The sequence below is a fragment of the Mus musculus genome, chromosome 11, assembly GCF_000001635.26.
Source record: "Mus musculus strain C57BL/6J chromosome 11, GRCm38.p6 C57BL/6J".
NCBI classification, from domain to species: Eukaryota; Metazoa; Chordata; class Mammalia; order Rodentia; family Muridae; genus Mus; species Mus musculus.
Window position 1 is genome coordinate 117,044,871 of NC_000077.6, and position 138,587 is coordinate 117,183,457.

The following is a 138,587-nucleotide window of genomic DNA, read 5'->3' on the forward strand; positions in this document are numbered from 1 at the left end:
TGCAGACCATTCACACACCAGACACCTGCTGCACCAGGTGCAGATCTGCCCTGCCTCTTCTGCTGCATACAGCCTCACTCGGGTCACATGGCTTCAAAGATACTTTGTAATTTTTCATGTGTCTGTGTCTGTCTATGTGCATGGGAGAGCAGGTGCCCAAAGAGGCCAGAGGCAGTGGTTCCCTGAAATGGAGTTATAGGCTGCTGTGAGCATCCAAGATGGATGCTGGGAACCAAACTTGGGTCCCCTGGAAGTCCTCTTAACTGCTGAGCCAGCGTTCCAGCATCCTCAGAGATATGCTTAATGGCTCCACACTATTCCACCTTCTGATTGTATTCTCCTTCCTTCCTTCCTTCCTTCCTTCCTTCCTTCCTTCCTTCCTTCCTTCCTTCCTTTTCTTTCTCTTTTCTGTTTTATTTGGGGGTTGATTTTAAAAAAAGATTTATTTATTTTAAGTATATGAGTATTCTGCTGCTGTCTTCACACACCAGAAGAGGGCATCAGATCTCATTACAGATGGTTGTGAGCCACCATGTGGTTGCTGGGAATTGAACTCAGGACCTCTAGAAGAGCAGTCAGTGCCCTTACCCACTGAGCCATCTCTCCAGCCCAGGTCACCTGCTTTTAAGCCACTCTGTGTAATGGGAGCTGCAGGGCTTATTTTCATTCACCCTCTTTGCTCACTGAATGTTAACAAAGGGCATAAGGCCTGGCGTGTCTTCCCAAGACCCAGCCTTTGCTACCTCAGAAGTGTGAGTGCACACGCGTGTGGCGCCTGAGTGTTCCTATGCCAAAACTTACCCAATGAGAACACAACCTTTCTGAGAGTCAGTTGAGAAGAACTGAAAAGGAAAGCAAAGGACTCAGTTAGTAAAGGACTTGCCAGGCCTGAGCTCTGATCCCCAGAACCTAAGCAAAAGGCAGAGCACAGAGCACAGCGATGTCTGTCATCTGGGCCAGCAGTGTGAGCGTATCACCCTGGGGCTGAGGAGCCAGAGGCAAGCAGATGCCTGGAGAAGCAGAATCAGTGAGTGGCGCTGTTTCCAAAACTAAAGCAGATGAGGAAGACATATGTTAGGCCCTGGCCTCTACACACACACATGTGTATGTGTGTGCCCCTACATGCCCATACATTCACACACATTGAACAAGTACATACATACACATGTAACACACACACACACTAAGTACACGGACAGGGCTATGCACAACAGCGTCTTCATAGTGGGCAAAGGGTGGATGGAGCCATGCAGTGTGCACCACCCGCAGAGAGGCGCTCTTCCAGCCATGAGGAAGAACGCATGAGAAGAGGTTGTAGCTCCGTTCATGGGTGCCTACCTAGTGTGCATGAAACTCTGCTACCAATGCCCAGCACTGCACAGCCGGGGGTTGGTGGTACAGCTTAGCTCTTAGGAGCTGGAGACAAGATGATCAGAGTTCACACTGCATTAGAGGCCAGCCTGGGCTACACCTAACCCTAACTTAAAAAACAAAATACAGCCGGGTGTGGTGGCGCACGCCTTTAATCCCAGCACTCGGGAGGCAGAGGCAGGCGGGTTTCTGAGTTCGAGGCCAGCCTGGTCTACAGAGTGAGTTCCAGGACAGCCAGGGCTATACAGAGAAACCCTGTCTCGAAAAACAAAAACAAAACAAACAAAAACAACAACAAACACCTATTTTTTTCTGAGCTTTGACAGGTACTACAAGGATGAACCGTGAAAACATTATCCAACGTCGGAACACAGTCAAAAGAGTGACCCACGGCGAGCAATGCCCGGGACCTGTGAGAGGCTGCCGGGGCAAGGCAGAGGCCTTTACCTAGGGAGCACTTTATTTCCTGGATTGTTCTCAGACTTGATTTCCTGCCTCCTGTGACAAACATTTACACTCAACTGATAGGACATGTTTATTCTTGTTGGACATCTGATCATAGCTGTTGAACCCAATCTGGCCCCTGTGCCCAGAGTCTGCATATGGCCTTCTGCCTTACTTGCGTGCTTGCCCAGATATGATCCACAGTATGTGCTAGACGGTTGTGTGTAGCTGGCTCTGTCCTGAGAAAGTTCTGGGAAAGGGCAGCTCTGTTGACATTTAGCGTGTGCTTACTGGTGTTTATTTACATGTTTTTCTGAACTCAGACAAGCTTGGATCATAGCCTTCTTTGTTTCAGTCCTGTATAAAAACACACAGAAGCTGAAGTAAGATGGTAGTCACCCCGTTCCTTCAGGCCCTCAGACCCCAGGTCCAGCATAGGCCGGCCAAAAGGTCGACAATCCAGGCCACACATGTGTCTCTATGTGTAAGAAGGTAACGTCTAGTATAGCAAATTAACACAGAGAGAGAGCAGACTAGTGGGGTCTGAGGCAGGGGGATAGCTGCTTAATGGAATGGAAAGTTATACAAGATCATGGCTGAGCTGAGTGCTGCTGGATGCTGGCTTTGAGATGGTTAATTCAGCCGGGGCGGCAGCACTGGCAGGGCGGGCCTGTGATCCCAGAGCTAGGGATGCTGAGTCAGCAAAACCAAAGTCTGAGGCTAGCCTGAGGACTGTGTCAGGAAAACAGAACAAAATGAACCCTTCGAAAAGATATCTAATTTTATGTTTCATGAGTTTCCCTTCCATGAAAGGCCTCTTGGGCCAGGCTTTTATACAAATTATCCCCTTCTGCTCTAATTTCCTGCTTCCCCGTTCATTCTGAGACCCAGGCACCCGAGGCTCTGCCATTCTTTAGACGAATGCTCTTGGTCCCCACCTGCCTCCCCCTCCAGCCCTCCCTCCTGGCTTGCTTTGTGCCCAGACCTATATTTGTCTGGGAAATGACTCTAGTCACCATGTGAGTCGGAATGGCTTTCGCTGAGGGCTTTGGACCTTATTTTTATTTTTAGATAATGTCCAAGAGGAACAAAGAGCCCAGACGGCCTAGGCGAGGTTTGGAGCGCAGCCAAGCTCTTTAGAGATCCGACCGACCGCCAGGGATGAAAGGCGAGTGGGTGCCAGCCACGCCCCCTGTGATCCGCATCCAATGACGAAGGATTTGTCTTCTTACGCCACAGGCAAGAGAGGACATCTCTTTTGTTCGAAAAGACTCGGAAGTCATTTCCCCATCTTTTTTTACCCCCACTCCACGGGCCCTTAAAAGAGGTGGTGGGTCCCCCTCTCTTCCCACTGCTCCCTTCAAATCACCCAAATATTCAGGGTCACCACCGACAGGAAGAAAAGTCTTTAAACGCCCATGACCTTATCACTGTACCTCCAGGTGTATCGTGGCCTAGGGCTTGCTCCCTGCTAACCTGGGTCGTCAAGTGGTCCCATGTCAAAGTGTCACCACTGACCTTGAAGCTTGGATCCAAAGGCATAATTCAGAGTTTGCTTTTCAGAGAGAGAGAGAGAGAGAAAGAGAGAGAGAGAGAACCCCTGTTTGTTGGGATGACCTCCCAGCAAAAACGAGCCCCACACTGCATGGAATGCCTTCTAAGCCCCAACCCTGTGGTTTGGCGCTGGCTCACCGGCATGTCTGCTTAAGTGCCTGTCAGTACGGTGTCTGAACCTCTGAATCCATTGGGCTTTCAGTAAGGGCTTTACCTTCTCACAAACAAGGAACAGAGGAGGAAGGGCAACAAGCTTGCTACTGTCTGCTGGTCCCCAACGCCTCCTGTCTACTCTGCCTCCTGGGGAGCTTGGCTGTGGCCTGCACCGCCTCGTCTTAGAGTGCTGTTTGGCTGAGGTCATTCTGAGCATCTAACATAGACCCAAGAGCATCCAAAGCAAGGACAGCATCAGAAACCACGGTCCTACACTCTCCTTAGCACTCATAGTCACCTGACTACCCGTGACCCAATCAGGGGCCTCACAGGATGGCCCTGTCAGATACACACTCAACGCATGGCACCCTTACCAATAGCAAGAGCATGGCCTGAGACAGCAACAGAAATAAATATCCTTGGATGCCAGAGTCACTGAGTCAGAAACCCGGAGTGGGTCTCAACAAACCAGGATTCCCATAATTTGCTCTCTTGTTTAGAAAAGAGAGGTTCGATTTGGCTCAGGATTTCAGTCCATAGTCATTTGTTTTGTATTTTTGCACTCAAGTGAAGCAGGACATCATGCTGAGAGACCATGTGTCTCCAGTTTTAAAATATATATTTACATATAGTATATTTATATAAAGATGTATTTATTTTATGTGTTTGCATGTTTGTATGTATGTACAACATGTGCATGCAGTACCAGGCAGTGGCCACAAGAGGGCGGTGCACACACACACACACACACACACACACACACACACACACGGGAACTGGAGATATAGAGAGCTGAACTTGACTGGAGTCATCTCTCCAACCCCAAACTATATTTTGTTTGCTAGAATAATCACTGTGGCTGGACTATCATTCAACATAACTAGACCTCTTATAAATTCTTCGTGTGACACATAAGAGAGATTTTTCCAAATCAAAATTCCGGAGATCCAGGTTAGGGAGATGACTCTGTGGCTAAGAGTGCTTGCTGTAAAAACAAGCGAACATGAGTTCAAATCCCTAGCACCTATGTAAAAGCCCAATGTGGTCACTTGAGCCTGTAACCCCAGAGTTGGGAGGCAGAGACAGGAGGTTCTCAGAAACTTGCTCACCCACCAGCCTAGCTAAAATGGCAAATGTCAGGGGGTGAGAGACCCTGCCTTTTAAAAAAAGGGGCAGAAAGTAACAGAGAAAGACACAGTGTTTTCTAGTCTACACACACATACAGTGGAGTGTACCACCCATGTTAAAAAAATTCTTAGGGGCTGACAAGATGGCTCAGCAGGTAAAAGCACTGACTGCTCTTCCGAAGGTCCTGAGTTCAAATCCCAGCAACCACATGATGACTCACAACCACCCACAATGAGATCTGACACCCTCTTCTGGTACATCTGGAGACAGCCACATTGTAGTTGTGTATAATAACAAATAAATCTTTTTAAAAAAATTCTTAGATCTTAAAAACAAAAATCACATTATTTTACATAAGAGCTTTCTATGGAAGCTCAATGGGACATTAGTCCCAGGCTCTCATCCTATGGCACTGCCATGTGGCCAGTTACTATCCTGTGCTGCGTAGGGAATAAGACAGGGGTCGGGGGTGAGGGTGGGGGTGGGGGGAGAAGCCAATTCAAATTCTTTTCTGACTCAGTTCATAAACTGAGATTGGTTGAATCTGCAGATGTGAGGCTCAAGACACAGAGGGCTGACTGCTCAGTGCTTTCCTGAATTTTGAGAATCATTGAGCCAGGGGACCTGGGAGCCCTAAATCTACAGTCTGCTTATTGGATGTGAAGGTTGTTCTAGGGAGCACCCCCCCCCCAAGCTTGCAGGTGGCTTATGGAAGTGAGGGCAGTTTCGGAGTGGGATGTCTCTGCCTTCACACCCAGCAGCTTGCCAAACTCCGGCACTTGTGGCTTCTGCCACCATCTCAGGGGTAAAGCAAGTGAGGAGGCCGGGCTGAGCCAGGGGTGCGGAGGAGAAGGTCTGTAGTGACTTTTATGAAAGGTGCGCAGGCCAGCACTGGGGATGACCTCCTGGTCGTATCCAGGAACCGGCACACCAGCAAAGCCTTGTCAGTGTGTGATGGATGTGCAAATGTCAGAATTAAGTAGTGGATGCGAGTCACACCTCACGCTTGGTTGCACCTCAGAATCACCGGGGAGCTTTGAAAAGCTCGGTGCTAGCCCATTAGAAGTAGTTGGCTCCAAATCTGAAGGTGAGGTGCGCCCAGGTCTCTGTGCTTTAAAAACACTTTATTATTTTTAATCACATATTTTTAGTTTTATGTGTAGAGGTGGGGTTTGCCTGAATGTGTGTGCGTGTACCACGTGTGTGCCTGATGCCCACAGAGCTCTGTCGGTGGCATCGGAGAGCATGAAGTTATAGGTGGTTGCGAGTTCCCGTGTAGGTGCTGGGAACCAAACCCAGACCCCCTGCAAGATCAGCCATCGCTCTTAACCACTGAGCCACCCATCCCTCCAGTACCTGTGTGGGGGTCGGGGGGACTGTAAGGGAGTGGGGGGATGTGTGTGGGGGTGGGGGGGTATTGTACACTTGGGTGCAGTTCCCTCCGAGTCCAGAAGAGGGCATTGTATGCCTCAGCGTTGTTATTGCTGTGACCAGCCGGATGTGGATGCTGGGAACTGAACTTGGGTCCTTTGCAAGAGCAGAATAGTCACTTGACAACTGAGCCATTGGAGTAGTGGCCCCACGTCTTGTATTTTAAAAAAGATTCCCAGATGATCCTACAATTCAGGAACTGTAGGCCTAGATTTGACTGGAATCCAGGTAGTAGGCACTGGATCCTGTACAATTGTCAGAAAAGGTCTGAAAAGCATAGACGCCATCTCTCAGGGATGAGAGACGAGCCATGAGGATCATACATGGAGAGGTGGCATGGGTGAACCCAAGGCCAGGACCAGCGCTGCCCTGAGCCCACACCTCCTCATGGTCCATTCTGTCCCTGGCACTCAGGGCCTGTGTGATCTCAGGAGAACACTCATGAGCCAGCAAAATGGCGGGGAAGAGGCTCCTCGGGTAAAACTGCTTGCTATGTAAGTTCAGATCCCAGCACACACAGGAGAGCTAAGCTTGGCAGCACACATCAGTCACTCCAGCTCGGGGGAGGGACAGGTAGATCCCAGGAGAGCATTAGCCAGCCAATCCAGCTGAATGAGTGAGTTTCATGTTCAGTGAGAGATTCTCTGGAACTGGGTGTGGTGGCTCAAGCTCTTAATCGCAGCACTTGGAGGTAGAGGCAGGAGAATCTCTGTGAGTTTGACGCTAGCCTGGTCTACAGAGTTAGTTCCAGTGAGGACAGCCAGAGTTACAAAATGAGACAACGACAACAACGATGATGATGATGGAGATGGTGGTGGTGATGATGATGACGGCTAGAGAGATGCTTCAGCAGTTGAGAGCACTGACTGCTCTTCCAGAGGACCCAGGTTTAAATCCTAGCACCCACATGGCAACTCACAACTGTCTGTAGCTCCAAGCTCTGACACCCTCACACAGACAGGCAAAACACTACTGCACACAAAATAAAAATAGATATTTAAAAATAACTACATGGGAAGCATTATAAGCTCTGACCTCCATGCTGGCTCGTCTGTGCCAACTTGACACAAGCTAGAATTATCTAAAAGGATGGAGCCTCAGTTGAGAAAAGGCCACCATAAGATCCAGCTGTAAGGCACATCCTTAGTTAGTGAGCAATGGGGGAGGGCCCATCCCAGGGCTGAGCAAGCCATGGGAAGCAAGCCAGGAAGCAGCACCCCTCCATGGCCCCTGCCTCCAGGTTTCTGCCCTGTCTGAGTTCCTGTCCTGACTTCATTTCACAATGAACAGTGATGTGGACGTGTAAACCAAATAAGCCCTCTCCTCCCAAGTTGCTTCTTGGTCATGGTGTTTTATCACAGCCATGGTAACCCTAACAAGCCATGCATAGTGACGCACGCCTTTAATCACAGCACTTGAGAGGCAGAGGCAGGCAGATCTCTGAGTTGGAGGCCAGCCTGGTCTGCAGAGTGAGTTCCAGGACAGCCAGGGCTACACAGTGAACCCCTGCTCAGGAAAAAAAAAAAGATAAAGAAATAAACCCTAACTAAGACAACCTCTGGGCTGGAGCGATGGTTCAGTGGTTAAGAGCACTGACTGCTCTTCCAGAGGTCCTGAGTTCAATTCCCATCAAGCACATGGTGGCTCACAACCATCTGTAATGGGATCCGATGCCCTCTTCTGGTGTGTCTGAAGAGAGTAACAGTGTATTCATATACATAAAATAAACAAATATAAAAAAACTAAGACAACCTCTGACCTCCAACCTCTGACCTCCACATACAAATATACACCCACATTTATGCATCCACATGTGTCTTGCGCGCGCTCGACTGGCCAGGAAGAACGACGCTGCAACAGGATCCTTCTGCACACGTTTATTGGGAGAGCTTGATTGTAGAGGTGAAAAGACCCCGAGCCCAGAACTGGTGCTGCTTTTATAGGCCTAGGAGAGGCGTGTCTCACACCCGGATTGGTTATGCACTAAGCCTCATTTGCATGTTCCTCATCTGATTGGCTACTCTCTCTCTCTCTCTGTACCTCACAGAGCCTCATTATCATACCTCATTTGCATGTCTCACATCTGATTGGCTACTCTCTGTACCTCACAGAGCCTCATTATCATACCTCATTTGCATGTCTCACATCTGATTGGTTATACTCTCAAAGCCTCATTATCATGCCCAGGCCAGGCAGTGTCTTTGCAAAAAACTTTACTGCATATGTACACATTGGTTGTTTGTCCAAACTTATGCGTGGTGGCCAGCAGTAGTCAGTGCCACTCTGCAACGGCACATGTGGCTTCCCACACATGTGCATATGCATACGTGCACACCAAAACAGATATACAACACCCACACACACACATGCACAGAACCTCTTTGACCCTCAGTCCTCCTTTGTCTGGGACACAGAATGGAAAGCGCCTGTGTTTGAAAAGATTCCCTCAGGTGCTCTGACAAGTTACCTGTACAACTTAAGGCAACACCGATGTGTCTGTCACAGGTCAGAAGTCCAGGCTGTTGCCCTTCTCCCATCCCTGTTATTTTACAAGGTCAAAATCAAAGTGGTGGCCAGGCTGGGCTCTCATTGGTAAGTGCTGGAAACAACCCATTTCCCATGTCTTCCGTTATCACCACATGCAGCTCTTGAAGTCAGAGAGCTGAGACCGCTCTTTGCACCAGCTGTGAGCTGGGGATCCGTCCCTGAGCACCCCCCTAGCTCCTCACAGACCAATCTTGGGCCGCCTGTGGCAGTAACAAGCGGAGTTCCTGTCACAGAGTCTCTGCTTCCCTCTTCAGATTCTGCTCTGGAAACATTCTCTACTTAAAAGATTATTAATTTACTTCTATGTTTACATTTGGGTATTTATCAGCGTGTGTGTGTATGTGTGTGTGTGTGTGTGTGTGTGTGTGTGTGTGTGTAGAACCTGTAGAGGCCAAAGGGGGGGAACATTGAATCCCCTGGAGCTGCCATGTGGGTGCTGGGAACTAAATCTGGGTGCTCTACAAGAGCAGAGATTGCTCTTAACCACTGACCCATCTCTCCAGGTCCAAAGTCCTCCACTTTCAGGACTGGCTTGTGTGATTAGACGACTGACCTAAAAGGCCTCCTACATAAAGGTCTCCAATCTTTTTCTTTAAAGATTTATTTATTTATTATATGTAAGTACACTATAGCTGTCCTCAGATACTCCAGAAGAGGGCATCAGATTTCGTTAGGGATGGTTGTGAGCCACCATGTGGTTGCTGGGATTTGAACTCGGGACCTTCTATAGAGCAGTTGGCGCCCTTAACCACTGAGCCATCTTGCCAGCCCAAAGGTCTCCAATCTTTATAACACCCTACACTCCCTTTGCCATAAGCAACATTCAAGAGTCCCCCAAAGCCCCTAAGCTTGTTTTCCTTTGGTTTGAGATAGTATCTCATGGGTCCCCTGAGTCTACTCTGAGCTTAGGAGCCCTCTGCTTTGGCCTCACAAGTGCTAGGGTGATAGGTGTCCCTGTACCTAGCTGCCACCCTCGCTCAGGTTTGTTTGTTTGTTTATGTATATGATGCTTGCCTGCACATGTGTGTGTGCATTGCATGCCTGACAACCTCAGAGCCAGATGTTTCTGTTGGATCAACAGTCAAAGGAAGAAACCCTGGGGCTGTCTCCAGATGGCAGTCAAGGCATCGCCACTGTCCCCTCTGACAGGAGTATGACCCAGTGCCCATCACATATTTGTTGACACACACACAAGGAAGACAGCAGGGAGCTCATCCAACATGTGCTATTCAGAGCGTAGCCCACCACCACTTCCAGACCTCTGGAGGTCAAGCCAGCTCCGTGTGACCCAAGGCCCTCGCCACAGGAGAGGAGCTACCCAGGGTGACCCAAGGCTCTGAATAAGCAAAGTACTTCCAGCAGACAAGCAATCCAAGAGCCACACAGAAGGAATCAGCTCTCTGAGTCCCAGACTGCAGACCCTGTAGCTAACTTAATGCAAGTCCCCAGATTGGGGTAGGGACATCTGTAGGAGGAGGTATGCTGTCAGTCACAGTGACAACTCGTCTTCTGGGAGTTTATAGAGCAGTCACCATTGTTGGTCTGGTGGGAACTTAGAGCACGGCGCCTTCCAAAGTTACAGGCTGCTGTGAGCTGCTGGGTGCTGGAATTGAACTCCAGTCCTCTGCAAGAGCAGCATACTGTCCCCCTGCAGGGCCACCTCTCCAGACCCTCATGTCACCATCTCTTGTTGTCACACTGAGATTCTGGACATTTTCTGAGCATCTTTCTAATCCTCAGTGGCCTCAGGACCTGCTCTGAGCCCTGACCCCGGGCCTAACTTATAATACTCCCATACTCCATTTTAGTTTCTGAATCTCAGTTTCTCTTCCTTTTGCTTCCTGTCTCAGGGGTTGCCGTGAGACCGGAACTGCACACAGGTGCATGAGAGTGTCTGCCCCTCACACGCACTTGATAGCTCTGCCATATTGCTCAGTTAAGGATTTGTCGTCAAAGGCTTCTCTAACCATCCCCTTCGGCTTTGTCTCATTGTCGGCTCCCAAAGCCCCCAAAGTGTCTCACTTTTTTTTGTTGTTGTTGTTTTTTTTTTTGTTTTGTTTTGTTTTTTTCGAGACAGGGTTTCTCTGTATAGCTCTGGCTATCCTGGAACTCACTTTGTAGACCAGGCTGGCCTCGAACTCAGAAATCCGCCTGCCTCTGCCTCCCGAGTGCTGGGATTAAAGGCGTGCACCACCACACCCGGCGAGTCTCACTTTTTTAAAAAAAGATTTATTTATTATTTATTCTATACATAAGTACACTGTAGCTGTCTTCAGAAACACCAGAAGAGGGTGTCAGATCTCATTATGGGTGATTGTGAGCCACCATGTGGTTGCTGGGATTTGAACTCAGGACCTTCGGAAAAGCAGTCAGTTCTCTTACCCCCTGAGCCATCTCCCCAGCGATGGAGTTGATCTTGTCTCAAGGAAGGCTTGTGAGTCTATAGTAATTGAGGATTCTCCCAATGTAACAAAATCTAGGTTAACAAGTCTGGAGGGTTCCTGAGTAAAGGATACTGTATCGGAGACCAGGCAGACTGACTTACTGCACCCCCATCCAGCCACACCACACTCCTGCAACTCTCCCGTCCCCACCCCTCACACACACACAGAAGAGACATAAACAAGAAAAAGGGAGAAAGCAAGAAAGGACTCACCGACTTCCACCCTATGGAACAAGCACACCTCCCAGAGCCCCAGAGGTCCCATGGTGACCTGCTGCTGTCATCCCTCCTCCTGCCACCCCTCCCCCCTCCCCCACCCTGACTCAATGTCCAGTGCCCCTAGCTAGGTAACCACTCCCCACCTCCCTCTCTTGTAAAATGCTTGGGGCTCTGGAAAGCTGCCTTATCAAAATGGTGAGTTGTAATAGTGAGCTTTAACTGTCAGCTTGACACCAGGCTGCCTGTGAGCATGCAGGGGTGTGTGTGTCTTAATTAAGTTAACAGATGTAGGAGACCCAGCCCACTGTGAGCAGCATCATTCCCTAGGCAAGGGTCCCAAACTGTATAAAAGTGGAGAAATCAGGCTGAGCACAAGCAAGCAAGTGTGCAGATGTGTGTTTGTTTCTCTCTGCTCTTATCTGAGGATATGCTGTGACCAACTGAAGCTCCTGCCTCCTTGACTTCCATTGAAGGGTACACTGTAACCTGGAATCACAAGCTAATACAGCCCCCTTTCTCTCCTAAATTTTAGCCCAGCAACAGAAATGAAATTTGAATGTAGATGAACCCTTGTCCCTTCAAGAAACTCTCTTCCCCTTTTTTGTGCACCGGGACTTGAACTTGGAGGGTTTCATACTCTGAGCTGTCCTCTCTCTATCGGCCAGAGCCGGTTACGATACACTAAGATTTCCTATCTCCAGTCAAGCTCCCAGCCATCCTGACTGCATAGACTCTGTGGTCCCTCTGTCTAGGTCCCTGAGAGCGTACTAACCTTAGCATCCTAGTCTTCCTCCCCCAAAGATGACACCACCATCACCCCTGGGGTTTTCTGGGTCTTCCTCCAACCATAATGGTACTCACTGCCCTTTCAAAACTAGGACCGCTTTAACTTCGGTCTTTACTGCCATCTAGTGGCTGTAAGGTTCCCTGCAGGGAGGAGGATTTAGAACAGAGGTTCCTGGGACAAAGCCGCCTCTACTAGGATTCAAGGCACAGAAATCAGTGTGCAAGCCTAACAGTGCAACTGGCTCGGCCTTCACAGCCCAGGCCCTCTGGGCAGGGCGCCGGGGGCTCTGTCTCCTCGCTGAGCCCGCTTTAACCCACTCCGCACTCATGCCCACAGTGCCAAGTCTAGAGTGGCTTTAGTATTGAACACACCCCAGGAAAGGACATAACCTCTCTGTTCCCAGTGTGTTGGGGGGGGGGGTGAATTTGGGAGGCAGGGAGCTAATCAGACAGTTCATGCAGCCGTTCAGTCAGAAATATTAATCAAAAACCCGGGGAAATGGCTTAGTCCATAAAATACTCGCTACCCAAACTTGGCGACCTGAGTTTGATTCCAGCACCCCTGCACAAAGCCAGACCTGCCTGGTCTCCATGAATGCAAAGGCCTGGCTTGTGTGAGTTTGTCTCCTGGTGCTCGCTGTCTTACCAGAAGGTAGTAACAGAACAGCTTAGAGCAGCAGAATGTATTGTCTCATCGTTCTGGGGACCAGAAGTCCAAATTCCAAGTGCCAGCAGGGTGGCGCCATCTGGAGGCTGTGATGGGCGTTCTGAGCTTCCAGTGCAGGTTGTCTCCTTGTAGAAGCGTTAGTCCCATCTGTTACCTCTTGTACATCCCCAAGTGTCTGCTTCTTCTCTAAGGATACTGTGACATCTGATTGGGCCCCACCCACTCCAACATGACCTCCTGTCCTGGCTAGTTTTATGTCAGCTTGACACAAGCTAGAGTCATCTGAGAGGAGGGGACCTTAATTGAGAAAATGCCCCCATAAGATCCAGCTGTAAGGCATTTTATTAATTAGTGATTGATGGGGGAAGTTCCAGCCCAGTGTGGGTGTTGCCATCCCTGAGCTGGTGGCCCTGGGTTCTATAAGAAAGCAAGCTGAGAAAGCCACCATGAACAAGCCAGTAAGCAGCTCCCTCCATGGCCTCTGCATCAGCTCCTGCCTCCAGGTTCCTGCCCTCTCTGAGTTCCTGTCCTGGCTTCCTTCAGTGATGAATAATAATGTGGATGTATAAGCCAACATAACCCCTTCTTCCCCAAGTTGCTTTGATCATGGTGTTTTATCACAGCAGTAGAAACCCTGAGACCCTCCCCTTAGCTTGACTCCACCTGCAAATGACTCCATCTTCTCCAAATAAGGTCCCACTCTCAGGAATCAGGGGTTAGAACCGGACATATCTTGTTTATGTTTTTTTTAACACTTATTTAGTGGGATGTGTGCATGCGTGTGTGTGTCTGTGTGTGTGTGTGTGTGTGTAGGATACCTTGCAGGAGTTGGTTCTCTCCGTCCACTGATGTACCTATGATGTAGAACCGCCTCATCTACACCAGCGATGCACCTTTTGAGAAAGTGGTTCCCCCGGCACCAGCCCTCAAAGTGAAAGCTCTCATCTCCTGCAGTGTTCTCCAGCCCTGACCTGTGCCCCACGTGGGTTTCCTCAGCCTTAGTCACAGCCAAGCATATCTGCTTTGGGACTTCCACATAAGGTTGGTCTGCTCCTACCTTTGAAGGATGTGTGCCTTTAATCACCACACGGAGCTCCTTAATTACCCACCCCAGAAAGACAGTGACGTCCCTGATACATGCAGGACACATCCCAGGGCCAGTCCCCAGACACCTGACATCTCTGCTGGACTCATGGCTCCCCCATGGGGATCTCTGGTGGACTCATGCTTCAGTTTGTTGTGGGGACCTTAGAAGAGGGGTAGACATTGTTTACAGTTCCCCAAGGAAAGAATTCTCACAGGAGAGCTGAGGGCTCCGTAGAGGATTGTAACTATCTCTACCACCTCATCCTTGCTGAGCTAAGCAGGGGAAACTGAGGCAGCCTCCTCCTCCCTCCAGCCCACCAGCTCTTTAGTGGCTGTTTCAGTGTCCTATGGCTATCATAGCTAAGTCTCACAATTGAGATTAAACAATGGATACTGATTTTTCTCAGGATTCTGGAGGCCAGAAGTCCAAAGCTGGGGTCTGGGCAGGGCCTAGTTCTTTTTGAGTCCACTTTCCTTGGCTTGCAGGTAGCTGTCTTCTCCTTGTGTCTCTTCAGATCGTTTTCCCTGTGTGCCTGCGTCTGCACTTCCTCTCTTTCGTGCGCATGTGTAGTCATCTGTGTGCCTCTCTCACTAGTCTGGACTCTCCAAGTTGGGCTAGGCTGCCTGGCAGCAAGCCTGGAGGTCCACGTCCCCCTCCCGTCAGGATTAGAAGTGTGCAGGGCCGCTATCTTTTTTACACAGCTGCCATCTTTTTTACACAGGTTCTGGGGACTGAACTCAGGCCAGCATTTTCCTGACTGAGCCACCCTCCCCAGACCTACGGCCTTCCTGCTAAGAACACCAGTCATGGGATGAGACCCTAAGACATCTTCAGTTGATCACCTCTGTAGAGACTCCGCCCCCAGGGCTGAAGAGGTGATTAAGAGCATGCAGGAGATCTGAGGTCAGTTCCAGCTCATGAGCCCTATACTACAGCTCTAGGGATACCCAGTCCACACACCCACGACGAGTACACACATAATAAAAAAATAAAATAAATCTTATTTTATGCCGGGCGTGGTGGTGCACGCCTTTAATCCCAGCACTCGGGAGGCAGAGGCAGCCGGATTCCTGAGTTCGAGGCCAGCCTGGTCTACAAAGTGAATTCCAGGACAGCCATGGCTACACAGAGAAACCCTGCTTCGAAACCAAAAAAAAAAAAAAAAAAAAAAAATTATTTTATAGCCCCTGTTTCTAAATGAGGTCACACACAGTTCAGGGTCCTAGCAGTCAGGACTCCAACCTATGCATGTTGAGTAGGAGCGGACACATTAGCTTATACCGTTAGTGACATCTTTTCCCTAAAGCCAGAAGGTGCTGTTGGAGCTGCCTCCCTCTGTCACTGCACAAGGCTCTCTGGAACCACCGAACTGGGAGAACGATGCACCCTAGCAGCCAAGTGGCTTGGAAAACGCATTTAGGCTCAAACAAAAGGCACCAATTGAACAAAGCCAGCAAGACACAGCACTAATTAGCAGCCACACTTTGTTTCTCCCCCCATCCAGCTGCCTCTGGAATCAGAAAACAACCATTCGAGTGAAAGCCATGAAATTAAAATGCTTTTTAAAAAAACGGGCTAATGTTCTGCGGGACCGTGTTTCCAAGACAGCCTTTGTTCCGTCTTCCGGGCTTTCTCATCAGCAGAAAACACTGTCTTGGATTGACAGGGGCAGGAGAAGATAAGAAGCCAGCCGCGGCCCTGAACACATCTCTGGCAATTTTCTCTTCTATCTTATCGAAACCTCCAAGACACGTTATTTTCATCTGACGTGTGGTTCCAATTTGAGGAAGAAAGGAACCTTTTATCCCTTCCATCCCCACATCTTTTTTTTTTCCTCCCTCCCTCTCCCAAGTCCCGAGGGAAGCTTTGGGGGATGAACATTCTACCACTTGCCAGGGCTTTGGAATCCCAAACTCCTGCCAACAGTGGTGTGGGGACTGATAATCCTCTTTCAACCTGGAACGTCCAAGGTGTTACTATAGTGCACACCGGTGTGCCGTGTGTGGGACCATCACAGCTTGATGGCAAGCAGGTGCGGAGACTCTGCCACCCACTTTCACCCTTCACTTCCGGGTGGACAGCGGGGGGGGGGGGGGGGGGGTGGCAAGAGCATTTAACCTCTGAGCAGCTGCCCTGTTCTATCTCAGGCTCTGCAGGCCACCTGGCGCTAAGGCTCAGCGGGCAAAGACTTAGTGGGCAAAGATCAATGTCTTTTTCAGGCTGCCTCCGGAGCTGTGATTAAAAAGCCCTTTCAAGGTGACGATTGATAGCCCTAAGGCTAGACTGTCCTGCCCCTACTGGAGGACCTCTGGCAGGCAATCAGACATATGACAGTGGTTCTCAGGGACAGTCTAAACCACTGGGACAGCAGAGGTCCCCCAGGCTATTTGGGCAAAGAAGAGGAAAGTTTTTTGGGTGACACAGCATATACCTTGGGGGGAACAGTGACTGTGTCTTGCTATCATTCTGTTTTCTTTTGTTTTTTTTGGTTTTTTTTTTTTTTTTTTTTTTTTTTTTTTTTTTTTTGAGACAGGGTTTCTCTGTATAGCCCAGGCTATCCTGGAACTCACTTTGTAGACCAGGCTGGCCTCAAACTCAGAAATCCGCCTGCCTCTGCCTCCCGAGTGCTGGGATTAAAGGCGTGCGCCACCACGCCCGGTTTATCATCCTGTTTTTATTCAGGTGTCACTGGTGCTAATTATCAGAAGGGGTTAAAAGCTGGAGAGTTGCCTCAGTGGTTAGAGCACTTACTGATCTTAGCCTGGTTCAATTCCCAGCTCCCACATGGTAGGTCACAACCTTCTTTAACTCCAGTTCCAAGGGACCTGACCCCATTTTCTGACCTCAGGTACTAAGCACACACGTGGTCCACAAACATAGGCAGACAAAACAACACTCCTACACATAAAAATAAAAACAAATCTTAAAACAAATGTATACAACTTTCCTTGGGGGCTAGAAAGTAACATGGCTGCTATGCACCCCAGTCTAGCCTCTGTCCTCCATATGCACACACAGTCATACTCGTGCACACACACGTGTGCGCACACACTCTTCCCTACTCTCGTGGAGCCTGAGTTGTTGGTTTTTGTTTGTTTGTTTTTTAAAGATTTGTTTATTTCTTTTATGTATATGAGTACTCTGCAGCTATCTTCAGACACACCAGAAGAGGGCATCAGATCTCATTAGGGATGGTTGTGAGCCACCATGTGGTTGCTGGGATTTGACCTCAGGACCTCTGGAAGAGCAGTCAGTGCTCTTAGCCAACGAGCCATCTCTCCAGCCCCAGAGCTTGAGTCTTACAGAAGATAACAGCTAACAAAGTGTTTGCGCTGACTCCTGCCTACTGTCATGTTTGTTCATCTCCACAGGTTTGTGTGTTTGTGTTGGAACTTATGATTGGTATAGCCTGCTGGGAGGTCCTCAGGCCACCAGGGTGTTCTCACTGGAGGGACTGTGGAGTTTCTAGCTGGTAGTATGATCTCTCCTTGTGGTGAACGCCTGTACTCCATGAGTCTCTTACCTGAGCCACTCTGAAGCCAGAATGACACTGTTTAATCTCTGGAACAGTGAGCTAAGTAACCTTCCGTTCTTTACAGAGTTACTCGCCTTTGGTATTTTGTTACAGCAACCACAATAACAAGAAATGACTCCTTACAGTGTCCTATCAGCAAGATGTCCTTCTGGGACAAGGCTGATCCTGGTGCTCCAAGACATTTCACCTCCCCTGTACAACGGGGGCCATCATGCACACAGCTTGTATGACATAAAACAATCTTCATGGAAACCTGTGATAGAGCCAGGACGCAGCTGCCGCAATAACAGTGGCTGATGGGACTCCAGGAGGATTTGCAAAGGATACTGATGTCGCTCCTTGTAGCATCCTCTCCCACTAAGTGCTGATGTAGACAGCCCTGACCCAGCTGGGGTGACCTCTAGTGATCCGTGTCTTCCGGAGGTCCCGAGTTCAATTCTCAGGGGCTCCCTTCTCCCTGCCCCCACCTCAGAGGCCTCTCCAGAAGCCAGAGGAAATGACGAGAACCAGGAGTGTGGGCTCCACCACCCTTCTGCTTCCTCCCATGACAAATGTGAGGTGGAGACCTAGTCAGGAAAAACAAGCGGGTGGCATGTTGTCACGCACTGACTGCCATCAGCCCCTGGATTGCAGCATCACAGACGGCTGAGTCGACTGACATTCACCAACATCCCCGTGGCAGCTTGAAAAATGACAGTCTCTAGGGAGACAAGACCGGAACTTTAAATCATTTCATTGTCTGGCGAATCACTCCACGCCTCTCCTGTCTGTGTCATCTCTGTGACAATGACCCTGCACCCTGTCCAGTCACCTAAGTCCATTAGTTCAGCCCTGCCTGAGCTCACAGCAGTATCACCATGTGACTGCTGTCTGTCTGTCAGGTGCTGAACGGAGCTGACTCAGGGGACATCTCCCTCCTTATGCCCAGATTAGTTCCATTTGTATCATAGATGTCAACACAGAAAGCCAAGCTGTTCTAATCCTGGAACGATTTCAGGGTAAATATTGTGATGTTCTCAGAGTGGAGAAAGCTGTGTGCAAGAATAGGTCTCCTTTTGTGCGCGTGGCTTCATTTGCATTTCTAACAGGCTGTGGGCCTTAACTCCTGATCTCTGAAAGGGAGCTGGCAGAGGGATGGTCTGGGGTGCTGCAGCGGTCTGGAAGGCCCCTCCTTTAGCATCACCCAGTAGCCAGGTCCCATCTGGCTCTCTGCCCCACCAGAACAAGGCTGATGCCCCAGCCCTCTGTTTTGGTTGCGTCTGTCACTGTGACAAACACCGTGACCAGCAGCAACTCAGGGGCGAAAGAGATTTGGCTTAGACTTTTAGGTCACAGTTCACTGTTGAGAAAAGTCAGGGCAGGAAGTCAAGCAGGCGCCTGAAGGCAGGTCTACTTGCTATTCGGCAGAGCATTGCCTCTGACCAGGGAACTCATTCCAGAAGGAATAGCAGGAATGATGCTTCCCTCAATGACTCCTGCTTAGCTAGCTTCCTTATGCAGCCCAGAACCACCAGCACAGGGAATGGAACCGCCCACAGTGGGCTTGGTCCTTCTGCATCAATGAGCAATCAAGATAATCCTGCAGACATACCCACTGGTCCATCAGCTCTCCGCACTCCCTCAATAGAGAGTGCCTTCTCAGGAGACTCTAGATTGTTGTCAGGTAGACAGCTAAAGCTCACTAGGACAGCAGTGCGTCCTAATGAAAGACTTCTGGAGATCTGCAGGCACCCGCTCAGCAAGGGTTGTGAGGGTGGTGTTCTTACACGGGCAGGACGCAGAAAAGCTTTAGAAGATTGTCATTTCAGTCGATCGGAAGACATTCTTGGACATGGCAGTTTTTAATCAGGACCCAGGCAGGTTATGAGGTGAGGGTACTCATATGGTTGCAGGAGCAGAGTGGGATACCCCTCTGCCAGCTCTTGGTTCTTCCTAAGCTCCAGAGGGGGCAGAGGCTCAGCCCTGAAGTATTTGTCGTGCTGACTGACGAGGCTGGAAGCAGTGAGAGAGAGGAGATGGATAACACACAGCATGTCACAGCAACCGGAAGAGCCCCCAAGCCCCGCAGATGACTCTGTCACAATGAAACCAGACACTTGCTGATAAATGGACAGGATGGAGGGCATCACATCTGGAGCTGCTTGGGAAGCTGGGGAGGAGCAGGGCAGCGATTAACACCACGCGCTCATGCTGAGCCGGTGTAAAGCATGCTGGGATGTTTCCCCCAAACATCCACAGAAAGTCCGAGGAACCAAGACAGACTGTCTCGGCATGTTTAAGACCCATTTCCCCGTGAGCTTGTCGGTGTGATTTCTGGACTCAGACACAAGTGCATTCTTTTTGTTTTGTTTTGTTTTGTTTGTTTTTCGAGACAGGGTTTCTCTGTGTAGCCTTGGCTGTCCTGGAACCCACTCTATAGATCAGGCTGGCCTCAAACTCAGAAATTCACCTGCCTCTGTCCCCCAAGTGCTGGGATTAAATGCATGTGCCACCACCGTCCAGCTCCGAGTGCATTCTTTTGAATCATGCCCCAGATTAAGTCAGTTTCTCTTCCTAGGCAAACGTCTAGGAATAGAAATGATCTTCTGGGGACTGGACAGCTAGCTCCGATGTAAAGAGCACTTACTGCTCGGGCGGAGGGCTGGGTTCAGTTCCGGCACCAGGTGGCAATGCCAAGGGATTGGACTCACCCTTCTGGGCTCTACAGGCACTGGATGCATGTGCATACAGACACACACACATATCTACACACATACCCACACCCACAAACACACCAACACACACCCACATACTCAAACACACATCCACACCTACACACACATCCATACCTACACACACACACATACCCACACACACAAACACACCAACACACATACACACGCACACATACTCAAACACACACCCACACATCCATACCTACACACACACATACACACAGAAACATACCGACACAAAAAAACCTCACAACCACAACAAAAGCTGTGCATGCTGGTTCACTCACAGAACTCAGGAGGTGGAGGCAGGGGGATTACTGCAAGACAAGTCAACTTGAAATATGTAGCAAGTTCCGGGTCAGCCAGAGCTACAAGGTGAAACACTGTATGAATATAAACATTTGCTGGGGTACCTCGGCAGACAAAGGCGCTTGCCTCCAAGCCCGAGAACCTGAGACCCACTTGGTGGACGAGAGAACTGACTTCTTCAAGATGTGCTCTGCCCTCCACACACACCCCAGGCCATAGGCACTCACACACACCTGCACACCAAGTACATAAAATGTAATTTGATAAATTTTAAGCCCTTTCCAATTTTTTTTTTTGGTTATGTATATACCCACTAGTAAGATTTCTGGTTTTTTTTTTTGGATTTATTTATTATTATATCTAAGTACACTGTAGCTGTCTTCAGATGCACCAGAAGAAGGCGTCAGATCTCATTAAAGATGACTTGTGAGCCACCATGTGGTTGCTGGGATTTGAACTCAGGACCTTTGGAAGAGCAGTCAGTGCTCTTAACCACTGAGCCATCTCTCCAGCCCCGCCCTTTCCAATTTTTATTTTCAACTTATAATGAGTTTGCTGGGCCGTGACATCACCATACAGCTATGCTGTATGTAAGTAATGACAGATAGGACAAACGGGAATCGTAAGATTCAGTTTGATTGTTTTTAACTATGTGTGTCTGAGTGTGGGATGTTTGTGCCTTTAGAATCCAGAAGACAGTGTTGGGTCCCCTGAAGCTGGAGTTAAAGAGGTTGTGAGCCACTATGGGTGCTGGGAACTAAGCCCGGGTCTTATGAAAGAGCAGTAGGTGTTCTTAATTACTGGGCCGTCTCTCTATCCTCAACAAACAAAAATATTAACTTTAAAAAACTCCTTAGGGCTGGAGAGATGGTTCAGTGGTTAAGAGCACTGACTGCTCTTCCAGAGGTCCTGAGTTCAATTCCCAGCCACCACAGGGTGGCTGCAATGGGGTCTGATGCCCTCTTCTTGTGTGTCTGAAGAGAGCAATGGTGAACTTATATACATAAAATAAATAAATCATTAAAAAAAAAAAGAAAAAAAAAACCCCAACTCCTCAAAGCCCCGTCATGCTCATGGTGGAGACGGGACATAAAAACCTCGTGAAGGATGTAGGTGAACGGATGAACGGAGGTGTTCCATATTCATGCGTGAAAGAGAAGGCTGCCAGTATAGAAATGTCAGCTCCCCTAGATGATAGAAAAATTTTCCATTCAGCTCCCATCAAAATGTCAATAGAACTCATGAAACTTGACAAGGTGGTGATAAAAATTCTTAAGAGCAAAAGACTAAAAATAATGAAGATATTTCGAAGACACGGAATAATCAAAGAGGCCCAAGACCAGCTACTCAGAGCAGCAGGTAAGTGTGAGCTCTTTGTCTCTGAAGGAAGGCCCCGGTGACACAAACCTGGGGGGTCCATACAGCTGGACAGACAACACCAACGCCTGTGAGTTGGCAGTGGTTGCCACTGCCAAACAACCCAGGAGGAAGAACAGAACAAGCTTCATATAGACACTGAGAAACAGGGGCGTGCCTCACTGTGCAAAGAGGGTTCCAGGAGCTTCTGTTAGCACTGTCGGCAGAAAACAAACAAACAAACAAAAAACTATACCAAGGCCATGAAGGCCAAACAAGTGCCTAAGAGCCCAGACTCTCCTCAGCCAGGGTCTCCGCCCCATCCATCCAAGCATCCCTGTTCCCTGCATGCTGCTATGATTGCCTGAACAAAAAAACAACTTGAGGGAGAAACAGTGTATCTCAGCTCACAGTGGCAGGTTACAGTCCCGCCTGGAGTGGAAGTCCAGGCAGCAGGAGCCTGAAGCAGCTGTCACCAGGTATGAAGGCACGTGTGCTCCAGGTATGAAGGCAGGTGTGCTCCAGGTATGAAGGCACGTGTGCTCCAGGTATGAAGGCAGGTGTGCTCCAGGTATGAAGGCACGTGTGCTCCAGGTATGAAGGCAGGTGTGCTCCAGGTATGAAGGCACGTGTGCTCCAGGTATGAAGGCAGGTATGCTCCAGGTATGAAGGCAGATGTGCTCCAGGTATGAATGCACATGTGCTCCAGGTAAGAAGGCACCTGTGCTCCAGGTATGAAGGCAGGTGTGCTCCAGGTATGAAGGCAGGTGTGCTCCAGGTATGAAGGCACATGTGCTCCAGGTAAGAAGGCAGGTGTGCTCCAGGTATGAAGGCAGGTGTGCTCCAGGTAAGAAGGCAGGTGTGCTCCAGGTATGAAGGCAGGTGTGCTCCAGGTATGAAGGCAGATGTGCTCCAGGTATGAAGGCAGGTTGCTCCAGGTATGAAGGCACATGTGCTCCAGGTATGAAGGCTGGTGTGCTCCAGGTATGAAGGCAGGTATGCTCCAGGTATGAAGGCAGGTATGCTCTAGGTATGAAGGCAGGTGTGCTCCAGGTATGAAGGCAGGTGTGCTCCAGGTATGAAGGCAGGTATGCTCCAGGTATGAAGGCAGGTATGCTCCAGGTATGAAGGCAGATGTGCTCTAGGTATGAAGGCAGGTGTGCTCCAGGTATGAAGGCAGGTGTGCTCCAGGTATGAAGACAAGTGTGCTCCAGGTATGAAGGCAGGTATGCTCCAGGTATGAAGGCAGGTATGCTCCAGGTATGAAGGCAGGTGTGCTCCAGGTATGAAGGCAGGTATGCTCCAGGTATGAAGGCAGGTGTGCTCCAGGTATGAAGGCACATGTGCTCCAGGTATGAAGGCAGGTGTGCTCCAGGTATGAAGGCAGGTGTGCTCCAGGTATGAAGGCAGGTGTGCTCCAGGTATGAAGGCTGGTGTGCTCCAGATATGAAGGCAGGTGTGCTCCAGGTATGAAGGCTGGTGTGCTCCAGGTATGAAGGCAGGTATGCTCCAGGTATGAAGGCAGATGTGCTCCAGGTATGAAGGCAGGTGTGCTCCAGGTATGAAGGCACATGTGCTCCAGGTATGAAGGCAGGTGTGCTCCAGGTATGAAGGCACATGTGCTCCAGGTATGAAGGCAGGTGTGCTCCAGGTATGAAGGCACGTGTGCTCCAGGTATGAAGGCAGGTGTGCTCCAGGTATGAAGGCACATGTGCTCAGTGCTCAGACAGCCTTCCCTGCACCTGTGAAATCCAGAGCCCCTGCCCAATTGTACTGGATCTTCCCATATCAATTAGCAACCAATCAAGACAATCACCCCACAGCCAAGCCCACAGCCAGGCCCACAGGCCAACCCTGTCTGGACAATGCCACACTTTCAGGTGATTCTCTATTATGTCAAGTTGATGATTAAAACTAACCATCAAGTGGCTGGAGAGATGACTCAGCAGTTAAGAGCATTGGCTGCTCTTCAAGAGAACCTGGGTTCAATTCCCAGCACCCACAAGGCAGCTCACAACTGACTCTAACTCCAGTTCCAGAGGATCTGACACAGTCACATAGAAGCACCGAATGTTCATCAAATAAATAAATAAATCTTGGGGCTGGAGAGATGGCTCAGTGGTTAAGAGCACTGATTGCTCTTCCAAAGGTCCTGAGTTCAAATCCCAGCAATCACATGGTGGCTCACAACCATCTGTAATGGGATCTGATGCATTCTTCTGGTGCATCTGAAGACAGCTGCAGTGTACTTACATATAATAAATACATGAATCTTTAAGTAAGTAAATAAGTAAGTAATTAAATAAATCTTAAAACTAACCATCATGCTGAGTGATGTTTTTTTTTTAAAGATTTATTTATTTATTATATGTAAGTACACTGTAGCATAGCTGTCTTCAGACACTCCAGAAGAGGGAGTCAGATCTTGATCTTGTTACAGATGGTTGTGAGCCACCATGTGGTTGCTGGGATTTGAACTCCGGACCTTTGGAAGAGCAGTCGGTGCTCTTTCCCACTGAGCCATCTCACCAGCCCCTGAGTGATGTTTTTAAAGGGGGATGTGGTAAATTTTGAGAGAGCATTAAACCAAACAGCCCATGAACTAGATCTAAACATCTGGTGTGTTCCGGAGGACTGCTCTCATCAGGACCAGCAGGGGGCAGAGGATGACAGTAAGTCTTTGACCTGTAAACTACTTCTCCTGTAAGACTCCACCTCCCCAAATTTCCAGACCCTCCTAAAATCAGACCACCAGCTGGAGACCAAACATTCAATACACAAACCTGTGTGGGGTACTTCATATTCAAGGCATAAAAATGAAAGTGAACCCAGATATTCCCCTACTTCAAAAGCCCCCTCTTCACACAGGGACATCCCAGGAGGTGGCATCTTTGGGCACCAGGAGTTGAACCCAGGACTTCAAATATATTAGGTGAGTATTCTATACTAAGCTACATTTCTTTTGTAACAGGGCCTCACTAAGTTGCAAGGGCAGTCCTTCAACTTGCAATCCTCCTGCCTCAGCCTTCCAAGTGCCTGGGATTACAGGTATGGGGCAGCATGTAGAGCAGAGGGCAGCTGCATGATGTGGGTATCCCTAGGTTTGTGTACGCATGCTCGTGGAGGCCCACGGCAAGCATGAAGGGCCTGAGGTCAGATCCCTAGTGCCAGTGTAAGAGATGGGGGGATAGCTCAGTGGGTAAGAGCACCCGACTACTCTTCCAAAGGTCCAGAGTTCAAATCCCAGCAACCACATGGTGGCTCACAACCATCCGCAACAAGATCTGACTCCCTCTTCTGGAGTGTCTGAAGACAGCTACAGTGTACTTACATGTAATAAATAAATAAATAAATCTTTAAAAAAAAAAAAAAAGAGATGGGGGGATGGTGGAGTGTGCCCATGTCTTAGCTACTCCTCTACAGCGATGATGCGATGATGCGACTCCGTGACCAAGGCAGCTGGGGCCTTGCTTACAGTTTCAGAGCCTGTGACCATCACGGTGGGGAACATGGAGGCTGGTAATTCTTCCTAAATACTTCCACCAGCTGAAAACTAAATATTCAAATCTGGCCTAAGGGAAGGGGGCATTCTTATTCAAACCACTCCACCCTGAAATGCCAGCACTACAGTGGTGGAGACAGAAGGATGACTGGGACTCACTGGCCAGTCCAGGTGAATCGTGAGAGACCCCATCTCAAAAAGTAAGATGGAGATGTGTTACTTACTTAAAGAGAGAATGTTTATGCACTCACAACACAGCTTGAGGGTCCCTGGGGATCGAAAGTCAGTCAGTAGTCTTGGCAGCAAGCACCTTTACCTGCTGAGCCATCTCATCTGCCTACTTTAAAATTTTTACACATGAGTAAAAGGTCCAGGAGCCAGCCTGGTGTACAGAGTGAGCTCCAGGCCAGCCAGGTCTATACAAAGAACCTCCATCTTGGGAATGTGGCAGGTATGTGTGTGGAGGATGCGGAGGGGGTGGGGGGGGGGATGCTTGCTTCAAATACAAAAGGCTCCAGGTTCCAGCCCAGTGCCTAAAAAAAATAATTGAATAAAAACCAAGTTTAAGGAGCCACAGTCACAAGGTACAACAAACTCCTACACAGGCGGTGAGGATTCAAGGACAGTGGCTGAGTGTATGAGGCCCTGGGTCATGCCCTCTGTGAGGTCCCCAGCACAAGCACAGACATTCCTCATCACACGGCACTGACATTCTACAGAAACACCCCAAAGCTACCCGCCCTACTGCAGACAGCTGCAGAGCCCTCTGCAGACCCCTCCACGCACTCTGCATCTGCAGCAGAGACACTGACACCTGCAACCTCACCCCTTCTGGAAATAGAAACCCATTTCTGCAGTGCTTAGAAAAGAGCCTTGTGCACAAGACACACAGCCAGCGGAAATCCCTCAAACGCCAGTGTAAACTCTACAGCCCGATCACTGCTTCTGGGCTCACCTAGATGGGACACCTCTTTCCTGTCCAATTTCACCACATCTAAAATCCAAGCCACTGGACATGCCTGCTGATGGCAACCTACATAAAATGGCATGGATGCCTTCACATTTTGCCTGCTTGCTCTTGCTCATTTTGGCACATTCATCTACCCTATCGCTGAGGCATCCCTTCCCTGGCGTTAGAGCCTGGGTCTTTAAGATTCCAAAGTATACTGGCGACGAGCTGAGACTTCCAGCCTCTTGGACTGAACAGCTGTTAGACCCTTGGCCTTTGCCTCAGGACACAGCATTGCTGGCCAAGCTGTCCACAGCCTGTAAGTCACTATAGTCAACTGCCCTTTTTATATATACGGATCCATTCTATCAGTCTGGAGCTCTAGAGAACCCTAACACATGGCTCACATGTAAGCTCCCCTTAAGAACTTTGGCCCTGGACGTTAAATCTCTTTTCTTGGGAATTTCCATCGACTCCGTCAGCATATTTTAGAATCTATTCACTAGCTTCCACCAATCTAAAAGCTAAGAATGTCATCAGACAGCACCTGAGTCCTATAGGAGAGACTCCCCCATGTTGCAACTGGCTCTCTTGTGTCTCCACTAATGTATTTAAAGTTTTTTTTCCATTGTAAAATTTTTTATGTATATGAATGCTTTTGTGTGTGTGTATGTCTATGTGCCATGTTCATGCCATGTGCACAGAGAGAACAGAACAGGGCTCAGGATCCCCTGGGACTGGACTTACAGATGATGCTGGGCTGCCATTGGGTACCAGGAACTGAATGAAGCCTGTGCTTTTGAAATGTTTCTGCGTCTCTCTTTTCTTTTTTCTTTTCTTTTCTTTTCTTTTCTTTTTTGTTTGTTTGTTTGTTTTTGTTTTTCGAGGCAAACAGGTCTCTCTGTATAGCCCTGGCTGTCCTGGAACTCACTTTGTAGAGCAGGCTGGCCTCGAACTCAGAAATCTGCTTGCCTCTGCCTCCCGAGTGCTGGGACTAAAGGTGTGCGCCACCATGCCCGGCTTTCTGCGTCTTTCTAAGCTGGGAAAGTCCACCAACTAATCTTTCTCACACAGTCTCGTTGACTATTTAACACATTTCAGGGAGATGTGGTGGGCTGTTTTTTTGTGTTTTTTGTTTGTTTGCTTATTTCCCTAATGGTCTAGTGAGTCACAGACCAGGACTGGGGTCTGGTCCGCTTCTGACCTCACCGACAGCACGATGCGGCGGGTTGCACTACTCAGAGACGCCACCAGGGGGCGCTCGGGGCTATGGAATGCATCTCTTGTTCCGCAGCTTCTGGCTGCCTGGTTCTGCTCATCTTGGGACCCGGTCCTCTCTGTCTCCACGTGGCAGAAACAGTTCAGCCGACCCATGTGGCCACCACAGGGAACTTGTAGCCCCAGCTACTTGGGAGGTTCAGGCAGGAGATTCTTTCCAGCCCAGGAGTTTTCAGCCAGTCTGGTCAACACAGTGAGGGAAAACTATGTCCTCAGGATAGCTCACTGGTGTGTTATTAGCCCAAGGGACACAGAAGGCTTTCTTTCCAGGATGACCGGAGTTTCACTCCAGTCACAAAGAGCCTAATGCCACGGTTGCTGCAAGCCACTGTTTTTATTGTTGGACTTGTTCTAATTGTTTTTTTATTTTCTTTCAGTTTCCAGCACAGGGTCTCTCAGTGTAGCCCTGTCTGTTATAAAACTCACTCTGTAGCCCAAACTGGCCTCAAACTCACAGAGATCTGCCTGCCTCTGCCTCCCAAGTGCTGAGATTAAAGGTGTGTGCCACCACTGCCTGCTAGCCTAAAACATTTTAAATTATCATGTAAGCTGATAAAATAGAGTAAAACCAAGCTGGGCTGTTCCAGCATGAAAACCAGACAACGGAAGTTGAGGAATGTGGAGCAAGCAAAACTAAATCACTAAGTGTGGACAGAGAAGCGGGGTGGGAGGGGGCCTGGAAACCTCCAGGGCTTTCTCCCACAAAGCCTCTGGGTGACTTCAAGACTGTCAGATGAAGAGACTCCCACCGAGAGTAAAAGACAGCCAAACGTGCAATACACCTGAAATCCAAGCACTGGAGAGGCAGAGGCAGGAGGGTCAGGAACCAAAGTTATCCTCAACTACATATAGAGTTCCGGGCTAGCCTGGGCTACATGAGACTATAAATGAGGATTCCTGGAAATGTTCCGGCAGAGGCTGATGGGAATTGCTGTGGTATGGAACAACAGAGTAGTCACAACACTGCCTGCCGGCCAAGACCCTAATTACCTTATCATGGGCTCATCTGTGCCTCTTAAGTAGCCATCCCTGGTCCATCTCTGTGTCCGTACTAACGTTTTTGTGAGTGAGAGGGGAAAAAAGCTTTTAGAATCTATTAACTTAGTTTCTGCCAATCTAAAAGCTAAAAATGCACCCGAGTCCTATAGGAGAGACTCCACCATCTTGTAACCGCCTTTCTTGTCTCCATCAGTGTATTTAAATTTTTCTTTTTTTAATTTTTTATGTCTAGGAATGCTTTTGCGGGCGTGTGCCCAGAGAGACCAGACGGTGGCGCTGTACTCCCACATGACTGGACTTGCAGATGTTGCTCCGCTGCTATTTGGAGCCAGGAATTGAACCCAGGTCTTCTGGAAGAACAGCCGGTGCTCTTAATGCTGAGCCGATGCTCCAGCCCTCCACTGATAGATTTTTACAAAATGCCTTGGTTTTTTTTTGTTTTTTTTTTTTTAAAGATTTATTTATTTATTATATGTAAGTTCACTGTAGCTGTCCTCAGATACTCCAGAAGAGGGCATCAGATTTTGTTACGGAAGGTTGTAAGCCACCATGTGGTTGCTGGGATTTGAACTCGGGACCTTCGGAAGAGCAGTTGGTGCTCTTAACCACTGAGCCATCTCGCCAGCCCTAAAATGCCTTGTTTTAAGTCCTTCTTTGTTTTATTACTTTACAAACCTAAGGAAACCACTTTCATGTGGGGACAAAAAAAAGGGGGGGCGGGGAGGCCCAGGGAGAATGGGAAGGGAAAATATGCCATGTCCGGCCAGAGTGCCTGTGCTCTGGGCAGGTGGACTCAGGGAGACTGCCAGGCACTTTCCACATGGCTCCCGGTGGAGATCTAAGCCTCTGATGGGTGGAGAAGGGGCTGTCCCTGACCAGGGACCCCCGAGGCCACACCCTGTCGCCCTGGGGTTATAGGAGAGACAGGATAGGGGAAGAAGTTCCCAACACTGATCAGAGTGTGCAGCGGGTCTTGATGGAACAGAGATTTTCTATGGTTTAAGAGCTTTATTATAGAAATGCAGGGGAAAGAGAGAAGGGAGAGAGAGAGGCTAGAGAGAAAGAGAGAGAGAGGAGAAGACAAAGAGAAAGGGAAGAGGAGAGAGAAGTGAGAGGTAAGGGAACAAAGGAGTAAGAGATCAAGGTGGGGGCCTAACAGCCCCTTTTATGGTCTTCACTGTTGCTAGGTAACTGGGGAGGAGTTTAGCCTGAAGGTCAGAAGCTTGGGCCATTGCTTACACGACTACTTACCACTGACCATGCTTCTCTTGTGGAGGGTGTGGGAGGTGGTAACTTAGGCAGGAGCCAGAGTTCCAGGAGCATAAGGGAACGCCTACCATGTCATGTAGGTGAATTATGACCATCGGGGTTCAGACCTCAGCTCAACTGGATACCAGCCTGCAATTTCCCACAGACATGGACCTGAAGTAACCTGGCCCTGTGTTTCCTGAATTTTGGTCCCTCAAATTTGGCTCCAGAGCCAGGCGTGGTGGTGCATGCCTTTAATCCCAGAACTGGGGAGGCAGAGGCAGGCGGATTTCTGAGTTCGAGGCCAACCTGGTCTAGGACAGCCAGGGCTATACAGAGAAACCCCTGTCTCGAAAACAACAACAACAACAAATGGCTCCAGAATAAATTATCTCTTATTTCCTTTGGGGCAAAAGTTGTGTCTTGCGCGCGTCGGACTCGACCAGCAAGAACGACGCTGCAACAGGATCCTTCTGCACACATTTATTGGGAGAGCTTGATTGCAGAGGCGAAGAGACCCCAAGCCCAGAACTGGTGCTGCTTATATAGGCCTAGGAGAGGCGTGTCTCACACCCGGATTGGTTATGCACTACGCCTCATTTGCATGTTCCTCATCTGATTGGCTATTCTCTCTCTGTACCTCACAGAGCCTCATTATCATACCTCATTTGCATGTCTCACATCTGAGTGGTTATACTCTCAAAGCCTCATTATCATGCCCAGGCCAGGCAGTGTCTTTGCAAAAAACTTTACTGCATATGTACACATTGGTTGTTTGTCCAAACTTATGGGTGGTGGCCAGCAGTAGTCAGTGTCACTCTGCAACGGCACATGTGGCTTCCCACAGTTGTGTTTTTACATCCACAAGACTCATCTCAATAAATAAATAAAATAGCCTTCAAAGGGGGAGTCTGTATTCAGTGGTTGGATTCACATTACAGTGAAACATGCAAAAACCCTTCATTCATCTCAATGAGGTTCGTGTGTCATTTTCTTCATTTACTGAAAATACAGAGTGCACCCTCTCCTTGCCTTTCCCCGCGCCTCTAGCTGACCTGAAGATGATCTTGATTCCAGTTAGAAGGAGCCACAGCTGTAGGGGTAATGGCTGTGTGACACTTTCCCTAGGGAGATGAGACCACCTTGTTTACTAAATGACAGACCAAAGTAACAATGACACCAAATGCCCCTCCCGCCCCCATGAAGTGGCCAGTTTTCTGGGGTTACTCACAGGAGCACGGATAGCCCAAAGACACTCACATTACTAAGAGCCTAGCCCAGCATGAGTGACAGCTCAGGAGAGCTGGAAACTGGAGCTCTCTGCATGATTTGGGGCTAATTCCACAAGTTCGGAGGGTCTCTCCTCATTAAGGAGGGCGGGGCCTTGTGAATCTGGTAAGCTTTAGGAATTTTTTGAGACTTGTCACTTATTTTCCGAGTCTTAGAGTCTTAAGGACTATCCGGATCGCACTTTCTCAAGCTTCCCTCCGGGTGAGATGTTTCGGAGGAAATTACTACATAGCACCGACTTGGCCCTGGCATTATTGATCAATTTTTTTTCGTGGGATTTCCCATTGGCCCCTGGGATACCTTGGGATGATTGAAACCTGGACCTGCATGCAGGACTTGGATGCCACTTTGGAGGTTGGAGGTCTTAGCCCAGAGATGCCACATCACAGATCTAACTAACCCTTTGCTGGACCACGGTGTCATGTTCCTCGGGAGGTCTCTGCTGAAGGCATGATTCTAGATACAGTCCTGCGGCGGTCAGGTCAGAGGTGCGATTTTGGGAAGCCTTTGGATCAAGAGGGTGCTGACGTCAACGGGTATCAGTTGATACCACCTATGGGTTTATACTGTGATGGAAGGTCACACACAGGTTTGCAACAGAACCAGCTGGGTTTCAACTGCCTTTGCCACAACAGGGCTGACTGGGCTCGGGAAAGTCAACTTTTTGGTCTGCACAGGGCTGCGTGATTGATAAAGGGTCAGTGGCTAGGCTAGCTCCTGCCGCCCAAGAGTAGGGAGTCCCTCCCGCTTGCGCCCCTGTAGACGAGGTCCCACCGCCGCGTGGAACTCTGGCCGCTCTAACCGCGTCTAGAACGCGGCCCCTTTAAGGCCGACCTGGATGACCCGAAGGCCAGAGCGACCTTCTAGCGGCCGTCTCGATGGTAAATCTTCAGTTCCGGCCGGAAGTGCATTTGCAGAGCTGGTTCCGCCGGGGAGGAGAACTCGCGTGCTCCGTGCAGAGGGGATGCATCCTGCGCAGCGTGGCTCGGGGGCGCCGTGGAGCCTCCCGAAGGCGATCGTGGGATTCAGAAACCTCTCCCGGGACTCCCATGGGAGGAGGCTGACCCCGGGCCGGCACGCGATCGCGGGATGGGCTGGAGTTGTAGGAAGGCCCTAGGCCCGGGCCGCCATCGGCGGGGCACTGGCTGCTTCTGTGTTGCAGGCGCCGCACGGGTTCGTCCGCTTACACAGAATTGTATTAAATTGTCTTTTTATTTCCCCACCCAGGAAATGAACCACATCCCCCAACGACTAGACGGAAGCACGCACAAGCTCCTTCCTCCCGAGGAGCGTTTCCAGTGACTTGAGCTTGGTTGGCCCAGGTATGTCAATCCTTGGGGGTGGGACGGTGACCTGAGGCCGACGGTCTGGGAAAAGGCTCCTGTGTGGCTGTACCCGCCCGAGGTGGGTGCAGCCCCGTACCAGACAGCCCGACCTTGACCTAAAGTAAAATCCCAGAGGAGGAGGAACCTCTTCCCTGGGGTTAGAATTTGCAGTAACAGGTGTGGACATCCTAGCAGCAGTTTGGTGGTCATGTATGATACTGCAAACAGGAGCCCTGCTGAAGCTGTGGGGACTGAGCACAGTCCTCCAAAAGCAAATATTTGACCATTACTCAAGCCCCTCACTTTAGATAAAAAAGAGAAAAAAGACGTATTCATTATTTTATTTTATTTTAGAGTGTGGATGTTTGCCTGGTGCCCCCAAGGGGTCACAAGAGGGTACCAGATTTCCCAGAAGTGGCATTATAGAGTATTGTCAGCCCCGGTGTGGATGCTGGGAACTGAACCCAGGTCCTTTAAGAGGGCAACAAGTGTTCAGCTTCAATGCTGAGCCATCTCTCCAGCAACTGCACCACCCCGCTCTGAGATAGGGTCTCACTTAGCCCAGGCTGGCCTTTACTCATTAAGTAGCTGAGGGCAGCCTTTGAACTTCTAATCCTCCTTCCTCTGCCTCTGGTAGCCGCCTGGATGACCGGCATCCTCGAGCACACGTGGTTTATGGGATGTACGGATAAAGCTCAAGGCTATATGCATGCTAGGAAGTCTTCTACTCCTGGGTGTCTGTCCCACCCACGTGGAGCTTAAACAAAGATGCATACAGTTGTGACTCCAGACGTCACTGGACAAGACACCAGTACAACCCAAACAAACAGAAATCGTTCCCCAGGACTCACCTGAGCGACCGTGGGCCCCACTAGGTTGTCTCTTCAGTGTGGTTGAAGGACTGGGCGTTTGCATTTTGAGTAGCCACATGGGGCCAGTGGTCACCATTTTGAAGGTCCTGGGTGTGGCATACTTCCGGAAAAACCATGACAAGAGGAATCTGCCATAGTTCAGGCTTGTCACATGCTCTTCAGGGGCACGGGAGCCAGGCTGGAGTGTGGCTCAATGATAGACATATGCTTAGTGTGTCTTGAGAAGGTCCTGCTTGTTACACGGGACTCTGCATCTGTTCAGGTAGACATCAACAAGTCATGGAAGGCAATTGGAAAGAGACAGCACACAGGGACTATGGCGGTCCTGTGAGGGAGGTACAGATGGGGTCAGGAACACAGGCATGCTGGAGTCAGACATGGCTGGAGGGGAGGGAGGTCAAATAGGAATGGATTTCAAGTTGTGCTGAGCTGCAGAGGCCTCGTTTCTGCATCTGTCAACCAGCAGGTTTCCAAGGAAAGCCTGCAGTTAAATCTGGGCAGAGAAGGTTCTGGAAGTCACTGGGTGGGTGGCCAGCCCCGGGTGTCAGCAGTTTTTATCCATTTGGAAGGACAGGAAATTAAAAAGACTGAGCACCTTGTACCCCCACCCTGGGGCGTGGTTTGCGTTCTGGTGGTTTTAACTAAACGTTGAGATTCCAGGTTTAATGACGACTGGTGGTGAATTTTCTTTTTTTTAGGTCATTTGACTAGAAGCTTTGTCTGCGTGCACTGAGTGAGGATCCGGCCCTACTGTGTGTATCCCTACTGCGTGCTCCTGGACCTGTTGGGTTTGACTCTTGATTTGCTGTTTTTGGGTATTCACTGGCTGAGGACAGTGGCTGTGTTCAGTGGCTGTAAATAAATGGAGCTTGAACTCACTCTGTTTCCATTGTTCAATGATATCTCACTGCGCAGCCCTGACTGGCCTGGAACCCAGATCCACCTGCCTCCCACGTACTGTGGTGAAAGGTGTTTATCACCACACCCAGCTTCTTCACGCTCTTGGTGGTTTCTGTGCTCGCCACTGTAGCAAGTGTGGGTTTGTATGGCCAGTGTGTGTTAAATGGCCCCTTTTCCAGATTTTTTGGGCACAAAGCACAGGGCTATCCAAATATTTCATTATGGAATGTAGGGGCTGCGGAGCACAGTGTTCTCAAGGAAATTGAGTAGCAAGGGTTGTCTGGACAGGAGATGTCCAAGGTCTCTGGGATCCCATGGCCTTCTGGGCTGGCCTAGCCCTCTTCAGTAGGATTACCTGACAGACATTGGCTATTCTAGGATCTGCTCACCTGTGTGCACTGAGGATACTGAAGCTGGTACTGTCTCTGCACTCGGGAGATGGTTGTGAGGGGCCATGTGGCTGCTGGGAATAGAACCTTGGTCCCTTGCAAGAGCAGCCTGTGTGCTTAACCGATGAGCCATCTCTCCAGGCCCAGCTGCTGTGCCTCCTAAGCCCACATGGGCCCTTTCTTGCTGGCTGGCCTTGCAGTTAGGTGTCAGGGGCGCTGTGTTTCCTGTCGGGCTGAGTAGCTCCCTCTCCTGAGAGCCTTATGGTTATGGCTGTCTGGGGGTCACCCTTTGTGCCACCTGTTGTGTATCCTTGGTCCCTCTGGCCCTATGTCCTCAGCAGGAGCAGAGGTACTGCTGTCCCTACCTCTGCTCAACTGCTTGCACACCTAGGGAACCTTGTCTCGGATCCCGTACACTGCTGGCATAAAGTTTGTCGTTTGCAAGAGCAATGCCAGGGTGGCGTGTCTCCCATGTTGTGCGTGGGTTGCTTGCGTTGGGTGAGGGGCTGACTTGAACTTTGACCTCGGTTCGGCGTACGTTATGTCATTAGGTATGATTCATTGGGCCTCTGTGGTCTTGACTCCCCTGCCACCCCCACCCCGTGTCTGCGGGAGCTGTCATTTCAACCTGTGTTGGAAGTTATTCAGTGGTTTGCAACCGCTGGCCATAACATGAAAGACTCAGAGCTGTGGCGGAGGCCCCTTGGACGTCTCCAGTGTACAGGAGCCGCTTAGGTGATGACCCAGGGAGGGCTCATCGTGGAGGCAGAAACACCTGGGGTTTCTTCACACTGGGGCTTCAGCACCAGCCAGCCCTGTGGTCTTAGGCATGTCACTTCCTCTCTGTACCTGGAGTGCCTTGACACAGGTACGGTGACAATAGGTAAAGCAGGCGCATCCCGTGGGAGAAGCCTGGTGCTACCCAGGCAGGAAGCTGCAGTAGCTGCAGGCTCCTGGCATCGTCTCAGCGATCACATTTGGGCCTCACGAAATTGGTACTGTCGTCCACGTGCCGTCTCTAGAAAAAGACTGTGCTGCCTAAATGAAGGTGTTGAGATGCAGTGTACACTGGAGAAAATAGCCTGTGGTGATCTTTCTGGAGTAGACTGCTGTGGTGGCAGGTTCCTGACTCATCCAGTGTGGGGTGTTTTTCCTGCCCACAGAACGCAGTGTCTTCATGGTGGCTCCAATCTGCCCTCAGCTTGTCTGAGCAGCCCGGGACTTCTGTTCACAGGTCCTCAGAGGACCAGCGCAGTCCTGGTTTGACAAGTCTTCTGAGCACACAGCTCCTGGGCCCCTCTGAGCGTGTGTCTGGTTATCAGCAGAAAACTGACGGGAAGCAGCTGAGGTTGGTGGGGATACTCGGAGCCCACGGTTCTTCCGGTCAGTCCAAGGAGGGTGCTGGAGGGTCCAGGAGTTCAGTGCTTGGTCTGGGACTTGTGACAGGGTCTCACATGCAATTCTGAATGACTTAGAACTTACGGTGTAGCCCAGGCTAGACTCAAACTCCCCGCAACCCTTCCCACAAGAACTGGGATTACAGGCATGTGCCTCCGTGTGATCCCAGTGGGATTTTAAGACAGTATCCCACTCTGTCGTACAAGCTAGCCTCAAATTCATGCTCATGGCTGGTACAGGTGTCACCACCATGCTGAGTGTGTGCTGGGACTTCTGAGGCAGATGTTTGCCCAGGGCAGGGTGGCCTCTACATCCGTCCTCTTCCCTCTGAAATGCCACCCCCAGCTAGGTGGCTTCTTCCTCTGCCGGCATCTTTATTGACTGCTCAGCAGTAGCCTTCTGGCTCGCTGGCCGCCTTTGGAACTCGAGGACCTACAGCTGCTACTGAAGCCCAGAGTATTGCATGTGGCTGCAAGAGTTCCCAGCCAAGCCCTGCACCCTTCTATCTACTCCACAGATCCCCTGGCCCTGTGGCTGCCTACACATGATAGGCGCTGACTAGTTGACCCCACAGGCATGCTTAAGATGTAGCCTCTGGCAAGTCCTGGGCTGGCTTGGCCCGCTGCCACCCTGGATTACATAAGAATTAGAACAGCCCCATGAAATTAGTGGTCAAGAAAGCCTTAGAGCCTGAGAGATAGCTCAGTTGGTAGAGTGCTTGCCTCGAGAAGCAAGGACAAACCAAGGACTCTGATTCCCAGAACCCAGTAAAACTAATCTGGACATGGTGGCACGTGTTTAATACCAACCTAGGAGTCACAGAAACAGGCAGATCCTAGGGCCCACTGGCCCCTGGTCTAACCTACATAGTAACCCCCAGGCCAGTCAGAGAACATGTCTCAAAAGCAAAGTGGACAGCACTTGAGGAAAAATAACTCTGAGACACGCAGAAAGAAGCCCTTAAAATGCTAAAGCGCTTGTGGAATTTTGCTTCTCTTTCTGTCCACTAGAGGGCGCAGTTCCACACCAGGCGCTCTTGTAACAGCCAGTACTACAAAGGGTAGAATCCATTTGTGTTTGAAGCCAAGACTTCTTTCATCAGAAAGCTATGCGGGAGGTGCAGCGGCAGGGTGGGGCACTTGCTTAGGAATCCGTCAGTTGGTCCCAGTTGTGCTCCGTCTCTAGGAAACGCTCACATCCTGGAGCAGCTGACCCCATTCTGGGCTTGTGCAGTTGGGGGCAAGGGCATGTTCTAATGTGCCTCTCCATGCAGACACTCCTCAGGATGCTGTTCTACTAATCTGTGGGTGGGTTCCCCCAGCTGCAAGGGTTCACATCAGTTCTCAACCTGTGTGTTGCAACCCTTTTGGCAAACCTGTGTCTCCAAAAATTATAATGATTCATAATAGCAAAATTACAGTTATGAGGTAGCAACAAAGGATCATTTTATGGATGGGGATCACACAGCGTAAGGAACTGTATTAAAGAGTCGCAGGTTGAGAACCGCTGGGTTTTAAGCATCCAAGACAAGAACAGCTCAACTTAATGCTGAAAAGTACAGATAAGACAGAGCCAGCGATGTTAGATCAATGGTTGCCATGCCCTTGAAAGCCAAGGTCGAATGGAAAGGAAAAGCCGGGTGTTCCAGAAGTGTGGTTCTCTGAACCTGGTTAACGCCTTTCTGGTGGATCAAACTCATTTAGTTGAGCTTTCTGATGGACCCCAGTGAAGTGTAATTGGGTGCTAACTGCTGGCCATATCCGGCTACAGAGCCCTCTGGGAACTTCCCATCCCTCAGGGAAAGCAGGAAATGCATCAGAGAAGGTGTGGGGAAGGAGAGCAGTCAGGCTCCTGTTGTTTTCCGTCCTAGGTAAGAGAGCCAGGAAATGCCAGAGACGTGACCTTTAGCAAAACCTAAGGTCAGAGAGTAAGTGGAGCCTCTTGCAGAGAGGAGGGCAGCGAGGCTTTGGGGTGCTGGGCAAGTCTCCTGGGGCCAACAGCCTGGACTGGCAAGCGGGAGGCTTTAGTTAGCTTCGTGCTTTCTTCTTTGGAGGGGATTGGGAAGCTCGCCTCTCCTGATGCAGCTTACATGAGAAGCCTTTCTTCTAACCCTGCTGCATGTGCCCACTGAGAGGACCCCCCCAGTCTTTACCTGAGGGACGGGAAAGTAGAACACACAGACAGGGAAAGACAGTCCACATAAAGCCCTTGACCATTCACTTTATCTAGAAGCCTACTGCGCATGTGTGCTCGAGACTCAGAGTGTGTGTGCGTGTGTGTGTGTGTGTGTGTGTGTGTGTGTGTGTGTGTGTGTGTGTGTATATCCATGCACGTGTGCGTTGTGCTAAGGTTTGCGTCTAGGGCAGATATTCTCCCACTGAGCTACACCACCCTCCCCCCTTAGTTTTACTGTTTATTTTGACACAGTCTTGATACATTGTAGCAGCTGGGCCTTTGGCTCCTCACTCTGAAATCTAGATTTACAGGTCTTGGATTTGTGACTGGCCTGCGAGGGCCTCCAGGTACACCTCCAAATCCAACTTGCCTGAGCGTGGTGCCCCAGTTCCCTTGCCTGTTCCTATCCCTGCCTCAGCTGCTTCCGGGTAGCAAGCCCTTAGGACTTGGCTTTTCAACAAAGATTGGATGCATTTGTTTCGTTTAAGTCGCTGTTTAAACTGCTAACAGGAAGACTACAGAAGAACAGTCCCTTATAATCTTTACAAGTAGAAGCCTGTCTGGATTCACATAGAACAACTATTTGTTCTGGGGTTTGTATCCAGATCAATTATGCCGCTACAGCAGAAAATGGCTCTGTCCGTGCCTGTGTGTAAGTCATTGGAAGGTCATTTGTCCCCAGACTGTCAGCTGGGAGAATTATGTAATGGTTACGCAATGCCAACAGGATGCAGCCGCCGCCATCAGTCACCTCCGGCAAAGCAGCTGAGTGAAAGGCAGACTCTGATTCTTCGTATCTCTCTTGGCGATAGGTTTGAACCAGGGCCTCGAGCATACTAAACAAGGCTCCACCCCAAGGCTCCACCCCCCAGCCCTGTGGATCCTCCTTTCTCAAATCTTGAACATAGGTTGGCTGTCTTCCCCCGCCCTTCCGATCCCCTCCCCAAGACAGGGTTTCTCTGTGTAGCCCTGGCTGTCCTGGAACTCACTCTTTAGACCAGGCTGGCCTCAAACTCAGAAATTCTCCTGCTTCTGCCTCCCAAGTGCTGGGATTAAAGGCATGCGCCACCACTGCCTGGCTGGTTGGCTGTCTTCTGACCCAACCTCCTGGTTGCCTAGTTACAGAACGCCCTTTCCATGAATGTCCGGTCTTTGCACCAGAATTCCTTCACCCTTTTGAAAGTTAGTTGGGGGAAAGAAGGCAAGTAATCTGAGAAGGTCAAACTGAAGTAAAACCTTCATTTCCAACATGACCTTTCTTCTTAGGTGTTCAGGTACCCCCTGTCTGTTTCCAAGAAAGATTGAAGGACCCATCTGACTTACCTTGTCCTTGCCAGCTGACATCCTCTCTGGCAGGCTTGGATGAAGCCCTTTCTGACCATCACCCTTTTCCAGGACTACCTCCTTAAGACTCCAGACTTTACCATGTGCTGAGCTGGCTTCAGGGTTAGACTGTTAAGCACATGAAAGATACCCACCACCTGTGATAGCAGCAGGCAGGGACCTGTGCTGTCCAGCATCCTCAGTCCCCTCGTTGTCCTTTTGGCTGCTTTGTCCCTTGGCCAGGCAGCCTTTGACCTCTTTGCTAAGCCTTCCTACACATCCTTCTGGCTGGAAACAGAACCTTATTCCAGGATAAGCACATTACGTGACCCGTCCCTCCCCATTTTTTTCTCAGAAGTGTAGAAGTCCACTGAGATAATTTAACAAATTTAATATGTGTTAAAATTCTGTGAGTGGAGCTGGAGATGGCTCAGTGGCTCAGAGCATTTACTACTCTTCTAGGGGACCTGGGTTAGGTTGCCAGTACACACACACTCCAACTCCAAGAGATCCAACACCCTCTTGTGTTTTCCACAGGCGCGCTCGAACACAACACACACACACACACACACACACAAATGCAAATGCAAAGTAAAAAAAAAAAACATTTTGGGGCTGGAGAGATGGTTCAGTGGTTAAGAACGCCAACTGCTCTTCTGAAGGTCATGAGTTCAAATCCCAGCAACCACATGGTGGCTCACAACCATCTGTAATGAGATCTGATGCCCTCTTCTGGGGTGTCTGAAGACAGCTGCAGTGTACTTACATATAATAAATAAATAAACAAATCTTTTTAAAATTTTTAAATAACAAAAAGTATTGTATGACACTTTTGTATGCAAGGGTCATAGTCCTAAGGAAATAATACAGAAGTTTATGTTATTGTGCATGTTTTGTGGGGAAATCTCGAGGCTAGATTTTCACTCTCTAGAGTCCTGGCTCACAGTACCTCTATGGTCTGGTGAATAGGTGACTGGTTTCCACGGAAACCTCTACAACTTGCCAACCTCTTCCCAAAAGGAAGGCATGCATCAAACCAGGTGCCAGGTGTCACAAGCCTGATTTCAATCAACATAAAATCACCATTTGGTTAAATCTCTGCATTGGTCCCGAAGCCCTGACATGTTGCATTTTGGCTGAATGGACCAAGATCCCCTTGGGACCTTATCAAAATGCAATTTTTCCCTAGTCCCTTTTTCCTGGCCTTGCTCAGAATGAGGGTGAGCCTGTTTCTCACGGCCAGCTGCTCCGATTGAGGACCAACACATAAGTCCTCCGGAGTGCTAGCCGTAATACACACATGTGGATGCCCTGGTTTTTGGATTTATCTGTTTTTATGTTTTGAGGATGTTGTCGCATCTATGTATAACATGTGGATGCAGGAGACTGTGGGGGCCAGGAGAGGGCGTTAGGTCCCCAGAATTGGAATTACAGAAGGTTGTGAGTTGCTATGTGGGTGGCAGGAACTGAACCCCAGTCCTCTCCAAAAGCAACAAATGCTCCTTTTTTGTTTGTTTGTTTGATTGATTGATTGTGTTTTGATACATGGTGTCCCAGTGTAACCAGCCCTGGTCCTGGACTCCCTTTGTAGACCAGGCTGGTCTCCAACTCACAGAGATCTGCCTGTCTTTGCCTCCTGAGTACTGGGATTAAAGGTATGTACCAGTGTGCCTAGCTTTTTTTGGTTTTCATGACAGGGTTTCTCTGAGTAGCTTTGCCTGTCCTGGAACTCACTGCGGAGACCAGGCTGGCTTGGAATTCACAGAGATTCACCTAGTTCTGTTGTGTGCTGGAATTGAAGGTGTGTGCAAACCCCCACCCCGGCTGCAACAGAGCTCTTAACTGTTGAGCTGTCTCTCCAGCCCGGTGGATGTTCATGAGAGAAGGACTGCCCAGCCAGCACTGGCCGCTCACCTGGGCTTCAACATGATACAAGGTGGCCTCCCAGGCCTCTGCTTTCTATTGATGTCACAGAAGCACTGCTGAGCATCCCAAGGCCTGTGGTTTGCTGAATTAAAGCAGACTCCCGTGGGACAGTAGAACTAACAAAAAAAAAAATCTCTTCCTGATCCAGAAAACCACTCCGTAAAGGTCAACGAGGAGAGAGTCTTCTTGCTGCAGAAGCCACAGTCACAAGGAGTGCCGTAGGCAGCTGCCAGTGCAGTAGGGCAGGGGTCAGTCTCCTGTGTATTGGACGAATGTGATTCCAGCACACCATAGAAGCAGCATGTGGATTGGCCCATTTGATATGCGGAGACAGGAGGACACGGAAGATGAACCTTTCGTTCTCCCAGGAGATAGTTTCCGGGATGGCGTCAATTGTGGGGGGTTCCAGGGTTCTGAGGAACTCTGGGGGGAACCTAGTTCAGCACTGAAGAGGCTTATCCCACGTGTAAAGACATTGGGGCAGGAAAAAAGGAGAGGTTTCCCCTTTGTTCAACAGGAGAATTCTCCCTGATGTTTCTCTTATGTTCCTTCACAGGGTAGTCACATTGTTACCTTCTGTCTGGACAGTTCTAGAAAACCGCAGCAGGGGCTGGTGAGATGGCTCAGTGGGTAAGAGCACCCGACTGCTCTTCCGAAGGTCAGGAGTTCAAATCCCAGCAACCACATGGTGGCTCACAACCATCTGTAACAAGATCTGACTCCCTCTTCTGGAGTGTCTGAAGACAGCTACAGTGTACTTACATATAATAAATAAATAAATCTTAAAAAAAAAAAAGAAAGAAAACCGCAGCAGATCTACCCTACTACCCTAAACCCTCTCCTGCTTGCCTTCATCCCGTGGTCTCTGAGATCCTGGACCAAAGACAGACAGCCTACATCAGCCCTGGACCAAAGACAGCCTATATCAGCCCTGGACCAAAGACAGCCTACATCAGCCCAAACCACAGCTGGAGGAGCCTGCCGGATGTGATGTGACTGTCTGTCTGGCCAGACCAAGTGGTTTCTCATGGGAAGTACAGTCCTGTCCCCAAAGTGACACTTCTGGCACAGACAAGATTATAGATTAGCTATGCCTAACTGTATCCTGGTAGGAAGAAGGGTGGCTCTTCAGGGCCCCGTGCAAGTAGCTGTTTACCAGAAAAGGTAGAAGGACCTCCAAGACCAGTGTGGCTATGGTCCATCCACCTTGGAGTAGTTCTGTGGGAGGTACCAATCTAGACACAAGAGACACAAGAGAACACTTCTTTCCACTAGTCCCCTAAAGCTCAAGCCTAGAATCCCAGCACGTAGGCACGAGGACAAGAAGGTCAGAAGTTCAAAGTCATCTTCCTTCAGCCAGAAAGTTCCAGGCCAGTCCAGGGACTGGAGACCTTATCTCTAAACAAAACAGAAAGCACTTTCCAAAGAGGACTATGAGTCGCTCCCTGGCTTACATAAGAAGTTATGAGAAAGGGGTACAGGGTTCAGAGGGCGGGGAGAGCTGGGGGCCTGGAGGCTTCCGTGGGGCAGAACACCTAGTGAAGGGTAGGGCTTTCAGTAAAGAGAAAGGAGACGTGTGTTATAGGGGGCATTTTTTGAATGACATTTTTAAAATTTCATGTGCATTGGTGTTCTGTCTGAATGTATGTCTGTGTGAGAGCGTCTGCCTCGTATATGTCTGTGTGAAGGTGTCAGATACCCTGGCTCTAGAATCATAGTTGTGAACTGTCATGTCATTGCTGGGAATGGAATTCAGGTCCCCTGGACGAGCAGCCAATGCTCTGAACCTCTAAGCCATCTATCTCTACAGCCCCTAGGGAAATATTTTGAGACCTACTTTCAGATTTAGCAATTAAAGGTACTAGACACCCAGTAGAACAATGGAGAAATAGGAAGCAGCCTGTGTTTACAAAGTTTAGCTGAGAGTTCATGAGTATAGAATGGCTTGTTTCTGTGCCTCATCTGCTTCTGTAGCTGAAGACAAGGGAATTTTCAAGATGCTGGAGAGAACGCTCTTGTTCCTTCTTTGACTTCTTTGCCACTGACAGTGCTCAGAACTGGTAAGGTTAGTTTGTATCTATCTGCACCTGAATTCCAGGAAAGGGGCCATGGTTTAGAAAGAGCCCTTGTCTTAGACACCCTGTGGCTGTGACCAAGTACTGACAAGAAGCAGCTTAAAGGCCTGATGGCTCAGTGGCTAGGAGGACTTGCTGTTCTTCCAGAAAGCATAAATCCAGTTTCCTCCCGCTCACGCCACAGGCAGGGCTTGCAACCACGCTAATGCCAAAGGATTGGATGTCTTTTTGGCCTCTGTGGCCACGTATACACACACACACACACACACATACACACTTTTTTTTTTTTAAAGAAGTTTAAAGGAGGAAGGGTTCATCTGGGTTCATGATCACATGATAGGGAAGGCGGCAGGCACATGAAGCAACTGCACACAGCGATTCTCTGTGAAGACACTGGAGCTTGGCTCTCCTTCTGCTTTGGTCATGGGGGGTGGAGGAACGAGGGGGCGAGGGGTGGGGCTTCCCTGTTTTGTCAGACTTCTCTGGAAACACCCTCTTGGACACAACTAGAGGTGTGACTCCTGGGTGGGCCCACAACCAAAAATGCTGTCCACAAAGACGAGCCCTCCACCCTTCTAGAGCTCATAGAACCAGTTCTGGGGAAGTCTGGTTTGGAAGAGACCCGCCCCTCTCCAGGATCCCGTGCTTGGTCTCTGTGGTCTGTGGAACTCCTTGTCCCCACCCATCACTGGGGGCAAAGTATTTACTAAAGAGACGACGTGTGGGGTTCCTCTCCATCCCATAAGCCCTGAACTTGAGCCCAATCTCCAAGAGAGCCAGCACAAGCCCCTCTGAGAAGCTCTGACAAGAATGGGACCCTCTGGCTGACCTCTGACCTGCCACCTCCCTCTTCAGGCTCCTCCCACCCTGGTCCTTTCTAGCCCATCTTACTCGGCTTCATCCAGAAGATTCTTTCTAGGCTCAGCATTGTGGCGCCTGCCTGTAATCCTCCCATACAAAGCTTTCTGGGGGCCAGCCTACGTTTAACCCTGTTTCAATCAATCAATCAATCATCAATCAATCAATCAATCAATCAATAAGGCAGGGGATGGGGAGCAGGGTTGTGAGATGGCCCAGTGTGTGGTCACTAAGTAGGAGAAGAGAGCCAACTCCTGCAAATTCCCCTCCGACCTCTGCATACAGGTGATGGCATTCATGAGCATGCTCTCGAATGTGTGCGCACACACACACACACACATGCACACACAAATGTTAATTTTTAAAAACTTTTCTTTCTGTCTAAACCCAGAGGCACCAATCCTGGGAGGATTTTCATTCTTTGGGGTACAGGTGGGGAGGGGAGGCACATTGGGTGCTGGGGATCTAATCCAGGGCCTTTCACATCCTAGGCAAGCACACTGCCTGACCCATGTCCTAAGTGTGTTTATTTTTCTAACACAGAAGCGAAAAGGCCTAATTCTATTGTGTGGCAGTCCCCACACAGGGGTCAGCCAGGCCTAGGCCTGAGGCTCCACAGTGCTGCAGCACAGGCAGGGGTCAGGGCTGGGAAGACAGGCAGAAGGCAGAGGCAACCAGGATAAGCGAGACACTGCTTTTTCTCCATGAAGGGCAAAACCCCGGAACTTCCTGGTCCTGAGCTCGCTTGGCAGGAATCAGCTTATATCTCTCATTTCTCTGAAGGTCAGATAACAGAGCTGTGGCCAAGTGACAGGGAGACTTCAGTTGAGATGACGTGGAGCAGAACACAGAGCTGAGCAGATCAATGGCTCCCATCTATCTCATTCACCAGAAGGAATCCCAGGTCTTTGGTAGCTGGTGCCTCATGGGGCAGTCCTGCCTTTCTGTGTGCCTACCTGCCTGCCTGCCCATCTTCCTCCCCACCCCCACCTACCCGCCCCCCCCCCAGCTCCTCAGCTAGGAAGTTCACCCCAGGCTGTGGTGACTGTCCTATGCACAGATGAGTCATTGGTACCCAGCTCAGTACCTAAGAGTACACCATAGTATTTATGAAGGAAAAGTGAACAGGGCGTGTGATGTTGGGCAGTCATTGGCCTTGCATGACCCCGTTCTTCTACAGCAAACAGAAAGGTTTAAGGAGGAAACGCTGCGAACTGTTGGGTGTTTAGTAGGCCTATGCTAAATTATGCTGGGTGAGAGGTGTGATTCAGTTGGTAGGTTATTTGTCTAGTAGGTACAGAGCCTGGTAAACTGCCCAGCCCCCAAAATAAATATGTGACATTTTCCATTCTATTTCCGTTACCTAATATCTCCCATTCTCCCAGATTTTACAAAACCTTTAGATTAATCACCATACATAAAGGATGTTGGCTCCTTTGTCCAGGAGAGAAAATTTCTCCCTCTCTATGCTACTTGTAAAAACAGGGTCTCAGTATGTAGCCCTGGCTGTCCTGCAACTCTCTATGCAGACCAGGCTGGCCTCGAACTCACAGAAATCCTCCTGCTTCCCAAGTGCTGAGATGAAAGGTGTGTTCCACCACACCCGGTTTGGCTTCTTCTACTCTCATTTTCAGTAACTGGGGACAGCAAACGGTACTGCCAGCGTGGGTTACAAGAGAAAGATGGTTTGTTTAAAGACTATTCAAGTGTACAGGAGTTCACAGAACACTGCAACTTGAAGTGACCAGAATCTAGGGCTTGTAGGCACCCTAGTGGTGGTGGTGGCACTTTAATTGACTGTGGGAGATATGTTCTTTTTGCAGAAAGTTTTTTTTTTAGGTGAATTGCTACCTTTTTAAACTTTTATTTATTATTAGCAGTGTGTGTGTGTGCGTGCGCGTGTGTGCGTGCGTGTGAGTGTTCCAGTGCAGACTTACGTGTGCCACTTTTGATCTATTCTCTTTCCACCTTGGGATGTGGTGCTTGAACTCTGGTTAGTCAGTCTCAGACCCCAAGACAAATGGTGGCTATTTAACAAATCAAATATGACCTGGCTTCAGGTTCTTCCAGTCCCTACGGTTACAGGGTAGGGCTGGCATACCCTCTACCCTGAACTCTCCAGCCCAGGGACTGGGCTGCTCTTGCTCAGACGCTCTTCCCTATAATCCAGACATGTTGGTTACCTGCCCTGTCCCTGTATCCCTGCGTGCCCCAGCTCAGTCTGGGCTCCCAGATGCCCCTGCCTCGGGCTATGCTCTCTCTTCTATCTACGATAAATCGTCATCTCCACCACACTTAGGGACAGTCATTTCCTTTTTTTATTTTTATTTTTATTTTTTTAATTTCTATTTTTCATTCAGGTGCCAGGCTCGCAGGGTGAGCCTCTGTTCACATGGAGCATCCCCCCTGCCCTGTTTAGGTCATTTCTTTTCCTCTAGGGATAAGTAACAGGAAATGAGGAGGCGGTACCCCAACTGAGAAATTCCAGAAAGGGCCTTAAGAAAGGCGCGTTCTTCTGCAAATAAGACAGGCAGTGAAGGAAGGGTGAGGTTGGTTGGTTTGTTTGTTTTGGGGTTTTGTTTGGTTTATTTTTCTTGTTAGGGATCCAACCCAAGACCTTATGTATGCTGAATTACACCCCCAGCCTTTGAAAAAAAAAATGTAATTTGGTTGAGAATCAAGAAAGCCACCTCCACTTCTGTTCCAAGTAAGGGGAGGGTCAGGATTCCAAACTCAGCGGATGCTCCGCAGTCCCGCCCATCGGCTCCTTGCTGTGTCCCACCCCTAACCTTCAGGAGAACACGACTGGGGCCAGCCCGATCCGGTCCACAGTTTCACTCTGCGTATAAGAGCAGTTAATGCGTGTGTCACCCGAGAACGTTCACATGTCACACGTCTCCCTAGGCATGTGATTTCTCTCAGAGTCGCTAATGCTGGAGAAAACCAGCTGCCGGTGGAGAGGCTAGTGTGCCTTGAGGGTCAGGGCGAAGAGTCTCGTTCACTCAACCGCGAATGCTGCCCACGTGGAGGGGGTCCTGGTTGGACCGCTCAGTCCTACAGCTTTCCTGAGGCCACCTCTCTTTCAGCTGTTCCTCTGTGGTGAGGACGCAGGCCGGGGGACAGTCGCCAGTGATCCAGCTCTAAGTGCCTGATTGACTGGAGGTCATGCCTGACTCTCAGGGGGAAAATGAGGAGTCTCATTTAACTGATTTTATTTGTTTTGTTTTGTGTTTTGAGACAAGGTCTGTCTTGGTAGCTCTAGCTGGCTTGAAAGTTGCTATGTAGACCAGGCTGACCACTAGTTCCCTAAGATCTCTGTACCTCTGCCTCTAGTGTTGAGATTAAATGGACGAGGTGCCACACCAGCATATTTGCATGACTTTAAAGGAAAGAAAAGTGTACAAACAGATAACAGATACATGCACATCCAACACACACACACACACACACACACACACACACACACACACACACACAATTTCTTCTTTAGATTTCTACTCTGTTTTTTGCTTGGTTAATGGAAGAAAGAGACTTAAAAAAAAAACAAAACAAAAAACCAACAACAAACAAACCCAAAGTGGAGAGAAACTGCAGTTCATCTATACGTAGAAAACACCACATCAGAGCACAGCCGAGGGAGAAAACTGAGGCTGTGAGAAGGTCACGACCTTCTCCCACTGAGGCTGTCTCACAGTCCTTGGGGCTTCACAGGCTGGGAGGGGCCAGGCCGTCTTGCTGACACAGCTTTTTCTCATGGGAGTTCTGTAGGGCGAGAGGCGCATTGCCAGCACCATCCCATCCGCTGCACCTGCAAGGGCCTTTGAACAGGGGACTTCATCTGCTGGCCACGTCATGACCTCTGAGTGTGACTCTGTGGGCTTGACATTTGCATTGTGGCTTATAGCTAACTCTGTTCTGTCACACCTCAGATGTACACCCCCAAACACAGCCCCCAGGGCCCCATGCCCCATTCAACATTCTCCTGTCTCCTGTCCAGCCAGTAAGTAGCAACTAAACATGTTTCTCTCTCTCTCTCTTTCTCTGTGTGTGTGTGTCTGTCTGTCTGTCTGTCATCTGTCTCTGTATCTGTCTTTGTCTCTGTGTCTCTCTGTCTTTCTCTCTCTGTATCTTTCTCTTTTTCTATCTCTGTCTGTCTCTGTGTCTCTCCATATCTCTTTCTTTATCTCTTCCTCCCTCTGTGTCTCTGTATCTCTGTCTTTCTCTCTGTGTGTCTCGGTCTTTATCTCTCTCTGTATCTCTGTCTTTATCTCTCCCTCTGTCTTGTCTCTCCCTGTCTCTCTCTCTCTCTGTTCTCTCTCTCTCTCTCTCTCTCTGTTCTCTCTCTCTCTCTCTCTTGCAGAGAGGAGGGCAGCGAGGTTGAAGGAGCACCCTGTGGAGTGTTATCTTCTTCTGCCTTTCTATGGATTCCCAGGATCAAAGCCTGTGTGACAGGAGCCCGGATCCACATGGTCATCTTGCCAGCTCCTTCAGTGACTGCTTCTATTAGGAAGAATTGAGGGGAGTCTGGGGTTGGCTGGGGAAGCCAAGCTTACTCTCTAGATTGCTCAGCACTCTCCCGGGAAAGATCTTTCTTTTGCTGTAAAGACAGAGTCAGCCAGGCAGTGGTGGTGCAGACCTTTCATCCTAGCACTAGGGAGGCAGAGGCAGGGGGATCGCTGGGTTCTAGGACAGCCTGATCAACCAAGCAAGCTCCAGGGCTGTACCATAGAAAAACCCCGTCTCAAAAACAAAACAAAACAGACAGACTGCACACACACACACACACACACACACACACACACACACACACACACAGGGTCTCTGTAGCCTGGGCTGGCTCTGAACTTGCTATGTAGTTGCAGATGATCTTGAATTCTGATCTTCCTGCTTCTACCTCCCCAGTTCTGGGATTATACTTGTCCACCTTGTTTGGCAGGAAAGATATCTTAAAGGCCACTGGCTCTGGTTCCAGGTGCTTATCTAACACTGGAATCTGTCTGACAAGCGGTCCACAGAACATATCCTCCTTTCTTCCCCTTTGCATGTGGCTCGGAGATTGACCAGATCTTTGGGATGCTTTGCATCCTGGGGACCCCCAATGAAGCCAGGTGACACCCAGCTGCCTGACTGTAAGAGCAGCTTCCCTAAGTGGCCTGGGAAGGGGCTGGAGGAGGTGACACCCAGTTACAGAGCCAGAGGGCAGAGTGCCCTGTCTCCTAACATAACAAGACAAGCTAATATCCTGACAGGGCTCTTTTGGGGAAGTGACGTCACCACGCCTCAGGATGTGTAAGCTCAGGAACATTTTCCTTGGAATAAACTGTGTCCCCAGGGCTTCTTAATGAGCCCTTTCTGTGGGAACCACACAATAGTTGGATCCAACTGCCTGTTTTCACTCTGTTATGTTATCCCAAAAAGAGGCGTATCTTGTTTACTTGGTTTTCATTGAGGAACGTTCTTTGTCCTCCAAGGAATACATAAGAGCTCCTATCTTAGAACGTGTGAAGCCCTGAAAGGTAGCTTTTCCATGGAAGTCTTTAGGCTGAACCACTGAGCTCCGCTCCGGAGAGGAAATAGATCTTGGCCGTCAAGTGCTCTATACCTGGGACTGACAGGAGCTATTTCGGAAGGCTGAGCCCTCCCGCCCAACCACCACACACAAGGTGTTGGTGCTTGAGTGATGGCTGCTGGAAGCGGCTGTGCAATGGACACTTGCCTGGGTTGATAATGACACTCAAGAGCCAGCCAGCAGGCTGTGGATGGCTCCCTCTCAACGCCACCCCCCTCCCTAGGCAGACCCATTGCTATGAATAAAGGAAGCATGACGCAACTTGGATATTTAATTCTCCAAATAGCTCCAAGCTGGAAGCAACCGAAGATAATCAATTAAAGAAATGTGGATACATTTGTGCAGTGGGATGATGCTTAAGCTATTTTGATGAATAAGGGAGAAATGGGTTTTAGTGCACCGTATGATTTATTCATGGAATAACAGACTATGCTGGTTGGTTTTTGTCAACTTGACACAAACTAGAGTCGTTGGAAGAGAGAACCTTCATTAAAAGGATACCTCCTTCTCTTGATTAATGATTGACATAGGAGGGCCCAGTCCACTCTGGGCAGTGACAGCCTGGGGCAGGTGGTCCTGGGTTCTGTAAGAAAGCAGGCTGAGTAAGCCACGGGGAGCCACGCAGTAAGCCACAGCTCTCCAAGGCCTCAGCTTGAGTTCCTGCCTTGGCTTCCCTTAGTGAGGGACAGTGACCGGGACAGGGAAGCCAAATAAACTTTCCTCCCAAGCTGCTTTTGGTCATGGTCTTCATCCCAGGGATAAACACCTACGAAGGATGCAGAGTCCGACTAAGGTAATCCACACTGATGGGAGTCAGAAAACCCCTGCTGTGGGGAAGACTCGGCCAGAAGAGAGCATCTGGGACCTGCACAGCAGACGGACACCCAGAGCCGTTCATTCCCTTAACATAAATTCTACAAGAAACATACCATGCATGCATTATGGGATGTATTGTTGGTCCCATCTGTAAAGTCCAAGACAGTAAACCAAAGCTCTGAAAGAAGAGATGGCAGAGTGCTTGCCTGGCATGCACAAAGCCCTGGGTTCAGTCTCCATCACCATGGAAACAAGACATGCTGCCACAGGCCTGTCATCCCAGCACCTGGGAGGAAGAAACAGGAAGATACGGTGTTCAAGGTCATCCGCAGCTGCCTGGTGAGTTCAAACCCTTCTCCCACTCACAGGTCTCAGGACATCCCAGTACTCCTCAATATCCATCAGTGCCCCTCAGTGCCCCTCAGTACATCCCAGTACCCCTCAGTCGCCCTCAGTGCCCCTCAGTACATCCCAGTACCCATTAGTCGCCCTCAGTGCCCCTCAGTACATCCCAGTACCCCTCAGTCGCCCTCAGTGCCCCTCAGTACTCCCCAGTACCCCTCAGTCGCCCTCAGTGCCCCTCAGTACATCCCAGTACCTCTCAGTCACCCTCAATGCCCCTCAGTACATCCCAGTACCCCTCAGTCGCCCTCAGTGCCCCTCAGTACTCCCTCAATACCCCTAGGTTCTCCCCAGTACCCCCTCAGTACTCCTCAGTACCCCAGTACCCCTCAGTGCTTCTCAGTACCCCTCAGTGCTCCCCAGTACCCCTCAATACTCCTCAGTGCTCCTCAGTATCCCCTTGATACCCCTAGGTGCTCCTCAGTGCCCCTCAGTACCCCCTCAGTACTCCTCAGTACCCCTCAGTACTCCTCAGTACCCCTCAGTGCTTCTCAGTACCCCTCAGTGCTCCCCAGTACCCCTCAATACTCCTCAGTACTCCTCAGTATCCCCTCAATACCCCTAGGTGCTCCTCAGTGCCCCTCAGTACCCCTCAACACTCCTCAGTGCCCCCTCAGTACTCCTCAGTACCCCTAGAAGCCCCTGAGTATTCCTCAGTGCTCCTTAGAACTCTTCAGTACTCCTCAATACCCCAATACCCCTCAGTACCCCTCAGTGTCCCTCAGTACCTCTCAGTGTCCCTCAAGATCCCCGAGACGGATGTTGGCTGCTAAGAACAGCTGCAGATCTGAAGGGCAAGAGGCAGGTGGGAGGGAGGCAAGGTCAGTCAGTCCGCAACCCCACCGAGTGGAGATCTTTCTACAACACAAATCACAGGACCACCTGGTCACCATGAGACCACGCTTCGGTCTTGATGCTGCTTTTCAAGGGCTCACAGCAGTGAAGCACTCGGACCCTGATCCTTGCTACCCTCCCCTCGCCGTTCCCAGTTGTACGGCTTTATCTGCTTTGTCTTCGTTCATTGCGGTTGTGCCATCCAGAAACTGTCCCTGTTCCTACTCCCTCAGGGACTGACAGCCCACCTTGCACATGGGAAACCCAGGCATGGGTCTCTTCTTTGAAAACCCCCTGGCAGTGGGTAGGCCTGGAGTTTTTAGTTCTGAATAGAGCCTTGGCTGTGCTGGGGCACGGGCATTTCCGTCGATGACTGGATTAGGTGTAGGCCCTTTGAGGGGCCAGCCCATTGTTTTCAGATATGTGGGGGTACAGGAGAAGATCCGTGTTTTCATCCTGGGAGGGGGGTTCCTTCCTGCCTGGTGCTGCCCACCTCCTGGAAAGGGATGTTTTCGGCTCAAGAGTCCCTGGGTGTCACTGAAACCAAAGCTCCGTGTTCTCTGGCTCAAAACACAGGAAAGAAATTGTTTCCTAAATGGAAAGGCACGAAAACAGCCATGGGAGAGAGGTCGTGGGAGACACTTCCCAAGTACCTCAGAGTCCTTGGCAGTACGAAGCTAGAACACTCATGTTTAAATATGCCTTGTCAAGGCTCATTTGGTAGTTAGATCGTCGTGTGGTAACAAAGTTGAAAGGAATGAAGACAGCCTACAAAAATAAAACGATCACACCAGGACTGGGGTTAGGGGTGTATGGATGGCACTTGCCTAGAGTGCCCAAGGGCCTGGGTTCTATTGCCAAAAAGCAAAAAGAAATCACATCCCTGGAAGCACAGGGTGGGGAGTGGGAGGGTGGGTAGGGGTGAAGGGTGGGAGGGTGGGCTCCACTTGTTGGGATAGGTCAATTTGTTAGAGAGGAACCTGGGGTGAACAATCTGAAGGCTGTCAGAGCAGCCTAAGGCAAACCCACAGCCAGCCTCAGAGCGAGGAGAAGAAACTATCCTCCCGGAGATGCAGATGATGGGAAGGGAGCTGTGGAGAGGGAGAGGACCAGGCTCCAGGGCTCTGAGCTGACTGTGGCCTGGGCTCTGTAGGGTGGTTTATAGCTGAGAGCTCAGATTTGTAACACCCTTTTCATACTGAGACTGTGTAAGAACTGAAGCAGCATGCCTGCTAGAAACTGGGGCTTTCAATCTAAGATTGAAGGGCTGTCTCTCCTCTCCTTTCCTTCTTCCTCCCTCTCCCCATCTCTCTTCTAACCCTTCTCTTCCTCCACTTCTTCTTTCTTCCCCCTCTCTTTCCCTCCTACCCTCTCTCATCTATCTCTTTCTCTCTCCCTTCTCCAACCCCCACCTTTGAGTCACTAGGCATAGACCCAGGACCAAGCCAGTGTTCTATCTCAGCCATACCCCAGTCCAGGGAGGGGATATTTGCTTGCTTGTTTGTTTTGTCAGTAACAGGATGTTTCAACAAGCTTGGAACTTTACAGGCTGTCCCCGAAGCCTCCTCCCATCCCTTCTAGGACCTGTCTTGCAGGGTACTTAATGGATCTTCCACCCAGCCTCATGGATTGCTGCAGATGTGAGTGGGGGCTGGGCTATGAGTGATGCTAGTCTGTCCCTCCCACATCTCCTCTTTCTTCTCCCCCCACTACGGGTTGCTAGGCTTTGATCCAGGACCAGGCCCACGCTCTATCTCGGCTCTGCCCCCACTTCAGTGAAGGGATATTCGCTTGTTTATTTATCTAATCCATTTGGGGTGTGTATGTGTGAGCATGTGTGTATGTGTAAGTGTGTGTGGGTGTGCATGTGCATAAGTATGTGTGTGTGTGCATGTGTGAAAATATGTGTGTATGGGAGTATATGCGGGTGTAAATGTATGTAAGTATGTGTGTGTATGTGTGTGCACATGCAACCTCAGGCCTTCACCATGCTAAGCAAGAGCCAGCTACATTCCTAATGTATGGCTTGTTTGGTTTGTGGTTTTGCGTGTCTGTGGCGCCACTGTGCATGGGGCTGCAGGCTGGAGGGCAGACCTCTTCCTTAACAGCTCTCCTTTGTTTCATTTTGAGATGGCTTCTCTTCCTGAACTTGGAACTCACTGATCCTGCTGGATTGAGTGCCCAGCTGACCCTCCCCAGGAATCCTTCTCTGTCCCTCCCCAGCACTGAGGTGACACGTGACAGGCACTATGTCTTCTTACATGTGTGGGAGGAATTCAAAGTCCAGCCCTCTGACTTGTGAGTCAGGCAGTATACTGACCAAACCATTCCTCAACACCACACCAAACCAACCTTACTTTTTTGAGTCAGGGTCTCTCTTAGCCCAGGCTGGAACTTATAACAATCCTCTTCCCTCAGCCTCCTCAGCCTCTTGAGCTGGGACTATAGGTGTGTACCACACACACACACACACACACACACACACACACACTCCTACACTCCATCTTTACAAAATTGAAGCATCCTCTTGGGGTGTCAGTTAAGGGGATCCACCCAATGGCTTCTGTCTTTCCCCACTTTCCTGGGTCAAGGATCTTCAAGTCACCTGTGTGACTTGCAGAGACCCAGCTGACAACTCTGTCAGACAGTGGTGAGTTCTGTGGTTTTGCATTTTGATTCTTTCTTTGTTAGTTTGTTTCTTTTCTGCACCTTCTCACTGTCCCCCAAGGCCACCCTGGAGCTAACTCACTGTCCACACAGCAGCATGGGTGACTAAGAAGAGTGGTCACTTTCATCAGAGTCGATGAATTATTCAGACCCTCACAGGTCAAGCCTGACACAAGCACTTTCCCTGGGGAGTGAGCCTGTCACCAGTGAATTGCTCAAGAGAGATGGCCTCTTTGTGACCCTGGATATCTCCTTTAGAAAGCAACACTTTTTAGATTTGGGAATTAGATACATTTGGTTACTATAGGGGGGGGGGGGCGAAGGGGGCAGGGGGAGGGGGCCTGGCTTGAGGCATTCTAGTTAATCTCCACTGTCAAATTGACTGGATTTAGAATCACCTAGAAGATGTAGGCACAACTTTGAGCTGTTGTTGGGAGATATTTCCAACAGAATTAACGAGGAGGAAAGACTCACCCTGAGTGGCATGATGTCATAGGCTAGAGCAGTGGTTCTCAGCCTCCCTGATGCTGCAACCCTTTAATACAGTCCCTCAGGTTGTGGTGCCCCCAACCATAACATTATGGTTGTTGCTAAATGGTAACTGTAATTTTGCTACTGTTATGAATTGTAACATAAATATTGGATGCAGGATATCTGATATGCAACTCCTGTTAAAGGGTCATTTGGGTCATGACCCAAAGGTTGAGAACCCCAGGGCTAGAGCCTTGAAAGGAGCAAAGGTGTGGTTGGGAGAAAGCCAGCTGTAGTGGGTGGCTAATGTTGATTGCTGATTGAAGAGGATCTAGGAGACGAACCTCTGGGCCCTGGGTTGTTGAGGCGGGAGGGCCTCGTTGGCACCGTTGGCACCATCCCACAAGCCATGCATGGTCTTACCAAATTACAAGGCGAAAGTGAGCTCACCTCTCTGCTTCCTGCCTGTGGTGACTGCAGATCTGAAGTGATGATGGACTGCCTCAAGCTCCCACCATCGTGACTTCTCCACTCCTGCCATAAGGTTGTCATAGCAACAAGACAAAACCAATATCCAATGAGTATATTCACAAGTCTCTGCTTCCTGTCCACTGTGGTAGGTCATCTGCTGGACATTGCCATAATGTTCTGCCAAGTACACAGGGCCAAGGAGCCCAGCAAGCCCTCCAAAACTGTGAGACAAAATAAATTCCCCACCCTGAAGTCATTCTGTCAGGTCTGTTCACCCCAGAAATGGGGAGAGCACCTCACACAGCCATCTCTCTGGGCTTCCCTCAGACTGTGGAGTCCTCACCCTGGAGATGGCAAGCTGTGTAAGACAGAACACTTGGGCTCCTCACAATGCCTCTCAGGAGGGCACAGCATGGTGAGCACCTCCAGAAAAGGCTGCTCTGACATTGGCCAACCCTTGCACAAGGACCACCTTAAAGTTCCTTTCAGCCTGGAACAAGAAGCCAAGGGCTTAGAGGTTGGAAGCAAAACTGCGTGTCGCTGGGGCAACAGGATGATTTTTCCAGTCTGGGCCTGTGGTGGTCAGTGCCCATGTGGCTGGATACGGTATGAGCCATGAAGGATGAGCACAGCCAGCAGCTGCCCAAGAGAAAGTCTGTTTTCCTGCAGTGTCCCTTCACCCTAGTGCTCCCTCCCTACAGTGCTCCACAGCTTGTCTCTCTCTCTCTCTCATCTCCATGAAGTTTTTTTTTTTTTTTTTTTTGGTTTTTCGAGACAGGGTTTCTCTGTGTAGCCCTGGCTGTCCTGGAACTCACTTTGTAGACCAGGCTGGCCTCGAACTTAGAAATCCGCCTGCCTCTGCCTCCCGAGTTCTGGGATTAAAGGCGTGCGCCACCACACCCGGCTTCTCCATGAAGATTCTAAGGCAGTCGGCTTCAGCTGTACATCCAACCCACTTCCTCAGAGTGGGCCAAGGGGTGTTATGAAAAAGTACCTCCAGTTGTCAGGCAAACAGCAGGTCTGTCCAGAGCCAGCAGGACTGTCTGTCACCCTAATTACAAGGGATGGTGAAGGAAGGCACATGACTCATTAATGAGGCTTCTAATCTCTGCCCAGTGTGGGGCTGTCCCCCGAGAGCCTCCCACGTGCTCAGTAGAATGGGCATTTTCTGTTATGTAATTTGCTCCTGGGTGTCACCAAATCCCAAGGTAACAAAAGCTCAGACCAATTCCAGCTTTGGGTCTAGGAATGGCACTCAACCTAGGGAGAGTTTTATTCCCCTGTGGAGTCTGAGATAAGACGCACTTCCTAAGTCAAGGTTATAATTATATCTCCTTCCTGTAATTGTACTAATGTGCATGCCGGCACGCCCACAGGCCGGCCACCTAAAGCTGCCATCTATATTTGGTTTGTGTTGCACACACTGCTTGCTCCACAGTGCCTGCCTTATTATGCAGGGAGTGCAGGCTTTGACTGGCACGTTAATCCCAGGGGACTTCAGATAGGCTAGAAATAACTAATACCTTCCAAGAACCATCCTACTGCTGCCAACATGATGAAGGCCGCCCAGGTTTTGTCAGCTTCCTAAGCAGGGCTCCTGAGAGCTCGCTCACCCAAAAGAACATACCACGGAGGCAAGCAGGAGAGGCCAGAGGCCACCTGGCTTTAGGGTCAGGGATATGGGCGTGGGAAGCATACTTCTTGCTCTTGGGAGTTTCAAACCCTCAGCAATGAACAAGAAAGCTCAGAAGACAGTCCCCAGGAAGTGGGAGTCGGCGGGACACAGACAAAGTGTGGTCGAGGAAGCAAGCTCTTGGGCCAGCAAGATGGCTTGGCTCTTGCCACAGAGCCTGGTTACCTAAGTTCAACACTCAGGACATGCACGGGGCGAAGAAAGCACCAAGTCCTTCCACTCTGACCTTCACATGCACACCAACACACACACACACACACACACACACACACACACACACACACACACACACATTTTTTTTTAAGTATGTATTTAAAAAAAAAAGTATGTATTTGATGACACATGAAGCCGAGGGAACAGGAAAGTGCCACCCAGGGCATAATTGCAGGCAACTAATGGTGTCTTCATCCAAAGGCACCCTGACATTCCAACTGCACATACTTCTGTACGTCATCCCTGGATTACATAAACCGGCAGGCTTACACCTACAGGTGCCATCCACCCCTGCAAAGGCTGCGATGATTAGAAGACGGGTGGCTTTGCCTGCATGCTTCCTTTCCCACACCAAGGAAAGTCAGCCTTTTGGAACGTGAAGACTCTGACCTTGGCCTAACCCTCTCTCCTGATTAGCCAGGACTGACAATGCCCTTCAGAGGACACCCATTTTCCTGTCTAGAGGGTCACCAATCATCAAAAACATCTTGAAGAGTGAACTTTGGAGGGCATGGGAAGGGGACCACTGGGGAGGGGCTTTTCAATGCCTGTGCCCACGGAGCACTGGGATTAAATACTTGGGACATGTCACTGCATCCATGCATTCTGTTTAGTTTTGATACAAGGTCTTGTGGATCCCCATCTGTCCTTGAACTGGAGACAGAGCCAAGGGTGACCCTGAACAGGGTTCTTTCTGCTCCTTCTGTCTGGATGGACTGCCTGGCTAGGATCACAGGCACGCACACTAGGTTTATGTGAGGTGAAGACCCAGGGCTTCATGCATGCCCTCTACTGACGTATTGACTGAGCCACACCCCAGACCATTCTATTTTATTATTTTATTTGTCGAGGATGAAACCTCAGGGCCTCCTACCTGCAGGCACTCTCTACTAGCCGTGGCCCTGGTTCTTGGACCTTCTCGCATTACGGATGGTTGTGAGCTGCCATGTGGTTGCTGGGATTTGAACTCATGACCTCTGGAAGTGCAGTCAGTGCTCTTAACTGCTGAGCCATTCTCGTTTGTTTGCTTGTTTGTTTGTTTTTTTTGAGACAGGGTTTCTCTGTATAGCCCTAGCTGTCCTGTAACTCACTCTGTAAACCAGGCTGTCCTCGAACTCAGAAATCCACCTGCCTCTGCCTCCCAAGTGCTGGGATTAAAGGCGTGCGCCACCACTGCCCTGCCCGCTGAGCCATTCTTACCAGCCCATCTTGTCAAATTCATATTACCTTACAGCATGGACATCTGAAACCTGCTGGTCTATTGTCCAAGGTGGGAAACAGAATCAAGTGGTCACATGGTCCCGCAGGAGACTCTGTCTCGGAGCACAGACTGTGGTACAGGGAGCTGGGTCCCGAAGAGGTGCTGAGGCTGGCTGGCTTTAGCAGCTTCCTGGGTGAGCCAAAAGTTCTCAGTGTGACTGGCCAGTGGTTGTCCCTGGCACTCACCCAGGACCTGGAGTTCCAGCCCTCCCACAATGCTGTAAACTCTGCAATCCATCCTACATCCATCGCTTGAACTGGCTGGCGGGAGTGAACTCTGTGGCCTGCGACTTCCACTCCCACGGCCTGGCTGCGGTAGACAGCGGACGAGTATGGAAAGGTGAGGAGGACAGACCTCTGGAAGGCAAGAAGAAGTTGGCAAAGGTTTTTGGGTAATGGCCACCATTTTTTTGAGGCCTCAAGGGCTATATACCATCCCCAAACCTTTCTTTCCACAGCTGTGGAACAGGGAAGACTGTGTTACAGGGAAGAAAATAAACCAAGAATGATTGTGTAACCCAAGGCCACATCACCCCTAGTGCCCACCCAGAGGCTCAGACTTAGATCCTCAGCCCTCAGAGCCTGCTGTCCCACTGGCACTGAGTGGGACACGCACTGAGTCAGCCTGCAGGAAGGCTGGCGGCTGTCTGCCCACTCTCAGAGCCCAGGCATAGACTGGAGACACCACAGATCACTTGTGTGTGGCCTAACAGGTTGAGGCACTTGATAGCCAAGTATCCTTAGAAAACAAACACACTGGGCAGGTTTCCCAGAAGCAATGGCAAACTTCAGAGACTCCATCCCTGCAATGGCTCATGGGAACTCCTTACCATGGGCATTCAAACACTGTGTGTGTTGTGGTTTGGATTTTTTTTTTGTTGTTTCTACCAAAGGTGGGTGTGTTGCTTTTGTATTTAAGAATCCCATTTCGTGACTCTATGCTTGCCTTGTTCTAAAAAAGATGGAGAAGCAAGCGAGTGTGACTGCTCAGGGAGGCTGTGGGTGGCTTTTATTCTCTCCTCAGGCATTTCTGATTTAGGCACATTTCTGTACACGTGTTGTTTCTTGCTATAAAGAACAAGACGGTTCCCATGACTTGAAGCTTAGTGACGGAGGGCCCTTGGCACAGGGGGAGCAGCATTGCCACCAAGGGCCTCCTTTGTTCCGCGGGCCTTTCCCACGTGGGTACAGCCTGGCTGTGGCTGTCCAGGAATCAGAGTGGGCAGGACAGTGTCCATGCATCACCATGAGATCCTCCTTCTGAGAGTACCCAGTGCCTTCCAGGACCCCTGAACTGGGTCGCACGCTCACCCGCTCACCCTCTTCTAAGTGAGTTCCTAGTAGGGGTTCCTCTGAGAGGTTACTCTGCTCTCTGTTGGAGTCACCTACATGTAAAGGAGGGCAAAAGCCTGAGGAAGCTTGTAGCCTTGAGAGAGCAATGCGGCTCAGTAAATGCCTTGTAGAGGACCCATGTGCCTGCCATGGTGCATCTGAGTGTTGGTTTGGGTTGTTTGTTGTTTCTAACAACCTTGAACTTCTGATCCTCCAGCTTCCATCTCCCTCGTGGATGTGACTCAGTTGGGAGGAATGCTTGCTTAACATCCATAAGGTCCTGGATGCCATCCTCAGCACCTAATGAACTGGACATGGTGATGCACACGGGTAGTCCCGTAGGAAGAGGCAGGAGGATGAGTTCAAGGTTATCTCTACTACATAGCAAGTTCAAAGCCAGCCTAGTATAGAGGAGTCCCTTTCTCCGATTAGTCAAGGTTACTCTAAAAGCTGGCCCCACTGGCACCTTAGGGGAGAATGTATTTCTGCTGTCCTAAGCCTTCAGGTTTGTACTTCTGTGTCAGGCAGGAGAAAACCTGTTCACCCACCACGGTGTTTCCCCAAGGCTCTGTGGCAGAGGCACCAGTTGTGTGAAGTTCAAAGCGGACCTCTGTGTCCCTGGGGTGTGGAAGAAGGTCAGGAAGGCTCTTGGTTTTACGTCAATGTGGTTACACATTTCTGGAACACAGTGGAGCCCCCTGCTAATGAATGCCCTGCAGGAAGTCAGAGGTCACAGGTCAATGGCTGGGTAGAGCTATAGGACTCATAGGTGCTGTAGGTGTTTACAGGACAGAGACCAGAGGCTCTGAGACCATGGCTTGGTGTTTGAAAGTTAGGTCAGCTTTTGACCTTGGAGAAGGCAGGAGACTGACTCTGTGCCCAGCCAGGTGAGAGACCAATCTCTTTGTGAGCCTCAAATGGCCTCCGAGTCCAGATAGCTCATAATTAACAGAACGTGGTTTACCACGTAGGACCTCAGTATTTTTCCCAGAGCTGTCTATATTGAGAGCCACACGAGAAAGCCCCAGTCTTCCCATCTCATTCCTGTCTGGTCTTTGGAACATTTTTTCATATTGTTTTCTGTTTGGGAGGGATTTAAGATGGAGAAAGGATTTATTTAGATATAGGAGGTGTTGTTAGTAACCAGCTAGAACAGTAGGCAGGGTGATAATAATAACCTCCGCCAACAGAACACTCTGGAGGCAGAGCCACAACGGGCATGGCTGCAGGGTGGGCGTGGCTTCGGGGAGTATTTACAAAGTGCGAGTTGCAGGACATTTTCTTTTCTTTAAAAAGTGTTTAAAGAAATTAAATCTTTAAAAAATTAAATAAGAAACTGGGCAGTGGTGGCGCATACCTTTAATCCCAGCACTTGGGAGGCAGAGGCAGGCAGATCTTTGAGTTCGAGGCCAGCCTGGTCTACAGAGTGAGTTTGAGGACAGCCAGAGCTACACAGAGAAACCCTGTCTTGAAAAACCAAAAAAAGAAAAAGAAAAAAGAAAAATTTCTTTTCTGTCTGAGCTTGCTCAGTGGGTAAAGGTGCCCGCTGCCAGGCCTGAGGGCTGGAGCTGACCTCCAAGGACCCACAGAGTAAAAGTCAAGAAGTGAGTCCTGCAAGTTGTCTTCTGATCTCTGCAAGCTCACCATGACATGTATGGGAACACACACACACACACACACACACACACACACACAGAGAGAGAGGCATGCACTCACATACACACACACTACGCACAAATAAATAATGTATAAAACTTGTTAAATAGTTGCAAATATATAAACGGTCAAATGACACAGCTCATGGGAGTTGGTTCTCCTTCCACGGAATTCTCCCTCTCAGGAATTGAGGTTTGGTAGTGAACACTTGCTAGCTGAGCCATCTCGCTGTCCCTTTCAGTACCACCCTCCCCTTTCTTCTTAGAATTAACTAATTGTTACTATTTGTGAGGGTGCGCATGGATGCTGTGGCACACAGGAGGAGCAGGTCAAAGGTCACCTTTGTGGTGCTGGTTTTTTCCTCCTTCTATTCATGTGGGTTCCAGGAATCAAACTCCTGTCCTCAGGCTGTGTGAGCGCTTTCCCCTATGGTTCATCTCACCAGCCCTACACACACAGTGAGATACATTTCTGACGCCAAGTTATAGCAACATTTAATTAAAAGGTTTCTTCTTTTCCTCTGCAGGAGAAAATCCCTACAAGCTGTGGTTAGCAAAACAGTTCCCACTGAGGCCCCACCGAGGTGGGTGTAAAGTGAATGAGCGTCATTGTTCTCTAAAAGCAGAGATGCATGTCGGGACCTTTCCAGGGCGCCACCTAGGAGCCTGGCTGTGGCATGAGCCCCAGATGACCAGAACTGAACAGAGCTGTGGTGCTCTGCCCTAGTCCACAAGCAAATTGCAATTTCTCTGAAGAGACAGAGCCAGTTCTGCGGTGGAAGTGAAAGGCCGAGGGCCTGCGTATGCGATGGTGCAGCAAAAGGGGCTTGGGAGGGTCTGCGAGTAGCCAAGGGCTGTCACCGAAATGGCCAGGCTAAGGTTCAATCGAGTGTCTGTCCTAGGGCAAAGGCTCAACACCTTGAAGGGAAAGCTGCTTTTATTTTATTTTATTTTATTTTATTTTATTTTATTTTATTTTATTTTATTTTATTTTATCTCTGTGTCAGCGAGGACCAAGCTAAGGATCATATACAGGACAAGCAGCTGCAAGCTACGGCTGAGCCTCTCCCTATCTGATCTGATGAAACCTTTCTTTCCCTCTCTTCCATTTTAATTAATTAATTAACTTTTGTGTTTTGTTTGTTTGGTTTTGTTTTTGTTTTGTTCTTCCAGACAGGGTTTCTCTGTATAGCCTTGGCTGTCCTGGAACTTGCTCTATAGACCAGGCTGGCTTCGAACTTACCGAGATCCACCTGCCTCTACCTCCCTGAGTGCTGGGATTAAAGATGTGCACTACCACTGCCTGACTCTCATATTTTTAAGTATTTATTTTACTTTTAGTTGTTTTTCCTATGTGAGTGTATGTAACATATGTGAGGGTACCTATGGGGTCCAGTAGAGAACGCCAGATCCTCTGGACCTGGACTTCCAGGCAATTGTGAGCTGTCAACCCAACTCCGAAAGAGTAGCAAGTGCTCTTAACTGCAGAGCCATCTCCCCAGGTTCCCTTTATCTCTTTGCTTTCCTCTTCTTCTTCCTCTTCTCCCCTTCCCTCCCCTTTTTCTCTCTCTCTCCCTCCCTCCCTCTCTCTCTGTCTCTCTCTCTCTCTGTCTCTCTCTGTCTCTCTCTGTCTCTGTCTCTCTCTCTCTCTCTCTCTCTCTCTATATATATATATATATATATATATGCAGGTTTTTAGTTCTTGCTGGCCTGGAACTTTCTATGTAGAATAGGCTGGTCTTGCATGATCTTTCCATCTCTGGCTCCGGAGCACAGGGGCCACAGGTACGCACTGTTGTGCCGGGCTAGGCATGCATAACGGGTTTCTTTCCTCCGGTGTTTAGCCTGCTGTCTGAACGAGTTAAGCTACAGTATCTAGGTTGGTTGAATTAACAAAGGGCTGAATAAAGGGACAGATCAGTGGAGATGAACATGAAGTTATTCTGAACAAAGGGCAGGCAGGGACAGAATTCATAGAGGGCAGCTTTGAAGTGTGAACTGCTTTGAAGTGTGAACTGCTTTCCCTAGTCAACATCACTTTGAGCAAGAGAGTGAGTTCATTTGTACCTTTGGAAAAGACTACTGCTTGCAATACCTTGGGGGAGCACGGCTTAGGTGGGGGAAAAACTGGATACAAAGGCTTTGCCTCTTTCGACCGTAATGAAATATTTTTAAAACTCGGTGAAGCTGGACGACGCCTTCTGCAGAGCTGGCTTCTTGGCCCCACATTTTTGCAGCTTGGGGATGATGCAATGCATTAGCTCAAGGCTGCTGGGCAGCTGCCAGGGCTCAATTAGGAAATTGTGCCTGCAGGATAACCTACATTCACAGTATTTTTCCAGGCTGGAAACTTTGCCAGGTGGCCCATGTCGGGAGACTCTGTCATGCCTTGCAAGGCTGCCTTTAACTCCTTTCCCATCAGGTGGGCACAGGAACTCTCTCTCCCAAAAGTGTGTCCACGATCAACACAGATGCAAACAGAAATGTCCGTCCCATGTGTAAAGACATCAGAGTGTGAAACAATTACCCAGGACCTCTCTGAAGTCCAGAGGACTAGGTAAGCGTGGTTCTTAGCATCCTGCCAGGGAACTGTTGGTACTTACCTCTTTCTTTGAGCTGTGAAGAGGTTGGGCTCTGGAGGCCGATCCAGTGTGTTTTCCTGTGGCAACTCTCTTCTAATCAGTACCTCCAGTCCTCTTGAACCACCAACTCCCCACGCCTTCATTGAAAAGGTTCCCATGAGATTCATGGAGAAGATGTGGTCTAGAAACAGCAATAGCATCTTCACCTCTGGTTAGGGAGCGCATCACTTGCCACAGTACTGAGCTGTTGAGGCCTATGAGGGGGTGAGTGGCTGTTGATGCTATACCTAGGGTATGAGTCAGAGGAGCCAAGGAATGGTACCCTCATGCCCAGGCTTCTAATCGGGAGGAGGTTAGCTCAACCCAGCAGCTCAAGGGAACAAGAACCTTGCTAAGGATGCTGGGATTTGGGTCTCCTCAGCCTTTGTCCCATGGGCACTGTCTGATGCACACATTCCTCAGGATGTCTGAGGTGTTTGACCATCCTCTCATGATGACAATACTCTGGTGAAAGAAAGAGAGGAGGTGCGTACAGACAGAGCACGGCAGCAGCCACCTTCCCTGTGCTGGCTATAGGGTGGAACTCGCAGATTGCATGGAGGGACTCGGGCAGCATTGACACCGCCCTTATCAGTCCACGGGTGACATTCTTCTCTCAGGGAATCTAAAGAAAGGGGAAGTGCCCCTGGAGCAACCCCGGTAACCCATAAACAGTTTGGGCGGTTCTTTCTGGTTTTGTTTTTGTAAGAAGATGAAGTTTCATCACATGACTTGAGTCTGTGCATCCTGTGCTGCTCTTGGGGTTGGCTCTGTTGATGACACAGGACTTTCCACTCCGCCTTGGTGACCAGGAGACACTTCCATTCTCTCAGTTCTGACTTCACCTCCTGAGCAGCTTAACCATCTTTTCCCTGGTTCTTACCCATGATCCAACTCTTTTTCTAAAGGTTTATCTTTTAATTATGTGTATGTATGTGTGGGTATGTGTGCCTGGCTGCAGGTGCCCATGGGGGGCAGAGATAGTAGATTCTCAGGAAGCTGTAAGAGTTGAGAACCCTTTCTGTCTTCTGCCTGATCAGTGAGTACTTTTTTGTTTTTGTTTTCTGAGATAGGGTTTCTCTATATAGCCCTGGCTGTCCTGGAACTCACTCTGTAGACCAGGCTGGCCTCGAACTCAGAAATCTGCCTGCCTCTGCATCCCAAGTACTGGGATTAAAGGTGTGCGCCACCACGCCCGGCCAGTGGGTACTCTTAACCATTGAGCCATCTCTCCAGGCCCCATGACCCAATTCTTTTTTTCTTTGTTTTAAGGTTTTCTTTCTATACAGTTTTAGCTGTCATGGAACTTGCCGTGTAGACTAGACTGGCCTCAAACTCACCGAGATCTTCAGCCTCTGCCTCCCAAGTGCTGGGATTTAAAGGTGTGTGCTTGAGTTCTTTAGAATTCTGCCCTTGGCCTTCTCTTTGCCTCTGTGTGCTAGGGTGTGTGTGCATACATGCTCTTAGGGGTAAAACAGTCCCACCACTGACTTCATCTTGGATAACCCCTATTTCACCAAGTTCCCTCTGTGAGGCCTTCTGAACCCCAACAAGCAGGGGCTATTTTTTCCTATGACATATTTCCCTTTTTCTTTCTTTCTTTTTTTGTTTTTTTTAAAAGAATTATTCATTTAATGTAAACGAGTACACTATAGCTGTCTTCAGACACACCAGAAGAGGGCATCAGATCTCATTACAGATGGTTGTGAGCCACCATGTGGTTGCTGGGATTTGAACTCAGGACCTCTGGAAGAGCAGTCACTGACCTTAACAGCTGAGCCATCTAGCCAGCCCCCCTTTTTCTTTTTGAAAATGTCTTAGCCGGGCATGGGGGCGCACGCCTTTAATCCCAGCACTTGGGAGGCAGAGGCAGGAGGATTTCTGAGTTCGAGGCCAGCCTGGTCTACAGAGTGAGTTCCAGGTCAGCCAGGGCTACACAGAGAAACCCTGTCTTGAAAAACCAAAAAAAAAAAAAAAAAAAAATATCTTAAGTAGCCTAAGCTGGCCTTGAACTTGCCATGTAGCTAAGGATAACTATGAACTCCTATTTCTCCAGCCTCCACCTCCCAAATGCTGAGACTACAGACATGCTACCACATCCCACTTATGCAATGCCAGGGATGGAACCTACGGCCAGGCAGGTACTCTACCTACTGGGCTACATCCCCCTGGTCCTCCCTTCCTTGTATAGATGTTCACATCTTCAAGTACACGCTCACCCTAAACAGACTAGTTTGCTTTTGTCCTTAGTGAGAGGCTGTTAGTCACCCTGAGCATTTATCCTCCACGGTTTCTAGCTAACAGAACTATTAATTTTTACTTGGATGAGTAGCAACTTGGAATGTAGGTTACATTGCATGTCCAGCCTTCTTGTCCACTAAGCATGCTCATAATTTCTGGCCAGTGGATATAAGGGAAACCCCCCTCCCTCCCCAGGAAGCCCATTTCAAGAGGACATTAGAGGCAGGAGATGCCTTGCAAGCAGCAAGGCAGGGGGGACAGGTGACCCTGATGCTTTGGATCCACATGGATTAACCATCAGAACCGAGAACTATGGCTTCCTATTTTATTGTGGGAACTGTTGCTGTTTAATATACTGATAGTCAGTGTTGGCTTCACAAGGTTCACACAGAATTCACTCTAGCACAAGAGTCTCATTTAATAATTCCTCCCAGTTCTGCTCCAAGGACATCAGACTGCAGTTCAGTTACCAAACAACTGTTTTCAGTCTTTTTTTTTTTTTTTTTTTTTTTTGGTTTTTCGAGACAGGGTTTCTCTGCATAGCCCTGGCTGTCCTGGAACTCACTTTGTAGACCAGGCTGGCCTCGAACTCAGAGATCCACCTGCCTCTGCCTCCCGAGTGCTGGGATTAAAGGCATGCACCACCACGCCCGGCTCTGTTTTCAGTCTTATTTGGCAAAACTTGGGACCTCATCCTGTCCATGGCTTAACCATGACATCACAAACTCCGCCCAATCTAATCAGAAGCTAGCCATTGAGATTTGCCTAAGCCTTTGAGTGGTGGTGATCCTTAGGTGCCCATACAGTGTGCCTGGCTATAGGTGTCCGGGAGGTTTTGTTGCCTTTGGTCCATCTGCAGGTTACTTGGGCGGTCATCTGAAGTGTTGACAGTTGGCTGATCGTGGAGGTAGACATCTTGTCAGCTCCGGACCTCATTCGCATAAGCAGAGTATCTCTGATCACAACGCTTTTGCTGTGGGCTTTTGATCCCTGGCAGCCAGATGGGGTCACAGCATGCTTCCCCCCTTCTATGTACCTCACCTTTGTGCCTCTATGTATGGATGGGGAGCAAGCACTCTGTGTGCACGTGCAGAAAATCACAAGCCCTGGGGCCATTTGTTAACTGTGGCTATGTAGGGGTCCTTGTAGATTTTTGGCACCTGATCAATAACATGAATGTCAAAATAATCAGATGGGCTGGGTGTGTAAGCTAAATGGTGAAATATCTCCTTGGCCTATAAAACTTGGGTTGAACATTAGCACCACAAAACAAGCAAAAAAACCCTAAACAGTTGACATTATGTTTTTGTTCTATTTTATTGTGTCCTTATACCTCCCTTCCAATCCTACTCCACCCTGATCCCTTCCAACCCCTGCCACTAGGTAGAAGAGAAAGGTTAGAGGGGGAAGGGGTGTAGACCTCTTTCAGCCAACAAAAGAGACTACTTCCTGCTGATTAGATGCATGGGGTTCCTTGGGGCAAGTCCAATCTTCATAGTCAGCGATAGTTAGCGATATCTCTAACTTCAAGTCTCTCTGTTCACAATCACTTGACAAACCACAACAGCAGCAGGGGGGAGCAGCAGCTGCCCCAGGCTCTCCCATTTATACCCTCTCCAGAGTTCCCAGAATTAAGCCATCTTGCGGCTGGCAAAAGTCACAACCCTGTCAGTACTCTAGGCAAGTCATAGTCACCTGCTGTGAAGCAGCCTCTTATCCCACACCTGGGATTAGAAGGAAAACACAGTCACATAACTGGGTTTTTGTAAGAAATCTAAACTCTCACTACACTAAGCCACACCCTCTCTCAAACATACCACGTTTCACATGTAAACACATGTTTTTATTTAAACGTGTTACTTTAGTGGGGTCTGGTGAGATGGCTGGGCAGTTTTGTTTTTGAGACAGGGTCTCACTAGGTAGACTTGGTTGGCCTGGAGCTTGCTATGAAGACCAGGCTAGTCTCTAATTCACAGAGATTCAGTGCTTCTGCCTGATGATGGCATTAAAAGCATGCAGCACCGCAGGATTATTTTGTAGCTACTCTTAGGTATTATATTACTTCACATAAAAATAAATTTCAGCATGTGCCCCGAAGGCATGTTCTCTTCAATTCTTTTCCTTCTTTCTATGTTTGTGGATGTTTTTGCCTGCCTGTATGCTTGTGCACCACTGGCATGCAGTGCCAGAGGAGGCCAGAAGAGGGCGTCAGATCTCCTGGGACTGGAGTTACAGCCAGTTGTGAGCTGCCAAGTAGGTACCGGGAATCGAATCCTGGTCCCCTGGGAGAGCAGCCACTGCAGTTGAGAGCACAGTTGTCTAAGTGAATTTCCCAACTCCTCTTAAGGTATCAGTTAGACTTCCCCTCATCTTTCTTTAGAAATCATTTGATAAAGACTATATCTGTTTTGTACCCCCGAGGTCTGTGCTTTCCAGGCTGTGAATTGGCCCCATCTTCCAGTCTCTATTTCCTGTACATTTGTGGTTCATCTATAGGTTTGTCAGAATGGTGTGTTCTGGATAAGATCATCTCAATGGGTGCTGCCATTCACTCCTACCAGGAGCTCATGTTTGTCTTTCTTTCTTTCTTTCTTTCTTTCTTTCTTTCTTTCTTCCTTTCTCTCTCTCTCTCTCTCTCTCTCTCTCTCTCTCTCTCTCTCTCTCCCTTTCTTTCTGATACAGGGTTTCTCCGCGTAGCCCCTGGCTGTCCTGGAACTCACTCTGTAGACCAGCCTGGCCTCGAACTCAGAAATCTGCCTGCCTCAGCCTCCCAAGTGCTGGGATTAAAGGCACCACTGCCCAGCTCCCACAGCATCTTTTAAAGGTGAATGTGATCCCTACACGTGGACATAAGTCATCAGCAGCCTGAGTAGCGCGGGTAGCAGTGCTGGAAAATGACGGTTTGAGTTGGAAATAAAGTGTGATCGAGCAATGAATGATATGTTTGTGTGGTGGGTAAACAGGTCCTGAAGGAAATTCCCAAACTCTTGTGTGCAAGTACAGCCATCCGGGGTGACTAATGTGAACGGAACAACAGTGACACTGATGGAGAAATTGTGTGTTGCTTCTAAAACTAGCTTTTCTGTGTGGGTGGATGCGCCAGGTGTCCGCTTATTGTCACCCGCCCGTCTTCAGGACCCCTAAATGTCTCCGTGTGTGGCTCTTAAATTTTAAAGTTGGAGACGCTGAAACGCAAGGCACACCTAGCACCCCACTTGAGGTCCCTCCCCTTAGAGCCATCCCACAGCCAGACATTCCCCAACCATCTGGACGTGTTGACAAGGGTGCTTGGGTTACACCCATCTCCTCCCCACCCTGTTCGCTCCATCACCATTACTAGGCCAGAATGCAATCAGACACTATAGCAGTGCAGGAAAAAAAAGAGGAAGCCCACGAGGAAGCACAGACGGCGCAAGCGCGCAGCATTCAAGCTGGAGGGCCGGCTTAGCTGACATTCCGTAGAGGTCCCAGTTCCCGCTCCGGCTGGAGTGCGCATTTGAATCTTTTCTGGGGTCTGTGGCTGCTAACTGCGAAGCCTCGCCCGCCGCCACGGCCCTTCCCCCTTCCCACTGACGCCAAGAGAAGGAGCCTCTGGGGCTCGCTCCGAGTCCTGGCAGACCAAGTCCTGAGCCCCTCCTACGCACGCGCAGATCTGTAACTCGCGCCGGCGCAGTACGGCCCTTAGCCAGCCCGGCGGCCGCCCCTCCCCCTCCCTAGCAACCGCCTCCTGCTCCTTCCCCCGCCCCCTCGGCCTGGTGTGCGCACGCGCGCCTCTTCCGGGCTGGCCCCTCCCTCCCCGTCACCCGTAACAACCACTCGAGCCCTCGCCGCGCCCCTCGGCCCTCCCGCCCCGGCCCCTGTCCCCGGAACCGGCGGTCGAGCGGCGGCAGCCGAGCCTGTGGCACGGCTCTCTCTTCGGGGAGCCGCCGGCATGAACGCATCCCGCCACCGCGCCGCGTCCCCGACCCGGTCCTTCTGACAAGAGGTAAGCTCGCGTCGTCGTGGAGGGTAGGAGCGCGCCCGGGTGTCAGTCCCTGGCAGGGTCCCTCTGCTGCGACGGCCCGGGGCGCTCGCCATCTCGGAGACTGCGGAGCCAGCCGGGTCCCTCCGCCGCCGCCGCCCCCTCCGTCCAGCCCCGGCCTGCAGGGAGGCGCTCCCCCGGGGCCGACCCTGGGCTGATTTTCAAATACCAATTATCATGCAACAGAGGCAGCCCCGGCCTCCTGTGCCATTTGGCGGTGGTCACTCCGGATGCCCGCGCAGGGCGTGGATCTGGACCAGACCTCCCCAAGCCAAGATCTGGCCCAAGTTCAGGGAGCTGGCGAGCAAGCTGGTCCTTCAGTGTAGTCACTTGGTTAAGAGTTTCTTAATAAAGGCATCACGCAGTGCTTGCATCTTCTCTCCTACCCGTCAGCACCCGGTAATCATCCTCCTTTTATTTGAGAGATACCCGAAAACTAATTTTCTCAATTAAAAAAATATAAACGATTCTTAGTCTCCCCTCCGCGCACCGGCGTTGTAAGGTTTACGAGAGTGAATGGAACGCGGTCTCTGCGCTCCAGGACGCGTCAGCGCCTGAATCGAGATTAATGAAGGCTTGAGTTTGGAGAACCGAGGAGTCTGGTTTGAGAGCTGGGAGTGTAAGATCGTCTCACACAGATGGAATCAGGAAAGGCGAACGGCATGCTTGAGGTCACCCAGAGTTATTAGCCATTGTAGTTTTCCAACTGTTGGAAGGTGGTTTTCCAACGTAACCTGCTCCTTCCGAGTGCTATGCCAAGCAAACATACCAGAGAAAGTTCCAGACCTGTTTAAAGCAATGTAAACATTGTAGAAGTGCAGCTCTAGATAGCAATCCTCTGAAGTCTATCAGCGTAGGGGTTTTTTGTTTGCTTTTTTAAACACCTGTAATTTGGGATACCGAGATACTGGGTTTTGAACTTTTGAATGTCTTTTGACTGTATCTAGGTAAAATAACATCCTTATTGATTGAGCCCCAGTGGGACTACTGGGCTCACTGGACTTTCTTTCCTTTTTATATTTCTGTTTGTTTTTCTCCTCCTTTAAGTAGGTGAGCAAAAGGTTCTAGATGACTCTGAACACACAAGGGTGTTTGCCCAGAAAGCCGCCCTTGCCAGCACCCGAGTGATTCTGTATGCAAAGCAAGGTTCCTTGACCTCAGACTTGAGCATGTAATTGATTGCCTTGCGGTTCTCGGGTTCTCGGCTTCAGGAGGCTGGAGGGTTTTGGAACCCCTTAGCTGGAGCTGGGCAGCCTCCCTGCTGTTTGTAGACAGTCTCTGAAATCGGAGCGAGCAATTAGAAAACAGGAAACAACAAAGTTCCCTTTGAAGCCAGCACTTAAGGAGTATCCCATTATTTAAGAAGACAGTAAGGGTCGCTTGCTCCAGCTTTTTGTGTCATCCCCAGAACGGTTGCCATAACATGTTACATTTTTAGTTGGCTTCTTGTAGACATTGTTCAAGAGAACACCACTGAATCCTGGGACTTCATGGCTGCTGAAGACTAGATCTCCTGACCTAAGCCAGAGACTCTGCCCATACAGGGGGCAGAGGGCCTCCCAGGTGGCCCCTCCTTCCATGTGGGCCATCTTTGCTTGTTACTAACACCCTGATGCTTCCCCGTCAGACCGTTTCAGCGAATCCTCTTTCGTTTTCGTGTATGTTTGGAAATATGACCTGTGGTGGTCTCTAGGATGTGGCGGTACGAGAATCCAGACTCACTTTTCTTTCCTGTAATGTGGTTATTTATTACACGTATTTATGTTTTTCAGGAGTAAGAAGACTGCTATTGAATTACAACCATGGTGCAAAAATACCAGTCCCCAGTGCGGGTGTATAAACATCCCTTTGAGTTAATTATGGCTGTAAGTACTTCACATTTCAGTTTCCTCTGGCTTCTTTTTAAGATTAAACTTGGATGATCTGCAAACTCCGCTCCTTGTTATCATTGCCTTTACGAGCTCAGCTCCGCTACGTGACTGTGACCTGCGGCCAGAGTCTGGCTGGCAGTTTTAAACAAAACGCCTCTGAAACTGCAAATCTGTACGTTTGTGTTTTTGCAATGTATCCGGGGTGACATGCGAGCTTGCATCATTCACCCACGGAGAACGCAGACGTGGGATCCTGGCCAAGCATTTCCTAGGGCTTTTGCTGGCTTTCTTTGTTCACGTAGCTGCGGGACAGGGAGGACGGGGAGCGCTGCCCCCATGCTGCTCCTTCCTTGGGAGAGAGCACTGTTCCTGAGGGAATTCATCTTAGTTGGTCTCAGGACTGAGCACGGTGGGATGGGGTTTCCCCTGCGTGTTAGGAAGTAGTTCTGTTTAGTAAGTTTTCCCAGCAAATAGCAAATCCATGATTCAAACCAGAATTCCACAAAGAGTGTAGCTGAAGTGTTTATTTTTTTTTATCTACCTGAATTGGACTAACAATCATTTTACTGGATTTTACAATCATTTTACAAGCCAAGTGCTATTCTAGTGACTTGTGACCTCCTGCTCAGCGTCCCGTGTGTCACTGTGATGGCGTTAGGCCCGTGTGGAAATGTGTGACACAGGAAGAATGCATCTGTCTTAAGAGTCTCACCCAGGATACACCGGTGCCACCGGCACCAAGCTCAGAACATGTATAGTCCAGTAGGGAGATGAGCTCTGCTGCGTCTGGGGTCCTGGGTCCATGCCTGCCAGAATGAGGATCCCAGGCTGGCCTTGAACTCAGGATCTTCCTGCCTCAGGCTTCCAGGTGCTGGGGATTACAGTTGTAGACCATTATGGCTGCCCCTGCCCAGGTGACATAACCTGTCTGTGTTCTTTATATCGAGAAGCCCAGGTTTGCCTGTTCTTCTAAAAGCATACTCAGCAGTAGGCTTTGAGATTAGTTGGATCAATAGTCTTAAAAAGCAAAATAAAATCTTAAATCCTCTTGAGGGAATGCTGCTTGCTTTTTTTCCTGACTGAAGTGTGACTTCTGTACAGTGAGATGGCCTCAAGCTCCTGTGCAGCCCAGTCAGTTTTCACAATAGTCTCCCGCCTCTGTCAGGGCAGGACAGTGCATCCTTTACCACAGACAACCGTCTGTGCAGCTCTCTGTCAGGTGGGAGGCCTGTTGGTTGCTATGGTGGGGGCTTTGTGTCCTAAAATAGTTTTGTATTTCCCTTAAATATTTTATGTGGCTGGTTTGTGAGAAAGATGCTTTTCGGTTTGACTTGACTTTTGGTTGTATGGATCAACCCACCCTCTCCCTCGTGCTCTCCCCACCCCAGCCAGCTCGAAAGGGTCTTTGTTAGAGGGACACATGTGTGGTGTGATAGAAATCTCTGTAGAGGTTGAGGAATTCCCAGTGGGACAGGCTGGAGCCTGCTGGTGGAGGGTGGCTCTGGGAAACAGCTAGCCGGGTAGCCGTGCCTGAACTGGCACCTCTCGGGCCCCTGTGCAATCCCCTCTCTCCTACTCTGCACTGGCTTAGCTTACGCTGCACACACACACACACACACACACAGACACACACACACACACACCCGCTCTGCTGAGCTGGCCACAGCCTATGGGTCCAGGTCAACTTAGTGGCATTTCTGGTTGCATTTTTTTTTTTTTGAGTTTTTGAGTGGCCAGTTCTTGTCACATGACCTACTTTACATACGAGAGAGAGAGAGAGAGAGAGAGAGAGAGAGAGAGAGAGAGAGAGAGAGAGAGAGAGAGAGACTCTCACTGAGACTGGTCGTCTTCTTCCTTAGACTGAGGCTCAGAGTGTCCTCTGGGGAGTCACCTGATCTTTCTTCAGTTTGCAAGGCTGCTGGAGTCAGGGAGGAGGTGTGTGTGGTGGCACGGGTTGGGGCTGGCAGGTTAGGTTTGCCAGAACTGTTTTCCAAAGCTCCATGTGGGCTGGCGAGGGGATCAGCTGGTGAAGGCATGCGCTGCCAAGCCCAGCCAAGCCCGTGATCTGAGTTTGATCCTGAGACCCAGGAGGCAGATGGAGAGAACCGACCTGCCTGCTCTCTGGCCTGCTCACCCTCCCCATAAGAAATGGAAATAAATGGTTTTTTTCCCCAAAACTCTTGCTGTGAGTCTGTGGTCAGAGGCAGGGTCAGCCTCTTCCAACCCTGGATTCATATAAAGCTGTCTAGGTTGCTGAGCCTTCAGACTTTCTGATGTCCTTTATTGTTTTCAAAATTAGGAAGTTTGCTTTGCAAATTTTATGCAAACTTTGCATAAATTCAAATTCTTAGCCAACCCTAGTTTTAAAAAACTTGTAAACTGCTTTTCTGTTTGGCACTGGCTAGCTTCCTCTTGGATTGCTAATTTTTCCTTTAGGCCTGAAAATAAAATATATTTCCTTCCTCCTTCCAGAACTAGAGTGGTCAGTAGCTGCAGCCCTGCAGGGCGCTCGCCTCCCCCCCCCCCCCCATGCTGAGGTAAAGGAGCCTCAGCACTCACTCTGCTTTGTTTATTTATTTATTAAGGCAAACAGTAGCGAAGTCTGTGCTGTGGAACCAGTTGTCCCTAGTAGTCCCTAGAGCAGCATTGTAGCGCTTCCTCCTAGGGGGGAGGGGGAGGGGGAGAGAGGGCACCAAACAGGTGTGTGCCAGTCCCTGGGAGAAGGCCAGGAGGAAAGGGACTCCTCCAGCTTGCCCCTGTGTTCCTTTGAAGCCAGGTTTTGTGACTGTGGATTACAGAAAATTGTCAGCTGAGCGTTGCCTGGTACAGACAGTGGGGTCACATTTCAATTGCATTTTGATTGAATAAACGAAAGTTTGTTGTTGAGTTGGGCATCAACAACATTTTAAAAATGTTAAAAGTTTCTTTAGCTCATTTGAATTAAAAAATGGCATTTAAGCAAACAGAGCTGAAATGACGGTTTTCAGCTGGCATTTGTGACATTCCTTGGAGTTAGGATGAGAGAGAGGCTAGCCTAGAAACGCCTGCAGACGTGGAGAAGGTGCCAGCTCCTTGCCCTGCAGTAGGTGAGGGGAGTCGGTGGGACGATAATATTCTTGGGTCAGTGTTGTCTTTGTTACCCATGCTCCTGATAATGTGTGTGCCAACATATTTTGTGAAGGTTCTGGTCCACCGTGATGTCCACGCCTTCAGGTCTCAGCTTGACCCGTTTCCTGGATGGCTTCCTTCTGCTTGCGCTTGTCTACCCAAAGGGTTTATGGTCTCCTAGGTGCTTCGTAGGTCAGGGTTTGCGGCCAGGCAGAGGTGGACGTGCTGGGGCAGCACTGTTTCCTTTTGAAAAAACCTAGGACGAAACACAAGCTTTAAAGCCCAGGCAGGTGTAGCCATGCATGTGGCTGCAAGGGAGACTCAGACTCAGACCAGGGTCAGACCCTGACTCAAAAACAAAACAGCACAGAGAATTTTAGGTATGTTAAAGACGCTCTGGCTGGACGTGGGGGAGGAGGCCTGAGAGGCCATGCTGTGAGAGCTGTGGTATTTTTCTGTCAAGGACAGCTGTCCCTGTGGACAGGGGAGGTGTGTGATGGAAGGGCTCTGACAGCGTTGCCTGCTCTCCCCAGTCATCGTAACTGTCCTGTCTTGCTCCTGCCCTGGCATCCTGCCTCAGGGGTAGGGCACAATGGGCACCTTCTCCCTTCAGTCCACATCCTGGTTTTTCTGTCTCTGTGTTTGCCGCAGAGCCTCCTCCTCACTGCATTAGTTGGACAGGCACCCTGAACGTTGCCTTTGGGACATGCAGTCTGTCCCCTCAGTCTCTTACCCCGAGCCCTTGTCCTGTGAGCGATAGTGACCCAGTTCCTTGTTCATCTCCCCTCAGTCTTTGAGCCCCTCAGGGCACCCGTGAACCCTGCTTCCTTGGTTCTGGAGGCGATTTCCTGCTCCCTGCAGGCCCTGTGGCGCCCTTCCTGCCCGCCCCTGGCCCTCTTTAGAATCACTGTGTTCTCAGGCTGTGAGCCGGCTGCCTCCCTGCCCCTCCGTGTCTTTTTATACTCCTTTGCCTCACATGCTTGCCTTTGCCATCTGTCTCTTCAGATCTTGTTGAGTATGTCCTGCCCTGCCTCCCTGCTACCTCTGGAGGCAGGCCTCGTGTTTCCCTCCCTTCCCCCGGGGCACGTGGCCACTGCTGGCCTCCGCCACACTTCCGACTTGTCTCTAGTACTTTGTCAGTGCTAGGTCTTTGCTTATGACTGTATTTGCTTCTCTTCTCAAGGGTCCGTCCTGTGTGGTCCTAGCAGTGGTGTCTCCTTGTTTCCCTGGGCCTTGAAAGTACACAGGCGCCCAGGTGTGAGCAGCGAGTCTCTGCCTTTCCACCTGAACCCTTGCCTGGATTTTCTGGGGACCCCACTCTCACGGGGCTTTGTGTTTTCTTGAGCCCAGGCTATCCAGGGCCCCTCGGTGCTGCTTCACCCTGTGAGGCGTGCAGAGCTGCTGGCACTGCGGCAGCAGTGAGAATGGTTCCTGTGCAGTTGAAGGACCAGAAGTCCTACTGGCTGCGTGGCTGTTGGTCAAATAGCCGACTGCACAAATGGGCTGTAGCCTTCCTCCCTGTTCCTTCCGCGGGCTTTTCCCATTTCCCATTTTGTATCTCACGGCCTCTCTCTAACACAGCTGCAAGGAGGAAAAAAAGAGATTTGCTCAGAGTGTAGATGTTAATTCCACCTGCACCCCACCCCCACTGAATAGCCAGTGATGGGCAGCCATATCCTCCTCCACCCTTGCTGGGACCTCTTTGCCCACCTCCAAGTACCAGACAAAAGCAAGTCCCTCTGTACACACAGACGGCTCTGCCATGATCTTGTACATCAGATGGGCATTTATAGCTAAGCATTATTACTCTGGCCAGTGGTAACAAGAGGAAAGGGTGTCTACTGTTTCCTGTGAGTCCCTGTGGGCTCTGTAAGGTGCTGGGCAGCATCCTGACCTGGAGTGCGTCCTGAGGAGGCGGCTCTTCTCCCTGAGGATGGGCAGGGCGGATTGCCTGCGGATCCACAATCGGCAGTGTTGACTACAATATTGCCTGTCATCCAGCCTTTTATTTTTATGTTTATTTGTGTGTGTGTGTGTGTGTGTGTGTGAGTGTTCTGCCTACATGTATGTATGTGCATCATATGTGTGCTTGGTATGTTCAGACGTCAGAAAGGGCATCAGATCTGCTCTAGATCTTGAGTTATAATCAGTTGTGAGCTGCCATGTGGGTTCTGGAAATTGAACCTGGCTCCTCTGCAAGAGCAGTTAGTGCTTTAGCTGGTGGGCTCCCCCACCCCCAAGTCCCCTTCTTACCTTCTTGGACGATATTTTCTTCCCTTCGCCTTAGGTTTAAACTCTGGGTCTTGGTCTATTTCTGATCTGGTTTCCAGTTTTGTGGTAATTAGACATGAGACTGCACTACCTATTGTCTGATCTTGAGTGAGCCTGATGTGTGGTGAGCCCCTTTCCCTCTGGGCGTGTAGTGCAGGCTGCCTTAGATGCTCGATCTTCTGCCTCCATGTCCCGAGTAGCTGAGATTATAGGGCAGCACCACTGTGCCTCAGTGGAGTTAATGTCTACTTTCACGAAGAAGCTCACTGCTCCCGAGGAGACTGTGGTAAAGTGCTGCGTTGGTGCTGTCTGGCAGTGGCAGAGTGTGGTCCATTTCCTCTGATGGTGACTAAAGGTCTGGTAGGTATTTGGGCGGTGTGCTGTTGTCTCGAGGCTCTGAGGGTGGTGGTGTATGGTCCTGTGTGAGTGTGTGGTGGTGACTAAGGGTCCTAGACACACGTGATGTGTTCTGCTCTCTCTGACGAGGTTAACACCAGAGCCCGTTGCATCCCGTAGAAGCTGAGGTGACTGGGCTGGCTGACTTGCTGTCAGGAATGGGTGGTTGTAGTTTGCTCCCCTTGTTACCACTGCAGGTGACAGTCATCCTTCCTTGCTGCCTCCTTTTCAGAAACCTAAAAAAAAAAAAATGGCTTTATCGCTGACTTCAGTTGTTCTCAGCGTGTGGGTCTCCATCCCTTTTGGAGTCACATATCAGATATCCTGCATATCAGATATTTACATTATGATTCAAAGTAGTAACAAAATTACAGTTAATGAAATAGCAATGAAACCGGTCGGGGGTCGCCACAACATGAGGAACCGTATTAAAGGGCCGCAGGATCAGGGAGGTTGGGAAGCACTGGCATACTGGACTCCGGCTCCAGTAGAGTGGTTTGCATTCTGGTGCCTGCCTCTTGGTCCCTCTTCTGAGCTCCCCTCCTCCTCCTGAGCATTCCGCCTCTGATTTGTTAGTGAAAGTAGGTCATTTGTCCTTTGTGTTCCCACTGCAACCTTTTGCTGATTCAATTGTTCTGCCAGGAGGCAGAGAGGGCCTGAGTACAGTCACCTAACTGCTCTCTCCATCCTCCATCCTCGTAAGGCCTGCAGGTGAAGGCTAAGGCCATTCGCTCCCTTGATGAGTGCAGATGTTGTGGATGTGCGCGCTAAGTGCCAGTCTCTTCAGGGTAAACTGGGCCGCCGACCTATTTTTAGCTCCTTTCTAACCCGGTGACTTGGGTGACATGCTTGTGCTGCGCGCCATGGCTTTATGGGCAGGGTTCTGTGGAGTGTGTGAGAAAGCCCTTGGCAGAAGGCTGGTCCATGGGAGGTGGGATGTGACCAGGTGTCTGCCGGGCTCTGTCATTTCCCACACCCATTCATTCCAGCCCCTCCTGGAGAGAGACAGGTGAGACTGCCACTGCAGAGACAGGTTAGGGTAGTTTGGCAGCTCTTACAGGTGGCCTGTATCTCTGTCGTGAGCTGTGCAGGAGTGAAGGCTGTGTGCGTGTTGCCTAGTGGTGCTGTGGTAAACATAGCATGGCGGGTACTGCCTGTCACCCTGGGAAAAGGTGTGCCTGGAGGATGGGGTGACAGGTTTTTTTGTTTAAGGAAAATTGTATGCAGTTCCTCTAAGTCCCAGCTACTGAGGAAGTTGATGCAGGAGGATCACTTGAGCCTAGAATTTGAGTACAGACTGGGCAACATGGTGAGAGCTCACTTGTAGGAAGGGAGAGAAGGAAGAAAGCTGTCTGTCTGTCTGTCTGTCTTTCACAGATGCATGCTGCCCTGTTTTGCACCCAGTGGTTAGATGGTTCCTCAGGTCTGTCTTGTTCTTAATCCTGAATATGTACTGAACGGATTTGTCTTAAGAATGCCGGTCTGGGAAGGATGCTTGTGTCTCCTCATCACCCCTGCTTCTGTGCTGGGGATTGGACTATATCCAATTGAATGTTGGGGATTGAGCTACATCCCAGCCAATGGTCCTGAAGGGTGTGCCGGGTCACAGTGGAGCATCTTTTGGTCGGGTGTGTTTGTGATTTACACTGGGATCGCGCCCTGAGAGACTCTGATGCAGATCATAGTTTGTGAGTCAGCTGGAGTTTGTGTTCAGGCTGAGGCTGGTCGCCTGCAGCTGTCTGCACGTGCTTGCCCCACGGCACACCGCTTCCATCGGTTTCCTGCCGAACCCAGGTTCATTTTACAGAATAGTTTTCACTCTGAGTGAGTAGTTATCAGATTTTCTTTTGTTTTTCCAGACAGGGTTTCTCTGTGTAGCCCTGGCTGGCCTGGAATTGCCTCTGACCAGGCTGGCCCCCAGCTCACAGAGAGTAATCTGTTTTTTGTTTTTTTGTTTTTTGGTTTTGTTTTGTTTTGTTTAATATGTCTTAAGTCTGAGAAGTTGGTGTTTCTTTTTGGGGGGGAAACTCTTATTGATCATTTACCTTTTTTTTTTTTTTTTAAGGTTTATTTTGTTTGTATGACTACACTGTAGCTGTCTTCAGACACAGACACCAGAAGAGGGCATCAGATCCCATTTGTGAGCTACCATGTGGTTGCTGGGAATTGAACTCAGGACTTTTGGGAGAGCAGTCAGTGCTCTTAACCACTGAGCCATCTCTCCAGCTCCAGAAGTCATTCTTAACTGAGTCAGTTTTCTTGGCAGCCGTTATTCTGTGACATGTTTGTCCTAATCAAGAAATGCATTTCTTTTCTTCTGTGTGTTTCTTGCCTGTGCACATATTGAAAACCAAGGCCAGACCTGAAAGTTGCAGGTAACTATATTTAGAAGCAAATTGATAATGAGGTGCTGTGGGGCTGCTCCCAGACACCAACCCGGCCGACCCCTGCATTAGTGGTTAACAGCATGCGAGTTCTTGTCTTTCAGTGCTGACACTCTGCTAAGCCAGCATTTCTCTGAGCAGGCATACAGTCTGCAGTGTCACCATCAGGTGCTGTGCGTCAGAAACCTGCTCAAGCTGGAAAGCTGCTGCTTAGACCCTTCTCAGGGAGCTCAGAGAAAGCCAGTGGAGTCTGCTTGTAACAGTTTAAACTTACAATGGAAAAGGAATAGGTCCTCCAGTAACTTTGCAGTCAGCTCTTCTGTCTGCTTTCTCGTGGGGAGTGGGACACCTTGGGGGCATTATTTCCATGCTCTGGGCTTCTCTAGAGAGCTGTTCTTTTGGGTAGCTAGTAACCGCAAAGTTATGGTACCAAATGGGCGCTTTCCTGTCTTAACCTTGTGGATGGCTTTATTCGCTAACTTTCTGGTAGATTTGTACTATATGTTAATTTTTATGGTTGTAAAACATGCATATAATTTAAATGTATTTTAAGTGTATAGTTTAAGGTATTAAATACAGACGTAATTAATTACAGTACATCCGTCTCAAACACCATTTCAACCAACACTGTACCCATTAAATGCTGACACATGCCCTGGCCATCCTTCTGGTCGCTTGTGTTGTCAGTGCTAGGCTAGAACCCAGGCCAGGTACGTGCTAGGCAAATGCCCTTGCACTGAGCTAACCGGCTCTAACTCTGTTTTCTGTGTCTGTAAATCTGACTTCTTTAAGGCCACAAAGAGGTGGAAGCAAGTCTGCTCCTTTGGGCCTCACTCATCTTAGCCTAATGTTCTCAAGGGTCATCTGTGTTGGATAAAAATATCCTTCCTTTTTCTTTTTTTCTTTGTTTTTGAAATAGGGGCTTATAATGTAGCCCTAGCTGACCTGAAAACTCTTTGTAGACCAGGCTAGTCTAGAACTCAGAGATATGGCTGTCTCTTCCTTCCAAGTGTCAGGAGATGTCACCACCACACTTGGAATTCCATTCATTTTCAAAGCTGGATATGGTAGTCCACTGTGTGCACATCTGTTCATAGTGTAGTCCAGTGTGTGTGCACATCTGTTCATAGTGTAGTCCACTGTGTGTGCACATCAGTTCATAGTGTAGTCCACTGTGTGTGCACATCAGTTCATTTATTGATGAACACTTGGGCTGCTTCTACCTTTTGACTATGGGGTGTAATGCACACTGTAAACAAACATTTTAAAGGTGTTATTCTGTGTGTCTAATGTATGCACATGTGTGTGGAAGCGAGCAGACACCTGGCTGGAGTTTCTCACTCTTCCACTGTGAGGCTCTTGGGGTCACACCTGTGTTCACATGCCTTTACCTTCTGAGTTACTGTGTCAACCCCTGGGCTGTACTTTTGAGTTTGTTAAGATTTATTTTTATTTTATATGTGTATGCGTTTTGCCTGTGTGTCTGTCTGTGTACCATGTGTGTGCCTGGTGCCTGCAGGGTCCAGAGAGTGCCAGATCCCTTGGAATGGAGGGGTGTTCATATATGCTGTCGTGGGCCACCATGTGGGTGCTGGGAACTAAATCCAGGTCCTCTGTAAGACAGCAAGTGCTCTTAACCACTGAGCCATCTCTCCAGCACCATACTGCACATTTAAAAAATTTTTGCTGTAATATTAACCAAAAAAAAAAATGATATAATTACATGCTTCCCAGGAGTGTTTTGTCTTGAGCTTGTTGGCTTAAGGACAGGGTCTGATCTGAGTACTGGGGTTGACGCTTGTGCAGGCCAGCCCAGGTCTAGCCTCATCCCTTACATGGGATAGCCTCAGACTTTGGTGTAGTCATTCCAAGTACAGCTGTGATGTCGGGCTCATCTTTCCTTTCTGTGGTATTGGGGCTCAAACCCAGGCCTTGCCACGCAGCACTGGCTTTCCCGGGTAGCCTGCTGTGGAAGTGAGATGACACAGGAGTGTCCCATGGGGAGAACTGGTGAGCCCTGCCGTTTTGGAGAAATGACTGTGGCAATACAAGAGCTTTCCTCAGGTGGCCCTGCTCCCTCAAGGTTCTGGGCCAGTCTGAACTGCGCTTGACTTCCTGTCTTCTGCTGAGTGTGACTTAAGCCTGAGCCCCCCAGGCTCTGCGAAGCTGCAGACCTATAGCAGTGCACTATGGGAACTGTGCTGGCGCCACCGCCGACTCCACGAGGCTTTGATTCTAGTTCATGACACTAGATAATATTTCCATAGCTCATTGCATTCTTTTATGTGGGCAAGCACATGGCATTTTTAAAGCTGACAGCTGCAGTTCCCTGGAACACCAAATGCTTTCCTGAAGGCCACGGATTATCTTTTACACCGAGAAGTCAAACAGTTCTGCTAAGTGGGGCTTCACCGTGCAGAACGGACGGAGGTGCATTTATGTGCCGTCTGCTCTGTTTGCTCTAGCTTACCTTTCTATTTTTCTCTTTTTAGGTCAGGATCTTTAACCTATGCTGGCCTCCAGCTCCCAGTGTGTGAGACAGTGACCTTGGACTCCCTCCTCACCCTCTGCCTCCACCTCTCAAGTACTAAAGTTGTAGACATATCAAATGCCTGCTGCCACACACGTGGCCTGTGGTGGAGGCCCGGAGTCCTCTGTCCTAGGATTCTAGGAGAGGGTTCTGCCTACTGAGAGAGCTGCCTGCAGCGCTGGTGTCCTCTAACTCTGAGACTATCACTGGTCGTTTATTTTGATAACTGAAGAATGCGTGTCAGCACTCAGAGAGCTCTGGCTTTCCCATGTATCTGGCCAGGCACTGTCGGGCAGCAGTGGCTTGCTGTATTTTTGTGAACAGCAGATAATGCTGGTTTAATAGTTGAAAGCAAACACAAAGAGTGGATTAACATGCTGCTGCTGTGTTAGAGCCAAGTATAGCATGAGCTACTTTGTGGGCCTGAGCTGCGGGACGAGGATTGAAACGGGAAAGTGGTGGGAGGAGCAGTCTGCAGCCTGCTCAGCAAAGAGCCAGGGCTAGGGCCTGTCCGAAGGAGCTGCCAGACTCATGGTTTGTATCCCGGATGAGCTGTCTTCTGCTGGCTGCCACGTCAAGCAAGTGTGTTGTCACTGGAGCTTGTCCTTGTGTGAGGTGTCCCTGCCTTCCAGTTTTCTTGCCTGATTGTTTTTAATGCAGGGTCTGGCCGTGTTGACCAGCCTGGCTCAAGCTCCTGGCTGATGTGTGGTCCTTCCACCTCAGCCTCCGTGAGCAGCTGGGAGTGCCGGTGCCAGCACACGGGCCTCCTCTACTGTACCTGCTTGAATACCATTATAATAAAGGAACTGGTCAATACTTGGGATTGAAGGAATAGTTTCTCTCTCTCTCTCTCTCTCTCTCCCTCTCTCTCTCTCTCTCTCTTTCTCTCTTTTTTTTGTTTTTTTTTGAGACAGAGTTTCTCTGTGTAGCCCTGGCTGTCCTGGAACTCACCCTGTAGACCAGGCTGGCCTCAAACTCAGAAATCCGCCTGCCTCTGCCTCCCAAGTGCTGGGATTAAAGGCATGTGCCACCACTGCCCGGCTATACTTTCTCTTTTAAAGGGGTTCATTTGTTAACTGTGGGTGAGTGTGGCAAGCACCTATAATCTCAGCACCAAGCACGTAGGCTGTGACGATGCAGAGTTTGAAGCCAGTCTGTCAGCCAGTCAGTAACTACTGGAGGGTTTGTACGTGCCCCCAGTGCAGATTCCCTCAGGGATCCATATCAACCAGACCCTTAAACTGGGTTTTGTTTGAAATCAAGCCAGCAATTGGCATTGCAGGGGAGGGGCACGCCCTTGTATTGGTCTGCTCCTGTCCCGATGGAGGTTTGTTGCCTGAGGAATGCTAAACACAGATAGCTGACCTGTGTGTATAGCACTTGGGTGCTGTGGTCCTCAGAGGTTGCTGGACATGGGGAGTTGTCCTCCAATGCATAGCCTAGGCAGGCTTCGATCTTGTAATCCTCCTGCCTCAGTGTTGGGATTACAGGGGTGAACCACCACTTGTGGTCCAAAAGTTTAGAACTCTGAAGAAACTTAGCAAGTATTAACTGTGTAGCAGTGAGGCAAAGGAGGACCATGTGTCACTGGGGGTGGGAAACGATTCCAAGACGGCCCAGTGCACCGCCTTCCGGAATCTGCTGGTTTTCTGGAGAGCCGACACATCTCTTCCCCTTGTGCTGGTTCTCAAGTGTGCAGTGGGCATCAAAGCCGTCTCCACAGGCTGTCTGATGAGCACGTCTGGCCTGGCCTGGCCTGGCGACCAGCCTGGCTTGCTCTGTGGCTGACAGGGAGCCTGCTGCTGAACCAGCTTGTGCAAAGCTAAGAGCAAAGGGGCGGGGGCGGGGGCAGACTGCTGCAAACCAGAGTGGGCCGGCTGCACACAGCCCAAGCTCCCCTCTGCACCTTTAGGCAGTGCACAGTTGCCCAGGGGCCAGTTTAGAGTCTTGCTTTAAGAGACCTTCCGCCGTTTCCCCTGATCTCTTTCCTCCTCAGACCCCTCTGGTCTCACCTGTGCTCTGCTATGCCAGTCAGTGCCCTCCTTCCTCAGCGTCCCTCCTTGGTGTTTCATGGCCCTCCTAGTCTCTGTCTTTTAGGTGGCACAGCATAAGTCAGTCAAGTACCTGCCATGTGTGGGTTTCAGGCTCTAATTTGCCCTCTCATATTACCTCCCGGTTAGTCTTAAGGTAACAGGCCTTAGAGAGGCAGTGAGTGGCATGGATGACGGCCGAGGGGAAGGGCATGGAAGTAGACTTCAGGAACTCAGTGAGGGTCATCATGATACCTTGGCAAGGCTTTGGACCCTGTTGTGCAAGGTTTCCTGGAAGGACTGTTGTCTGAGTACAGCAGTGTGCTTCCTGGGCTGTGGGACCCAGGCTGGCGTGGACACTTACTCAGGCCACCGAAGTTCCTGACGCCATTGTGTGGGGAGTGTTAATCCCATTAGCAGCACTTGCGTCCTTCTGGGCAGGCGGCCTGCAGCAGGGGCATACTCCAGAGAACACCTGGTCTGTATATTACGAATTTCTCTTTCTGTCATCCTTACCTTTAGGCTTACTTAACGGTGGGATATGCTAGCTCCTTTGCCAAGCCTTGCCTGTCTTCATGTTATAAAGGAAATGCTTTGCTTGCAGGGCCTAGTGAAATGAGATGGTGTGCCTTGTCTCTGTCTTCTGACTGAGAGAGGGCAGGGTGCTGGTGTTTAACAGCCCACTTCTTTTTTCATGGCTAGTGAACTGCACATTAACAGCTTCCCGACCCGGCCTCATGAGTTTTGACTCTTACACTTTTAGTGTCCTGGGAGATGATTGCCATTGCATTTGGTGACCATGGGCTTTCTTGTGGTCCATTTTCAGAGAACTACAGAATGAAGTCCTTAGTTTGGCCAGGCTCAGGGTTTAGGCCTGAAATCTCAGCTGCTTTGGAGACCAAGACAGAAGGATTACAAATTCCAGGCCTCCTAGGAAACTTAAAGAGACATGATTTCAAAATAAACATTGAAAAGGTTGGGATTCAGAGCCGTGGTGGTGCTGTGCTTGCCAGATGTGCTCGCCCAACGGGAGGGACCCCAGGGCAGTCTTAGTTTGTGTGCAGACTTTGAAAGGCGCTTGTGCTCTTCAGAGCTCAACTGGCCCTGGCAGTGTGCCCCTGCCTGCACCTCCCAGTGCTTCCCTCCCTCCCAGGAGCTCAGTGTCTGTCATAGCACATCTGCTCTTCCTGGACAGGGTCCGAAACACTGGCCTGCCTTAGTCTTTCAATAGTGCTTTGGGCTGAGGAAGATGATAGGCTGTGAGGGATCACCTTCCCCAGGACACTGTGTGTCAGGATGGGGGCTGTCTCACTCTGTGTGTGTGTGTGTGTGTGTGTGTGTGTGTGTGTAAGCTAACCATGTGCATACAAGTAGACTTTATTTTCTTTTAGATTTATTTATTTTATATATGTGAGTACATTGCCACTGTCTTCAGACACACACCAGAAGAGGGCATCAGATCTCATTACAGGTGGTTGTGAGCCACCATGTGGTTGCTGGGAATAGAACTTAGGACCTCTGGAAGAGCAGTCACTTCTCTTAACCACTGAGCCATCTCTCCAGCTCCCAAGTAGGCTTTATTTTTAAGCACAGTTTTATGTTAAAAAAAAAAACCCTGAGCACTGGGTCCTGGAGGTTTCGTGGCGCCGCCCTCCTGCCTCAAGTGTTCCTGTGTGGTTGATTGTTGCTACTGAAGAGCGGCTCCTGGTGACTTAGAGTTTGCTAGGAGCCATACTTTCCTCCGGCACTCCACTAATGTGCCTGTGGCGAGGCGCACACACGCTTGCTGTTGTGGAACCTCCGCTGCAAACCGTTATCCTGGTTATTTAAGAATGAAATAGAAACATGTCAACTTAGGTATATTTTTGAAATGCTGTTCAAATAACATAATAAATGGTATGCGGCTCACCTTATGGTAACAAGGGTGCTGGGAACTTTGCAGCAGAGCTTCATGGAATAGCATTGGGGTTGTTAACTCAGAGAAGCCAACCAGAAATGCCGGCTGGGATGGTTAGCTTTAGGACCTACACAGCTAGGTGCACGGTGTGGTGTCTTCAGGCTGTCTGGATGTCAGTCCTGAGCTTTCAGAGACCGTCTGGCTCTTAAATAAAATGAGGATAAGCCTGAGTTTTCTAATTGAGATTAAAAAATGGAAGGTGCAGTTAACCAAACCTTCTTGTTTATACTTTGAATTGATTTGAAGACTCAGTAGCTTGCTTCAGCCTGTTACTGTTATAAACATTTCTTAGTGGTCTTGCTGGGAGGTCTTTTTTTGTAAGATAAAAATATGTCTATATGTGATTACCTCCATGCGTGTGTGCGCACACCATGCATGAGCCTGGTGCCAGCGGAAGCCAGGAGAGAATGTCAGATCCCCTGAAACTGAAGTTACAGATGGCTGTGAGCTGCCATGTCGTGCTGGGAACCAAACTCAGGTCCAACAAATGCTTTTCCTCATAGAGCCATCTCTCCAGCCTCTGGCAGGTAATTCTTGAAGAATATAAGTATTTCTGGATGTGAGGGCAGTCGGGCTATGATAAATGTCACCCCACTTGTAGCAGGGTTGATTGGTCCGATCTGTCCGGCAGCCTGGGTGCCCCCTCCTCCCTCACTGCTCCACGTTGAAGAGGACGATCGATCGTCCCAGAGTAGAGGAGGCCTCGTCTTCAGTCGAGGGCACAGACGCGCCGTGCTCCCCGGCTAGAGCCTCCTGACAAGCTCTCGAGAAGAGAAGCATATCAAGGTAAAATGTTCTAGGCGGCCTTGGGAAATCAAGACTTTAGCTGTTAGTTGGTCCTTTAGGTTCAGCTAGAAGCCGCAGAGGCAGTATGGACCAGACTCCTCCATACAGCCTCCAGAGCAGATGTAGTGCTGCCTGGCCCCCAGGACTCGGGTGGGTAGAAGGGCCAGTCTTGGTTGCATTGAGACTCTGCCTTTAAAAAAAAACAAAGCCAAGCATAGTGGCTTTGTCATTTTCGCACTTGGGAGGCTGAGGCAGGAAGATTGCTGGAAATTTGAGGCCAGCCTGGGTTACAGAGAGAAGCCCTGTCTTAGAACTGATTGTCAGTTTGTAGGTTGACCATGGGCATACAAGTAGGCTTTATTTTTAAGATCAGTTTTATGTTTAAAGAAAATTGAACAGCTAGACCCTGAGCTTTCGTGGAACCTCCTTCCTGCCTTGAGTTTTCCCCACTAGTGTCCTGTGTGAGAGGACTGGTGACTTTTAATCTGCTTGGAGTCCCACTTTCCTCGGGCGCTCTACTAATGTGCCTGTGGGCAAGTTTAACTAGATGGAAACTTGCTGATTTATTTATTTTTCCCCTCCACAATCCTTTACTTCTTCTCCTGTTGTAGACCAGGGTCAGGGGACCCCACTGCTATGTAGACTCCAGTGGGCTAGCCCAATGCTGCGTAGAGCTGGGGAGGGGGCTGCTACCTGTATGCAGACCCCCCCCCCCCCCGCATTGGCCAGAGTGCAGTTTCTCAGTAGAACACTGGTGGGCTGCCAAGCAGCCGATCCCGTCCTCCCTTTTCCTTCTTTCCTCCCTCCTTCCTTCTCTCTTTCTCTCTCTCCCTCCCTTCTTCCCTTCCCTCCCTCACCCTTTCTCTCTGTCTCTGTCTGTCTGTCTGTCTCTCTCTCTGTCTTTCTCTCTCTCTTTTTTTTTTTTTTTGTTTTTTTTGTTTTTTGTCTTTTGATGATTTCCCCCAGACAGGATCTTACTGTGTAGTCCGGGCTAGCCCAGAATTCTCTACATAGACTAGACAGACTGGCCTTGAACATGCACTGGCCTCTTGCCTTTTGGTCTCCCAAGTACTGGGATTAAAAGTGGCCACCTTTAATCTATGCCACTAAGCCTGGCCAGAGGAAGGTTATTCTATGGCCTTCTGTCAGAAACACACAGGCCCAGCGAAGAATGAGCTGTGATCTAAAGCAGTTTTCATGGAGCTGCCAATGTCAATGTCTAGGCTTGGGTATCCATAGACCTTCACCCTGCCCCGTGGTACAAGGGATCAAACCCAGGCCTTGTTCTTGTAGGCAAGTGTTCCACCACTGAGCTACCCTGCAGCCTATGCTTTTGAGTGGCAACAATACACCAGGGTACCTGAAACATTTGTGGTCCTTCCTAGGAAACTGAGTTTGATGCAGAAATCTGAAAGCCTTCTCTGGAATTGGCCTGGGCTGTCAATGTTTCTTCTCCAGTGACTCTAGCTGCCCTCTGTAGGCCTCTCCACAGATATTTCCACAGGGCTGGCTCTTTCTCAGTAAAGGCTGCAGCCAGCCTTGCCCCAAGTGTGTGCTGTAGCTTATAGCTGAATCTGTTACATTATTGTTAAGTAGGTCACTAAGCTTACCTAAGTCCCTGATACTCCTGAGTCCTCCTGTTACATCCTCCAGCATCATTAGCTTAGGGCCTGTGTGTCACAGGGGTGTGCATGTGTGTCCGTGAGTGTGTGTGTACCCGTGGAGGTTAGAGGACAATTCTCAGGGAGTTGGTGTTCCTGGTACCTTGTGGAATTTGGGATCAAACTCAGGACATCAGGCCTGTATAACAGTGCCTCTACCTCTAGCTGTTTTTAAAATCCAATAGTCTTTTATTGAAATTATTTTCTTGTTGACTCTTAGCCAGCTGGGCACTCCACTACACCACTGTTGATGTCATCTATGATGTCATGAGGGTGGTGGCCATCCGAATCGCAGCCCACAGACTGTGCAGTACCCAGGATCTGCTGGACAATGATGACAGTCTCATCAAAAGTGATGTTTCCACAGTGTTTAATGTTCTTCTGCTTGTTTCTGTCTCTCGGTGGCTTCTTGAGGGCTTTGGTGACCAGGGCAGAGGCAGAGGACACCACCTCGATCTGGGCCTGTCTGTTCTGGATGGTCCGTTTCACTGTAACCCTGAGACCTTTCCAGTCACCGCTGGCCTTGGCAATGTCATCACCAACTTTTTTTTGGAGCTAGACCCAGACAATGATTTGGGAGGCCAAGGCGAGTGTGGGCGCTGACCTCGCCTCCAGTGCACCTCAGATACATGACTTTGATCTCGGGGTCGAACTTGCATGGCATGGTGGAGGCGGTTGGTGTCGGATGAACCGGGATTCGGGAAGACTGAAGAAGAAGTTGCATCGTTGCCTCCTCTTTTGCAGACCCTGGTTTGTTTTCTGAGGCTGGGTTGGCCTTGAGTAGTGGGAGGGGCGGATAGCTGCGTTCCAGCACCCTGCCTCTGGGCTGCCTCTGAGCTGCATTTCCACAGGCGGTGGTCAGTCAGTCGTGGCGCTAGGACTTGGTGAGTCTGCCTACTGACCGTGTTGAAGGATCGTTTCTTCGTTGTGATATTGAGCCGTTATGGTTTAGTTTATGTGCTCACTGACTTTTTTCCAGGAGAAACCTATGCCTGAGAGTCACTTTTTTGGTCATATTTAGTGTTCCAGAACATCTCACTTTTCTAGAAAACAGCTGGCTTGGTTTGTTAGCAGAATTGGGTGTGAACACAGCTCAGTTTGGAAGGGGTTGTTCTTTAAACAGAATTTCTTTTAAATAAGTTTTCCTGGCACCCTGCGGTACTCCGCTCATTAATTCAAAGTCAGTCCGCCTTCACTAATACGGTTTTCTTCAGCACAGCGCTCGCTGTTAACATGTCAGCAGCACATCCAGAAGTTGGTTAAAGCTGAACGCTCTGTTGCCGCCCCCTAACTGCAGGCTCGGAGCCCTGGGAAGGGGAAGAGTGGGTGTGGACGCGGTGGGAGGAAGAGTTATCCAGGAGGCAGCTTCCTTCTGGGGGAGGCAAGTTAATAAGGCCCTAGTGTTGTTTTTATTATTCAGACAAGTGCTGCTTTAAACACAGTGCAAGTGATCACAATAGCTTTCTCTTTCCACAGCCAGCCCCCCCCCCCCCAAAGGGAGCGTCTCTTGCTGAAGAACTGATGTGTGCGAGCTGTGCTCTGTTCAGCCCCTTGACTCATTTGCTGAATGCTGAGTGTGCTCCAGACTCAGGCTAGGGAGGCTTTGTGGGGTGGCTGCTGCCCCTCTGGGTCTCCTGTCAGAGCAGAGCCCATGAGGCTCTTGGCCTTGTACAGAGCCTTGAAAGCAGAAGGCTTCCTGCTGCTAGACTTGGTGTGCATGGGCTCCATGCCACTCCAGCCTATGGACCCTGCGAGAGAGAGGTACCACTCAGCAGTCCTACCCTGGGGCGGGGCTCCAACAGACACCCGGGTGGGGTTTCATGTGTAAAATGTAGCAGTGTTGCATTTAACCAGCCACAGGAAAGACAGTACATCCTGTGTTAGTGTCCGTCCCTCCCTCCCTTCCTTCTTTCCCTCTTTCCCTCCCTCCCTCCTTCACAAAAGGAAGAAAGAAAAAAAAAAAAAAAGACCCATAGCTGTATCTATATGAGTGCATGTACAGCCATTGAGGGATGCCCTAGCCCTGGGTTCTGGGTTGGTTTGTTGTTGGTTTTTTTTTTTTTCCTCCTTTTTAAATTTGAGATGCAACTGAACCGAGGGCCTCGTGCACACTATGAAGGTGCTTTCCTCTAAGGCTTAGCCCCAACCTGCCCCTTCAGCCCTGTTTTACTTTTTGTTGTTCAGGCTGCTCTTGGACTTGTGATCTCCTGCTTCTGCCCCTGAGCCCCTGGCATTGCCTCCTAGGCAGGCTCCTGGCTTCCTGTTCGTATCAGTGTGTTTATATTCTGGCTCAGGGTAATACAGCCGGGGCTACACAGAGAAACCCTGTATGGAAAAAGTGAGAGAGGAGGAGGAGGAGGAAGAAGAAGTTTCCCCGAATAAAGCTCTTTCTTTTCCTTTGAATATTTTCTCCAATTTTTTTGTTATTGACTCTCCCAACTTTTTGTTTTGGGAAATTTCCACTTGTAAAATGTTGCTAGAGAAGAACAGCACACACCATGGCAGTTCTCCACACTTGTGTGGCAGGAACGTTGGAGGACAAGTTCTGCCTGTGCTGTGAGACTTTAGCTACAAGGATGGGGTTTCTGAGAGGCCGTCCGGTCTCCTGACTACTGAGGTTGATCCCTGCCCGGCCTTGGAAGTACGGTAGTGATGCTATTGATAACATGTGGGCTGCTGCCTCCGTGTCCCCGGGCTCGGGGCGGGGCTGCCCATTGGTGTTCCAGGGTGAGGTGGAAGCAGCACTTTGCCCCGCACCCCTGTAGACTGCAGTGTTTTCAGCCACGTCTGTTTCTGTTGCGGCCTTGACACTTTGTTTCATTTTATAAGTGTCGTGTTGTTTGTCTTGGTGTTTCACCTGCAAATATGTCTGTGTACCACGTGCTGGGGTCTCCTGGAACTGCAGTTACAGATGGTTGTGAGCTGCTACGTGGGTGCTGGGGACCAAACCTAGGTCCTCAGCAAGAGCAGCTGGTGCTCGTAACCTCTGAGCTCTCCGCCCATGGTTTATTATTTATTTATTGGTGGTGGGGTGGGGTTGTTTTGGTTTTGCAAGACAGGGTTTCTCTGTGTAGCTCTCTGGCTGTCCTGTAACTCACTCCATACTCCAGGCTGGCCTCAAACTCACAGAGATCTACCTGCCCCCACTGCCGCCGCTCCCACCCCCCTCCAATGCTGGGATCAGAAGCATGGACCACACTACCCAGCCCTGATCTTTTTCCTTTAAGATTTATTTATTTATTTATTTATTTATTTATTTATTTACTTACTATATGTGTGTACACTGTAGCTGTCTTCAGACACTCCAGAAGAGGGCATCAGATTTTTTAACAATTTTAACTTTAGAATTTTATAGGATGGGGCTGGTGAGATGGCTCAGTGGGTAAGAGCACCCGACTGCTCTTCTGAAGGTCTGGAGTTCAAATCCCAGCAACCACATGGTGGCTCACAACCATCTGTAACAAGATCTGATGCCCTCTTCTGGAGTGTCTGAAGACAGCTACAGTGTACTTACATATAATAAATAAATAAATCTTTAAAAAAAAAAAAAAAAAAGAATTTTATAGGATTAGGAATTTTCTGAATTTCTTCTCATGAGTAGTGGAGATTGAACCTGGGTTCTGCACACCACTCTGGGGTCCTGCTGTTGCTTCCCGGCCCTCCATTGGATAGAGCTAGGGGAAGTGACAGGTTTTCATGAGACTGGCTTGTCTCTGTCTTCAGGGGCTGCTTAGCAGCTTGCTCAGAGCCTCACAGGTTGTCGTTGCTGTTGAACACTAGGCGCTGGTGCCTGTGAGCCTCAGAGGGGGAGTTCACAGCAGCCTCCGCAGACTCCTTCCCCTTGCCCCTTTGGTTAGTCTCCTGTGCTGATAGTGTGCAGGGCTCGTTGGCCCTGGTGACTGAGAAACAAAGGTTGGACTCATTGGTTTGCTTAGGAAGCGATTTTTCCATAATAAAAAAAATGTTTATGAGCAAAGAGCTTGTTTCAGGCACTGAGGTTCTTATTTTCCCAAGAGCAAATGGAGAACTGAGATTCGGTTCCTGCCCTGTGGTTGGTACTGCTGGGTGGCCAGACGGGAAGGGGCATGGAGAGAGGAGGGAGCCGGAAAGCCCTCTGCACGCTGGCGCAGGAGACTCTGTACCTTTAGCCTCTCCTGAGCCTGGGTGCCCAGGTGCCACCTGGCTGGTTACCTTGAGGTACAAGGGAGGGGCCCTGCCTTGTGAGAGACTGCACAGGTGGTGACTTCCTAGGGAGTGAATGGGCTTCAGTTACAAGGCCTGCTGTGTAGGTGTGTCCACACAGCTTCAAGACGAGAAAGAACGGCAAGGCCAGGCATGGTGGCACACACCTTTCTCCCAACACTTGGGGGCAGAGGCAGATCCGCAGAGGTTTGGCCATGTAGAGAGACCCTGTCTCAACTCCACACTCCGCCCCCCCCCCCCCAATGTAATGATGTGCTCTGAAAGTGGCTCCTTTAGGTGTTGACCAAGAAGAGCCTCCCTCTGCCATCTTTGTTAGATGACTAGTTGTTCTTTCTTACGAGCTGTAATCTGGAGCCCTTGTGTCCTTGTCATGGCATGTCAGTGACAGGAGGTGCGGCTGGCTCCCAGCCCCTTCCCACTGCAGAGCTTTCAGGCTGCGGCACAGAATTCTTCCCTGGAAGACTTGGTCCGTCATGGCCTCCTGAGGCTTGTCCCTGGAGTGATCTGGCAGGTAAATGAGCATCCCAAGTGCTAGTTGTGCATAGAGAGACACCTACTGTGTGACATGTGACATCCTGGCAGTCATGGAGTTTGGGGATACGTTTGAGTGGAGGAGAGGAAGAGTCCCGTGTATAGCTAACCCGTATGTACCATCAGTGCCATGTGCCGGCTGCCTTCCTGCCAAGCTGTCCTCACATGCTCCCCCAGTCTCTGAAAGTGACACTCTCATTGCTATTGGCACTTCCTTCTCTCCCCAAGAGGAGGCCAGGGCTGCCGTGGCCTAAGGAGGACCTTGTCAGAAGATAAGGACCCAGTTCTTGCCGAGGCATTGTCGCTGTGCACCCTGGATTACAGCTGCAGGTCCTGGTCCTCACTGCTCACTGTAAACACAGCTCTCTGGACTTGAGCCCCAGTGAAAAACCAAGACCTGTCCTGTGTCCCCACGTTCCTGCCCTGCCAGGCTGCTGTTTTCTCCAGCTCCTGTACTGTGCAGCACCTCTGCAGTCGTGATCCTCGGCAGTGTGGTGCTCATTCCCTGCCTGCTCTTTGTGCCTTGTAGCTGCCTACTACGGTGCCTCCTAAGTACCTCAGATGGATGCAACCTGCAGTTTCTCAGAGCAGATGTGGTGATGATCTTAGCTAGCCAGGACTGAATCGAGTCCTAGCCACAATCCAGGTGGAGTGGTCCTGCCATACTCACGGCCGAGGTTACCTACGGTCAGATGGGCAGACCTGGCGGGGGGAGCGGCAGCTGCCCGCCCTCTGCACCCTAGGCTGTGCTTTCCAGCTGGCTTTCGGGCTGCGCCTGTGTGCAGGCCACTGAAACAGCTAGTGTGGTTTTGACCGTCGGCACACATTTCCTCCTTAAATATGCTTTTGGTTGCAGTTATGATGAGACATCACCATGAAATGCTCTCCCCATTTTTAGTTAAACGCCTGCCAGTCTTGTGTGGTGGTGTTTGCAGTACCTCCTTCATAGAGGAAGTGCTCTGCAGAACAGGTATGGGGTTTCCTGGGCCTGGATGGAGGCCTTAGGTGTGTGTGTGTTCACAGTTCTCCTCTCAGTTGCGCAGTTAGTCAAGTCTGGTGCTTTGGTGCATCCTGTAGAATTCACGCATTACATCACAAGCTTTTCCTTCCCTTGATTTTTGTTTTGAGATAATTGTTGATTCGTAATATATTAACATAATTGGAGATAATACTGTAGTAAGCGTCCATGAGCTCTTCAAACCCAATGCCACATGCTAACACGTTGTAGAGGCACGTCCATCATCAGGGTTGGGGTGGCAGCCGTTCCATGTGCACCAGAGTCTTTCTCATGGCCCCTAGTTTTCAGTGTCTCTAATTCTGTATAAAGTCAAGGTCGTCCTTACCTACGTAGTGAATTTGAGGCCAGTGTGGGACATGTGAAACCACATCTCAAAGCAAAACAAACAAATAGAAAGGTGGATTCCAGCAGGTGTGGCTGGTTGGGCTGTGGGCACTCCACGAGCAAAGGTAGAGCTTTTTGTACGTGTGCGTTCTGAAGACGTGGAGTTGGTGTTGTGAGCTTGCATATAGACTGTTGGTGACTTCATGTCCAGAGCTCAGGTTTGAGAAACGTCTGCTTTCCCGATTACTCGAATCTGTTCACAGTCTTGCCAGCAATGTCTGATTTTTTTTTTTTTTTTGAGACAGGGTTTCTTTGTTTAGCCCTGGCTGTCCTGGAACTCACTCTGTAGACCAGGCTGGCTTCGAACTCAGAAATCTGCCTGCCTCTGCCACCCAAGTGCTAGGATTAAAGGCGTGCGCCACCTATTTTTTTCTACCATTTAATTCTTTCTACATTTATGGAAAATGATTTAGGTAGAACCCAAGCTGCAGGTCAGTTGAATGGGATCTTAGCATGCATACATTCAACTGAGCTGCATCTCGGAGGAGAGGGAGGGATAGCATGCACACACTCAACTGAGCTGCATCTCGGAGGCGAGGGAGGGAGCGATGAGCTGGGTCTGGTTGCCTGCTGGTCTGCATCTCCAGTACTGAGTAGCCGGCCTCTGGCCATAGGATGCTAGCTTGAGGGGACACTTCCTGTTTGTTGTCTTTCACAGTCACGCTAGCCATGTTGGTTCTTTTGCCTTACCATATAGATTTGAAGGTCATCTTGCATTTAGTACTAGAAAAGCCTGCTGGAACACGCATGCCTACGTGGGCAAAATCGCCATCCTCCGGAGGTCAGAGCTCCAGTCCATGAACCCAGATTGTCCTTCTTTCATAGGATCAGCTGTACTGCAGTCTAAGGTGCAGCAGTGACAGCTGTCATTTTTTTTCTCTCACTGTCATCTGTCCTCAGGCCTATGAGAGGAGGTTTCCTACATGTCCTCTGATTCCAATGTTCGTGGACAGTGACACTGTGAGCGAGTTCAAGAGTGAGGATGGGGCTCTTCATGTCATCGAGAGGCGCTGCAAGCTGGATATAGATGCGCCCAGGCTGTTGAAGAAGGTAGCTGGGGAAACTGTGGGGGTTTGTGGGTGAACTCATGCTCGCCCATGAGCTGGGGAACTGACCGCCTTCCCTCCTTATCTCTTCTTCACAGATCGCAGGAGTCGATTACGTTTATTTTGTCCAGAAAAACTCCCTGAATTCTCGAGATCGCACTTTGCACATCGAGGCCCACAATGAGACATTTTCTAACCGGGTCATCATCCACGAACACTGCTGTTACACGGTGAGTCATGGCAGCAGCTTGCTGGGGCCCTGCGGCCAGTGGGGACAACAGGGTAGGGTGGCGCTCTGTCCTTTAGCCACTGCTGTTTCTCCTTTCAGATGAGTGGTACAGTGGGGACTTGGTGTGGTGTTCTGAGGGGAGGGTTGTCTTAGTGTGACAGTCAAGGGCTGCCAGCTGATGGCTTGACTGTTCTTTTTTCTGAAGCAGTGATTCACTCTGTACCCTATCTTGGAATTTGCCATGTAGACCAGGCTAGCCTTAATTTGCCACTGTCTTCTTGCCTTGTCTCCTGAGTGCTGAATTACACGTGTGTACCATGACACTCAGCTCCTGATGAATTTGCTTTGTGTTTTGAAACAGGGTTTCACTCTGTAGCCCTGGCTGGCCTGAATTCCCTATGTGGAGTGGACTGGGCTGGAACTCACAAAGGTCCAGCTGCCTCTGCCTCCCAAGGGCTCAGACTAAAAGCATGTAGTACCAAGGCCAACTTCCTGATTGGTTCTAAGTATGGAGAGTTTTTTCTGGCCTAGGGTGACACTTTACAAGTGTGCGCTGACCTAGTGTGATAACTTTACAAGTGTGCGCTGACCTAGTGTGATACTTTACAAGTGTGCGCTGACCTAGTGTGACACTTCACAAGTGTGCGCTGAAGCTGAGGTTTGTGTGTCTTTGCAGGTAGAGCTCTGAGCACTTGTCCAACTTGCTCTACACTGCATAGACCCCAGAGCATGAGAATAACCCCTCTTAGTCTATGTCTCAGCTGTTAGCCTCCTGTACCATCCGCCACAGAGACCCCAGTGACACACCGAACCCTTGCCACACTTAACTCTGTCCCTTCCTCCTCACGCACCAGCCTTCCACTACTTGCTCTGCCTGGCATCCAGCCACTCCAGTTTGCTGGCCCCTCCCCCTGCTTGGCCTTTATCCATAGCACTGCCTCCCAAATAGCCATGTGACTTTCTCACCTCTCATCTCTGCAGTGCCTCTGTCTCTGGAGCCTGACTGGCACAGAGTGTGGCTCTTCTGTTTGTGTGGAGCCACCACAGGTGCTGGGTGAGTTAGCAGACTAGAGAGCCAGAGGTGAAAGCTGTAGTCAGGCATTCAGGGACGGTCCTGAGACAGTTATTAGCGCCTGTGTATGTCAGCTGCGTCTGGGCAACTTTCTGCCATGCTTTCCTCCTTCCTCATGTCATTAAACATCTCTCCTCAGCCGGGAGGTGGTGGCGCACGCCTTTAGTCCCAGCACTTGGGAGGCAGAGACTGGCAGATTTCTGAGTTCGAGGCCAGCCTGGTCTACAAAAGTGAGTTCCAGGACAGCCAGAGCTATACAGAGAAACCCTGTCTCGAACCCCCCCCCACACACACACACAAAAAAAAACCCCAAAAACCAAAAAACAACATCTCTCCTCTGGGTGCTGGTCTGCTAGCCAGGGCACAGGCAAGTTGTGTCTCCATGGAGAGCATTACTGGGAACGGCTTCTCCCCGCCTGCAGGTTCACCCTGAGAATGAAGACTGGACCTGTTTCGAACAGTCTGCAAGTTTAGATATCAAATCCTTCTTTGGTTTTGAAAGTACAGTGGAAAAAATTGCCATGAAACATTATACAAGCAACATTAAAAAAGTGAGTGGCTTTCTTGGGATTTTATGGAAAAGGGAGGCGGGAGTCTGAGAGAATGACCACAGCTCGCGCCTTCTTTAGTCGTTTGTTTATTTGTGGAGACAGATTTCCACATTTACTTAAACTCATAATCCTTCTTCAGGCTCCCAAGCATTAGGGTTACAAGTGTGTGCCGTGTCACCCAGTGAGAACCATTGCCTGGGTGGGTAGGTGAGGCTGGGAATTGGATTCAGGGCCTTGTGCACGAAGCCAGCCTTCCACCGCAGAGCTTCCTCCACAACTCCCAAGTTCCCGTCTGGGTGATGTTGTGTGAACTGGGGAGTCTGGCTGCCGGGGGCCATGCTCACCCTAGCTGTCTTACCTTAAAGGGGAAGGAGATCATTGAATACTACCTACGGCAGCTGGAGGAGGAAGGCATCACCTTCGTGCCCCGCTGGACCCCACCCCCCGTGGGACCCTCAGAAACATGTTCATCAAGCAAGAATCAAGTCACATCTGCAGCTGTCCTTGTCCCAGATGCTGCTGCCGTCATGGAGGGGCTGAGTGGGGAAAACCTCAGTAGCCCAGGAACAGCGTCTGAGCCCGTGGTGGGAACCCCTGACGGTGAGCCTGGCCCCGCTGAGGGGAACCCACGGCTCTGCCCAGCCTTGTCTCCTCAGGCAGTCCATCTTGCACAGGAGAAAGTCTGTCCGCTTCAGGCCTTGCCCCTGACCCTCCCACTTAGAGAAGGCACACTCACTTTCCTCTTGTTTAAACAGTTATTTCTAATGTCCATGCCCTGGTTGGTGGCGGTCAGTGACTGACTGTAAGGCACTGTCCTTGTCCACAGCTTTCCTGTCACATGGCTCCTGTGCTTCCTGTGTGGCTCCTCTCAGTGCTCAGTGACAGGTTTTACCCCTTTAGTCTTGGCTGCTTCGTGCTGGAAGTACCTTCAGGTCATATTTGGGTCCACTGAGGCACAGAGCAGTTGAGAGACTTGTCAGTGGTCACACTCACAGCTAGTGAGTGGCTGGGCTAAGAGTACATTTACAGTGGCTGGGCCCAGAGCTGAGTGCAGAAAATCAGAAAAGAGACGTTATTGGAAGAGTGTCTTTCTCTTTCCTTCCGTCTGCTCAGCTTCGGGCAGTGCTGGGGAAAGGGCAGCGCTCTTGACCTCAGGCGGTTAAAGATACAGTGCTGGCTCTGCGGAGGAGCCCTGTCCTGATCAGCTCTGGGTTACAGGCGGAGGGCTGGAAAGAGGCTCGAAGCCTTCTGTGCTTATCTTGATCTCATCTTAAAGAGTCTTACTTACCTGTGCTTATCAGCGATGCCTCCCTAAACACTCAGGGTGGCTGCCAACGCCGCTGCCCCACTCCCAGCACACCCTGCCCACACCAGCCAGACAGAAGGGCTCCGGGTTCTCTGTGGTAAATAATGCTGTGCACATTAAATTCCAGATAAATTAGATGCCGACTACATCAAGAGATACTTGGGTGACCTGACTCCCCTCCAAGAGAGCTGCCTCATTCGACTGCGCCAGTGGCTCCAGGAGACACACAAGGGCAAGGTGAGTGTCACCTCTTCAGTTCCACCCCAGAATCACTCCCCAGTCTCCTGGGGAGCTGAGGACTGAGCAGGAACTAAGTGACCACTTCCGCTGTGCCTCCTCGTGTTCTGAAAGCTCTAGTGTGGCTGCTGTGACACAAAATCCTTAGGCAGGCTGAGGATGCCATCCATCCTCACAGAGCTGCCATTTGCTGCACTTCCCAGACAGAGGTCAAGCTTATCAACCACAAAGTGCCAAATCACAGCCCAGAGTCTGTTGGTACTGAGGAGCTGAAGGCTAGACATGTTGGCACATGTTTAACGTGTAGCCCTTAGCATGCAAAGAAACTAGCTTTGTTGTGACATTTTTATGCACACATATCATTAACTTTGAGTGTCTTTCCCGTCTCAGTGGGGCTTTGATTTTGACATTGCAGGAGATCCAGCTCCACGGGCGTGAGGTTTACAGGAAACAAGCTGTTTGGTGTGCCTGCCCAGCTATGGACATTGTCAGCTCCACACGGAGCTGGCCATCCGTGGGGCTGGCCTGGTCCATAGGGCTTGCTTGCCTAGGTTCACAGCACACAGTGCCTGCCAGCCGTTAGGGAAGCTGCCACAGAGGAGGAACGGCCGCCTGTGTGCCGGCTGTGTGTGAGCGGATGCTCTCCAGCACCTTCAGTCCTCTCAGCCCTGTGGAAGAATGAGTGCAGTGTGGGAAGCAACTCGGAGGGAGGGGTTAAGCCTGTAGCAGAGGCCTGGGGGCTGGTGCGGGCTAGATAAAGCAGGGCACTCCGCTCCAGCACCCACAGGCCCGTCGTGCCCCTTTCTCCCTTTGCTTTTTGAAAGCAATGTAGGTAACTGGTTTATTAGGGTGAGAACTAACTTTTCTTTATGTATTTAAATAGTTTTTGTTTTGTTTTTTTTTTAATTTATGCGTGTGTGTTTCCTACATGCATGCCATGTGCATGCAGTGTTTGCAGAGGCCAGAAGAGGGCATCATAGTCCCCGGGACTGGAGTTACAGATGGGTGTGAGCAGCCCTGTGAGAGCTGGGAATTGAACCTGGGTCTTCTGGAAGAGCAGCTGGTGCTCTGATGGCTGAGCAATCTCTTCAGCTCCCCCTTTCTTTTCTGGGAGAGTCTTACTCTAGCTGCAAACCTTCAAAAAAAACTTTTAATTATTTTATGTTTATGGGTATTTTGCTTACATTTATAACTACTGATCTGCATCTCAGCCCCAAATACTTGAAAACTTTTGATCCTTTTGTGTCAGCCACCCAAGTGTTGGGATGATGCGTGTGCACCCTCCTTCCTCACCCACACTCTCACTTCCGCATGACTTTGGTTCTTTTCCAATGGTTGATGCCAGCTCAGCAGTACTGCTTCACCTCAGACGGCCCGGAGGGGCCTGAGAGGCATGGCTCCCACTCACTTCCTGCTCTCCTGAAGCCCTCACTGCCCTCATTCCTGGGTGTGTGGCCCTGAGGGAGATACCTGGCCCAGAGCAGGTTGGGAACACAGCCCCAGCTCTGTTCTTCACTCGGGCAAGCTTCCTGTGGATTGACGGCAGTGGATCCTAGAGAATAGTCTGGTGTGTAGCACCACCATCGTGTCCACACCAGCATCTGAAGTGTACTGTGTGCCGAAAAACGAACTTGCTGCCAGGGTGTAGGACTGAGGCGGGAAGTTTAAGTCTGTTTGCAGCCAGGTGTGGTGGTGTCTGTCTGCCCTTAGTTAAGGCAGAGGCAGCAGGTCTACCTAGTGAGTTCTCTCCAGAGCTTCATAGTGACACCCTGTCTCCAAAATAGCCAAACACAGAGACCAGTTTGCCTGCCTCCTCCAGACCAGACTTGGCTGGGGTGAAAACAGAGCGGTCGGGATTGTTATCCCAGCACTCGTAGGTTTTAGCTTTGTGAACACCGTTCTCCACATTATTGTAGCTTTATTAAAATGACTCCTGGGGCGAGTTTTCTGGCAAGGGATGGACCCTGGGCCTCGTGCATGGGAAAGCGCTGGGGGAGGGGAGACTACAGCGCTGTGCCCCACAGTGCGCCAGCCTAGGAGCATGGCCTCTCAGCGACATGATCAGTGCAGCTCACTGTTGGCCGGGTTAGGTCAGGGTTTGACCTCTTGCCCAGCCACTCCAGGTCCCTTAAAGCCTTTGTTCTCCTAGATCCCAAAGGACGAGCATATCCTTCGGTTCCTGCGTGCCCGGGATTTTAATATTGACAAGGCCAGAGAGATCATGTGCCAGTCTCTAACCTGGCGGAAGCAGCACCAGGTGGATTACATCCTGGACACTTGGACTCCGCCCCAGGTCCTTCTGGACTACTACGCTGGGGGCTGGCATCACCATGACAAAGGTAGGTGAACCTGAGCATGCTCACAGCGCTGCACGCTGTCTGAAGCCCTGCAGTGACAGTGGGCGGGGCCTTCCCACCACGTGACTGGCTGTCGAGACCCTTGACTCCCATTCACACCCAAGACTGAGCAGCCAGGCATGGGACCGGGAACAAGTGCCTTGTCTTCTGTTTTAAGCCTTGTTGAGAAAACACTGAGTGTGTGCTAACACTGAGTGTGTGCTAAAGTGAGTGTGTAGTAAGATATTGACAGACCTGCTGTGTTAGCTCATTTCTCTAATCAGCATTTAGGAGACAGGTGGATCTTGAAGCCATTCTGGATAATAGAGCTAGAGTTATAGATGAGACTGTGTCAAACAGAAGATTGACAAGTGGGTTTTACTAACCGTCAGAAGAGCCAGTGTTTGGCTAATGTTTTTACTCCACCCCTTGAGCAGAGGGAGGGGGTTTCTGTAAGGTCAAGGTTGGCCTCATCTACCTAGCAAGTTGTAAGCCAGCCAGAACTCCACAGTGAGGTCCTGGGCTTCAGCGGGGAGTTCTGCAGGAGGCAGCCGAGAGTCCCAGGCACAGCAGATTGGTGTGCTGAGGAGGCTGATCTCGGTGCTACCTCTCCAGCCTGGCCAGGGTCCGGGGCCACTTCTGCAGGAGGTGCTCTGGGCCAAGAGCCTCTCTATTTGGGTGGGGTCATCACAGGCTCTACAGTGAGCCGGGCGGCAGCGCTGGCTGTGGGACTTGAGGGTTTCCAATGTACATCCTTGGGGAGGAAGGCTGGCTTTTTAAAGAGCTTGACAATAATTTTTAAATAATGTATGGGAAAATTGTTTTAGAATTAAACAACCAAAACTGTGTACTCATAGAAATGATGTCCCCTGTAGTGAGCACTGAGCTTAGCAGCACCCATGTTCAAACAGGCTGGGGAGCCAGACAGGCTGCACCCCACTTCAGTCCCCCTCGGCGTGGCCCGTCAACAGCTGGAGCCCCGGGGCCCGTGGCTTGCTGTCAGCTGATAGCTTTTGTATCTGTGAAGGTGCTGCCCTACCAGACCATCCTGACACAGAAGCCAGTCTTCCTCAGAGTAGGCCAGAACCCTATGTGTATCTCAAGCACAGGGGAGCGTCCAAACCCAAGGTGTCACAGTCAAGGGGTCTTCTGCACAGAGCTGCGTCCTTAGCCTCTTATGAGGGCTCTTAGAGATCTGTCCTGCCACTCACCACAGCTTCCTCCTTGCCTTCACTTGCAGATGGACGGCCGCTGTATGTGCTTAGGCTGGGCCAGATGGACACCAAAGGCTTGGTGCGAGCTCTCGGAGAGGAGGCCCTACTGCGATACGTACGTGCTCAGCTGGGAGTGCAAGGCTGGAGGCTGGCCTTGTTTTTGTTGCTAGCAGGACTAGGCACCACAGCGGGCTACTCAGACAAATGTACAGCTCTCCACACTTGGGGAGATGTGCTCTACATAAGGGCTTCTTAGGAGGGGACACACACACACACACACACACACACGCACGCTTAAACGCACGTGCACACACACATATACATGCACTCGAGCATGCTCAGACTCTCTCTCTCCCCCTCCTACTATCCCAAACGAGCCTGTTCTGCAAACACCCCCATATCAATCAGTGCCCAGGTGACTTGAACTGCCACTTTCTTAGGGCCACCTGCTTTGTCTGCTGTGGCTGCTCCTGTCTATTCTCTGCAAGGGAAATGTTTGTTGTTGCCGTGTGGGGTGTGAGGACAGTGCTTGAGGTCCCACGTGCACCTGTCATCTTGCCTTAATTCCCCTCTGTGGAGTCTGATGTCACCTTTGCCTTCTGGGACTGACCCTTGCCGTCACGGCCTTTGCTTACAGGTTCTTTCCATAAACGAAGAAGGCCTGAGACGATGCGAGGAAAACACCAAGGTCTTCGGCCGGCCAATCAGGTGGGTGGCCTTGGCTCTCTCCAGCATGTAAAGAACAGGAGCTAAATCAACTTCCTTCCGTTGCTCTTGGCCCCACAGCCTGATGGTACCGTTTACCACACGTTCTAGAAGGTTAAAAAGCAAGTGCTGCGGTCAATGGCAGGGTTGTCAGCCTGATGTACCTACCAGTCTGCATGGCCCTGGGAGCCAGACTGCAAGTGAATTCCTGTGGGCTTTGTTTCACTCCCCCAACCCCCAGTTCTTTTCTAATTGTGGAATGCTGTTGTGAAATGGCCAGAGAAAACCTTTTAGAAAAGAAAAGCCAGGCACAGTGGCTCAGGCTGTAATTCCCACGCTTGAGAGACAGAGACAGGAGGAGGAAGAGCTCAAGGTCATCGTCATGACGCAGGGTTCAAGGCCAGCCTAAGTCACCAGAGACCCCGTGTCAAAGAAAGTGGGCCACGACTCAGGCTGAAAAGCATTGATTATGCCAGGCCAGGGTGTGCAGGGCCCGTGCTCACAGCTGCTTGTCCTGCTGGCTCCTGAGGCCGTGCTAGGCCTGTGGGTATCGCAGTTACCGCGGCTCACACCTGAGGCCATCAATGCCTGCTGTCTGCTTTGGCAACAGGTCAGGGAGGTAGCGCCAGCCTGCTCAGCACTGAGCAGGTCTGAGGGGCTCTTTAGTTGTGTAGTTGGAGTTTCAGAGCTAGGGGCTCATTAGCCCAGGCTGTCCTTGAACTCCTGAGCACTGGGATTTCAGCAGTTTGTAGTCTGTCTGGACTTCATCTTGTACTTCAGGTGTTGTTCCTATTCTCCTGAGCCTCTGTATTTCATACACATAGATATAAATAAGGGGTTATAGCACTTTAATTTGGGAATGGCTGTAAATGACTTTTATATCAAAAGAAGAAAATTAAATCCATTTAAAGAAAAAAAAAACACATGTCTTCATATAACTTGTAGCTCGTGGACCTGCTTGGTGGACCTTGAAGGACTGAACATGCGCCATCTGTGGAGACCAGGGGTCAAAGCCTTGCTGCGCATCATCGAGGTGGTGGAGGCCAACTACCCGGAGACGCTGGGCCGCCTCCTCATCCTCCGAGCCCCCAGGGTCTTCCCTGTCCTCTGGACGCTGGTGGGTTTAGATGTTGTTCTGTAGCCAGCAGGGCTTACTCAGTTCACATCTCCCACTGCAGTCTCAGCTGAGCAGGAGAAAGCAGATAAACACATAGATACAAAGTGGGAGATAGAGCAGGGTTTTCCTGAGGCCTCAGTGCTCAGACAGACTCACAGAGCATATGATAGCTGTCACCTGTCACCTCACCCACACATGGTGTCACACGCAGGCTTAGTCTCTGAAGCTCACAGCTCCCCAGATGAAGTTACTCTTGTGTCTGCTCACTTGCAGGTTAGTCCATTTATTGATGACAACACCAGAAGGAAGTTCCTCATTTATGCAGGAAATGACTACCAGGGCCCAGGAGGCCTGCTGGATTACATCGATAAAGAGATTATTCCCGATTTCCTGAGTGGGGAGTGCATGGTATGTATGGGCGAGAAGGTGCACACGGCACTGCAGCATGGTTTGCACAAAAGGGTTTCTGACCCGTTGGTTGGGCTGCTGGCTTTATTTCATCAGATCCCACATGTGGGCCCTGGGCTGACGTGGCTGAGCCCCTGGGGACTTTGTTGATGGTGTACATTTGCATTAACACTTGGGAGGATTTGTTATGGGCCGAGCGAAGCACAGCTTTCTTTATTCACACAGCATTGTGTGACTCACATCTCACACTCACTGCATCAGGAGTTACACGTTTCACAACTACGGCTTTTTACATGATTCTGGGGGGGCGGGTGCACATGTGTGCGTTTTCGTGTATACGCATGTGTGGTGTGTGTGTGTGTGTGTGTCTATGCACATGAGTGTGCATACATGTGTGCATGCATGCATGTGTGTAAGTGTATAGGACCAAGGTTGACTCTGTTGGTCTCTATCTTGTTATTTGGGGCAAAGTCTCTCATTTGAACCCAGGACTCACTAATGAGGTAAGTCCACGTAGCCAGCTTGCTCCAGGATCCCTCCCTCTGGGTCTCATGAAGTGGAATTACAGGTAGACTCTCTGCCCACTCAGCATTTACAGAGGTGCTAGGGGTCCAGAGCAGGGCCTCACAGTCCTGTGACCTACACTTCATTTTTAAGGACACTTGTCTCCAAGGCAGATTTCTCCTAGACTTAAGTAAACAGACGCAATGTTCAAAGTTGGAAAGCCAAAGAGGGGCTTCTCTGTTTGTAGGCTTGGGTTAAGAAGTGAGGTGGTGGATAGGTAGCCAGCGCTCTCTGCTTGCAGACCCTGTACTGCGGTGCAGGAGTCTGATGCTGGGACATGCAGGCTCGTGCCTAGCGGCTTGACAGGAGGATTCAGGGACTGGAGGCCCACAGCACATAGTAGGAGTGCAAGCAGCAGGGAGTCAAGGTCCTTAGCAGGCTGTCTAGTCGCAGTTGATGGTACTGTTGGTCTTCTGAGGGGTGTGTGCTGGGCTCGGCAATGAGCTTTCAGTGTGATTTTTTTTTTCCAAGTGGCTGGAGGAATTTAGAAATCAGAAGAGGTGGGCTTGATTTCAATGAGGACATTGAAGATGCCATCGCAGTACAGGGAGCAAGTGATCAGGAGCAAGGTTAGCACACAGGTGGGCTGTGGCACCCTTGCCTGCTGTCAAGGGGAAACGCGCATCCCAGGCAGTTATGACAAAAACTCAGGGAAGGAAGGACTCACAACTGTTCCTCGTGTCTTCTGTTGGTGTCTGCCAATGTTCTGATGGCTCAGAGTCAAGAGGAGGCCTTCTCTTGGCCGGGCGTGGTGGCGCACGCCTTTAATCCCAGCACTCGGGAGGCAGAGGTAGGCGGATTTCTGAGTTCGAGGCCAGCCTGGTCTACAGAGTGAGTTCCAGGACAGCCAGGGCTACACAGAGAAACCCTGTCTTGAAAAACCAAAAAAAAAAAAAAAAAAGAGGAGGCCTTCTCAGGGCTGTTCCACACTCGTGGAACTTCCCGGCCAGCCTGGTATTGGTTGGTTGGTTGGTTGGTTGGTCTGTCTTCCTTGAGACAGACGCAGTCTCAGTATGTAGCCAGGCTGGCCCTGAACTCACAGCCCTCTGTACAGTCTCTGTACTCTGAGTGCTGATTGCAGGCTTCAGTGGCAAGCCTGTTCCATGCCAGTGTTTGTGACTCTAGTGACTGCAGGGACATGGTGCTGTGCTACAGGCTGAGGGCTGTAATCTTCCTTTCTGTGGAGTGGCTTCTGGGTTGATAATCTAGGGAGTAATTAGATTTTATGCACCTGAAGGTGAGTTTGTTTTATTTAGGTCAATTAGAAAATGTATAGTAAGAATAAATTCTAATTCAGCGTAGCTTTTTCAAGTAAATTCAAAAGAAATAGTCCCTTGTTAACCTTCAGCTGATTCATTAATCGTTAGGCCTGGGTTACATCGGAAGTTTGCTTTATTTTATCTTGGTTATAATTTCTTCCTTCTTTTTTTCTGGTGCTGATAAAACTGAGAGCCTTGTGCATTTTGGGCAGCCCTGTGCTGCTGGACTGCACCCACAGAGAGATGGTAGTTTCTGTGGCTAAGGAATAAAGCGAATGGACTGACTGTCCTGCAGGGCCGGATGAGTTCTGTTAATTCTCTTGTAGATCATCTTAGTAATTGAGCTCCGTATCTCATGGTTATTAGTGTGAATCCTGTGGTAAACCAGCCTCAGCTTGTTCTCATTTATTCAGAGTGAAAACACGTGTGTTTAAGTGGGCTTTACAAATACTTTGCTAAGTACTGCAGACTGTTTGATAACGTTGCCAGTGTTCTGTCTTCTCAGCTACTCCAGGAGGTGGGTATGGGGTGAGCGGCGGTCTGGCCTTTGCGCAGCTCTCACGGCCGTGTTTGCCTTTCTAGTGTGACGTGCCAGAGGGTGGATTGGTCCCCAAATCCTTGTACAGGACTGCAGAGGAGCTGGAAAATGAAGACCTGAAGCTCTGGACGGAGACCATCTACCAGTCTGCCAGCGTGTTCAAAGGAGCTCCACATGAGGTGCCCACCTTGCAGCCTCTTCCATGGGAGAGACACCCTCACCACCACCTGGCATGCAGGGCTTCCCTCTGGGTCCTTGGCTTCTTTTTCTGGTTTTGTTCTTTAGGTTTAGTTGGTACTGATGTCAGTCAGTGGCAACACCGAAGGGTAGCGCTGCCTCGGAAGGACACCTGTCTGCCCAGAGCATTTTGAAAGCAGATTAGCCCATTGACGCTGTTCCCTGGACCTGACCCAGAGTGTGGCTTGCTGGGGAGGGGTGTTTCCCGTTCCTGCATTTAGTTGGATGGCTTTATGGAACACGTTTCACCCACCCGTCTGGTCATTTGTGTTTCTGTCTTTGCTGCTGTTTGTTGGTCTGGTGGAAGGAGGAGAGCTGAGCCCTCTTGTTTCCCTTCTGCCGACCTGGGTGTGGTGGCAGGTGCAGCAGCTGCAGTGGCCTTGTTTGATGCGTCCTCTAGCCTGTCCATGTGGCGTGACATTGCTGGCTCACCCTTTGCCTTGCTCTGCTCTGGGGCAGCTGTGTTGCTCAGTGTTCCTGGTGGGAGGCAGTGCTTTAGACAGAATGGGTCCGTCCGTCAGTGCGGCTGGCTCCTGGATGACTTTCTGCAGTGGCAACCCGGGTTCAGCTGCCTGCAATTTCCATAACTGGTGTGTCTCCCCCAAGAGCTGCAGGTACATAGAGGCAGGCTGAAGAGTGGGCCTGGGGCTATGCTGAGAACAGACAGGTACAGGTCCTGTGTGCCTGCCTGCCTGCCTGCCTGCCTGCCTGCCTGCCTGCCTCCCTCCCTCCCTCCCTCCCTCCCTCCCTCCCTCCCTCCCTCCCTCCCTCATTGTCCAGTCCAGTGCAGGGAACCTTGGACCTTTGTCCCAAGACTCACTCTCCTTCATTCCTTATGTAGGGGCCTTTAGGTAGGCTGCGGTGGAGGGGCCCTGGCTCACTGTTTATTAGGCAGCTGTCAGATTTATCTTGTTGCAAGGCTCAGGGCTTGTCGTGTTTCCTGTGAGTCATTGTTGGAACAGTGAAAGCGACATTCTGCCTTGAGGGATAAGTAAAGTGCCCAGCAGAGGCAGTGCTGCCCAGGCTAGAGGCTGATGTCGGAGTCCCAGGTCTGTCAGCACAGGGGCCAAGGTCCTGGCCAGGCCTGCCTGTGGGGAGCTGCTCTGATGAAGGGAGCGTACTGCATCCATCCTTTAGTGCACCTCCTGCTCTGAGAGGGGCCATTGTGGCTCTTGGATCTGCTGTTACGCCCTTCAGAGGTCATGGAAGGGTTAGGGGAGACAAGGCAGTGGACTGCACAGCCACTCCTGCAGTGCGGCCTCACACCCTCCTCACACACACACCTTCCTTACACATACACCCTCCTCACACACACCCTCCTCACACACACACCCTCCTCACACACACCCCCTCCTCACACACACACCCTCCTCACAGGCCTGCTCTGTCCCTCTTGGACACTTGAGGTGATTCAGGATAAATTCCAGGTTTGGGATTGACACTCTGCATCCCTGGCAGTCACCCCAGGTCACAGCTGATCTCACCACCCACTTGTGTGCGTCCGTTCCCCTCAGCACCTTGTGTGGCAGCTAGCACTGCACTCTGCACTCTGCCCACCCTTCAGTTTGCCGCCTTGGTGCTCCCAGCCTGAGGCAGTTCACTGAGTCTCCCGTCCATGCTTTTTTGATTTGTTGGGAAGTAAGGAGGCTCTCCGGTTGCTAGCGGTCAGGAACACTGCTTGATAGAGTGCTGGATACGTTGGCAGGTGGGCATCTAGATGACTGAGTGACCTGTGGCGAAGAGACGCGCCCATGTGATCTCTCCTACTCTCTGCCAGCTCACACATCTGAGCCAGAGAGCCCCCAGAGAGCCCATTCCTGCCCCAGCGCTCGCTGCCAGGCCCCGTGCCTCAGATTGGTTGCTGAGCGGATCTCTTTCTCCAGATTCTCATTCAGATTGTGGACGCCTCCTCAGTGATCACCTGGGATTTTGATGTGTGCAAAGGGGACATCGTCTTTAACATTTATCACTCCAAGAGGTCTCCCCAGCCACCCAAGAAGGACTCGCTAGGGGCTCACAGCATCACTTCCCCAGGAGGCAACAACGTGCAGCTGATAGACAAAGTCTGGCAGCTGGGCCGGGACTATAGCATGGTGGAGTCTCCTCTAATCTGCAAAGAAGGAGAGAGCGTGCAGGTAAGCCTGCCAGCCAGCACTGCTGCAGACTCTGTCCTGAGAAGGCGGTAGCTGGCCCTCTAGCCCATGTGGCTTCTGCCACCAGAATGGCACAGGTGGTCTGCCTAGTGCCAGAAAGACTCAGGATGCCCCAGGGCACAGAGGAAGGAGAGGCACGAGACCTTAGTAAAGTGTGGGTTTCCCCAGAAGTGCACATGCACCCAAGTGCCAGGTGACAGGGAACTAGGCTTTGCCTCCAGAGGGAAGTCACACAGACAGAAGCAAGAGGGGAACGTGCAGAGGGCACTGTCAGCTCTTGCTAAAACCCATGACATCTCTATACTGCGAGGGTTCCTGTTGGCCCTGTGGCTCTCTCTGTATGCTGGTGCTGGCTCACCTCTGGCACTGAATGCCCACTTACTTCTTTTCCTCCTGCAATGCCTCTGACCACACAGTGGCTGCCCGCTGTCCTCCAGCTGAGGTTTTCAGAAGCCAGCTGCCAGTGCATGCGGTCTGTGATGCAGTGTAAAGGGAGTCTTCCCATCGTAAAAGCTGGCTCTGCCTCTGAATCATTAAACCAGAATGGAAGAAGTCATTGGAACAGATTGCCCCTGTGTGCTAGGAAGGTGACAGGAGTGGCAGAGAAGCTGTTCCCTGACCTAGCTGTCTCTGTCAGAGAGACAGGCCCTTCTGACAGCTCCCACCTGGCCAGGCACTTTCAGCCTGGTACTCTCTAGAGGTTGCAGGTTGCTGAGGGTGGTAGACAAGGTGCATGCTGCCTTCCTAACACCTGACAGACCATCGCATAGGCTGCCTCAGTGGGTGGAAGGGCATCCATCATTAGGCTGTTGGCTCAGGACACCCCTCCCCTTGGTGGAATGTCCTGAGTTGCTGCTGTTCACTGTTGCAGGGGTCCCATGTGACCAGGTGGCCAGGCTTCTACATCCTACAGTGGAAATTCCACACCATGCCAGCATGTGCTGCCACCAACCTACCCCGAGTGGACGACGTGCTGGCCTCCCTGCAGGTCTCCTCCCACAAGTGCAAAGTCATGTACTACACAGAAGTGATCGGCTCTGAAGATTTCAGGTTTGTGCCTGAGAGGGAGGCTCTGGCAGCAGGGACTACTTGTTCACTGCCTGCAGCTCTCCATAGGAAAGGGAGTGTAGCACTTGCTAAGTGCAGTGTCACCCGAGGGGCAAACTACGGATTCCTCCATTGATTCTCATGTCCTGTCCCAACTTTACAAGGGCCGACGGAGGGGGGGGGGGGGGGAGCAGATAGAGATGCTCGCTTGGGGCGGCTCAGAGCAGCTCCTCACTCCTGGTTCTTTGTTGATTACATCTGCAGAGGCTCCATGACCAGCCTGGAATCTAGCCACAGCGGGTTCTCACAGCTCAGTGCCGCCACCACCTCCTCCAGCCAGTCGCAATCCAGCTCCATGATTTCCAGGTAGTGCCGCGAAGCCTGCGCCTGCGCGGAGGGCGGGCGCCCCGGCTGCTGTGCTCCGCCCACCCCAGGATGTGCAGACTCCGCCCACCCCTGGATGTGCAGACTCCTCCCTCTAGATAGCAGCTAGATCTGCAGATGGTCACTAGTCACCTGGTCCCCAGACCATCCTGAGAGGTAGTTTTAACTCTACCCCTAACTTTAACTCAATAGCCATAGATTTTGTATACAGCGTGCACAAAATCAAACCAGAGCACAAGGGCTCTCGAAAGAAAAGTAGTTTATCTACAGTAAGAGACTGACTGGTCTCAGTTGTCGATGCAAAAAATGTTACCAACAAACTCCACCTTGTCCACTAGTGAATGACTTGTGTGACACCCTGCAGAGACTCGCCACCTCCTCCTCCACGGAACCGAAGCTGCAGCAGGCAGCCCTTAAGCTGCAGCGGAGTCCTCTCGGCTCCCTGTTAGTGGAGGTGGCCTGTGGATCCAGAACAGCTCTTGAGGTCCCTTTCCGCTAAGGACTTGGCAGCCTGAGGAGCACCCAGTGCTGGGTCAGAGCCAGCCTGATCCCGAGCAGACACTGCAGCCCAGGAGGGGCTGCCAGGGCTCCTCGTGAATCCTGACAACACCGCCATCATTAAACATTGCTTTCTCTTTCCTCCTCTTCAAATCTTTTGATATTTTTCAGAGCAAAATTTTTCTGTCCGTGAACTTGGTGGAGGGGATGGGGAGGATTCTTTCCCTCTGCTGAGTGCTGCCTTTCCTTCTGCAGGAGGCGGCTCTGTGCCCGTAGCACCCAGGGTCCTCAGTCCTCTCAGAACCCAGGGTCCTCAGTCCTCCCAAAACCCAGGGTTCTCAGCCCTTAGCACCCAGGGTACTCAGTCCTCCCAAAACCCAGGGTTCTCAGCCCTTAGCACCCAGGGTACTCAGTCCTCCCAGCAGCACCCAGAGTCCTCAGTCTTCCTAGCACCCAGGATCCTCAGTCCTAGCACCCAGGGTCCTCAGCTCTCAGCAGGGTGTTTGGAAGCAGTAGGTCACACTTGCCTTTAGAAGTGTGGCAGTGCAAACTCTAGCAATGCTCTCCAGGGGGGTGCATGGCTTGCAGTGGCCTTCGGCATGTGGGTGGATGCTGGGTATGTGTGTAGGTGTTGTGTGTGTGCATGAGGGAGTGGGGTGTAGCTGGGGAGGGGCTGCAGATCTGCACTTGTTCTTCTGCGTTTCATAGAAGCAGGTCAGAGGCTGGGGCTAGTTTGCCTTTTTTCTTCTTTCTTTTTTTTCCCCTGATCTTGACTCCCCAGAGCCTGCTGTTGGAGCAGATCCTTGCTTTACGGCTTTTATGGGGAAAGCATGCTTCTTAGCGAACTGTCTAGAAGTTGCAGGTGGCTGATCTCCAGAGGAGGGGGGCCCAGGATCTACTTGTGTGTGTGTGGTAACAGTGTCTAAAGATGTGTGCCAAATCCGAGTGGCCATGAGAGTGTATGGCGGGAGTGGATGCCTGTGTAGACGCTGCTCTGAGGCTCTGGGTGGCTGGCTGTGCGGTGAGAGCTATGGAGAGGCTGTGGCATGTCAGCAAGCATGAGGAGAGCCGACACAGCAGCCTGGCTTGGCCGATGAGCCCCCTGGCTCCTGGCACCCTGAGCCGTGCTTGAGCCTCTGTTTGGTGGCCTTTCTGGCCCACTGCCATGCCTTTCCTGTCTGTGGGAGCGCTTGTACACAGCACAGCAGGGCTGTAGCTACCGCGTCCATGCTGCTTCCAGTCAGGGCTTCCCAGCTCCGAGTGAAAGGACCTGAAGATGCCCCTGCTCTTTCTCTCTTCTCTCTCCCTTCCCCTCTCCCTTTCTCCATGTCCCAGATGGCGATTTTGCTGACATCCTCCAAGAAAGCGCTTCACTCGACAGCCCACATGTGCCCAGAGATGTTTGTAGACCTATCTGAGTCGCAGCCATGTCCCAGGCTGAAGAGCTGTTCCCCTTAAGTCCATGCCGAAGAGGCACTGTTGAACCCCCCAGAGCTGAGAGCATCTTTAAGAGCTCAAAGCACACAACTGCACACTCACAGGCCCTCAGCTTCCCCGAGCCACAGGGCACTGGCTGCCCTGTAAGGGGAGGCTGGCTACGAGGTGACCGTGTGGCTCGCACACGGGGCTGCTCCTCCCAGTGCCCAGCACCTCCTAAAATGCTGCTCCCTCCACTCTGGGCTCTCCCTGTTTCTAGTGTCTTAACCCATTCTCCTTCCTGAATCCATTCTTTGCATATCAGATTCTGTAAATGTTTTGTAAACATATTACCTCACTCTTGGTAATACAATACTGATAGTCTTTAAAAGATTTTTTTATTGTTACAATAATAAATGTGAACTGTTTAAGAAGAGTGTCCTTTTCTTCTTGGGAGGCCCCAAGGAAGAATAGAGATTGAGAGGAGAAGCTGCCCGTGCCTAAAGGCAAGGGGAGGCCAAGCGGCTGAGTGGATGGCCAGCAGTCACCCTGTGCCTCTCGAAGGCCTGCTGTGCAGATCAGCACATCAGACATGTGCTGCAGAGTGAGTTCTAGGATAGCCTGGGCTACATGCCAAAACCCCGCCTCACAGCCTGGCTCTCGGTATCATTGTATTACTTAATAGTAAAATAGATTTCTCCAAGCAGGTGACTCTGGAATTCAAGACAGTAAGCAGGTGTGGACCTGGGGAGGCTAGAGTGACCTCATCTTGGCTCTCTTGTTTCTGGGGTCTGCAAGGCAACAGAGCCCGGGACAGCCGGGCACAGGTCTGGGAGGAGGAAGGTCATCACGGTCTTGCCGGGGTGCAAGGTCAGAACCTCCTCAAAGGGAAGGGCAGGCACATCTGGGGGTCTGATCATGTAGAAAGCAAGAGACTCCCAAGCATGCCTCGTTGTCTGGCATGTGAACTCTGCAGGGCTTTTGCCCCAAGCAGTAAGGCTGGGATATGGCCGGACACCCCATCTGGCGCATCCTGCTGAACTTGCCACCCGAGGAAAGACTTAAGGTTGGTCAAAACAAGCCTGTCTTGGCTCCAAGGTCACATTTTGTTGGAAATGAGAGACAGCCTAAGAACACGCAAGGCTTAATTGCATCTAACCCAAAGTTCTGTCTGAACTATTCAGATATGACCACCCTGGAGTGGCATGCCCTAACTAGTCCAGATTGCTAACGTGCGTTCACCGTGAATGACACCATGTTTTCGTTGACAGGGTTTTGGCATGTAGCCCAGGCTATCCTAGAACTCACTCCTCAGGCTGGGCTGGCTTGAAACTCAATATCCTGCCTCTGCCTCCCAAGTGCTGGTATTACAGGTGTATGCCACCATTACCACCAGCCCTATGTTTTCTTTGATGCCAGATCCCTGGAGAATTCTGACCAAACCTAAACCTTGGGGCACCTGCAGCTCTCAAGTACCAGGAGAGTTATTCTCATCAACATCACGAAGCAAACCAACTGGGCTCAGTTCTGCTTGCAAAGGGAGGGCTTTGGCAGGGTGGCTCAGCGGGTAGGGTGCTCACCGCCAAGCCTAAGGACCAGTGTTCCACCGTGGGGACCTCAGGCTCTCCTCGGTCCTCCATGCGCATGCATGGCATATACACAGGCACATGCAAATAAATGAAAATTTAAAAACTGGAAACCAAAGACTTGGAGAGTTAGGCATTCTGGGAAGACAGCAATGGCGTCCCCACATAAATGCAGCAAGGGTTGAGCCTACGACAGTTGGAGTGTTGAGTCCTATGCCCCAAAACACTAAAGTGATGGTTTGCTGTATTTTCTTCCCCACAGTAATAGCTCCTGTGCCCATCACTCTACCATAAAACTAGGCAGTAAGTTATCTTAGAATGTCCAAAACAACCATCTCTTGGACAGACCAGTGGTCACAAAACCCGTGTGGACTCCGAGGAGAAAGCAGAGGTGGTCTGGAAGATGCTGCAGCCCGGGGTCTTGCTGGTTAGATCTGGGGCAGGGCAGACTGGCCGACCTGACCTGCTGCACACCGAGAAGCCACGGGTGTGGGTGGCCGCAGGGCAGCTCTGGGAACAGATTGTCTTACCTCTGTACCACCGAAACAAGACGAAGGACGCTCATGCAGTAACATCCGCCAAGCCGTGACCCAACACTAAAAACTGAATGTTAGGTCTGGGCTGTGGGTGGGTCCAAAGAAGGCTGGCCTAGGCTGCTGGAAGCCCTGGGTTCCCTCCACAGCACCGCAGAAAACAGGCCCAGCAGTGGAGAAGCAAGAGGGTGTGAGGGTTCAAGGTCATTCTTGGCTACATTGTGAGTTAAGAGGCAGCATGAGACCCTGATTCAAAAGTCACACACACACATCACGCCTTTAATCCCAATACTCGGGAGGCAGAGGCAGGCGGATTTCTGAGTTCGAGGCCAGCCTGGTCTACAAAGTGAGTTCCAGGACAGCCAGGGCTACACAGAGAAACCCTGTCTCGAAAAAACAAAAACAAAAAACAACAACAAAAAAATCACACACATGCATGCACACACACACCAAATTTTTGTTTATTTGTCTTTTAAAACAGGATTTCTCTGTGTGGCTCCTGTTGTCCAGGAACTCATTTTGTGGACCAAGCTGACCAAGCTCCTCCTGCCTTTGCCTCCCCACTGGGGATTAAAGGCACTACCATGCCTGGCTCTCTCTCACCCCACCCCCACCCCAGATTTTAAATAGTGATCTGGAATATGGAAACAGTAGGAGTTGAAATAATCAATCAATAAAATGGGAGCGTCCCAGAGACGGAACTTTCGGAAACGGGAGCGTGAATGATCTCCCGGTCAGGCTGACAGCAGGAAGCACAAAGCAAGGGGAAACTGAATCCCAAGAGGAGGGTGACACGTGACTGACATCAGGGCAGGGATGGGAGCCAGGACCCCTGAGCCACCAAGCCTGCTGATCTCAGTCCCTTGCCTGGGCCACATACAGCAGAAGGAGGTTCCAACTCCTGACCTTCACACATACTCTGTGATGTGTACGTGGGCCCCTGAACACACACACACACACACACACACACACACACACACACACACACAATCTAAGTGTTTAAGCAAGAAAGCCTTGGCTTGTGTGAATGACAGCTTCAGGCTAGGAGCAAATGAAAGAGGATTTCTCAGGGAGAAGGTGAACAGAATGCTTTATGGCCGGCAACTGGCTTTGGGGTCTAAGGGCCCCGGTGAAGCTGGCCACGGGCCTGACATGGGAATCCCGCACCCAGGGCCTTTCTAGGGCTCTGGAGAAGCTGCCGGTGCCTGCTTGGAGCACTGAATGGCTGGTGGCCAGCCTGGCTACAAAGCTAAGACGAGAGAAGTGGGTGGGGTTCTTGGTGGCAGGTGTGACCCACAACGGCCTAAAATGGCAGTAAGGGACATGCAAACATTGTGTTCAGTGATGCTCTGAGTGTACTGTGGGTTCAGAATCGAATAATAAAGCAACTGTAGGAAAACCCCTTCTGTTTTGTTTTGGGACAGGGTCTCCTTCTAACTTAGACTAGCCCGGAACTCACTATGTAGACCAGGCCAGCTTTAAACTCACAGCAGTCCTCCTGTCTCAGCCTCTCAAGTTGCTCAGATGATAAAGTGTACGCCTCCATCCTCAGCTAGTGATAGGAAGTTTTAACTCACGTTTCCCTCTGCCCCTCATCCCGAAGTCAGTGTGGAGCCACATCAGGGAGGGGCTAGCTAAGGGTTCTCCAGACACCAATAAGGACTAGATGGTTAACAGGGAGCCCTGAGCTGCGGGGCAGGGAGTTCTCATAAACTGAGGAGACTTCTTAACGTCTAAACAAATGACCCAGATTGAATTGTTTCAGACACACACAAACGCTTCTTTAAAACAGGAAAGGGACCAGGCATGTGGCTCAGGGGACAGAGCGTCCATGGGTTCTGTCCCTAGGACTATGTAAAGCCATGTACAACTCATAGCTGCAATCCCAGCTCTTGGAAGGAGGCAGGAGGACCACACTGTCAGGGTCTTTCTCACCTATATGTCTAGTTTGAGACCAGCCCGGGTTATGTGAGACCCCATCTTTAAAAACAGCCCAAAACCACAAACTGGCTGCTAATTGTGACTAGGAAGCATGCCTCTCCAGCCCCTGCTCTGACTGGCACGTGGCAGTTCTAGCACACAGTGTGTGTTCACCTTGTGTAGAGCCTGTTTCCTTTATTACCCTGTAACAAGGCTGGTGGGATTTGTCCCTGTGAGTCACCAGCTTTAGCCAGGTCAGTGTGCCTTGAAGGGAGAACACAGGGTTCTCCTCTCCCGCTCCTGTGGTACAGGTGCTGTGGGCAGGAGCTGTCCCCAGGACACACTGTGGCCATGCCAAGGACATCAACGCACGGCAGGAGCTGGGGGTGAAGGCATCTAGCCACTAAGCCGTCCCTCGCTTTTGTTATTCCGGAGGGGATGGGCTGCCCCAGTTAGAGCTGCGCCTCACTGCCACACACTGCCCATGGCTGTTCTTTCTTCACAGTGGCAGACTGGGCTGCTGCCCACCCTGAACTTGGGTTTAACCAGGAAGAGACAATCAGGAGCTCTCACAGACAATGCCACAGAGCCAGTGCGGCCGCTGTGCCCTGGCTAGAGATAGGAGTCAGAGCTGCTGCCTGTGCCTTCCAAGCTGTCTCCAACTCATACCATCCATCACCGAACACGTAGTCAATCTCAGCCCAGGCTAGCTGCCTTGCTCTGCCGCTCTTGCTCTGGCTGGGCCACTTCATGCCTGTGATGGGTGGCCTCTGGGTCTGTCACCCAAAGGGAGCCTGCTCAAGTGGTCCTGGCTCTATTGGAGGTATTCCAAAACTGTGAGCCAGAACGAAACTTCCCCTAAGTCTGTTATCATGGATCTGTGTCATGACCCGAAGCCACTGTCATCAAGTGCCTCTGCAAAGGAGGGAGAATTAACCTTGTTTGATAGATTGTGTATGACAGATGATCTCCCATGCCGTCAGGCCAAGATACAACGAAGATTAAAAGGCTCACATTTCCCCCTCCTCTGCACCGTCTTGGACAGTGATTCCCCTGGACTGCCTCCCAGCCAGAGCCCAGGTCTGGACCTCCCCCGAGGGACAGTGGGAGCACCTGTCAGCATCTAGATTGGTGGCAGGTGCAATGGGGAGCGCGTATAATTTTCTTGGTGTGACAAGTCTGACAAAGAAGACTTAAGGCAGGAAGGGTTCACTTGGGCTCATAGTTTGAGGGGCTCACAGTTTGAGGGGCTCACAGTTTGAGGGGCTCACAGTTTGAGGTGCAGTCTGTGATGGTGAGGAGCCACAGCCAGTGAGGCAGCTGGTCATGCTTGCATCTGCATCCAGTCAGGAAGCAGAAAGACAAGCTCGCTGGTGTGCAATCTGCTTTCTCCTTTTTCAGCGTTCTAGGGCCCGCCCATGGGATGGTACCATGTTTGTTCAGGGCCAGTCTTCCCACCTCAGCTAACATACCAGAAAATTCTTTGAAGACATAGCTGGAGCTGTGTCAGCTGTCAAATTGGTCATATCTGCCACCACCGGAAGACAGGCTGAGCTGTCCCTACCTCCCACCCACCCACCCCCTCAACTCTGGGCAAGAACAAAGTGGATTTTTTTTTTTTTTTTTTTTTTTTTTTTTGGTTATTCAAGACAGGGTTTCACTGTGTAACATCCCTGGCTGTCCTGGAACCTACTTTGTCGACCAGGCTGGCCTTGAACTCACAGAGGGAGTTCTGCTGAGTGATGAGAGTAAAGGTGTGTATCACCAGGCCTGGGCCAGCACCATGCCTCTTTATGGGGACTGTGCCCAGTGGCAGGCTGCACAAGAGAAAACAGGACAGGGAATAGAGCAGGGTGTCTGGCCAGCAGCTTCTCTCTCTGGCCTGGACATCCTTGCATCTCTGGCCATAACCTTAGTACTTCCTAAAGCCCCAAATCTCAGCCTGCAGCTGTGGAGCTATCTGGGAATCGAATGACCCTTTCACAAGTGTTGCCTAAGACCATCAAAAAACACAGATATTTGCACTAAGATCCCTAACTAGCAAAATTACAGTTCTGAGGTCGCGATGCAAATATCTCTACCGTTGGGGGTCGCCACAGCATGAGGACCTGTATCAAAGGGTCTCAGCATCAGCATGGTTGAGAGCCATTGTTCTACAGAGAAACACAGGCCCCAGCCCAGTGTGGATGCCAGAGGAGACTAGGACAGATGCTTCTAGAAGGTTCTGGAGACTGAAGGGAGTCGGGCCTCACCCTTCAGCATGGCTGAAAGCTGGGGATATCAGGCCGTGGGCCTGTCCTGGTGGTCTATAGTCTCTTCAATGGAGCTGGGGAAGGCAAGACCTCTCTGAAGCTGGGGACCTGGGCCACCCACTTACCCAGTCCATACGCATCAGGTTCTTCAGTGTCTGCCTTTAATGTTCCACTTCTGTGTATGTGAGACTCCTAACATAGCAGGGCTTCCAGCCAGGACTCAAGCAATAGGTGGGGGAGAAGAGGCTGGCCAGGGACATGGGTTGAGCTCTGTAACCATGACTTGCTTCTCACCCCCCCCCCCGCCCTCCAGCCCCAAGGATAGACTGAAGGGCTTCCTGAGGCCACTGCTTCCCACTGTGCAGGAGGCATAGAGAGGACCCCCACAGCATCATCTGTATAAGACACACACTGGATCCTGCAGCATCGTCTGTATAAGACACACATGACCCCATAGCATCATCTGTATAAGACACACACTGGACCCCACAGTATTGCCTGTATAAGACACACACTTGATCCTCAGCCTCTTCCTTTCGTTGTCTCAGGTGTGTGGGGCTGTCTCCACGGGAGCGATGGCTAGGTCCGTGTCTGTTGACTGCAGATCTGGAGTCCCAGAGGACCTTCACTAATCTCTGCTTTATGGAGGCTTCACGGTATTTGTGAAAGGATTTGAGTTGGATCAGCACTGACCCCAAGGTCAGCTGATCAGCTATAGTCACACTATCCCTGAAGGTGCCCTGTGCCCTGGAAGCTCTCCCACCATGACTCTATAAGTCAGTGGCCAGTGTCTCCTCACGTCCCCCCGAATCTCGCACAGGCTTATTTGCAATCTGAAGACGCTTGCACAGTCTGCTTGCCAGTTTTACCTGGCTCAACCAGGCTGCTCCAGCGCCCCTGCCAGGGCACAGCCTATTAGATGAGCTAACCGACCAACTGTGAGTCCTCTCCAGGCCTGCTCTGAACTCATGGCCCAGTCCAGCCCTATCGCACACTGGGGAAACTGAGGCTCTGAGGGCCTGGGGTCTGTGCCCACTGTCTCAGATAGCAGGAGAAGAAAACAGGAGCCAGGCAGGCAGTGCCTCAGGACTCCTGACCTTGGCACTCTGTGTCCCACTGGGGCAGAGGGACAAGAGACCCCTGAAGACCAGCACAGATCCTAGCAGAGGTCAGGCCTGCTTGGGAGGCATCCTTAGTAGGAGCCCAGACCTGCCCCAGCTAACACGGCTGGGCTGCTCGCCTCACGACAGTCTCCACTTCAGTCAGAAATGGCTGACATTAACTTTTAATCCCAGCACTTGGGAGGCAGAGGCAGGCAGATTTCTGAGTTCGAGGCCAGCTTGGTCTACAGCATGATTTCCAGGACAGCCAAGGCTACACCAAGAAACCCGAGTGCCCCACAGATCCTGTGTCAGCTTTTACTCAGCAGGGAGCGGTGTGTGTGTGTGTGTGTGTGTGTGTGTGTGTGTGACTGTGTCATCTCCTGGAACACATGGTTTGTTTTCATTTCCCATTTAGAACACTTCAGCGTCCCGAGAAATTTCTAGAGAAAATCTGGGGGGAGGAGCATGCTTTGAGAGTGGCCTTTATGGATCTCCAGCTGGGCTCGGCTGGCACCTCCTCAGGAGGTGGAGCGCTTGCCCTGTGTGGAGGTCAACCTACAGATTTGAAAGAGGCATGTGGGCTCTGCTCTGCTTTGCTCTGCTCTGCTCTTCCCTTTTAAATCAGGAGCCTGGAGAGATGGTGCGGCTTGGCAGTTAGGAGTGCCTGCTGCACTTTGAAGGAGCTAGAGTTTGGCTCTTGTACCTAGCTCACTCAGCTCACAAATGCCTAGTGCTCTAGCTCCAGAGGTCAAACACTCTCTTTTGGTCTCTGTGGGACAGGGGCCCGCACACACTCACAGGCACATGTGCACACGTGAAGATGCACATGCACACACATAGCACTCAGGAGGCAGAGACTGGCCAATCTCTGTGAGTTCAAGGCCAACCTAGACTACATAGTGATACCCTGTCTCAGAAAGTGAGAATATAAATATGTAACCAGAAAAATCAAGCCAGGGATGTTGGTGTAGACCCACATTGAAGAAATGGAGGCTGGGGCTGAGAAGATGGCCTGCCGGGCACTAGCATTTGCACTGAGCCTGAAGACTTGAGTTCAACCCTAGAGTTCCTTGTGGTGGAAGGAGAGAACCGACCTCCACAAATTGTCCTTTGACCCTCACATGTATGCCATGGAATGTGCACCCCACTCCCACTACACACACACACACACACACACACACACACACTATTTTAAGTAAAATGAATTAGAGGTAGGCAGATCAAGGAGTTAGTTCAAGGCCAACTTTGGCTACACAGATATGTTCAAGTCTAGCTTGGGCTATATGAGACCCTGTCTCAGAAACACAAAACATACTTGGGTGTGTGTGTGTGTGTGTGTGTGTGTGAATCATGACTATTGCTTCTGTCGATTGAGACCGTGGTAAAGAGCACTTGCTGCTCTTCCAGCAGACCCGAGTTCAATTCCCAGCACCACCATGGGTGCTCACAGCCTTCCGTAGCTCCAGTCCCAGAGGATCCAACCTCCTCTCCTGGCCTCTGCAAACACCGGGCATACATATGGCACAGAGACACATGTGCAGGCCAAACACCTGCATGTGTAGAAAACAATTCTTTCAAATGAAAGACGTAGATGAGCATTCCTCTGTTGAAAAGATTTATAGTGCTGGCCAGCCACAGCACCTGACTGTCCCCACGGCATGTGGCTGGCCAGTTTTACTAAGGAAACAGAATAGAGGAGGTGGGTGGGTTCAGGATGGACATGGTCACCTTGACATTTGGGGGAGCCCTTGTTAGCCCTCTCATTGGTGCTCTGAGTTCCCAGAGTATACTTCTGAGCTTCATGTGAGCCAGCACCTCCTTCCTCTCTCCCTACTCCCCAGAACAGGACAGACTTTCCCTCTGGAATGTCACTGCCCCTCGGGAACACCAGCTGGCTCCCCACTTGGTGAAGTCAGATTGTTCTAATTTTTCCAGATTGGAGCTGTTGGTTTGCTGGGCTCCATGGCCTGGGGTATGGAGCTGCCCTAGCCCCTGTGCGATGTTTAACAGCAGCCCTGGTCTCCTAGGGAAGTAGAGTTGCACCCCCTCCCCTCAACTAAGACTCACTTATTTAGTCCAACACCCCTGTCATGGGGAGGAAGAAAGCCAAGCCAATCGAGGCAAGCCATTGCATAGGAGAACAGTGAGTCCAGGATTGTGGAGTCAGCTCCAGGCCCCTGTTCCCGGCTTCCAGCCGCCTGGAGCTCTGTACTTTGCGAATGCTGCAGCAGATGATTTCAGTGTCTGATTTCAATGACAGGTGCAACCGAAATGCTTCAGAGGCAAACCCTTACCCAGGAAGCCCTGTAAGTGCAGGAGCTCGGAGATCCTGTGTGAATCTCCTTCACGCACAATTCAATTCCAGCCCAGCCCCTAGGAGCCAGAAGTTAAAAGCCGGGCATGTGGCACAAGCCTGTAGTCCTGGCTCTTCAGAAGCTGAAACACAAGAACCACCACAGGTTTAAGTCTAGTTTGAGCTACACTGTTCTGAGATAGCCTGGACTACAGAGTGTGGTTGTGGGTCTAATTTCTTAGAGCAAAGAGTTTATTGCAGCCAAGTTCCGTGTACAGTAGTCCAGCGTGGCGGGAAGCCAAGTCAGCGGAACTAGAAGCTACCAGCTGCATCACATGTACAATCAGAGAACAGAGGAACGCTTGCTGCTGCCCAGTTCCGTTTCTCCATGTATACAGCCCAGGGTGCCAGCCCGGGAGTGGCCGTAGCCACAGTCACAGCCCGGCTCCCCACATTAGCTAAGATAATCAGGATAACACACACACACACACACACACACGCATGCACAGAGGCATCGCCCAGGTGAATCTGGATTGTGTAAAGTTGCCAGTTAGCATTATCTACCGTGTCTCAAAAACCCAAACATCCCAGGTCTTGGAAATATTGGTAGTGTTTTCTGCGCATGCTCTGTCCCACCCCGTGGCGCGCCATTGGTGGGACCTCAGGGGTTTCTCCTGAGACAGATGGTCCATAGCCAGGCATAAGAGCCCAAGCAAACAGGGACCAGAAACAAAGGTCTTGCCTCAAATCATGCCAGTCTGTGCCAGTTCTTACTGGAGGCTGTGCTCCGATCCGGTGTACAGCATCCATATTATCAGTGCTAACAGCAAATACTTAAGCCTGGAAGCCCACTTGCATGGCTAAGCCCACATTGAAAACGCAGTGAGAATCCTTCCGTGACGGCCGATTTCACTCATGATTACATCATAGCTCTCTGTCTAATGATGGAAGTGATGCATGCTGGGGAATTTTCTTTCTTTGTTTCTTTCTTTTCGTGTGTGTTGTGTGTGTGTGTGTGTGTTCAGTGGTCAACCTCAGGTGCCTTCCCTCAGGAACCAATCCTCTCTTCCTTCAGATAGGGTCTCTCACTGGGACCTGGAGCTTGCTGATTCAGCAAGGCTCTCAGTAGTCATCCAAGGGGTACATGCGGCCTTTTTATGTAGGGTCCGGGATCCAACTCAGGTGTACTTATCCACGTAGCTGTCTCTCCATCACAGAGAGTTTTATTTAAATCAAGAACACATTCAGTTGGGAGTTCTGGGGTGGGGGGGTGGGGGGAGGGGGGTGGGGCAGAGAGGAGGGGGCAGAGCAGGAGTGGGGGGAGAGAGCGAGGACGCCAGCGCTGGAGAGCGAGCCTGCCTAAGGATGCAGTGCAATACATCTATTCTAGGAAGGACACAGGAATCCATTCACGCATTTGATTTTATAATTGTACGCTTAGTGGCTCTGGAGCAAAGTATGCAAATCAGAGGGAAATTACATGCTAATGAGCAGCGCATTGGTTCTATTTTCGGCCCCCTTCTCCTGCCTCCTTGGGGGTACATCCAGCTCAGCAGATGGGTGGTTGGGTTTTTTTTCCCCTTCTCCCAGCCACCCTCCTAGTCCTCAAGTCAGACTAAGGTCTAGCCTTTTGACTGGAGACTAGGGCAAGTTGAGCTAGTCATGTGTGAACCAAGTCACGGGACCCTCAGTGTGGTCACTTTCCCCACCAGGAGCCTCCTGCCCTTCGTTGGGCCTATGACCGCTGAGTGACCTTGAGAATGGATCCCCACTCTTTAGATCCCCGGCATGTCATCTCAGCGTGGCATCCTTGCACACAGCCTGGCACACACACGGTGACACTCGGAGGCTAATAGCTGCAGCTGGAACCCATGAGTCACCGCTGACACCAGCATTAGCCCAGAGGGGGGTGTCACAGGCTGTCACGGCCAGCAGAGACCTGCCTTGTCCCGAAGGGAAAGGACAACAGGAGGGAGACCAGACATGAGGGCTCAGCCTCCAGCATTGTTCGGGTGGTCAAACACCTGGTCCCAGGATGTGGCATAGGCTTGGTGGCACGAAGGCAAAGCAGCCTTGGCCTGCCATGTTTAGCTTTGTGGACCTGGGGGCACAACATGAAGCCCCTCCAGGGACACCAGAGGCTAAGGTTACACCATTCCCACAGAAGAGCCCCAAGACTTGCCAACCCCACAGACAGGTGGGCTTGCACCCATCTAACTGTACCTGCCCGAGGCACCCATCTAACTGTACCTGCCCGAGACACCCCTCGTGGGACAACCAGGCCACTGTGAGAGCTCTGTGGCTCCAGCCTGGAGCCTCTTCCTGTGTAATACTCCCAGGAATCCAACCCACAACCCCAAACAGATTCCCGTGCCCTCTTTTCAGATTGATTTTACTTTTAATCATGTGTGTATGTGCACATGTGAGTGTAGGTGCTCTCAGCGGCCAGAAGAGGGCGTCAGATCCCCTGCAGCTGGGGTTACAAAGGGTTCTGAGCCACAACGTGGGTGCTGGAAGAGGAGCTCAGATCCTCAAGAAGAGCAGTCAGAGCTCTCGGCAGGTGAACCATCTGTGCATCCCTTCCCTGGCCTGCCATGCCCCTCTTTCATGAGCTGTGCTGAGCACTTGTGGCTCTTTCCCCTGGAGACAGGCCTGTCACAGTGGGGGTGGGGGCGGGGGGGGCGGGTAGGATACTGTTTCCAAAGTAGGATGGGGCTAAGGAGGCCGCTGAATGGCTCCAAGATGGTTGATAGGCCGCCATGACAGAGAATGGTCAGACCTAAATATCAGCTGTGCTTCAGATCGGGATTCTGTTTTCCTCATAAGGACATGGTAGGTCTCCCTCCTGGGCTCTGTGTTTTAGACTGAGGAGGTCATGGTGGTTCCAAAGGAGCCCTGGCATTGGGAACATCGATGAAATGGCATTCACTCAGACTTGCTGTTCACCCAGACCCAATGTCCATTCAGACCCGCTGCCCACCCAGACCCGCTGTCCCTGGCACTGACTTTGCACTTCTTTGGATGCATAAGAGAACAAATGTGCATCATGCCGCCATTACAGGCTGGCCCTGTGAGGCCCTGCTTGGCTACCAGACCCAAAGAGAAGCAACCTATTATGCACTATGGAGACTTTACTAACTTAAAAAAAAAAAAAGAATGAGGCAGGGGGTGGGGGCTGACACGATGGCTCTGTGGGCAAAGGTGTTGGCTGCTAAGACTTCATGAATTCAGTACCCGGGACCCTCGTGGCCGAGGGAGAGAACTGATTCCTCTGGGCCAGTTGTCCTTAGACCTCCATAAACCATTCATGACATGGGCAGAAAATAAATACAATGTGCACTAAAAAATAAAAATACAACAAGCATCTCTCCCCTCCTTGAGGAAAGGGGATACATTAGTTAAACAACTCTGTTACATAAAACTCCACACAGAAATTATAGAGGCTGGTGATCCAATGCCTTTGGCTGTCAGCTACACTTAACAGTTGCTAACATTTTGCTGGTTTTTTTTTTTTTCCTTTAATTAAACATTAGGTATCACTTTCTTGACATTTTTCCCTAAATATTTTTAGACTTTTTTTTTAATGACATTTTAAGCATGTGTGGTGGCACATACCCGTGATTCTAGTACATAGGAGGTGGAGGCAGGGGGATCAGGCATTCAGGTCTACTCTCAGTTACCTTGTGAGAATTCAAGGACACTCTGGGCTCTGTGAGAGCCTGTCTCAAAAAAATAAAAACAGATTTATTGTTTTCTTATTGAAAAATACCGCCCAGGGTTACAGAAACTGGAAACTGACATTTCTCACTTAGAATTCACGCTACTGTCTAGACTCGTGTGTGCTGCTTAGACACTGTCTGTACCAGACCTTCCTCCTCTTTCTACGGCCTGCTCAGCCTGCAGGAAGCAGCTGAGGGCTGTGCATGGCCTGTCGTAAATGCAACTCTCATGTCACCTTTAGTCTAGAATGTGCTATGGTTTGGATATGTTTGCAGCGTGTTCCCCAGTGACCTGTGTGCTAGAAACTTGGTCCCCAGTGTAGTGGTGTCTCACAAGGACCATGTGATAGAAGCCGGGTCCTTGGCAGAATTGGGGTGATGTAACTTTACAAAGGGGTACCTATAAGGGTCAGGTCATGGGGGGGGTAACACTAATTTTGGTTTCCTTAAAAACCCAGTTATGTTATGTTATGTTTTTTTTAATCCCAGGTGTGGGATATGGGAATTATGATTGTCTCATACTCTAGGAGGGGTGTGATTTTTGCCAGCTGCAGATAGTTTACCTTTGGGACTCTGGAGAGGGTATAAATGGGGGGGGGACCCCAAGAGGGTCTGAGACAGCTGCTGACCCCTGCCACTGTGTTTGCTGGATTGCTACTTAGAGCTCTTCTGACAACGGAAGATTGGACTTGCCCCAAGGAACTTTGTAAAAATAATTTTCAAATCCTTGATGCCCCTAATTAGCAGGAAGTAGTCTAAGGAGGCCTCGGTTCCCTTTCCTCTCTAACCTTCTCTCTCTCCTACTCAGTGTTGGGCGTTGGAAGGGGCTAGGGTGGAATAAGGGTTGGAGGAGTGGTAGGTAAAAGAACCTGATAAAGTCACCCCCAAAATACACCTGCAGGGGCATTGCTGTGGTTCAATCAGTCTTTACTAGGCCGCTCACAGGGACTGGCTCCTGTCTCTCTGCCATCTGGGAGGCGTCCGGGTTCAGGGCTCATGGCAGCATGTCCGGGTTCAGGGCTCATGGCATCATGTCCACACAATGCTGTCTGCATCATCACTCAGATAATTCTCTTTAGATAAGTTTTATTTCTTAGTCTTATGAGATGGGGTGGGGTGCTGAGTGTCACAGCACGTGTGTTGGGTTAAGAGGACACTTGGCTCTCTCCTTCCACCTTGTTGAGGCAGGATTGCTTATTTCTGCCATGCTAACTGGCCCTCCATCTTCAGGGCAGTTCTCACTGTAGGCTGCTGGGTTCCAGATTCGCACCACCACATGCAGCTTCTGTTTGCATGGCTTCCCTGTGCACAGGACTGAGCCATCCGGCGGTGGGAGCAGGAGTGAGCTTACCTGATGAGCCATCTCACAAGCCCGATCTTTTCCTGAAAGACCCGGCCGTGAGTATTGTGTAGCAACAGGAAACGGACTAAGACAAAGGCCCTGACGGTAGGAGAGCCCGGGCCAGAGGCCTGGGGTACCAGGCTTCCAGCTGGCATTTTGTGTTTCCCAAGGCCTGTTTGGTGCATGCTGGTGCCAAGACAGGTCTCATCAGATTCACACTCAACTTTTGGGCCAGCCTGGCTCATAGACATCAGAAGGCTGGGGTAAGAGCTAGTCTTCTCCATTGCTAATGTTCTGTTGGTGACCCCCTGGTAATCTGGGGGTGGCACTTGGGCACTGGTGACATCTGGTTTCCTGCAGTCTGTGAGGAGTTATTGCTTGAACCAACTCTTTCATGCAGGGGCTGCAGAGTGCCCAATTCCTTTCCTCTCCCATCCCCCTCCCCCTCCCCCTCCCACCTCCCTCCCCTCTCCCACCTTTCCTCCCCTTTCTCCTCTTCCACTTTTTTTTTTAATGACACGCTCTCACATAGCCCAGGCTGGCTTGGACCTTCACTGGATAGCTGAGGAAGACCTAGGCCCTCTGATCCTCCTGCCTTCAGCAGGCATGTGCCACCATGCCCAGTTTATGTAACACTGGGAAGAAAACCCAGGGCCTCACGCATCCCAGCTAAGGAAGCTTCCAACTCAGCCACAGCACTCTTTTTTTTTTTTTTTTAAATGAAACAAAATTAGAATTCCCTGAGAAAAACGTGTACACTGAAGCACAAGCATTAAGACTGAGGATGCTAATGCTCCGCTCCGCTGGCAGTTGTCGGAAGCTGCAGAGGGAAGAAGGCTTGTCTTGGTTCATGGTCCTATCTGTACTTTTGGTTACTTTATTGGCTTTTTCCCCTACTGCTCTTCTCCATCCTATTCCTTCCAACCTCCAACACTAGGTAGGAAAGAAAGAAGGCTGGGGTGGGGGTGGGGGCGGACGGGGCATCGATCCCGTTAGACTACTTCCTGCTGACTAGGGGCGCTGAGTTCCTTGGAGCAAATCCAATCTTTGCAATCAGGATACCTCCAAGCAGCCGGAGCAGCTGCTGCAGCCTCTCTCCGGGCGGTTCTGGCATTTTTATACCGTCTCAAGAGTCCCCAGAATTCCATACACACTATCTTCAGCAGGAAGAATCACGCCCCTGCCAGAGCCCGCGATAAATCATAGTTAGCTGCTGTGGACAATCTGAGGCAGCCCCAGATTCCACACCTGGGATTGAAACAAAAACATATTCCTGTAACATTTGCTGTGTTTTTAGAGAAGTCAAGATTCTCACAGCACATGGTTGCGAGGAGTTTCAGTTACTCAGGATTTGGGAAGGCATTGCTGCTGAAGTGGCTCTTTCTCGTGGCAGTAGGAGCTCACAGTCCCGCTTGTAGACATCTTCGTAAGCAGGAAGCACAGTGCGCAGGAAGCACAGTGCGCGCTGGGAGGAAGCAGGCTCGGTCTGTACCCCTCAAGGCCCATGTCTTCCAGCTGGGCTCTAGGTCTCAAAGGTTCCATAGTCCCTAAAACAGCACTTCCAGCCGGGGACCATGTGTCCAAACAGAGGAGATCCTGGCGATACTTTGTATTCAGACCGTAGTAAGGTTTAGGGGAAAGGGATTCGGGTGGGATTCCCCTGTGGGCGTGACTTCCCAGAGTGGGCGTGGCCTCCCGAGTGGGCAGGGCTGCTTGAGCGAATTACTCAGGTTGCAGCTTTTATTGTCTTCCTAAATTTATTTTAACTATTTGCTTGGAGATAGGTCTCACTAAGTGGCCCTGGCTGGCTTTGAACTCACACAGATCCTCCTGCCTCTGCCTCCCAGTGCTAGAATTAAAGGTGTGAATGTCACCATGCTCTGACGTTATTGTTTTTTAAAGATTTATTAGTTATTCATGAGTGTATGCCTGTGTGCATGTGTGTGTGTACACACGTGTGCAGTGTCCTCAGGATCCAGGAGGCGACACTAGACCCCGGAGCTGCAGTCACAGGCGGTGGTAAGGTGCAGCTGTGGGTACTGGGAATCAGAGCTCCATCTTCTGTAACTGCGTGCTCTCGCCGGCTGAGCTTTCTAACCAACCTCTGCTCTTTACATAACTCAGCCGGCCTGCAAATTCATGCTCCATCTCCCTCAGACTTCTAAGTGCTAGAACCGCAGGGTCCAACTTTCGAACATCGTTTATCCCGGTATTGCCTGGCACTCTTCCAAAAGGAGACATTCCCCCCTCTGCTAGGCAACCTGTCTTGGCTGTCAGGGTGGGCTCTGAAACCTGTTCCCCAGCCTTCTAGTTTCATGACTGGTAGCAAATGTAGCCATCACTGCAAGAAGCAAATGAGCTCTCACACACTTCTCATCCATTTTTATTAATAAGAGAAAGGTATTGTGAGTGTGTGCGCCTGTGCATCCTGCTCCCTGCCCCAGGGCCTTTGCACCCACCCTCTCTGCCTGCAGTACTCTTACCCCCGCTCTTTGCATTGCCACCCCTTCCTAACAACCTGGTTTAAAGAAACACGGCCTGCCTGGAACTTCCTAGAATGGCCTCAGTAACTTTCCCCACTGGACTCAAGTTTCCCCGAGAGCAGGGAGCTCACAGGCCAGAGATAGCAGCTAGGCTTCACTGCACTGTGACCCTGAGCCAGACTCTGTGCCAAGGAGGAGACAGGAGGATGGTCACCACCACCCGTACCGCCCCCAGCCCCCCCCTCCACAGAGGCACTTGTGAAGGTGCTAGATTCTAAGATGGTGGTACTGGGGTGGAAGAGAAGAGAGGACAGGCGCTGGGTGTGGCAGGTGATCTGGGTTTCTGTCTCACTGCGGCCTGGATGAGGTCACCTCAGCAAGGTCGGGGGAGGGGGCAGGCTGGGGACCGGGCTGACACTGGCCTGTGAGCTGAGCTGGGCTTGGCCAGAACTGGTGTTACCTGTTCCTCCTGCCAGCAGAGGGCGATACCAGAAGGAACCTGGAGACTGTTTCATACATGTATGTGTGCTGTGTATACACACATAGTGTGCATGTGTGTTCATGTAGTATGTATATGCATGTGTGGGTACATACACACACATATATATATGACTGTGATTGTGTGCATGTTGCTATGTATGTGCATTTTACGCATGTCAGTGTTTGTGTGCTGTATACCTGTGTACATATACCTTTGAGCTTGGGTGTATATTTTGTGTGTAAATGTGTGTTTACACTTGTGTACATACGTGCATATACACATATTTGAGTGTGTGTTTGTGTACATGTGTATATGTGGATGAGCGTGCATGTATGTGAGTATGTATTTGTGTACATGTGAATGCTTGTGTGTAACAGGAGGCTCTAGGGACAGGTGGAACACAGGGTCACAGATGCTCTCAGTAATTGTCCATCTCCTCTTCCTGGCTGCGGGCTATGTTCCTCTTATCTATGGATCGGGGATCATAAACAATTATACTCAGTGTGTTAGTCACACACCGGCCCTGCCTGGCCCTGGAGTGCATGCCTTCTGCAGACTGGGATAGTCCTCTGAACAGCCCTGCAAATGACATTACTGAATGGGGCTGGGCCCAGGTGTCAGGGAGAGACCTGCTCCCCTACCCCACCCTCCACCCCTCGCTGTTCAGCTTACCTCTGGCCCTATGTGTCCTGCCCCTCTTTCTCCATTAGCACCCAGAATGAAGGGGACACAGGAACCTGATACGCAGGTTCAGAGCGGCTGAGGAGTGGAGTCAGTGGGTAACAATGAGAACCCCCTCACAGCAAGAGCCCAACAGACAGCATCAATGGTTTGAAAGAGGTAACAATGACCTAGGAAGGGGTCATCCAGTGGCCTGTCCCTTGAGACAAGCATGTTGCAAAATGCCTGCCCCTTGTTCTCCACTGTCCCTGCCAGCAAGTACTGACCCATGTGAGACCAACCTCATTCCTGAGGCGACATCGCCACCTGCTGGAGAGTGAGATCCTGTGTAGCTCAGGACCTGGAGCTCCTGGCTTTGGACACTCACCCTCTCCCGCCCCCCCCCCCCACCGCCCCCACCCCACGCACCCCCCCCCCAGCTTTGTGGCCCCCACCACACCTTTCCTTCCTCCCTCTCTCCCTCCCTCCCTCTTGGGTGTTCCAACCTGCATCTTGCTCTGATTCCCACCAGCCTACCACATGGGCACTGTTATCTCCAAAGCTTAAAGTCCACGGGTTGTACACAGGACTAGAGTCCAGGAACAATGGCTACAGAATCTCTTGAGACTGTTGGCCTGGAAGACCCTGGACTGCCAGCTTAGCTTTGACCTCCTCCAGGAAGTCCTTCTGCCCTACCCCATGAGGGTGACACTCCTGCCCCGCGTCACGTGCTTACTAAGTCCTCACTGGTAGCCAGCTTGTCACCGACCCCTAGGCAGCTGAACTTGAAGGTCACTGTCCTGAATTATGAGTTGGGGGTCTCCTGTAGCCCAGGCTAGCCTCAGGCTCACTAGATAAGCTAGAGTTATCTGAAAGGAGGGAACCTCAATTGTGCCTCCATAAATTCAATCTGAGGGGCATTTTCTTAATTAGTGATTGATGGGGGAGGGCCCAGCCCACTGTGGGTGATGTCACCCCTGAGCTGGTGGTCCAGGGTTCTCTAAGAAAGCGGGCTGAGCAAGCCAGCAAGCAGCACCTCTCCATGGCATCTACATCAGCTCCTGCCTCCAGGGTCAAACCCTCTTTGAGTACCTGCCCTGACTTGAAATTAACCCTCCCCTCCCCACGTTGCTTTTGGTCGCAGTGTTTCATCACAGCAGTAGTGGCCCTAAGGCAGGTGTCATGAGGAGGAAGATTCATCCAGGTTGGTCATTACCAGGGCTGCTGAGTCTGTTCCCTCACTACTCAAGCTGGCTGATTTGGTGTTTAAGAGTGTGGATGAGATGTGACACCCAGGAGGGAAGGGAGTCTGCTCCTGCCATACCCTTGCCTGGATGCTGGTTTGTGAGTTGGGCCCGTTATCTCTTGCTGTTGGGTGACTGGTGGGGTTTATAAAATGTCCCCATCTGAAGCAGTCTCCTGATGTCTGGCCAGCTCTCTTCTGTGGGCTGCTATTTACCTAGTAGGGAGCTCTGCCTAGCGGGGAGGACAGGGAGAGGCAATTTTGGGGGCAAGAGAGGTGAAGGGGACCAGCACAGGGTCCTGGTGTTATTTTCTGTGGGAAGTGGAAGGGGCTTCCTGTATGGGAGCCACAGGACACAGTCTGGCTTCCAGTGCCAGTGAACCTTGGGTGTGACAGGTCTTTGTGGGGCTACAGTCTGAATTCTGCCAGGCGCTGGGCAGCACTGGCTCTTCTGTGGGCCAGCCTGTGGGAATCAAGAGGATCTTGAGGGACAAAGCTAAGGAGAGGAGGACAGAATTTGGTTGTGTAGCCCTGGCTGTCTTGGAAGTAGCTCTGTAGACCAGGCTGGCCTAGAACTCAACAGAGATCTATCTACGTCTATTTCCTGAGTGCTGGGATTAAAGATCTGTGCCACCACTGTCTGGCAACAGGTCCCCTAAGGAGTGGGGAGGAGCAGAGAGTGGAGAAATTCTAGCAGCGACCCCTAGAAAACAACCCTCATGGGAGGGGGATGCTGCTTTCCTAAGATGATAGCTCCTGGCGTGAAGGGGCTGGGATATGAGGAAGTTGCTGACCTCCTGGGTCACTAGGACACCACCTCCTTTCTCTATCCTCCAGCCAGCTGGTGCTGCTGCCCAGTGGGTAGGCCTCAGAGACTCCGGAGATGGAGCCGGGTTTGACCTGAGGATCTTTCTTCAGGGAGTTGGCTAGACACCTACCAGGCTCCACCCCCACTGGTTTAAGGACCTGCTCAGCCTGCTGGGCAGTGTGAAAACACTTACTTGTGAGTTGTGAGGGTGTGGACTCTGTGAGGGTATATTTGAGGGAAAGGGACCCCACAGGACAATTCTTTTCCGCCCTGGGGTTGGGGGTATAAGTTCAAGGTAGAGAACTTCTTGCCTAACATGGCCCTGGGATCCAACCCCAGCATGGGGATGGGGAGTGTGTTAAATAAATATTAAGTCTGGTAGCATGGCTTTCTTTTTGCCCTAGACAAGGTTTCTCTGTGTAGCCCTGACTGTCCTGGAACTAGACCAGGCTGGCCTCAAGCTCAGAGATCCTCCTGCTTGTGCCTTCTAAGTGCTGGGTTTAAGGGTGTCCTCCTGGCAAGTGATGTGGCTTGGCTCTCTTGGTCGAGTGCTGGCCTAGCATGCAGGAAGTCCAAGGTTTAATAGCCTAACACCTTATAGTTCTGCACGCCTATAAGCCTAGCACTCACAGAGGGAACAAGAGCATCAGAAGTTCAAGACCATCCTCAGCCAGATAGTGAGCATGAGGCCAGCCTGGGACACATAAGATACTGTCTCTATCTTCTCTTGTAGCCATAGGAAGTGTCCATTCGTTTGTTTATTCGTTTGCTTATTTTTATGTGTACGGGTGTTCTGCCTATGGGTCTGTGCACTGTGTGTGCAGTACCTGCGATGTCCAGTAGGGGGCATCAGATACCTTGGAACTGGAGATACAGACAGCTGTGAGCCACCATGTGGGTGCTGGGAACCAAACCCTGGGGGTCCTCTGTACAAGCAAGTGCTCTTAACCACTGAGACATCTCCCCAGCCCTGTGGGTTTTCTATGTCTCCCATGCAAGCTGGAAGGTGACTTGGAGGCAGGCGGGTTAGTCAGCCCCTGCTTTGGCCTGGTATGAATCCAAAGCTGCTCTGGGGAGCTCAGCTTTCGGGGGGTTCAGTTGGTCCATGGTACCAGGAGGTAAGAGGAGCTCTGGGTGTCCTGTTCTTCAGACCTGGGGGATTACCCAGTACCAGCACCTACCCCTCCACCTCTCCATCACTGGTACCTGGCCCGGGAGGGTACTGAATTCTGTCATAGTGTGGGATATTGGGGCTCAGAGGGGCCTGGGATGAAGAAGGAATGGAGCCAGCCAGACTCCAGATGTGGCAAGATGAATCTCCCCTCATCCGTGGAGGTCCCCTGCCCTGCGCTAGCCTGTTCCCTTGTCCTTTTTCCCATCTTTCCTAGTAGGGCCTGCCATCTGGTGCTCCACCTTGCTGGAGCCCATCTCCTGTCCCTCAGCCCCTCCTGTGGATGCTTGACAAGCATCTGTAGACAGAGACCCATGCTCCAGGCCATTTGCATGTCCCCCAGCTCTGTCTCTTTGTCCTCCTCCTGAACTTGGGCCCCAGGGCTGTGTCCCCTTCCAGGTGTTTGGTCTCCTTGGAAGCCTGTAATCTTAGGACTGAGTCAGCAGCAGCTAAGCTGTCCTGACACGTGAGTTCTGGCCTGCACGTGTGCTCACTCTTTCCAGGTGGTCTGGATGATAAACACATCCCAAGCCACTCAGTCCAGGCCAAGAACAGTCACTCCTCCGTGTCCTCACCTTGAGTAGCCAGAATGCTCAGCCTCAGGGAGGATGTTCTCAGTTCCTGGTGATGAAACCTGAAGTCTGGAGTTCAGCTCTGACACTCAGTCAGCTGAGGTGGGAAAGCTAGCAGGGCTCTCCATGACTCAGGAAGGCTGGCGGCTGAGTTACTGCACCACTGAGACATGTGGCCTGGGCCCTCCCTTGCTGAGATTACAGGCTTCCACAGAGACGAAGGGCTTGCTTCCCTCTGTCAGGTGCAGATGTAGAGGTCAGAGGGCAGCCTGCAGGGGTCAGTTCTTACCTTATCATGTGAGTTCTGGGGGTCAAAGTCATGCCATTAGGCTCAGAGGCAAATACCTTTCTTTACCTGCTGAGCCATCTTGACAAAATACCAGCTGCTGTAAGAGGAGTCACTGCCAACTTCACCTGTCCCTGATTCCACTCAGAGGGGTCATCCATCTTCAGGTCACCAAGGCAGTGGTCCTTGGCCTCAATTCACACATTCATAAGGTCCCATGAACCTGCAGAGTGTGGCTAAGGAAAGAGCTTAGTGTTCTCGGTGCTCAGAAGACCAGAGGAAGAATCACACTCCTTTCCCTGTGTCTGGCTTTCCAGTCCTTTCCACCTCTTCTGCCTGAAGCACTTCCAACAATCAGCCACACAAGAGGAGCTTCACCCTTGGACCAAGAGTGGAGCTAATTACTAAGTCTTTCTGTATTCTTTAGTAGGCTTGAATGTCTCATAGAACATTATCTTTGTTACTATTTAGAATTTCAGCTGAAGGGTGGCGATGGTACTCTGGAGGTAGAGGCAGACAGATCTCTGAGTTCAAGGACAGCCTGGTCTACATAGTGAGTTCCAGGACAGCCAGGGCTACACAGAGAAAACCTGTCTTGAAAAATAAAAACAAAACACAAAACAAACAAGAATTTTAGTTCCACATAAAACTTGTTATGTTCATAATCAGTTAAATTAACCAGCATGTTCCTGTGTTCACTGTCTTTTCTTGTGGCCTTCTCTTTCTCTAGGAGTTCACTGTGCCTCCCACTGAAGCTCACACTTTGGTGACTCCTTCAGGGATGGGTTGTAGTTGAGCAACTCTTTCTCGGGATTTACATGTCTAAGCACTTAGCCATGCTCCTCAAGTGATAGTTTAGCTGGGTATAAGATAATTTAGCTGGGTATAGGACCCTAGGACACTGGCTTTGTTCTCTTAGTCTTCATAATCCTATCCTCAGCCTCAATAAATCTGCTGAATTATACATATCACTTCTTCATAAGTTACTGTCTTAGTTAGGTTTATTGTTGCTATGATAAAACACCATGACCAAAAGCAACTTGGGGAGCAAAGGGTTTATTTGGCTTATGCTTCCACATCAGTAAAGAAAGTCAGGACAGGAATTCAAACACAGCAAGAACCTTGAGGCAGGGGCTGATGTAGAAGCTATGGAGGAGTGCTGCTTACTGGCTTGCTCCCCCATGGCTTGCTTAGCCTGCTTTCTTATAGAATCCAGGACCACAATCCCATCCACAATGGGCTGAGTGCTCTTCAATCAATCACTAATTAAGAAAATGTCCTACAGGCTTGTCTGCAACTGGATCTTATGGAGGCATTTTCTCAATTGAGGATCCCTCCTCCCAGATGACTTTAGTTGTGTGAAGTTGTATTTTTTTTAAAGATCTGGATAAAGAGTTGTCTCTTTATCCTCAGATATGCCACAGTTTTGTTGAAAGATCTTGAAATGGGTGGGCATACCTTTATCCTGCGTTGCATACTGCATCTCCTTTTAGCTGTTGAGAAGTGTCAGCTCTCCTCCTCAGCAGCCTGTGTTGTCTGCCATTGCTTCTGTTCTCTCCCGAGTCTCGGTCTGCCCTATGTTTCTTCATCCATGCTTCTGATTTTGATTTGTTAGGTCTGTTCATTTCTGTGCCACATTCTTGGTCACTTCCACCAGCTAGCTATATTACCACTCTCCTCAGGGTGTCTCGCCAAGTCAAGTTGCCTTCCTCTGTGGAGTTTTACATTTTGAGAATTACACTTCAGCCTTGTGGGGTTTCCTGTGGGTTCCTCTACACAAGCACCTGTTTTTATTTCACTGAAGCCAGTCAGGGTTTCAACAATTTCTCATGGTCTTTGATGATGCCAAACATTTTTATTTGAAAATCTTCAGATTTTTTTTCTATTCTTTCCATCACATCTGGAGTAGTTTAATCCCCACATGGTCAAGTTTCTCCAGTTGTTTTTAGGGCTAACTTTGCCCATGAATTTGGGGGCAGGATTGCCTCTCTCCCTCCCTCCCTCCCTCCCTCCCTCCCTCCCTCCCTCCCTCTCTCTTTCTCTCTCTCTCTTTTCTCTCTCCCTCTCTTTCTCTCCATCTCCCTTTCTCTTGCCCTCTCTTTCCCTCTCTTCTTCTCCACGTTCTCTTTCTCTGTCTCTCCCTCTCTCTTCCCCTCCCCCCCCATTGCAGT

General features: G+C 50.5%; 1 protein-coding gene, 1 long non-coding RNA gene, 1 other non-coding gene and 1 pseudogene across 8 annotated transcripts; 3 read left to right on the forward strand and 1 right to left on the reverse strand.

The window, feature by feature from the left end:
- Positions 1 to 31,912: 31,912 nt before the first annotated feature.
- On the forward strand, positions 31,913 to 34,085 carry Snhg20 (small nucleolar RNA host gene 20). The gene is made up of 2 exons (NR_027059.1): positions 31,913 to 32,332; positions 33,906 to 34,085. It is a non-coding gene; the product is annotated as a small nucleolar RNA host gene 20 (long non-coding RNA).
- On the forward strand, positions 32,478 to 32,587 carry Mir6516 (microRNA 6516). The gene has a single exon (NR_105853.1). It is a non-coding gene; the product is annotated as a microRNA 6516 (primary transcript).
- A 36,212-nt stretch (positions 34,086 to 70,297) lies between the features above and the next one.
- Sec14l1 (SEC14-like lipid binding 1) lies at positions 70,298 to 114,398 on the forward strand. 6 transcript variants are annotated; one of them, NM_001166507.2, is made up of 17 exons: positions 70,298 to 70,481; positions 72,290 to 72,382; positions 96,548 to 96,697; positions 96,792 to 96,923; positions 98,417 to 98,545; positions 98,911 to 99,145; positions 99,979 to 100,088; positions 102,238 to 102,427; positions 103,665 to 103,753; positions 104,276 to 104,346; positions 105,289 to 105,460; positions 105,734 to 105,868; positions 108,274 to 108,408; positions 110,350 to 110,601; positions 111,491 to 111,669; positions 111,931 to 112,032; positions 112,389 to 114,398. In NM_001166507.2, exons 2-17 carry the CDS (start codon positions 72,320 to 72,322, stop codon positions 112,393 to 112,395), a joined length of 2,151 nt encoding a protein of 716 aa, NP_001159979.1. In that variant the 5' UTR covers positions 70,298 to 70,481; positions 72,290 to 72,319; the 3' UTR covers positions 112,396 to 114,398. The 6 variants fall into 6 exon arrangements, 5 of the variants coding, with proteins under 5 accessions (NP_001159979.1, NP_083053.2, NP_001159978.1 ...); NM_028777.4 differs by having other exon boundaries at positions 113,884 to 114,398; NM_001166506.2 differs by having other exon boundaries at positions 111,931 to 114,398.
- Gm51931 lies at positions 89,714 to 90,190 on the reverse strand (annotated as a pseudogene).
- Positions 114,399 to 138,587: the final 24,189 nt, after the last annotated feature.

Bases quoted from the DNA above. Each gene is read 5' to 3' on its own strand.
- Sec14l1 (NM_028777.4), top strand. From the start codon at position 72,320: ATGGTGCAAAAATACCAGTCCCCAGTGCGGGTGTATAAACATCCCTTT. The intron at 96,924-98,416 runs GTGAGTCATGGC...CCCCGCCTGCAG, and splicing joins ACGAACACTGCTGTTACACG to GTTCACCCTGAGAATGAAGA. The intron at 111,670-111,930 runs GTTTGTGCCTGA...TTACATCTGCAG, and splicing joins ATCGGCTCTGAAGATTTCAG to AGGCTCCATGACCAGCCTGG.